This window comes from Siphateles boraxobius, unplaced genomic scaffold (genome assembly GCF_051911475.1).
Source record: "Siphateles boraxobius isolate OS27281-9 unplaced genomic scaffold, OSU_SipBor_1 130, whole genome shotgun sequence".
Classification (NCBI taxonomy): domain Eukaryota; kingdom Metazoa; phylum Chordata; class Actinopteri; order Cypriniformes; family Leuciscidae; genus Siphateles; species Siphateles boraxobius.
This window is the reverse complement of record NW_027508734.1, coordinates 22406747-22550925: the sequence shown is the minus strand read 5'-3', so window position 1 is coordinate 22550925 and position 144179 is coordinate 22406747.

The window sequence follows — 144179 nt, the reverse complement described above, 5'->3', positions numbered from 1 at the left end:
AGGGTCACATACGTAACCTGAGACGTTTAATGCATTTGAGACGTGGTGTAGTACATAACTTGTTCCCAGGTATATTCTCCATCTATAAATGTTAGAAAGTCATGCAAATATTTCCTTTTTGTTGTCATTTGGTTTCATTTTCATTGTGTTCAGTTTATGTTTTACCTGTCTTTGTTATATAGGTAGGTTTTTCTTTTTCCTCAGTTTTCAGCTTCTAGATTGTTTCTATGATTACTCATTCCTTCCCTCATTTGATTCACCTGTGATTTTCCAATTACCTTTGTTTTCTCCAAGTATTTTATATGCCTGTGTTTCAGTTCATAATTTTTTTTTATTCCTCTGCTTATTTCTGTATTCTGAGTATTTTGGTTTGTTAATAAAGACTGTGTGAATTTATATCAGTTGTTAACCATTCAAGAGAAACAGACCAAAAGTTTGCTTGCATTTCACATAGCTCTATGACCACAGAGAAGATTTCAGGCTCTGACACCTTAATTTGGTGTCATCATGACCCAAGCCTCAAGCTTTACAAAGACAACATTTCTATTTAATCTGACATAACCCTACTGCTCTAAACTTCTACTAATCTCTACTGTAGGCCACACAGCCAACAGCTCTAGACTTTGTAAAAAGCATGGGAGTTTGTATAGGCTAGTTGAAGCTAACAGAGAAAAATAAGTCTCTTATTGACCATTTGTGTCTGTGTTTACTAACTCTCACTTCCCTGCAGTCCAGTGCAAAACTAGATTCAGAAATGTCTTTACGCATGACCAAATACTGGTATGAATTCCTAAACACTGTCATAACTGTAGACTAAATTACAAGCAAATACTTTTTCTATGGCTGACACGAAAGAGAGAGCATTTTCTGCACCTAATATACAGTATTGTTCAAACTCTGGGGTAAAGAAATGTATGTTTATTCAGAAAGGATGCATTACATTGACTAAAATTAAAGTAAGGACAGGATTCAGTTAAAAAACTTATTTCTGTTAAATATTGTTCTTTTGAAGTTTCTATTCATCAAAGATTCCTGTGGGGAAAGATTTTCATAAAAAATAATAAGCAGCACAACTGTTTTTAGCACTGATAATAATAAGAAATGGTATTTGAGTATCCAATCAGCATATTAGAATGATTTCTGAAGGATCATGTGACACTGTAGACTGTGGAACGTTCAAGCTCAAACCAGTGCGCAACGTTTTGCTATGGTTTCTAGGTTGAACGACATGTTTTCCGGTGTGATGGTTTCGGGTTAAACCGCACAGTATAATAAAAAAAAAAATGCAAGCGTCAATTGGGAGAATGGTGCGTAGGATCATAAGTGGAAATAAACGAATAAAAGTGGATTCGTTAGTGACGTGTTGAGTTGCAATGAGAGTGCAGGCAACAACAAGAGGCCGTCGAGTCGCAGGCAGTTTGAATCAAATGCACGCCGGTTTAGTATTGCACCAAAAGGATTACTTGCCGCACTTTCGGATCTTTCTAGCATAGACTGCACCGTACTTGTTCTGACAGACTGCAGAGCGCTTGTTTTTGATGCTGACTGCGGAGCGTTGCCTGGCATGGACGACGGAGAATTGCCGGTTCACTTTTAAGATTGTCTGCTAAGCGTCTTTTCCTGCGTTTCCGCCTCCGCCTGCAGAGCGTTGCTGGATCCACATGTGGGTATTTTACCTCGAGGTATAGCCTACTCAAGTTCAACTGACAAACAGTGGCGGTCTTAACATAGAGGCATAGGTAGGCGGCTGCTTGGGGCCCCCTAACAGCGGTCGTAGTAGGGGGGCCCCCAACCAACCTAAAAAAAAATGATAAGGAGATTTTTCGACCTCCGAGGAATGTGGCCACATACTCAAGAGAGAGACTATGAAACAGAAACCCTCTTTAAAACAGACTTTGCTGCATTGATCATAGACTAACTGATCTATAAATGAACATGCATAAAACTTTGAAAGAAACAGTGTAAATGGTTTACTGTCTCGTGTACTATTAGGTATATATTATGGTATGTATCCTGGTATACAACCAACTAACGATCAATGTAACCTCACCTGTATCATGCCTGCTAACTAATTAATCCTCATTTAATGACTCACACTTCGATATACATCACCTTCTTCTAGAATGCGGAGTGGATGTGTTATAGCTATTTTAGCATTAAGGAAGGTATAATCATATTATGGGACAAAGATCCGTAAATCAACTAAGAGCCACTTTCCCTCTCAGACATGTCCCCTTTCTGATTGGTCGAGTTCAACCCTTAGGGGAGGATCTTCTCCAGGCCTTATTAGAGACAGTCCACATGTGACCTCCCTCTCTTAGTTCTTTCATCCAGCCGCAACACTGTTCTGGTGATACTGGGGAGCCCCCTCCCCCTCCACGGGGGCCCCAGGGCCCAGCAGGCCTCGATTCCAACCAGATATGGGCTCAGGCAGGAGAGAGATGACTCTCTCACAAAGAACCAAGGACAATCTCAAGAGTTTTGGAACAAAGACTCCAACCAACAACGACTCCAATCACCCATCCTTCCGACTTCCTCACTTCTCCTGGGTGCTCGGCGTGGCCTCAACAGAGTCCCAGGCCTTGCCCAAACCAGCCATGCGTTCCTGGAGAAAGAGAACGCTCAACCAACTTCCACTTGACACTGCCGGAACCATCAACGACTTCAATTTTCAACAACTTCAAGAATTGTTCCCATTACAAATGCAAGTATTCAATTCAATGAAATGTGAAAATGAAATTCTGATGGTTCTTCTCATAGACCCTCTTCCGGTTTCCAATTTCATCCTATCACTAACCTATTTATGTATTCATGTGTGTATGTTGTTTAGTTTATTTATATTCATATAAATATCTATATTTAGTTAATAAAACTTGTACATAATATGTATTTGGTTCTGTTTTGTTTGCAATACAAGTCACTTTACGATCACGGTTTTTGCTACTGGCTCAAAGTACTGTACAGGCGAAGAAATAATTATTCTTCGGTGGCCATGGAAGATACCCTTTTCTTAGAATAAATTAATAATCAAAAGAGTTCGTTGGAAGAACTGATTAATTGATTGTAATATTAATTCAGCCACATCAAGTTAATCCAATTAACTGACCCAAATATTTATAATTAATAATAACAAGATATTATTGATTATTAATATTTCCAAAAAGCTGAGTTCCTTACAATAGTAAATGTTATTAATATTCTTAAGAAATACGTTGAAATGTTGAAGTAGTAGTTAAAATGTCCAGTTCAAGGTTATCTGTCCCTACACATAACACCCCTTACTTTCTCAATGGAATGGACTAGTCTGTAACGGTGCGAGCTGAGGCGCGAAACGGCGAAAGATAAACACACAATAGCCGTTTCTCAATGTCAAGGATACTTCCTTGGCAGGATTGATCCTTCCAAGTCATTTACTTCAGAGTCTAGGCGAGGCTCCTCTTTAGCATTCGGAGAACACGTAAATGGAACAGGCTAGCAAGTGCACGTCATTGCGTCATTACGTCAGTGAAAAGGTCCGCTTTTGGCGCTGCAAAAATTCAAAAAGATCAAAAAGTTGTGATGTACACTACCGTTCAAAAGTTTGGGGCCAGTACGATTTTAAATGCTTTTAAAAGAATTATCTTCTGCTAATCATGTTAAATTACTTTGTACAACTTAACTAGTTATTTATAAAAGAAATGCCGGTGACGGCAACCAAGCTAAATGACAGGTCCGGTTCAGTTAGCCATCAATAACGTAGTTTGTATATATTTGTATAATTTGTAATATCAATACGGTAGTAATTTGTACTGGCATTTAAACGTTAAACTTTACTTATATGTACAACGGTTATAACAAATGTATGGTAACTTACATGTACAAGCATAGTGCCCCGTTATTGCTCCGACTCCGCTAACGTCTGACATTTTTTATTTTTTGAACAAGATAGCAAAGCTAGCGCATAGGATTGTGGGTGATTTGAGAGCGCGAAGGCTACACATATGCATCCTTTCCTGTGTATTGGATATTTTTCGAACGAAGGACTCAGTCCTTCGTTGATATTCGGAGGTTTCTCGACATTGGAACGGTCCTTCGACGGATGTCGATGACGTAGCATCCTCGAAATAATGGCTTCCGAGGATCCTTCCTTGACATTGAGAAACAACTAGTGACAGGAGGACTGGGAAGTACACAACGAAGCAAGACGAGTCTAAACGCGAAAATGAAACGAAGTTACCCAAGCGGCTCAAATAAAAGAAAAAAGACGCTGATATGTATTTGGCAACGCTGCCAAAAATGACAAACTAATTTACGCCTTCTGTTAGGGATACATGCCGCTACAGCAGCAGCTGTTATGTGAAGTGATGCAAGGTGAGGATAACGTGTAAGTTATAACGTTACATCCTACAGAAAGGGCAAAAGTAAATATGACATTTATTATGGGTTTATTTGATGATTGTTTGAAGTTCGCGGAAATAAAACGTTGTTCGATATTTTTTGAAGCCTAATAAATGTTCATTTTTCGGCTTTCAATTACATGTTTAAAATTAGGGGGAAGAAATCCTTTTTATCCAGACATCAATAGCTGTATTAGTATCAGTCATAGGTCTACTGACCTTCATTCATAAAAAGATGCCATTAAACAAGTATTTAAAATATACTGTCTTTATGTTGTCTCTACATTCATTTGTAGATTAGCTGTTATTACATTATAAAATATATAAACTAATATAAACCTATAAAAATGTTTGTTTGTAGAATGTTTGAAATGTCAATCTCAAGTGCAATGCCAATTGCAACCTCCCTCACTCATACAAAGTCAATTATTCATCTGGGCAATATTTGCTATGTGTTGCTGTTTGTGATGTTTTGCTAAGTAGGCTATATGACTGTTTGTGGGGGTTTACCATAACTACCTGTCTTGCTTGTTATATTGATATTAATTTGATCTTAAAAAGAGAATAAACGGTGCTGGTTTTCCTGGCATTTTGGCAAAGACAGGTGCTATCTGAAACCGTATTCTCTGTTGTGTTCCATTATGACTATTAGTTTGTGTAGTGCTACACTTTGTGTGTTCTCTCCTTTCCATCTTCATTTTGGAGTAAAGAAATATATGCAGGGTTTAAAGGGGAAGGTTCTCTTACTAGAGTACCTCTCGTACTGCGTAATATCTTACGCTACGGGGAAAACCTCTTTTCCACGAGATATTGAAGCCAAAAATTATCCTTAATTTTGAATTAATGTAAAACGATGTGCAGCAGCATGCAGACATAGGCAAGACGGCTTGCGCGCCTATTGGCTGCCCTGCGGCAACAGCAGCAGCCTATCGAGAGAGGCTCTGCGTGACACATATCCAATGGGAGCATTTCACGCCCATTTCGTCACGTCCCGCCAGAAAGGGCGTGGTCTCGCCCTATAAACATAGCTCGATTAGGCTGGTACAACTGATTTTCATCTCTTCAGCGAAGCATCACCGCATCGCTGGATCCGGAGTGAGAAGCCATGGCGTCTGAGAAAAAACACACAGCGGTACGAGCCTTTGAGTCTGAAGTCGCTGGAATCGCCGCCTTTAGCCGCCGTACCTGCTAAGCTTTCCGGCGTTATATCCTTTTCTGCAAGTGTGTGTGTGTGTTCGCCGCTGCGACACACATTTTTTCACTGTCTCTCTCCCTCTCCTAAAAGAGCTGCGTCTTTTTCAAGATGCATAGGTCCTGTGGCCCGTGCCGAGCCACACTCAGTGAAGAGGATCGCCATGTCATCTGCGTTTCCTGCCTGGGTGAGGCTCTCGCTCGCTGACGGACAACGGCCGCCGTGCGCCGCCGCTAATGACGACGAGATAGCTGCATCTGTAGAGAAGGCCAGCTGCTCTATCCTGGCGTCGGACAGTGAGGACTGGGTGAGCTCTGTGGACCTCCCCCCCTCTGTCCGCGAGTCGTCAGGGAAACGGGCCAGCATCAGAACCGCTGCGCGGCTAGCTTTCTTTACGTTACAAGAAAGCTTGGTCCCGCCGAGGCCGGACCAATCTCCATTTCTCAAACATTTCTCAGCTCCTCTTAGTTTGAGCGGCTGAAAATGTCAATATTGCAGCAATGAGTCTGTTGTATAACACGCACGCCTGCAAACAAACGCCAACACACACAAACTGTGATGACGCTCTCTTATCTGCTCGAGCTATTTTAAGCTTTTGTTGTTTCCCCCTGTGGCTCAGTGGCGAAACCCAAAGCCTTCGCACGGGAGACCCGTCTTCGATCCCAGGTCTCGCAGCAGATAAAATTTAGTCTCCCCGCGGCCAGACTTGCACCGAAACTTTTCGCTCGTTCAGTTCCAAGAAAATGCGACTGTTCCAGTGTATTTTGCAGTAAACAAGCCGGTACCATGGCCCGCTTGCCTCCACAAAAATGCCGTTTCCACAGCGACCCAGAAAAATCATATAAGCAGTGTATTTTATGGTATTCCGGCCACAGCCGATGGTGTTATGAGTGTAATAAAAATGCCCACAGCCCAGTGTTCATTTCTACACACAAACACAGCCCGCCACAGTGCAGGGCTCGCACAAATGAGATCGACTCATTTCATTGTGCATTAAATTTAGTGAATGTGCCCACAACCCAGTGCCCACAAACACTACACACTGCATGTGCCACGTTTTCTGTAAAACGAAACCAACACACATACAGTCAGCTAAGACCCACGGTGTTTAAGTCTCGTCGCGGCCAGACTCCACCGAAACTTCTCGCTCGTTCAGTTCCAAACAATGTGACTGTTCCAGTGTATTTCACAGTAAACAAACCGACACCACAGTCCGCTTGCCTGCACACAAATGCCATTTTTATGGCGACCCAGATAAATCCCAAAAGAGTGTATTTTCTGGTATTCCAGCCACGGCCGATGGTGTTCTGAGTGTTTTAAGAATACCCATGTCTCAGTGCCCATTCCCACACACAGACACAGCCCGTCACAGTTCAGGGCTAGAACAAATAAAATCGACTCATGTCGATTGTGCAAAAATGTAGTAAATGTGCCCACGACACAGTGCCCACAAACACTCGACGATGCTTGTCCCTCGTTTTTTGTAAAAACGAAACCGACACACATTCGGTCAGCACAAGCTGACGGTGTTCTCAGTGCAGTGAATGTGCCCGCCGTCCCGCGTCCACATTCCTTCACAGACACGCTAAACCCCACGGGGTTTGTCCCGCTCGCTCTCTCTCCACAACCTGTCAGAGAATTCGAGCGCGACCAGGCTGCCCGCCGCGCTTGGCGCGCCTCCCGCCTCGCACTCTATAAATACAGTGTTTATGTCTCAGCACACCGAAGCTCTGCAGCCGGCGCTATGCCGCGGCCAGAGCCCGGTTTTCATTCTACCCCTAGTTATTCACGCAGATGCGTGGGCAAAGCTTCCCGGGGTATCAGAATGGGTGTTGAACACTATAAAAAGAGGCTATTCGCTACAGTTCGCTCGACGTCCCTGTCGTTACACGGCGCGAGTCGAAACCACGGTAAACATGAAGTATCTCATCTACTTCGAGCCGAAATAGTGAAACTGCTGAGCAAAGGGGCCATAGAACCTTTATCTCAGGCTCAGAGCGAAGGGGGGCTATACAGCAGATATTTTCTGGTACCGAAAAAAGACGGGGGTCTCAGACCCATTCTAGATCTGCGACAGCTGAACAGAGTGCTTAAGAAGCGCCAGTTCAGAATGCTGACAACCAGGAAAATCCTCGCGCAAGTGCGCCAGGGAGACTGGTTTATGTCAATAGATCTAAAAAACGCCCATTTCCAAATACAAATAGCGTCACGTCACAGGCGATTCTTGAGATTCGCCTTCGAGGGCCAGGCATATCAATACACAGTCCTACCGTTCGGCCTATCCCTAGCACCCCCTACATTTACGAAGTGCATGGACGTGGCCCCTCGCACCCCTGAGACTTCAGGGCATGCGAGTTTTGAACTACTTGGATGATTGGCTGATTCTAGCTCGATCACATTCAGAGCTCATTTCTACACAGAACCACATTACTCGAGCATCTCGAGAATCTGGGTCTCACAGTCAATTGGGCGAAGAGTTCGCTGTTTCCCAGCCAGAAAATCTCTTTTCTGGGAACAGTGCGGGACTCGCTGTCTATGACAGCACGTCTGTCGCCAGAGTGAGAACTGGATATTCAGCGCGCCGAAAAATCCTTTCGCCGCGGCTCTATAGTCCCACTCAAAAGGTTCAGAAAATGCTGGGCCTCATGGCCTCGGCATCTTCAGTACTCCAGCTGGAGTACTCCAGCTGTCCCCAGATAAAAGGCCGCCACGTCTTAGTCCGGTTGGACAACATGTCAGTGATGGCATACATAAATCACCAGGGTGGCGTCAGGTCCCGAAGCCTTTACAGGCTGACGGAACGCCTCCTGGTCTGGGCTCAGCACAACCTGCTTTCACTGACAGCAGCGCATGTGCCTGGTCGCCTGAATCTGGGACCAGACCGTCTGTCCAGAAACAATGTCCCAGCAGGGGAATGGTCGCTGCACCTGCAGACGATCCAACTGCTGTGGGAGACATTCGGCAGAGCCAGGTGGACCTGTTCGCGTCCCAAGAAAGCGCTCACTGTCCAAACTTTTTCTACAAGAGCAGGGATGCGCTGGCCCACGTATGGCCCCGCTGCCCCCTCTATGCTTTCCCCCCCAGTCTCGCTTCAGCCTCAAGTGCTGGAACGAATCAGGAATTATGGTCCCTACATGCATGGGCCATCAACGGGTACCCGCTAACCTCCCAGAGGGAGTGTTAAATACAATCACGCAGGCTAGAGCCCCATCTGCTAGACGGCTCTATTCCTCAAAGTGGTCAGTGTTCTCTGCCTGGTGTCAAGCTCAGGGCTTTTCAGCCACAGAATGCGGGGTTACGGAAGTGCTCTCCTTCCTTCAGGAGCTGCTGGATAAGGGCAGAACCCCATCCACGCTCAAAGTATACGTGGCGGCCATAGCGGCGTTTGCAAAACCGACGTCTGGCTAGTCACTGGGGAAAAAACGACCTGGTCGTGCGATTCCTCAGGGGAGCTCGGAGGCTGAATCCTCCCAGACCCCCCTCAGTCCTTGTGTGGGACCTTTCTACGGTTTTGGAAGCCATGAAAGGTGCCCCATTCGAGCCAATCCATTTGTCAGACATGAAACATCTGTCTCTCAAAACGGTATTCCTTATGGCTCTCGACTTCAGTGAAGCGCGTAGGGGACTTGCAAGCGCTTTTCGGTAAGCGCGTCATGCATGGAGTTTGGGCCTAATGGCTCAAAAGTCATACTCAAACCAAGGCACGGGTACGTGCCCACATCCCTCAACACACCGTTCAGGGCCCAGGTTATTTCCCTGTGCGCCCTCCCGGTTCGTGATGAGGAGAAGGATGCGAGTCTCCTCTGCCCTATCAAGGCACTGAGAGCTTATGTGTCCCGCTCGTCGGTCTTCAGACAGACTGAGCAGCTCTTCGTTTTGTTTGGCGGACGCTCCAAGGGACTGGCCGCATCCAAACAGAGCCTATCCAGATGGATAGTCGACGCCATAGCACTGGCTTGCACTTCTAAGGGCCTGCAGTGTCCTTTGGGTGTCAGAGCGCACTCCACGAGAGGCGTGGCATAGTGGGGTTACCGATATCTGTACGGCCGCGGGCTGGGCCTCACCGTCTACATTTATAAGGTTTTACAACCTAGAGGTTCCCGCCTTACAAGCCAAGCTTCTGTCGGTATAGAATTCAGTGCTATCTGCCCAGCTGTGCCGGCCCAGATGCTGAGTTTCGCTTCTGCATCGCTCACTGAGCGATAAAACAGCTCCATGGTGTTGAATAACCCGTACTATTACCCAGTTCAGGCTGAACACGTTCACTCTGTCTGCGTGAAACACTGTTAACATAAGTAGCTCCTGTAGGATGCTATTTCATGGGGAATGATGCTTGCAGCCTCTCTTCTCCGACTCTCTGTGAGTCTATGGTGTTTATGCACTATATGAGCCTCGGGCTACTGCCCTTGGGACTTTGGTGTCGGATCCCAGTACGCACGGCGTTTTGCATTGTGTTCCCCATAGCGTAAGATATTACGCAGTAGGAGAGATACTCTTGTAAGAGAATGTACTCGATTACTAACGTAACCTCGGTTCCCTTTCAGTCGAGAACGTCAGACGTAGTCGACGTCGACTGAACGGGGATCTCGCTAGAGAGCCTGTCTTCTTCGAGTACTATTGAACGAGCCAATGTAATTGGCGTGCGTGATTCGCATCACACACTCCGCCCCCGCGGCGCGGGTATAAATACGGAAGTGGATGCACGCACTAGTTGCCTTTCGCTTCGGAGCCGATCGTTTGATGTCTCTGAGAGTGCTGTTGTCTACAACGAGCGAGTGTGTCGGTGTTCTTCAGGAAGACTCTCCCAGTGCTGGTGTTCTACAGCGCGAGTGCAGCGGTGATCGCGAGCTTTGAGCTCTCAACTGCTGTTTTAACAGCAACAAATTTCTAAATGTTTGTGTGTGTTGATGGCTGGTTAGAGGGTGGAAAAGTGAGTGCTTCACTGTTTCAGTTCTCTGTTCAGTGTTGCCGCGGTCATTCCCCTGTGTGCTCCGGCACTGGTGACGGTCCTATTCTCTGAAAGAGCAACACGGGTGCGTTTGCGTCTTTTTCAAGATGTCATTCCGCCCGTGCGTTTCTGGGTGCGGTCGTTCCCTGTCTCTCTCTGATGGTCACAACTGTTGTGTCACGTGTTTGGGCTTACAGCACGCTGAGACAGCTTTTGTGGACAGCTCATGTTTTCACTGTGGGAACATGACTGTCGCAGTGTTGAGGGCGAGACTCGCCTTCGTTCGCGGAGAGCGAGTCCGCATTACCATGCCCCACCCTCGGGTGCTGTGTGGGATGGGTGACCGGAGGATAGTGTTGGATGTCCCGCCCGGTAACCATTCCCTGTGGGCTCCTCACTCCTCCCTTCCACTGCAACCACTGGAGCCTCCTGTGTTGTCTGCTGGTCCATCTGTAATGGGTGGGCCAGCGTTTTCACTCGGGGCTCCCCTGGAGGACAGGACGCCGATTGCAGCATCGGAGGGTGAGCTGACTTCTAGAGATGATGACTCGGCTGCATTGTCTCCCTCCGGGAGTTCAATGTTGCCCGAGCCGGATCCAGAATTATCAGCTATGCTGAAACGGGCCGCCGAGGCTGCCGGGCTCGAGTGGAACCTCCACCGTGTCCCGTTCAGTCTCGGTTGGAATCTGGAGTTTGGTATCTTGGGGCGGGCCGCGCTGGTTCTCAGCTCGCCGCCCCAGTGCCTTTCTTTCCCGAAATGCATGGAGAGCTTATCAGGTGGTGAACAGCATCTTTCTCTGCCAGAAACTGCCTGAATAGCTTTTCCCCCTCAGTACCCTTGATGGAGGAACGGCGAAGGGTTGCGAGGTGTCCCTCCATTGGAGCGGTCTGTCAACACAGGTGCACCTGTGTCCGGCGGCCGCTGCCTTTTGGGGGGATCCTCGTCTCCCCCCTATGGCCTGTGAGGTTTTGTCCGTTCCGACGGGCAGGGCTTACAAAGCCTGTGGGCAAGCCGCTTCCTCTTGCCTGCCATGGCGTTGCTGCAGGCTAGGGCACCCATGGCATGCACGAGGGTAATCCAGACCGTGCGCTCATAGGTGAGCACCGCACTGCATCCGACCTCACCCTCCGGGGTGCGGGTGTCGTAGCGTGCGTGATCGGTCTGGCGATGTCCACCTTCGTGGTCCAGTAGCGCCTTCGTTGGCTCAGCCTGGTTGGTATGGCGGATGCGGACAAGGTTCGGTTCCTGGTCTCCCCAATTTCCCAGGTTAGGCTGGTCGGCGACGCGGTGGAGAACTGCATCCAACAGTTCTCTGCCGCTCAAGGGCAGACGGAGGTCATCCGGCACATCCTGCCCCGGTGGCCAGCTGCTGCCTCCACCCGCCGCCGGTGGCAGCTCCTCCGCCTGCTCGTCGCCGTGGGCGTTCCCCGGCTGCCGCTCCTGCTGGCCCGCCGCAGCAGCCTCGACCCAGGCCTTAGCATGGAGCCGGCCGCAGTAGAGACGCCCAGTCCGCTCCAGGCGCTGCCAAGCCAGGTGGCAAGCGACAGCGAAAGCATTCCGGAGCGGGCCGCCCAGGAATGGAGGAGATGCTCTTGGAGTGGCACGATCACTCCCTCCCCCAGGGTGAGGGCCGGGTGGAGCCTTTTGTTTGTGTGTGTGTCTGTTCCGCCGCTGGCTCCCTAAAAAAAAAAAAAAAAAAGCGGAGCAAGCGGTACCCACACTTCAAGGAGAGAGCAATTTCATCTGTTCCTGGGTCCCAAGAGGGCCAGTCTGGCGGGTGTGACCCTGTATAGCCTTACACCCCTCAGCTCCCCCTTGGTCGCCAGCAGGCAGCTTGGTGCGTTCGAGGACCCGGTCATCCGCCTTCTCACGCGCCCCCTGCCGCTTGTGGAGACAGGTAAGTGTTGCACAGCACACTAACACCACTCTCTCTACTTTGCTGCCCCACCTCAGGCTCGGCTACCCCGCTCAAGTCAGTGATAGTCATCACATTAGGTGTTGAGCAGACGTGCTCCTGAAAATTCAGTGATATTCATCACACTGAGTGTTGAGCAGTGCTCCTGACTTGTGCGTGCTTATCTTATCCTGCTGGCGAAGGATTTGATATAGCCGCTCCTCCAGCCGGTACGAAGGCCAGTTGTAAACTCGTTCTTCGTGCTACTAGGTGGTGGGTCGTGACCATCTTGGCCCAAGATTGGTCTGCAGCTTTGACCTGAAAGACATGTGCTTCAGATCTCTACCTCCCGCACCGCAGGCCATCCTGTGTGTTGCGTCTAATGGTGGAGTATCAGTACAGTGTCCTTCCCCTCGAGTGCTCCAGAGCCCGTTGGGTCTTCAGGTCAACTGGAAGAGAGTAATCTCGCCCACGGGCTGAGTATCTCTTTTTTAGTTTTGGAGAGGTACTCGGTCCAACATGTCTCTCCAATGAGAATGTGTTCAGCTGGTGTTGAAGTGAGAAAGGGTCCCACTGAAAGAAATTTCAGAGGCTCCTGGGGTATATGGTAGTCGCAGCCTTTGGCTTCCTCCATATGTGACCGCTTCAGCGCTAGCTTCACGATCGAGTCCCGAGGTGACCGTGGCAGAGCAGCTCACCCTGTGTGACTATAGTTCATCCCGGTCTGCTGCCAAACCCTCTTCAACAGAGGGGCCATGTACAAAGGGCGTGTTTTAACGGGGGCCTGGGCGACCCCCGACTACACGGGCATTCGTGCCTCGAGTTGTTAGACATTGCGACCGTTGCGCAAGCTTCCCCTGCATGTCACAAACTCACCCGTCACCTCCTCCTTGGAGTCAGACGCTTCTGAGGGCGCCTTGTTCCACTCCTCCCGCTTACTCAATCGTGCCGCCATCGAGCCTCACGACAGTTATAGCCAGGGCAAGTGGAGACTCCATCCCCTGGGTCCGGCTGGGTCATGACCATTCCGGGGCCGCTCAGTTGCCCCCCCGGTTTTATTTTTCCGCCAGTGTTTGGGTAAACCGAGCGGACTACCCTTGGACAAACACTGGGTCTCAGCTGCCCCAATGGCCCGCAGAAATGCGTTTAACCCCAGTGAGCCTTCTAAAAGTGACTGCGACTCAGGGTCGCCTTGCGCCTGCTCAAGTCAGTGAAATCATCACTCTTCATGTTGAGCAGAATTGCTCCTGAAACTCAGTGAAGTTCATCGCACTCAGGTGTTGAGCAGCAATGCTCCTGTAGCTCTGTGAGTTCATCACAGGTAGCTCAGTGAATTCGTCACACGCAGTGCTGAGCAGAAATGCTCCTGGTGCTCAGTGAAGTTCTTCGCACTCAAGTGTTGAGCAGAAATGCTCCTGCAGCTCAGTGAGTTTATCACACTCAGGTGTTGAGCAGTAATGCTCCTGAAGCTCAGTGAACTTGTCACACTCAAGTGCTGAGCAGAAATGCTCCTGTCGCTCAGTGAAGTTCTTCGCACTCAAGTGTTGAGCAGAAATGCTCCTGAAGCTCGGTGAGTTTATCACACTCAGGTGTTGAGCAGGAATGCTCCTGAAGCTCAGTGAACTTGTCACACCCAAGTGCTGAGCATAAAATGCTCCTGAAGCCCAGTTATCTTCACATGTTGTGTTGAGCAATGCTCCTGTCTTTTGCGCCCGTCGCTTGCACCTACGTGCCAAGTCAGGAGAGGAACAGGTCTTCATAGTTGCCCCTTATTGGCCCAACTAGACCTGGTTCCCTTCAACAGCCTTCCTGACTTCCCCTGAAAACTCTTTCGGGGACGGGGCACGATGGCACACGCGTTCTTCCCCCGGAGATTCCGGGCGGTCTTACATCTGAACGCGGAGGTTCAGGTGGCTATCACAAGAACATGTGATAGTTACCATCACTTCTGCGAGCACCCCCTAGAATTGGGTAGCGTGCTTACGCCTTTAGAAGTGGAACCTAGTCGTTGAGTGCGTCTTCTCTCCAGAGGAGATCCTGAAAGCTTTCGATCACTTCAGTGCTCTCTTTCCTGCAAAATGGGTTGCAGTAGGCTGTTTTCCTTCACCCGCAAAATGATGTTGCCTCGGTGTTTAAACGACGCTCATCGTGTTGCAGAAGTATGCAGAAGCACGTTCTGATCGTCAGGTTCCTGAGGAGCAAGGTCTTGTAAATCCTTGTGTCCCTCTTTATCCTCTTGGGCCTTGTCCCTGGTGCGACTGCACTGCAGAGACCGCCCCTGAGCCACTGCAGGCAGTGAGTTAAAAATTCTGTTATATCAGTTCTCCTGCTCGCGTGGTCTCTACTAGAGGGTAGGGACTTGCTCGCTTTCGGTCAACGTATTGTGCCTGGAGTCTGGGCCGGCTAACTCTCACAAGTTGAGACCCCGGCTCGGATTGTGCCCAAGGCTCCTACCTCTCCCGTAATAGGAGCAGGTGGTGAGCCTGCAAGCGCTGCGCTGGAGGAGGCAGATCCAGCCCTGGCTTCTCTGTCCGTTCGCTTGGACGTGTACAGAATGCAAGTCATAGACCTCAGACCAGCTCTTCAAATATCTGTTGGAATTCAGCAGAGAGGGAAGGCTGTTTCCATGCAAAGTTGCACTTAGTGCTTGCCTTTATTTCGGCAAAGATCCGAGATGCAACATGTCCACTTAGGTGTTGAGCTCCTCTATGATGAGTGTAAAGTGCTCCGCCTGGGCGTTGACGATATGCTTTGCTAAAACAGATTCTGGAGTTGGGGGCTGGACGACACCTAGTTGAACCGCTGCCTCACGTGGGCTCCCTTCTCATGAAGCCAGTTTCACCGTGAGCCCGGTTCAAGTGTCGGCTTGCTGCACCATTCCCCTCCTATGGACTGGATACGTGCGCCTTTCTACTCCAGTTGAGTTCCCTTAAAATTGAACCCTGTTGAGTTCCTCCACACCCCTCCGACGTCGGACGTGCGGAACGTCTGGTGTTAGGCCTACCACTCGTAAGCAGTGTGGAACCTGTGTTAGGCTGGGTCCATATGTTGCGGTCCCTTCGGTGACCCCATATGTGTATTCTTCCACGATACGGCTCCCGGCGGTGAGCCCGTGTCTTCCCTCGGCAGAGTCTCTCTGCCGTCACTGTCCGGTGTGTCTCCCCCCGTCTTAGGCTGGAGCCACCCCAGTGACATTCCATATGTTAGACTGCCCGGTTTCCGCCCAGTTCATATGTGTATTCTCCACATTACCTCCCTCTGGGTTGGATGTGGCTTCCGCAGCGTCCCTTCCTTCCAACGTACGGGGAACGCTTTCCCAGTGGTCCTGTAGGAACCGCAGTGACTTCCCTGGCCTAAGCCCTGTCCTTCCCCGCCTTAAATTTGCGGGGGCATCAGGAGGCTTTTGTTTAGGCACTGGAAGGTGGCAGCTTTAGTGGCGTTTTCAAAGGTTATCCCCATTCAGTCGACGTCGACTACGTCTGACGTTCTCGACTGAAAGGGAACATCCTGGTTGGTTGGCTGGTTCCCCTGAAGGAGGGAACGGAGGACGTAGTCCCCTTGCCACTACCGCTGGACCACCGCTGACCCCGGGTGACTCTCGGCTCCTCAGCGAAAAGCAACTAGTGCGTGCATCCACTTCCGTATTTATACCCGCGCCGCGGGGGCGGAGTGTGTGATGCGAATCACGCACGCCAATTACATTGGCTCGTTCAATAGTACTCGAAGAAGACAGGCTCTCTAGCGAGATCCCCATTCAGTCGACGTCGACTACGTCCTCCGTTCCCTCCTTCAGGGAACGGTGGGTTGCATACGCAACCAGGACGTTCTCTGTAGAGAGGGAATGAGTACTGCGTATCTTGCCGTGCATACACAGCTCTGGTTCGCTTCGGCGATGAAAACCAATTGTACCAGCCTAATCGATGTTTATAGGGCGAGACCACGCCCATTCTGGCGGGACGTGACGAAATGGGCGCAAAATGCCCCCATTGGATATGTGCAGAGCAGAGCCTCTCTCGATAGGCTGCTGCTGTTGCAGCAGGGCAGCCAATAGGCACGCAAGCCATCTTGCCTATGTCTGCATGCTGCTGCACAGCGTTTTACATTAATTCAAAATTAAGGATAGTTTTTGGCTTCAATGTCTCGTGGAAAAGAGGTTTTCCCCGTAGCGTAAGATATTACGCAGTACTCGTTGCCTCTCTATAGAGAACCGAGGTTACGTCAGTAACCGAGTACGTTTTTTTCTCCTCTCCAACCTTTACTTCCCTGTAGATTAGCTTTCAGTCTGTACTTTTTTTTTGTTCTCTTTTAAAGAAGGGATGGGGGGGGGGCCCATACCTACCTTCGCTTTGGGCCCCCAATTTGCAAAATCCGCCACTGCTGACAAAGAGGGATTATTCGCCTTCGGATCTCCCCTCTGATGTTGATTGCAGATGTTTCTTTAGCTGCCGAATCACCGAAGGTACTCACTAACGACAAGCACTCCTCTGTCTGCAAACTCAAGCTTCCCTGCGTAGCTTTCCGCAATTAGCGACACACACACACACACACACACACACACACACGCACACACACACGCACACACGCACACACACACACGCACACACACACACACTTTCCTCAAAAGCTTGCTTTTTTAGTCGGGGTGGGGTGGACCGGTGGTTTTGAACTGTTCATTTTTTTAAACTGTTCATTGTTTTTCTTTTGTTGAAAAACAAACTCACTCCATGAACTAATAATTTCTTTAAATATACAACGCACCACATCAAAAGACTTTGTTTGATTTGTGTATTTGCATTTGATTCTCTGTGTGAAATATTTTTTTTTCTTTCTGTTTTGATATTTGAATATTACAATTTGGTCTTGAATCTTTTGTGTGTGTTTTTTTTTTGTGTGTGAAGGAATTTCATTATGTAGCGCCTCTCTAGCGTGTTGGACTATAATGAGAGGTGGCTATCCTGAGTTTTTTTGAAAATCTATACAATCAAATAAGTGAGGTTTCACTAATCAACTAATCAGTGTTTAACTTGTGAATTATTATCCTAAACACTTTCACATTTAAACCAAAAAATACTATATCCTTAATTAACTTAAAATATAAAAAGAGTCCGTGACCACAACTGTTATATAGAAAAAAGTATAAAAGATTTACTCAGAAAAAGTAGAAAGAGTTAGAAAGAGTAATTAAATATCTCTTGTCAAAATCACCTCATATCACTAATGCATTCAAATTCACATTCAAAACATAAGGGCCCAAGAAAAGAAAATAGCCGGCAAAACCCTAGTTGAATTTGAAATACCCTTCAAATGTTCAACTGATGCAGGCCTGAATGTAGCTCGGGTACGTTGTAGCCTTAAATCAAATGGCTGGCTGCTTCACCACACAGGCCAAACAAAAAAAATTGTACCTTTACTCAGGGTGCTTCTCAATATCCCTCCTCGTCTCCTCGCTCCTCTGTCCTCCATCCTATGACCCGGAAACCAATCAAGCACAGCCATCTTGAAGGACATCTCAATTCTCTAATTGCACCGCGAGGAGTCGAGGAACGAGGAGTGAGGAGGCTTTCAGAGGACTCATGAGCGAGGATACACAGGTGTATCCTATGCAGAACTATTCCATTGACTAAACATGACGCACGTATACACTCTCCTCCCCCCCATCGGTCACAATCTTTTTAAATTATAGTTTAACTATGCAGTTTATATAAACCACACATCTCACATATTTCAACAGGGTATCTTGCTTAATTATTATTCATTATGAATTTCTTAAATAAACGAACTTCAACAACATAAGGGCAGATGCTTTGAGCGCTGCTAATGACGCTGTGAAGTGACGCTCGAATGATCAAGTATTCCAATGTATAAAAAAAGCTTTCATTCGATTCCTCCGTCCTCATTTTCTTTCCTTGCGTCCTTCCCTCACAACCTACAGGGGGAGGAGCTGAGGCGCTAGGAAAGGAAGCGAGGAAAGGAAACGAGGATGCACAAATAAGAAATGAGAAGCACCCTCAATGTGAATGTAACCTCACACGCACAGAATCAAAGCATCAGCAGCAGTAGAAAGACAGCACGAGAGGATTCGCGATGAAGAGTCACATGGTTGACGATCTGGGCAAAGTCCACACTCGGTAACGCTTTCCGGCTCCGTCAGGGTCTTTTATCATCGTCGATCTCAGCTCCACACAGGCTTAACTAATCGAGGTCGCTGGTCGCTAGCTTGTTAGAAAAGTCCATGCACAAACGCTAACCACTAGATCAGCGGCTAACTTAAACGTAGTTATGTCTTCGTGTGCAGAGTAGGTCACTCACACAGACAGAATTATCACCATTAAAGTTTCTTACAAGAGTCCTTGTTGAAAACTTTGACTAAACTGGTGCATTTCATTAACATTAACCGTGTTTCACTCTCCGCAAACCACACACGTTCCTTTCTCACTTCTTCGATGGACCCTCTTCCTTCTCCTTTGACCTCAAATGTGATTGGCTCATCCACAAAACTTTCAGAAATAAAATACATTCACAAAACATTTGTGTAACTCTTTCTTCCTATTGTTACAGGCATCTTTAAAGTATTTTCACATATATTATTACCCAACAAATATTTAACATTGTAAATGCTGTATTCAGTAACCCATGAACATTACCCAATATGCATTTCTCTCATTGAGCAAAATCATAACTTCATTGCTGGACAATGAATCTTAACTTTTAAACCTTCACTGGAAGTGTTGGCATAACCGAGCGAACAGAGGTGGGCACAAATACATCAAAAACTATTTTGTTACAAAATACAAATACTGGCTCATAAAATGTAACAAAATAAAATACAAAATACTGATGTGAAAAATGTATTTAAATAAAATACAAGTAATTAGTATTTTGAAAATACAAAAATACTCCCACAATAATCTTAAGTCTTTTTTTTATTACTGAAAGGTCAATAACACAAATAGTAGCAATAACACAAATATGAGAAATGTGTAAATTCAAAATGGCGAAGAAGCAAAATAAAAAAGTATGGGCATTTCACTAAATCTCTACAGGGCCTGAAATAGATCCCTCTGACGTAAAAGGCATGTATAGCTAAGTTCACATCAATGGTGTGGTAGGCTGCCCTTAATAGCAAAACTTGTTTGATGTAGGCTACGTAGCCATATTATCACCGTTACTCTACTCGTGCCTTAAAGGACAAGTTCGGTATTTTACACTTAAAGCCCTGTTTTAAGATCGTTTCTGATGAAATAGAACGATTAAGATTGAAATTTGGAAAAATGCTGCTGTCCCGAGAATTTTCGGTTTCTGTGTTAGCAACCAAGTATTTCTCATGTAATACGTTTAAAAACGTGTAAAAACTGCAGATGGTGAACGTTATATTGTGAACGCTTTACTTGCTTAGCATGGAGATTTCAGTGGAGTTACGACAGACGCGCTGTTTCATAATAGGTAGGGCCTATGATATCCTTTTATGAATGACAACACAGTGCATTGGTCTCATAAGGCACAGTTATTTTCTCTATAATGCCGTTCAGTGTGCAATATGTGTGTGTGTAGACTGTATATTTGTCACAAAACACTTTACCTTAATGCCATTTTTAAAAGTTCAAAACTCATTCACTTCTTGGAGGGAGCCCGGTCTACAGGGTGTCACGTGATTTTCGTGCATCTAACCTGGCCATTGCCATTGCCAACATCAGACCGAAAATATGGCAAAATCATTTACTATGGTGATTTTTCTTAAGTATTTAAGTATTTGAAATACTCCAAATACACTCCCTCAAAATATTTTGTTACAAAATACATTTTAATTTTTCCACACCTGCAAAATACAAATTACAAAATACACTAAAGTAATTAAATACGTATTTAAAATACATTTAATTGAAATACTGCCCATGTCTGCGAGCGAAGCAACTCGAGAGTCGTCCTAATGCTGCTAATAGCGCGTCAAATTCGCGCCTACCGCGTCTAGTTATACGCTTGAACACTCTGAATCCATTTGCGCGTCAAGAGCGAAATTGACGCACTTAAAAAAGGAATATTCGCGTCTATATAAACATAGCCATTATAACCTGAAAAGCGGGCCTGTCCCCATTCACGCCGCAGGAATTTTTTTCGCGCGTAACGCGTCTTTGCATTGAAATCACTCGCGCCAGACGCTCTATTCGCGTCTGGTGTGAACGCAGCATCAAACCAAGGCATGGATATGTTCCAAAAGTGCCCTCGACGCCGTTCGGAGCACAGGTTATTTCGCTGGTTGCTCTCTCCTCGCCAGATGACGAAGGTTTTACAAGTTGTTTCTTATTGTTTATTTGCTATTCTGCACTAGGTTAGCCCATCAGTGGGAGCACGGTAACATGTTTAAGTACCTGCAGCATCATACACTCATGTGTTTTCATGAGGTTTTCAAAAATAAAGCTCTCTTGAGGAAAGTGTACCCCTGTGAAAATATATTCATAATTTATAATATTTATATTCAAGTTCATAGATTTGATATTAATATTGTAGTTGAAAACAACCCTGTGAGAAATTCATGGTAAAGTTCATAAAAAGTAAAAAGTTCATAGAATTAAAATTGATGGAGAAGGTTAGACTGCGTATTTCCTTCAGAAAGATCGTTGGTTAGCTAGCTCATTTAAAATATCCTAAACTTTTTTGACCCTGCCTCTTAAAAGAATCGGAAGAAACCGGAATCGAAACAAGGAATCGAAATCGAAATCGGAATCGTTCAAATTCAAACGATACCCAACCCTACGTAGTCGACGTGTCGACTGATTGGGATCACGCTTAGGGAGCCTGTCATCTTCGAGTACTGTTAAAACAAACCAATGCACATTGATCTGCATCTCACACTCCGCCCTGCGGCACGGGTATACATACGGAAGTGGATGCACTCACCAGTTGTTTTTCGCTGAGGAGCCGAGTGGAGCCTGGAGTCAGCGGTGGTCCAGCAATAGTGGCGACGGGATAACGGCTCCGTTCCCTCCTTCAGGGAACGAGGGTTACATACGTAACCGAGACGTTCCCTTTCAGTCGCTCACGTTCAACGCAGTCGACGTGTCGACTGATTAGTATCCCAATTAAAATGCCACTAGTGCTGCCACCTTCCAGTGCCTAGACAAAAGGCTTTTGATCCCCCCGCATTATTTAAGGCGGAGATGGGACAGAGCTTGGGACAGGGCTTAGGCCAGGGAAGTCACTGCTGTTCCACAAGACTACTGGGAAAGCGTTCTCTTTCGTTGGAAAGGAAAACACTGTGGAAGCCACATCCACATGTGGAGGATATACATATGGACTAAGCGGATTACCTGGTAGTACAAAATATGGAATGTCTCTGGGGTGGCTCCAGCCTATAACAGGGGGGAGACTCAACCGGTCAGTGAAGGCCATGGGAAGACACGGGCTCGCCGCAGGGAGCCGTACCGTGGAAGAATACACATATGGGATTGCCGTAGGGATCACAACATATGGACCCAGCTTAACACAGGTTCCCCCAGTGCATACGAGTGAAAGGCCTGGCTTCGGACGCTCTGTCACGTCCATAGCCGAAGGGTATGGAGGAAATCGACAGGGTTCGGTTAAAGAGGAACTCTACTAGAGCAAGAATTGCGCACTTATCCAGTCCATAGGAGGGGAATGGCGCAGCAAGCAGACACTTCGAACCGGGCTTACAGTGAAACTGGCTTCATGAGAAGGTGAGCCTACGGGAAGCAGCGGTTCAACACGAAGGCTATTTTTCTAGCGAACTTGATAGGTGTCACCCAGCCCGCAGCTCTAAAGAATTTGTCAGCGAGGCACTCTGTGTCAACGCCTAGACATCCTTGCTGATACTCTTTCTAGAGTTTGAAATTAGGTATGTGGGTATGTTAGTGCTTTTGCTTAGGCTATGTGTTGTTCAGTGTTGTTGTTGTTTTGTATCAAACAATGAGTTTGGTCTTAGATGTGGGGGTGTTATGTCCTTAGGGACGTTTAGAGTGTTTTTGGATGAGTTTTGTGTTTCTCTTTTCGGTTCCTTTTGTCTCTCTTACTTTCACTTTAACAGGCCGTCGCTAATTGGCTGTTGTTACAACCCTATGGGCTGTATTTTGTTATTTCTCTGTTTGTTTTTCTAGGAACATCATGTGATTGGTTCCTACAGGATGATTGGTTTCTGCAGGATGATTGGAACACCATCTGATTGGTTTCTGCATGGTGATTGATCCTCTATCCTGATTGGTGCAGAGTGTTTTAAAATACACATAATTTCCTATAGAGGCAGATTCGGTTTTTGTGTTTGAACAGAGAGAGATCTTGTGATTTGAGTGTTAAGAGTATTTGAGTGTTAAGAGCTTTGAGACTGTGAGTACTGTTTGTATGAATTGTGAACTGTCTTTTATCTAAATATCCCCATTGGTATATTTGACCCTTTGCATGCTTACCGACACCGATTTGGACTGCCCTTTTCGGTTTTGTTTGCCTGATTGTAAATATATTGTACACATTGATTTTTGGGAAAGTAGGGAGCTTGACGCCTTTTTTTTTATTGTAAACTGTTTGAACGCTGTTTTTTGGTTAGGGAGTTAGCTTTACAGATTGTATATTCATTTTCTTTTCTTTTGGGTTAGGGTTTAGTAAAGAGGTTAAAGACAAGGTTGTTTTGTTTGTTATTTGGGCTTGGTCAGCTCCTGAACCACAAGTCCCATATTAAGAAAATAAATAACCTTGGCGACACTGCGTCGGGGCGACCCAACTATTACGTCATAAATATGCACTCTTCGTCTGCTCTGTTTGGCCGATGCAGCGTTTACCCACCGAACGTCCAACTACTTCCATACAACAAACAAACGAACGAAGACACGTGAACAAAACACAAGACATGGATAGTGTCTGTGTGAAATGATTGAGTATGTGACTGGACTGAAGGGAAATGTGGTGTGGATAAATGTCTGTGAGTCATCGGACCGGCGTGTGCACCCGCGTTGCCGATGGCGAAAACAACAGGTGAGGAAGGGGAATGAAGAGAGAATGGGGAATGTATGCAAGTGTGTTTGTGTGTGCGTGCCAGTGCTGTTCACTCAGCGGTGACGATCAGACAGATTTGTCACAGTCTGTCATGTTAATCTTGCCCTTTGTTTTGATTGTCCCAAAAACTTCTTATTTGTGAGCTTTGAAAGTTTTAAATAGCTCTTCAAAGCTGGGTTAAGAGGGGATAGGTAAGGTCGTCACGTGACATACATTTACACATTTAGTTTGATTTTTGTCTATACACACTAGGTTAGTAGCCTGACTACTTCCGACTTCGTACTTCCGCTCAATTTCAGTTCGCTTATGTACTCAGTCTGAGATAGCGACCTATCTCTCAGTTTTCCTCCGGCCTGAAAACAGCCGGCCAATCAACGAACAAAGGGCGGGCTGAGAGCCGTGACGTCAGGGCCGGCCCGAGGCATAAGCGAACTAAGCGGCTGCTTGGGGCCCCTTGGCCACCAGGGGGCCCCCCAATCGAGTCGAAAAATCGAATGAATTAATATGAATGAATGAATGAATAATTAAAGACAAGTAAATTCTGATTTCATGATCAATATACCTGCCTACAATGGCTGCTGGGTTTGCCAGCGTTTAAGTCTTGCATAATCTAGACACCTCGCGCGTGCATAGACAATTCGTGCGCAACTGTGCGTCACGGTAATGTTAAGCCATGTCACAAAAAGGACGTATCCCTCTGGTGCCGAAAATAGAAAGACAAAAATGACAGAGGAGGGGACAAAAAGAGCAAGATAAAAGTATGTTTGCATGATTATTTACGGTGTGTTTTGTGCAGCAATTGACCCATTCCTATCTACGGCAAGCCCCGAGGGGAAAAATACATTGCATACACACATATACAACGAGCGCCAGTACATCATTACCGGTATTATAGTAACAGGCTTTGTTGGATTCTGTCATGTACAATCCAACAAAGTCTGTTACAATAATAATAAAAAAATAAAAAATAAAAGATTTTGAGGACAGTTCTTGAGGGAAATAATAATATTTTTACAATTTTCAATAATAATTGTCATTGCTGAACCCTTGCTCTTATTATGTTTCTGATTTCTCAGTTTTGTCATTATTTTAGCAAATAATTTATATGATATGTTTTGAGACAGTTTGTTTTAAGAAGTTTCAGAGAGTTAGTAAAATAGTAAAGTAAAAGTTAAAACTTTTTTATTTAAGTAGGCTATCTATTTCCCTTTCAAGGGAACTTCGAGCTGCGTCAAACGCTGCGGGAACGCCCCTGCGTTGTGCGTCATGAAGCACGTATGGAATCAGCCCAATGGAGAGATGAAACGTCATAGGCGGGTGACGTCATCGACCAGGAAACTATAAAGCACCCCAAAAACACAAGCGCATTAGCTTCTGTGCTTTCAGTGGCGCTACATGTGAATCTGTCCCTGTGTGATATTGTCTGTCTTACATACCCTGCACCACACAAACAATTTATCCCTATATATATATATATTGAGAGATTATGGCGGACGAACAGCAGTTTAGAAAGTGTGTTCCTCCCTGCTCGCGTTATTTAACGAGCGGGGATACACATGATCTTTGTGTTGTTTGTTTGGGAGTTCAGCATGCCCAGTTTGCTCTCGAGGGAGCAGACTGTGAGCATTGCGAGCGTTTGCCGTTAAGGACGCTCCGCTCCCACCGATCGCTCTTTGAGGAGAGCGGTTCGGTGCGCGCTCCCCGCGGTTCGGGTCCCGCTTCTGCCGAGGCAGAGCGGCGGCGCTTATCGTGGGGATCGCAGATGGATCTCACAGCGGGGTTTGAGACGGGCTCTGCCTTATCTCTCCCTTCACCTGTGAGATCCAGTGCCTCAGTCCCGGGTTCGGAAGCACGCGCTGCGGTTTCTTCCGCTCGGGCTGAGGCACCAATGCTGCAGCTATCCAGTTCTGAGGAACTTGATGTTGTTAGTGTTGAGGGAGATGTGGAGGATTCGCCACCCCACACTCCTGAGAGTGATGAGCTTATGGAGGTGTTAACAAGAGCTGTTGAAAAACTTAATATTGAATGGCCAGTGACTAGACAGGAGTCTGTTTCTAAATCAAAGTTGGATGAGAGATTTTTGCCGTCACGTGTGCAGCCTCCACGCCGGTGCCTGCCGTTTTTCCATGATCTCCACACCGAGGTGTCGAAATCATGGAGAAAACCGGTGTCATATAGAGTGTTTAGTCCCCAGACTTCAACATACGCTAATATTATGGGAGCCAAGGCTCATGGTTATGGTGCTTTGCCTCGTGTGGAAGAGACGCTTGCGAGCCATCTCTCCCCCGAAGCAGCATCATCTTTTAAGGCACCGGCATTACCCACCAAGCCTTTAAGAAACACTTCGGCTTTGGTGGGTAAAGCATATTCGGCAGCAGGTCAGGCTGCGTCATGTCTGCATACTATGTCAATCTTGCAGGCATACCAGGCTGATCTGCTAAGGGACATGAGTGAGAGTGAGGAGGTCAGTACTGACGTAGTTCGCGAACTGCGTCAGGCTGCTGATTTATCCCTGCGTGCCACCAGAGAATCGGCCAAATTAATGGGTCGTTCTATGGCAGCTCTGGTGGCCGCAGAAAGACATTTGTGGTTAAATCAGACTAATATTAAAGAGAGAGAAAAAGCTTTTCTTTTAGATGCTCCTCTTTCTCCCATGGGGTTGTTTGGTGATGCTGTGAATTCAGTTATCAATAAATTCCAAGAAGAAAAGAAACAAACTGCAGCTTTTAAAAAGTTTCTTCCCCTTAAAGTTCATGTCCCTGGGGCTGCTGGGCGGGAGCAGCCCCGGCCGTCTTCGAGCTCATCACATAGAGTGCAGCAGAGGCAGAGTGTCGCGTCTCGTGCTCCCCCTGCTGGACAGTGGGCTCAGCCGCGACACTCTCAGCCGAAGCCTTCTCCCAGTAGAACTGATCTGAGGACAGTTATATTGGCTAAGAAGGCTTCGGCTAAGAAGAAGTCCTGACGCCAAGCCGTTCAGGATGCTGAGGGTGGTCCCCACCGAGGCGGAAAGGTGTTCACCTCTTTTTACGGTGCCCATTCCTCCTCGGTGCCCTCAGGGGCTCGTTCTGCCAACCCCGCCTTTATGCCGGGGCACAGACGATCCCAGCGAGCGCTTTCCCGAGGGACGCTCGCTCCCTCTGAGGAGGGTCTCAGAGCGGTCAGACCAGTTGTTCCCTGCCGGTGCGCCGTTACAGGGCGCTGCGTCTGCTGCTCAAGTTACACCAGAGGCCAGTCTCGAGAGGCTGGTACCCTTAGTAGAATTTCTGGCAGAGTGGAAAAGCCTTCCAAAAATATCTCATTGGGTCCTGCAGACAGTAGAAAAGGGTTATGCTATCCAGTTCAGGTGTCGTCCACCAAAATTCAGAGGGGTTCTGCACACAGTGGTGGGCCCCGAGCAGGCTCTGGTATTGGAACAAGAGGTGAAAACGCTCCTTCAAAAAGAGGCTATAGAACGGGTTCCTCCTCCCAGTTTGGAGTCAGGTTATTACAGCCGATATTTCATCGTTCCAAAGAAGGATGGGGGGTTGCGTCCAATTTTAGACCTGCGCATATTGAATCGCTCGGTAGGGAAGCTAAAATTCAAGATGCTCACTATCAAGCAGATCGTGTCTCAAATCAGGTCCGAGGACTGGTTTGTCACGATAGATCTGAAGAACGCATACTTCCATGTGTCCATCCTTCCACAACACAGGAAGTTCCTGAGGTTCGCCTTCGGGGGCGAGGCGTACCAGTACAGGGTTCTTCCGTTTGGCCTAGCTTTATCTCCCCGCACTTTCACGAAATGCATGGATGCAGCACTAGTGCCTCTGAGGCTTCAGGGCATTCGTATTCTCAATTACATCGACGATTGGTTGATTTTAGCTCAGACCGAGCAGATGGCGGTTCGGCATCGAGATGTCGTCCTCGCTCATATCAGAAAGTTGGGGTTGAGGCTGAACGCAAAGAAAAGTGTATTATCTCCTTCCCAGAAGACCACTTTTCTGGGTGTCGTTTGGGATTCGGTATCGATGCGGGCGCGACTCTCTCCGACCCGCATCGCTTCGATTCTCTCAGCTGTGAAACAAGTGAAGCTAGGCCAGCTACTCACTGTCAAGCAGTTTCAGAGACTGTTGGGTCTGATGGCAGCAGCGTCCAACGTTATACCTTGCGGCCTGTTGTACATGAGACCGCTACAGTGGTGGCTCAGGACCAAGGGATTCTCCCCGAGGGGAAATCCGCTCCGCACGTTCAAAGTCACGCGGCGCTGCCTTCGTGCTCTGGTCATGTGGAGAGAAACTTGGTTCCTATCCAAAGGTCCTGTGCTGGGGGCTCTTTGTCGTCGCATAACGCTAACGATGGATGCTTCCCTCACAGGGTGGGGGGCGGTGATGAGTGGTCGCCCAGCCCAAGGTCTGTGGCAGGATCATCATCTTTCGTGGCACATAAATTGTCTAGAGATGTTGGCTGTGTTTCAGGCTCTGAAACACTTCCTAACAGACCTGAGAGGCCATCATGTGTTAGTTCAATCAGACAACACGTCGGTGGTCTCTTATATAAATCATCAGGGGGGCCTGCGGTCTCGCCGGCTTTACAAGTTGGCCCGTCAGATCCTCCTGTGGTCCCAAGGGAAGCTACTATCTCTGAGAGCAATGTATCTCCCTGGGTATTTGAATGTGGTAGCAGACTCCCTGTCGAGGCAGGGGCCGAGGCCAGGGGAATGGAGACTCCACCCCGAGGTGGTGGAGCTCCTTTGGTTGAGTTTCGGTCGCGCCGAGGTGGACCTATTCGCTTCCAAGGTGACCACTCATTGTCATCGGTGGTTCTCCATCACTCTTCCAGCCCCCCTGGGGTTGGATGCTATGGTGCAGCCGTGGCCGAGGTCACGTCTGTACGCCTTTCCCCCGATTGCTCTGTTACCAGGAGTTCTGGAGAGGGTCCGCCGGGACGGGGTCAGTCTACTACTAGTAGCCCCGTTCTGGCCGGCCCGAGTATGGTTTGCGGACCTGATTTCTCTCCTGGACGGTTCTCCTTTGGAGCTCCCGGTCAGGAGGGATCTACTCTCCCAGGCGGGGGGCACGATACTTCACCCCCGCCCAGAATTGTGGAAACTGTGGGCTTGGCCTCTGAGGGGGCCCAGCTCATAGACTCCGGTCTCTCAACCGAGGTTGTTGAGACCATTCTTAACTCCAGAGCTCCATCCACGAGGAAGCTTTATGCCTTGAAGTGGAAACTTTTCACTTCTTGGTGTGGAGAACACATGCAGGACCCAGTTAACTGCCCAGTGGGTGCAGTGCTGGAATTCCTGCAGGAGCGCTTCTCCACAGGGTTATCCCCCTCCACACTAAAGGTGTATGTGGCGGCACTAGCTGCTTACCACGTCCCTTTCAGTGGAGTTTCTCTTGGGAGACACCCGCTTATAACTCGTTTCCTCCGTGGCACTTTGAGGCTGAGGCCAGCAGTTCGTACGAGGGTGCCGACTTGGGATCTGGCCATTGTATTAGAAGTTCTTTCCCTAGCTCCTTTTGAACCTATCGAAGAAGTTCCCGAGAAGTTTCTCACTTTTAAGACTATCTTTTTGCTTGCTATCTCTTCACTAAAAAGAATCGGAGATTTGCAGGCTCTGTCGGTTTCACCCTCGTGCCTGGAATTTGCACCTGGCATGGTTAAAGCTTTTCTGCATCCTAGACCAGATTACGTTCCTAAGGTTCCTACTAATATTGTTAGACCTACGGTTCTGCAGGCTTTCTGTCCTCCTCCATTTATGTCATCGGACCAGGAGAAACTTAATTCACTCTGCCCTGTTAGGGCATTAGACGCTTATGTCCACAGAGCTGCCCTGTGGAGGAAATCAGAACAACTTTTTGTATGATTCGGGCCACCCAGGAAAGGGTGTCCGGCGTCTAAACAGATAATGAGCAAGTGGGTGGTTGAGGCTATCTCACTTGCTTATGAGTCGGCTGGCCAGCCTTCACCTTTGGTTGTCCGAGCTCACTCTACCAGGAGTATGGCTGCTTCTAAAGCTCTTTTGTCGGGGGTTTCCCTGAGTGATGTTTGTGATGCGGCTGGATGGTCTTCACCGCATACTTTTATTAAGTTCTATGACCTAGACTTAAGCTCTACCCCTGGGGCACAGGTGCTCTCGTCCTCTGTGCGCTAGTCTCACATGACGGTCATTTGGTCCTATGGCGACGTGGGTATTCGCGTTCCCGCAGCGTTTGACGCAGCTCGAAGTTCCCTTGAAAGGGAACGTCTCGGTTACGTATGTAACCCTAGTTCCCTGATAGGGAACGAGACGCTGCGTCGCTCCGCCATACTCCCGGCACTCCCGTTAGCGCTTCCTTCAAGCCTATCAGAAGCTAATGCGCTTGTGTTTTTGGGGTGCTTTATAGTTTCCTGGTCGATGACGTCACCCGCCTATGACGTTTCATCTCTCCATTGGGCTGATTCCATACGTGTTTCATGACGCACAACGCAGGGGCGTTCCCGCAGCGTTTGACGCAGCGTCTCGTTCCCTATCAGGGAACTAGGGTTACATACGTAACCGAGACGTTTTCATTAAGTATTTATTTTGTATTAATAAGACATAACCTCACTGTATTAATTTATAATGTATCATTATTGCGTGGTATTTGTGTCAATAATCGTCAAGAACAGGTGACTCCGCGTAGTGGGAGGGGGCCCCAAAATCAAATTCTGCTTAGGGCCCCCAAAAGGCTTGGGCCGGCTCTGCGTGACGTAGATGCTAAGCCCCAAGTTTAAGATTGTATTTTAGGTTAGCGAAATAGAAAACGGCCGCGGATATGGAGATACGGGATGCAATTCGCTCTGTTATGGAGAATATTCCCGGCATTTGCAAACTGAAGCCTGAACAAGAAGAGTGTTTGTTAAACATTTTGAATGGAGGTGATGTTTAAGTTGGCGAGAGAGGTGATTGCGTTATGTGATTGGCTTACGGGTAACCAATGATTTCATACTTCAGACAAGCGCCCCCCGCGAGAAAGAAAACACTTTTCAATTATACCATTCCAGACTCTGTCTACGAAGCAAAGCGAAGTAGCAGAGTTTGGTATTACCAGGCTACTAGGTTAGGGATTTGTGCCACTCTCTGTATTTTTGTTTTCGTTAGTTAGAGTAGTTTAGTTGCGACGTCACGGACGTTAAAGACTTTCTTTGATCTTTCTTTTTTTTTGTTTAGTTTTTTTTTGTTTCTTTTAGTTTAGTTTTTTTAGGCTTAGATTAAAATGGTTTAGTTAGTTCCTATTTGATTGTTATTTTTGTTTGTTTGGCACAATCCAGTTTTCCCCTTTGTTCCATCCATTTTGCTTTGTTCATATGTAAAATAGTTATTACTTTACCTTTATTAAATTAAGTTAATTTGACTTTTTTTCGTGTCTCTCGTTTTTCTCATTTCATTCAGTGGTCATTGGTGACAGGTGTCCGAACTGGCTTAATGTTCCCCTTCTAAATTTCTAGATGGTTAAGAGCCAAAGAAGGGTCGTAACAGTAACAGACAAGAGCTGGTCTGAGGTCCTGAGGCTTTGCATTCTGTCCCTATAACTGAAAGGAGCGGAAAGGGCAGAGAAAAGCCAGGGCTGGGTCTGCCTCCTCCGGGGCAGTGCTTGCAGGCTCACCACCTGGTCCCCTTTTCAAGGGAGAGGTAGGAAAGTTGGGCACACATCCAGGCCGGAGTCTCAGGATACCGTGAGAGATAGCCGTCCCGAATTCCAGGCATGATTCATCGACTGAAAATGCGTGCAGGTCCCCTACCCTCTTGATAGAGGTCAAACAAGCAAGATAACTTTTCTTTTAAAAACAGGTTTTTAACTCAGCTGCCTGTAGTAGCTCAAGGGGAGGTCTCTGCAGTGCAGTAGGACCAGAGATAAGTCCCAAGAGGGTATAAAGGGGGCGCAAGACGATTCAGTTTCCTTGCTCACTTCAGGACCTCTGACGATCAGGTCATGCTTTCCTAATGACTTACCTTCAACTGCATCGTGATGTTCGGCAATAGCGGCAACATACATTTTGGGGGTGGAGGGAGACAGCCTTTGCTCCAACCCATCTTGCAGGAAAGAAAGCACGACTCTGATCGAACATCTCCAGGGGGCTTCCCGGTGGGAAGAACACCATTCAAGAACAGGTTCCACTTCAGAGCATAGAGGCGCCTCCCTTCCACGGACCAGACAAGGAGTTTCCAGAGGTCTAGTCGCGGGTGCCATAGAGTGCCCCGTTTCTGAGAAAGCAGGTCCTTCCTCAGAGGAATGGGCCAAGGAGGTGCTGTCGCGAGGAGCATGAGTTCTGGGAACCAGGTCCGGTTGGGCCAATATGACGCAACTAACAAGATCTGCTCCCCGTCCTCCCTGACTTTTCACAGTGTCTGTGCGAGAAGGCTCACTGGGGGAAATGCATACTTGCGTAGGCCCCGGGGCCAGCTGTGCGCCAGTGCATCAGTGCCGAAGGTCCCCTCGGTCAGGGAATAAAACAACTGGCAATGGGTCGAGTCCATAGAGGGAAACGGATCTATCTGAGCGCTTCCGAAGAAGTCCCATATCAGCTGGACCACCTGGGGATGGAGACGCCACTCTCCCACAGCCGTAGGCTGTCGTGAGAGCTCGTCGACTGCACGATTGAGCACGCCAGGGATGTGAATGGCACAAAGCGACCTCATATGCTTCTGACTCCATAGGAGGAGATGGCGGGTGAGTTGCAACTTGCGGCGGGAGCGTAGACCACCATGACGGTTGATGTACGCAACAGTCGCAGTGTTGTCCGTATGGACCAGTACGTGCTTACCATGTAGCGGCCCTCTGAGGCGGCCCAGCGCAAGGCGTACTGTGAGCAACTCGAGGCAATTGATGTGCCAATGCAGTTGAGGCACGCTGCAATGCAGTTGAGACTGGCTCGGTGGGTTACCTCTCACTGTGATCCTCAGGTCACCAAGGCTATTAACCGAAGTAGGCTGGGGAGAAGACGTGCTACATCGGGGAATAAGCGAAGCTTCACCTCTTTCGAGGTAACGGAGTCTCGACCGTAATGCCGCTATGGTCATGTTCCCGCAATGAGAACATGAGCCATCCATGAGCGCCATTTCAGCGTGCCTATACTGCCCTACAAAGGCTAAGCGCAGTAACTACACATTTGAGCTAAGACTTCTAATGGGCTTTATGACATGTGTTCTGTCTTGTGAAAAAATATCTGGGTTAAATTATGTTCCGTTTCGGAGATGCATTACCACTAATCTACCCATAACATGTTTGACTGGCTGGTATAAAAACTTTAAAGGCCCTTTTCTCCGTTTCTTTGTTTGCGTAGTTACTGCACTTAGCCTTTGTAGGGCAGTATAGCCCAAGCACGTGATACAGCGATCATGCCCATCAGCCGGAGTCAAACATTGGCCACATCCAGAAACACACGATCTGAATGACATCTTGAAAAATAATAATAATAATAATAAATTTTATTTGTTTGGCGCCTTTCTGGACACTCAAGGTCGCCTTACAAAATGGTACAAGACGCAGACAGATCGTGTTAGCTCTTTTAGAAGTGCTCTGAGGTGCTGAAACGCACAGGGAGATAGCCGCAGCTACACACCAGGAATGCAACCTAGTGTGAACACTCACTCTCAATCGTCACACCCATCGAACCGACAAAGCAGTGAAAACAGCTGTTTATGCTCTGAAGAGAAGATGCATAGAGATTGCGACCCTCGCTGTCAGTTCTGTCACACCAACACCACGAACCAGAGATTCTTCTTGGCAGAGACTCGTAGACCCTAAGTAGATCTTTGCAGGAGACAGGAACAGCATACACCCGGGCTATTCAATTGGCTGGGTCCGGCCCCTGAGGGATTTTGTTCCTGCCCTTTAGGCGTAATTTGCGGGAGGGAAATTTTTTGCTATGGTCGATATTGCGTCAACCAATTTTGAAACATCTTGCGGCACAAATCTACCAATACAAATAAATAAAAAATCTCCTGTTAACTAGCAGAACATTAATTTCATTCATTTGTTAAATAAAAGGGGCGATCTAGTGCTGAAATGTGGTGTTTTGGATCAAAGTGCTCGTTGCCGCTGCGATCAGTGGTGCGGATACTGTGTTCTCTTGTGGCTCGCGCACAGTCTTCACTCGGACGCGCGCTTCAATCCGTTGTGGAGACTCTATATTCCAGGGCTCTCAAGTGTCACGCATTGAGCGTGACAGTCACTCATTTCAGTCTTTTGTCACGCACTCCCGCCACACATTGTATTTCTCACTCGGAAAAACTATTTATAATATATTTAATATGCCGCAGCACCCAAAATTTCTCTGGCTGCGCCACTCTCACTATGGAACCGGCAGGAATCAAGCGCGTCTCCCCTGGAGTTCTTAGTCGAGTCTGCCACTTATCAGCAAAAAAAAGAAAAAGAAATTGGCTACAAAATAGCCAATCAGAAAAGGGCACTATTGTATCTAGGTAAGATTTAACGCAACAACCAATGAAAAAAAAAACATATCCTGGAATTGTTCACGTGATTTTGCTACACCATCTTCCGAAAGTTTAATTCACCCAGAGAGGAAACCACTGGAGTCCTCCGGACCCTTATTTTGCCTCAGTTTCATGAACTGGCCCCAAATTAATTGAATAGCCCTGGCATACATCATCTGGCTCCATAGCGAAAGACAAGGATGCAAACGCACTTTCTGCTTATTATATGCTCGCGCCGCGATGCACAGCAGCTGGTGCATTATCGCATGCCAGTATGCATTGCCTCGTTTTATTTCACTAGAAGTAGATACTGTAGGCTCTCGCAAGCGATCCCCATTCGTCAGAATCACTTCTGACTCACGTTGTAGTGATCTGAAGAAGGGGAACCTAGGATAATCTATACGAAGGGGAACCTATACAATATATATATATATATATATATATATATATATATATATATATATATATATATATATATATTGTCACGATTAGCCACGCACTCCCTGGGTTATCACGGACTACATTTCCCTGCATGCATCTCCCTGGACTGATTGCACCATACACCTGCACTGCACTGATTACATACACACATATAAGTCCGAAGTCTTGACTTTCCTGGCTGTCATTCTGAGTGTTTCTCCCTGTGGATTGTTTATTACCTTGACCTTGATCTTGAGCTTGGACTGTGTCCCCCTTTTCTGATCGTTCTATGCCTACCTTGACTTGGATTTGTTACTGGACCTGGCTTCTCGCCGCCTACCTTGACCATTAGTGATGGCAAAATGAGGCTTCCTGAACCACTGAGACCTCGCAGCCCATTGCTTCACCCAAAGGTTCATTACTCGAAGCTTCATTCAGCATTGCTCACTAGTGACACCTAGCTACTGTGCAAAGAAGTAGCAGACAATTTATTTAATTCTGGAGACTGAGCAGACATATGATGTCCATATAAAGTCACGCAACCCCCCCCCCCCCCCCCCCCCGTCCTGTTTCATTTATTTATTCATTCTCTTCTCACTATTAATGTCTGTAACCTTTCATTTGCAATAATTAAAAGACCTGAGCAGACATTTGTCCATTGCCTGAGTATAAAATAAAATATGTAGACTATCTTTCTCTGTCTGAATTTACTTTTGCAGAGACACACACACACAGTTAATTATTCATAAATTGTTTGGATAGTGACAGTATGAACAACAAAATTGACACTGTGTTGCGTGCAGTGCTTAGGGTGGAGGGAATGTAATAAAGTAAACTGCAACAGAATAGTCTGGGGTGGAAAAAAGTTAAGAATTGTTTCTGGGGGGTTTTGTGCAGTGAACTGTTACTAGTTTTAGTGCAGTGTTGTGCTTATGGGACTGGGGATTTAGAGGAGCAAACTGCAACACTGCAGTTTGGGGTGGGTGAAGGAAGGATTACAATAGATTTTTATTGAGAAACAGAATTCTTTCAAGTGTGTTGGGGTTTAGACGATTCCTCTTCTTCGACAAAACCTCTCCCGCCTTGGAAAATATCCTTTCACAAGGAACCGAGTATGCAGAGGAATATAAAAATGCCAGTGCCAGTTGGTATAAATGAGGATACTGATGCTTCTGTTGAGCCCAGGCAGGGGAGGATTTCCTCTTTCTAGCTGGCTCCATTACCAGGAAAAACGAAGAGTCGCAATAAGCAAACAAATCCAAAAGGGCGATCCAAAACAAAAAGCAGTCCAGATCCTAAAATCAAAATAATCATATCTCATTAATATAACAAGACTATGATATAGCGACTATAATTAATAATAACAATATACTATACGTATTCTAACCTGATAAAATGTAATAATATATAGCCCTATCCATATATGACTCAATAACGACAATGACAATGAGTTCTCTGACTCTCTGACACTACTACAACTGCTTCTACTACTCCTAACAAAACCCAGAAGGTGGCAGGAATTTCAAATCCCCTTTATCCGTTAGCGACACTCAGACCGAACCGATGACGTATCCACACAAACCGAGGCCTTCTTTGTCATTACAACACAAGCCTCGAATCGCGGCTTCATCTGGCACGCCCATATTTTCTTGACACAAGCTCCGTCGCCTCTGTTCAAATGTCACAACACTACCAACCATTGCTTGTTATCTGGTTTGTCTCTGCCTTTTCTCCATTGCAGGGGCGTAGCCAGGACATTAGCCGCGTTTCCACTGTCGGACCAGGGCCGGGCCAGGGCTAACAGCGAGCCGAGACGTGCCAGTGGCCTCAGGCCTTAAGCACCGGGCTTGCACTGCCGGGCCAGTAGCCCCGCAACGCTGCCCTAAACCCCGCCCCTAACACGCCTTTCTGGATCAAACGTCATATAACCCAACCCATTTCAGTGGGTATTATGAATTAATTGATTTTTTAAGTTAGGAAGATACCATGTATATTAAGTCACCGGCCGTGGCTGCCATAGTGTCCCGACTTGTCTCGCGAGTCGCCACTAACAGAGGGACGGTGAATCAGCACACCGTCCATCAAGTCGAACCATGGAAAGTTTCTTCTCTGAGCTCCGCTTTGTCCATTGTGCGTTTTAATCGCCTTGTACAATACTGCGCCCGCAACTTTTTTTTTTTTTTCCTGAACTTGAAGCGTTTGCTCGCTGAATGCTTAGCTTAGAAAATTCAGCAACGATGTATTTTATAACGTCCTCTTTTCTTCACACGCCGTCAAATTGACGTTGTACCCTTTCTTCTGGCCAAATGCTCAGAAGAGCTTTGGTATCTTCGACAGACCAGTACAGGCGATTCTCCATTTCAAGCAGCGATTATTTTGCGCGATATAAAAAAGTTAAATGTGCATCTTGCCGGCTTTGCCGCAGACCATAACTTTCCCTAACACCGATAAACTCCGCCTTTTACCTTGCCCACGCCTCTAGCCCGAGCTAGCCTGCTTTGGCCCAAGGTATTCGACGGGCCAGAAATCCTGGCCGTTGGCCTTGAGTAAGCCCCGATCAAGCCCCGGAAGTGACAGTGGAAACGCTACTGGCCCTGGCACGCACTAGCACGGCTCGGCCCTTGCCCGGCTGTGGAAACGCGGCTATTATTTCTGGGGGGGGGGGCCTACTCTAGGTAGGCGAGAAAAACTAGAAGAAAAAAAATCAATAATATGTACAACGTAAAGTTAACAGTATCACTACAAACAGTAGTCGACTACAACAGTATCACAAACAATGAACATTATCACTACTAGCTTACTGCATAGTGATATCGATTTTGTATACTGCATCAAACAGATTGATGCAGAATGATAACACAACACTGGTGGTTTATGGGTTTCAGTTCTGAAGACAGCTCTAACACACTGTCAAACCAGGTCTAGAAGGGGCACTCTTTGTGTGTGTGTGTGTGTGTGTGTGTGTGTGTGTGTGTGTGTGTGTGTGTGTGTGTGTGTGTGTGTGTGTGTGTGTGTGTGTGTGCGCGTGCGTGTGCGTGAGAGAGAGAGAGACGCGGGCACGATCGAACAGTGGAAACATGTTGTGTCTGCTGCAACAATAGGCTCTATGCCATAGACAGTAAAAGAAATGGACACAGCGACCCCATTGATTTCAACGGAGAAGACTGAAGCCTGATTATTACACTTCCTGTCTGATGGCTGAGCGACTGCGCAGGCTCAAACTGAGCGTGACGACAGTCTGACAGTTGTACATCTTCTAGTAGCTGTGGCAAAACAAATCTGAATCACCTAATTCCTCAAAAACGTTGTTGAAATATTTTGTCCCGTTGTTTTTATGGACTCTCTATCTATGGGCTTCTCCTTGACTTTATGCCTCTATGTCCCCCCCGATTGCCTTATAGACAGTAACAGATTGCCTGCGAGCTTCTCCTTCTGTCTATACGGTAATGTCTCTATTGTGTGACATAAAGTCGCGTGGTTATGACGCAATCGTTAGCCTGTTTTTAACAAAAACGGCTTCTACGGGGCCATAACGTAATATACAAAGTAATGGAGCCTTTTATACATTGTCATGTTTATTTAGAAATAAATAATGGACAAATGAAGTCTTTGGACGCCTCAGATGTAAAGTTATTCGCTGTCAAAGTGACGCCAAAATGAATGGGAGTCAATGGAATGCTAACAGCAGGTGATAGTCAGCTACAATGGCGGCTCCCGCGAGACTTCAACTTCCGGCTCATGGATTACCCCCTTGCTCTATGCACGATCGCTTCCGCGTTTTGTCTCAGCCTGCCCAGTTACATCCGGTGCTGCATCAGAAGCCGGTTTTGCATTAGGTGGAGATAATGGCAAATTACACTCGCTGTTTACAAAAACTTCCTGTGGTTAACGTGAATGATGTTAACAACACTGTGAGGCAGTTAGCTGTCACACATAAGAGTAAGAAAGAGAAGGGCTTTAAATTATATATTTCGACCTACATCGACAACTTTGAGGGTGAGTATTCTCTCATATCGTGCGAAATCCGACTAGCGAATCAGTTTCTAAAATCGTTGTCTCCGTTTCTGAGAAAATGAATTTTATTAAAGTTTTGCCGCTATACACTTCGCTATAGAACGCGCTATGCGGAAGTAAAGACACTGGCTGAGATCCTACCTGAAATACGTCAGCAGCGTTCGTGCATAGAGCGTATTAGCTTCCACTATAATCAATGGAAGTAGCTAGGCTACAGTAGACGTGATAGCGGCGCGTACGTTCGAAAGAAATAGACCATTCATCTAAAATGGATTTTACGCGTCGCGAACGAAACGCTTCAGTTACGTGCCTTGTGTAGCTTACCCCTAAGTGACACATTGGAATTGAGCGCTAGCTCACTAGCCAGAGATAATCATACAAGTTTGCAAAAATAACAGCAGCAGCTCAACTCAACTCACTCTGCCACCCTTCCTCTATGTCGACACATTCTTACACATTAAACTGAGAAGTAAACTATATGATCTTATCATTTCAATTATGCTTTCAAGTATCACCAACTTACTCTACTGTTAGTTACAGTGGTATCCAGTGGTTAGCTGCTAGTCTCCATTAAGCGCTGTCAGTGCAGGCATGTAATGTCTTGCACTGTTGATGGGGGCGTGACCCATCATGTCGCTAATATGGGGCTTGTAGCGTAAGTGACAAATGACTTGATAAAAAAAAATGCATACATTTCAGCTTCCTTTAGACCGTTTCTGTTCAGGAGGGGTTTTTTTTTATTATTAAAAGTATTTTCCCTCTCCTCAGACTGGGGATGGGGCCGTGAGGTTCGGGGCAGGGGGGCAGAGCCTTTACCAGTGGTGGCCGTGGCCCCCCCTGGCCACCACGTACCTCCGTCCCTGCTCCATTGCCCTGTTTGCTGGTGTAGATCCCTGCCTGTTTGACTACTCTAATAAAGCTGGAAATGGATTCCCTTGAGTATGCTGCTTCCTAACATATATATATATATATATATATATATATATATATATGTTAGTAGATATATTAGTGGTGGGCATAGATTTTTTTTTATCTAGATTAATCTCACTGAGATCTTGGAATTAATCTAGATTAATCTAGATTAAAATGGCTCATTTGAATTCTGCCGAAGGCATTCAGAATATGTGTGCTACCGAAATAATGACTAAAAGTAAGTCTTTGAGAACGGGTTTCTCAAGCCAGGTGGCGCATTAGACCAGGGGCTCATCTCCTGTTTCCAAAATGCCTCACAAACTGCTTGAGAAAGCTGTTCTACTATGATAATTGGTGATGAAACTAAATCATGTTCAATCAGATGTACTTGTGTTTACTAACTGATAGAGCTGTGCTGACGGGCTTGCCTCGGTTGCACTCAAACATAGTAACTGAGCTTGACAACGACTCTTCTAATGCGCTACATCAGTGCTTGGCCCGGCATCTACAGCATTGGCTAAGGGATGCTTTGTGTTTAGGTGGTACTTGAGACTGTCAGCTGAATGTGTGGAACGCTTTTCAAAGAAGATAAGGTAACTTACTTTAGCACAATTCAAACCCAGCGGTAATTCAGGAAAACAAAATCTCCGAATGCTCCACATGAAACTTTGGTCTTCCGACCTTTTAACATCGTGTCGATTTATTTTGGTTAATATGTGTGAGGGAGAGAGAGCAAGACAGCGCTTAGTGTGGAGATGAAGTTTTTGATGGAGAGAAGCGCGCGACCGGGTCTCTCTCTCTCTCCGCTTGTTCTTTCAGTTAAACATGTGCCCTGTCACAAGCGCAGCAGTTCATCTACATTACTCACCGATCAAATGAGACTTTGGCGGGACAAAAATTCACTTTGGCGAGCGCTAAAAAAAATTCAATGCAGGAAAACGTCTCTGTTACGTATGTAACCCTCATTCCCTGAGTAGGGAACGGAGACGTCTCGTCGGAGGAGTTTCCAACGAATTGGGATCACGCTAGGGAGACCAACTGCCTTTGAGTGAACTAAAACGAGCCAATTAATATTGGCATGCAAGATTTGCATTCCGCGTGCCGCCTACCAGTGCGGGTATAAAGCGGAAGCAAGCGCATACATATTTGCTTTTCGCTGAGGAGCCGGACGGTGTCCAGTCCTCCGCAAAGGTACAGCAGCATGGCGACGGGACGAGACGTCTCCGTTCCCTACTCAGGGAACGAGGGTTACATACGTAACCGAGACGTTCCCTTTCGTGGGAACTCCTACGTCTCGTCGGAGGAGTTTCCAACGCATTGGGATCCCTAACAAAACGCCATGGTCCTGGCCCCTTAAAGCGCCCAGCTTAGCTACCCGCCGAGGCAGTTTCTTATCGTCTTTGGCGGGAGCTAGCTAGGAAAATCACACTGCTGTTCTGCAAGACCCTCTCAGTGGATATGGTTAACACTGGGAAAGCGTGCCCTACCTGTGGGAGGGAATGCTGCGGAAGCCCAAGCCCGCCCGAAGGGAGGCACTGGAATACACATGTGTACTAACCCGTGGGGTAGTGAAACACATGGCAGTCCTTGAGATAGTCCCAGCCCGAGGGGTGGGAGCATACTCAGCAAGGACGACAGAATGGTCTGTCGAGGGGAAGACACGATGCTAGCCCGGAGGGTAGCTCGATCGTGGAGAAAATGGGTCGCTGAAGGGACCACTGTAGGCCACCCAGTCTACACACAACTCCACGAGAGGTAATAGACCTAGCGCCGGGCGATCCGCCTCGCCTGGTGCCGAAGGGGTGATGGAGGAACTCACGAGGTTAGCCGTATGTTGGGGATCCAACGGAGTAAGAAGACGCACAAATCCGGCCGAGAGGCGGGAATGGCATAGCAAGCCGACATAACCTAATTCCTCGCGTTACTGGCTGTAGCGAGTACAAGGGAGGAAACAGGTTCAACACGGAGGCTATATAATCTAGCGAACGTGTTAGGTGTCGCCCAGCCCGCAGCTATACAGATGTCTGTAAGCGAGGCGCCTTGCGCCAAAGCCCAGGAGGAGGCAACACTCCTAGTAGAGTGTGCCCACACCCTAGGTGGGCAAGGCACGTCCTGGGAAGCATAAGCGCGGACGATAGCATCCACTAGCCAGTGGGCTAACCTCTGCTTGGAGACAGCCTTCCTCTTCTGCTGGCCTCCGTAACAGACGAAGAGCTGATCTGAGGTCCTGAAGCTTTGCGTTCTGTCCACGTAACAATGCAGGGCGCGGACAGGACAGAGAAAAGCAAGGGCTGGGTCTGCCTCCTCCGGGGGCAGCGCTTGCAGGTTCACTACCTGATCTACAAATGGAGTGGTAGGAACCTTGGGCACATATCCGAGCCGGGGTCTCATAACAACATGAGAATGGCCCGGACCGAACTCAAGGCACAATTCGTCGATCGAAAAAGCCTGCAGATCCCCTACCCTCTTAAAGGAGGCCAAAGCCAACAGGAGAACTGTCTTTATAGACAGGATATTAAACTCAACAGTTTGCAATGGCTCAAAGCGGGGCCTCTGAAGTGCTCTGAGCACTAGAGTTAAGTCCCAAGAGGGTACGGGGTGCGGATAACGAGGCGGATTTGGCCTTCTGGCACCCCTAAGGAATCTGATGACCAGGTCATGCTTTCCTAATGACTTACCTTCTACTGAATCATGATAAGCGGCTATCGCGGCAACATACACTTTGAGGGTGGAGGGAGACAGCCTTCTCTCCAACCCATCTTGCAGGAAGGAAAGCACGACTCTGATCGGGCAAGTTCGTGGGTCTTCCCGGTGGGAAGAACATCAATCGACGAACAGGTTCCACTTCAACGCATAGAGGCGCCTCGTAGAGGGGGCTCTAGCTGAAGTGATGGTTTCTACCACGGCCTGTGGTAGGCCACCTAGAACCTCCGCGTCCCGTCCAGGGACCAGACATGAAGATTCCAGAGGTCTGGACGCGGGTGCCATAGGGTGCCCCGTCTCTGAGAAAGTAGATCCTTCCTCAGAGGAATGGGCCAAGGAGGGGCTGTCACGAGGAGCATGATTTCCACGAACCAAGTCCGGTTGGGCCAATACGGCGCTACAAGCAGGACCTGCTCCTCGTCTTCCCTGACCTTGCACAAAATCTGTGCGAGAAGGCTCACTGGGAGAAACGCATATTTGCGAAGGCCCCGGGGCCAGCTGTGTACCAGTGCATCCTTGCCAAGGGATCCTTCGGTCATGGAATAAAACAGCCGGCACTGGGTCGTGTCCGGAGAGGCAAACAGATCTATCTGAGCGGCTCCGAAGATTCCCCAAATCAGCTGGACCACCTGGGGATGGAGTCGCCATTCTCCCGGAAGAGGCGGCTGCCGTGAGAGCTCGTCGGCTACACGGTTGAGCGCACCAGGGATGTGAATGGCCCGAAGCAACCTCAGATGCTTCTGACTCCATAGGAGGAGATGGCGGGCGAGTCGCGACATACAAGGGGAGCGTAGACCACCTTGACGGTTGATGTACGCAACGGTCGCAGTGCTGTCCGTACGGACCAGTACATGCTTGTGCAGAAGCAGCCCCTTGAGGCGGCACAAGGCTAAGCGTACTGCTTGCAACTCTAGGCAGTTGATGTGCCAATACAGTTGAGGCCCCGTCCACAGACCTGAAACTGCATGCCCATTGTACGTGGCCCCCCATCCATTGGCAGAGGCATCTGTGAAAACCACAGCATGCCTGGACACCTGGACTAAGGGAACTCCGGCCCGTATAAACACAGTGTCCGACCAAGGACTGAAGGTTTGGCGAAAGTGCGGGGTAGTGTTGACCCTGAACGTGCCGCTCTGCCACGCCCATCTCGGGACTCGATCGTGAAGCCAGCGCTGAAGCGGTCTCATATGAAGCAGGCCGAGCGGCGTTAATGTCAAAGATGCGTTATTGCGTGAGCATTTTGAACGAGAGTTTGTGTAGGGCCCGATTCAAAACTCACAGGTCCAGGATCGGCCGTAACCCACCGCCTTTCTTGGGTACAATGAAGTAAGGGCTGTAGAATCTCTTGTGACCCAGAGATGGAAGAAATTGCTCTATTGAAAATTTGGGTACCACTGGATTCTGGGGAGCCAGCAGCAGAACAGAAAACAAACAAACTCTCCACCCGGCCCTCCTCCGGGGGAGGGAGAGGACAGTACACCATCTCCCGGAGAGAAACTTCCTCCAACTCCGTGTCGCCCGTCTCAGGGCTGCTGAGACAGGTGGCGCCGTCCTCCTGCGAAAGCAAGACGTCACAGTAGAGCTGGCCGTGACATCTTTCCCACAGGGGACTGACACCCTTGGCGACAAACAGACTGAGGAGAAACCAGAGTGACTCAGTAGGACATTGGGTAAAGCTCTTGGTCTCCTCAATCCGCTTCTGAACTGTGGAGAGCCGCTGGGCACAGTCTCCAACAGTGTCGCCGAAAACGGCAAACCCTGTGAGATAGGAGCACCGAGAAAGCGAACTTTGGCGATGTCTCGCACCTCTGCAAGGTTTAGCCGTGGGACGCTTCTGGACCACCAGCGTGGACATCGTCTGACCGAGGGCCAGTGCTTTGACTTAAACCATTTACTCGGTCAGTTAATGCACAGCTCAACCCCAACTCAGAACTACCCTTGTGTACTGCGTGTTTCTGCTTCACACAGACTTGTAGTGGGGAAGAGGTGGCCTGTCATTAGCAAAGCCACCCCACCACCAAGGGTAGTGAGAGAGGAAAAAACTTTTCCAAATTTTGGCACGTTTGGCTTTCCACAGCACCAACATGCTTCCATACTGCCAAAAGTTTTTCACACACATCCGGTCAGGCACCGGGGTGGGGCAAGGCGACTACGCGTTGCACAGCGCCCCCAGAGTAGCCCGGGAAGTGTGGCTGTCAAGTCTGAATCCGATTCAGCATGAGCACACACACCATTACAGTGGGAACTCAGCATCATCATTTCCAGAGTGTAACAGCCCTCTCTCCGATGCAGCGATCGACATCTGATCCTCCCCTGGAGCCCCGAATGAAATAGCTGGTCCCTCACGAGAAGGACCAGAAATTCCAACCGAAAGCTGCCAGGCATGCAAAACCGTGAACGTGGCCATAACCTTGATGGCACACGGCACGCTGAGCACTCGTGAGAAAGGCAAGACGAACAACGTGCCGACGTGGTCATGCTCTCATAAGAGAGCATAAACCACCCACGGACACAGTCTCAGCATGTTTGCGATGCGCTAGAGGAGTGAGGGGTCCGAGGAGGTGGTCTCGTCGGAGAACGCTCACTGTAATCCTCAGATCACCAATGCTATTAACCAAAGTAGCCCCTCTCCGGTGGCCACCAGAAGAGGAAACTAGATCAGGAAATAGGCAAAGGGACTCCACCTCGTTGAGGCACTTGAGTCTCGACCGCGCATCTAGAGCGCCGAATGACGCGCGCTGGGTTGCCGTGACAACCCGCGCTGTCAGCCGGCAGCTCGACGGCACACGGCACGCTGAGCGGCTCAAGCCTTTACGAGAAAGGGGAGACGAACAACGTGCCGACGTGGTCATGCTCTCATGAGAGAACATAAACCACCCACGAACGCAGTCTCATCATGCTTAAGGCACGTGAAACAGTGATCGTGGCCATCAAATGAGGGTAGGAAACGACCGCATCCAGAAACACACGGGTGAAACATCATCCTGAAAAGGAGGCGATCTTCACCCGTGTTGCTCTTTTCACAGAAAACGCTCTCTTATTGTGCTGAAGCACACAGGGATAAACGCGGCAACACAGCGGGGAAACTGCAAGCCCGCTGTGCGCACTCAACCAAAGCTGTGACAACAGCACTTTGAAAAAAGGCAGATGGCGTGAAGCAGCAGCTGGTACCCGGGAGATCGCGAAGATCGCTGAAGCGCCGTCACACCAACACAGAGAGGTCTCGGAGAAAACAGCAGACTCGTTGAGCGTGAAGATAGATTACTAATCTTGAAGCTCATCCACTCAGAGGACACAACCGGTCGGCTCCGAAGCAAAAAGCAAATGTGTATACGCTTGCTTCCCCCTTTTTATACCCGCACTGGTAGGCGGCGCGCGGAATACAAATCATGCATGCTAATGTTTATTGGCTCGTTTTAGTTCACTCGAAGGCAGTTGTTCTCCCTAGCGTGATCCCAATTCATTGGAAACTCCTCCGATGAGACGTAGGAATTCCCACGAAAGGGAACCCCTGTTATTGCAAACAGGAAACAGCATAATTTGTCTCATTTAGTAAAATAAAGCCAAGCTTTAGATCGTCTTTTCCACTCCATGTTTACCTCCTCTGCTCAAATCGCTTTGACATCATGAATGAAGCATAGATGCGTATAGGACGTTCGCGTTATGGTGCCCGATAAAGGACAAAAGGGAAAGTTGTGAGTTCACGGTCTGTATATTATGGCTGGGACTCGGAGCAGGAGCATCGATAAGAGTTTGCGTCGAGGGCATACAATATCGATGGTTCGTAAAACTTAGAACCGTTTCTCGAGTGGAATCGGTTTTCAATTCCCATCCCTACCTCCTACAGTGCAATTCGGCTAGGTATACATCCGCTCTAAAATATCAAGGTGAAAGTCATCATAGCTTGCGTAGTATAGACCCAGCTTTGAGAATAGATTAACGGCGATATTTTTTTTTTAGCGCCCGATAAGAGTCTCACGTTAACGCAGCACGTTAACGCCGATAACGGCCCACCACTAATATATATATATATATATATATATATATATATATATATATATATATATATATATATATATTCTTCAAGGCTTGCACCTTGGAACCTATTTCAAGGTTTGCGTTCTCGAGCCATCATGCACTGTTGTTGTGCGAATGAGTGGGCCAGAGCACATTAAGGGTTTTCTGTTAGAAAAGCTTGCGTAAGTTAATAACTAATGACCTTTGCAACGGAAGTGAATCGATCAAAACTAACTTTAGCTGGACAATAACTTTATTCTAGAGCTGCTGTAAAGTCAAAACAATCTGTTACTTTAATTTCCTATTCTCACTGTAAAGCTGCTTTGAAACAGTCCATATTGTTAAAAGCGCTATATAAATGAAGGTGACTTGACTTGACTTGACAAAGAGACAGTACATGCAAGACAAATATGAGAGAAAAATTACCTCTGCTTCCTCGTCCACATACAACACGCGCCTCAGTGCAAAACACTTAAAGGAGAAGAAATATGTTTTCCTTATAATTTTCCTTATTATTCCTATATAGTGTCCCAATAATTAAGGCCCCACCAACAACACTTGATAGGAAATAGAGCATTTAATACAAGTTTTGCTGAAGTTAACTAACTTATAGAACATTCAAATTGATAGGTCTCAGATGTCTCAACCGACTAAATCAGTAGGCTACTGTTCGTTTCCAAACAAGAAAAATGTAGCCCATTCTGCACTATATTTCTAAATGCTATTATCATGTCAATTGAGAAGTCAGGTTCTAATTTGTAAGTTGCTTTGAATAAAAGCATCTGCTAAATGAATAAATGTAAAATGTAAATGTGTGAAGAACAGTCTGTTCGTTATTCACTGAAAATCGTTCCCATCCGCTCAAAACACACAAAGTCTCATTTGCAGTTCACAGCCTAATTCACTCAAAACTTCAAGATGTGCAGCAGTAGGTTTAATGTCAGAGATGTCAAATGCCATCGGCTCTTACTTGTTTGTGACCGACTCCAACACACTAAATTTGAATGTTTGTTTTCAAATGAGATATGAGAGTGATGGAATACATTTAAAAACTGATGTCTGCATCACAAATGAATCGAAACGGTTATTCTCAATAAATTGGTTTGATTTAGTCTGAATCATTCGGACTGATCACGCATGCGCTGAATGAATCATATTAGAAGCTTTTTCAATAATGGGACACAAAGAAAAAAAATATGTGGATAGGCCTATTTAATAATTATAAAATAAAAACAAACAGAAACAATGAAACGTATATTATTAAAAAATATATAAAATTGATTCCTTCAGAATACATTACTACATTTGATTAGCAGTCAATCAAGATGCTTTTTGCAGCCAGACCATGTAGTTAAAGCTTCTACCAGTAGGGGGTCTAACTGGGTGTGGATTGGTAAAGGCCAGGGTATACTTCATTTTTTGCGTTCCGCTCCGTCTCGCACAGTGTTGGACTGTCGTGGAACATGGATGGCCAAAGTAGGGTTATACTCTGGGCTTTAATTGTTTAGGGTTGCGAGTTATATAGAAAAAATATTGATAATAATAGTATAATAATATAACTGAATATTATAAACAGTGTTGTGGAAAGTTGTTTTTAAAAGTAATGCTTTCAAATATTACGTTACTCTCTAAAAAACTTAACTAATTCTGTTAATTTGTTATTTATTTTATGGAAAGTAATGCATTAGGTTACATTTGCATTACTTTTTCTCACATGTGTTGAGCTTGCTTGTTTTTTAATAACAAAAAACAACAACCCAAAAGCTATATTTTTGGCAAATGTAAAAGTACTTTCACACCAAAAGTGAAATGAATATGCCTCAGGCTGAAGGAAATGCAAATTCATGCCTGTACAGTAGAGGGTGCAGCAGCTCAAAATTTTCAACTGTGCTGCCATTCTGGATTGCAGAAGAATTTGATGCAGGACAAGAGTTCAATACTCCTACTTCAGCAATAAAAAAAAACAAAAGAAACAAAAATTTGATGTTTAACCAAAGTTATTTTTGCTAATTGTTATGTTTGAATTGGATCATCGAAGGCTAAATACATAAAGTATATTTCTATTATTTAACTCTTGCAGGTTTGCATAATTTTGTTTTTGGATTTCTCAGTTTTAGTTCATTTTGTGGATTTTTTTTTCATGAAAGTGAGATGAGTAAATGCCTGCTCACTACAATAACCATCATATTTATGCAGCACACACAATTCCTCTGCACCTTTCAATAAATGGGAAAACAAAGTAGCTTGCGTTACTTATTTGAAAAAAGTATCTCGGATGTTTTGTAAATTTAAAAGTAAATGCCTTGCCTTACCTTTAATACGTTACCCCCAACGCTGATTAGAAATATAATGAAATATATTGTTTTAATTATTCAAAGTCAAGATTGCATAGTTTCCAGTGTCAAACGTTTTTGCCAATCGTTGGGATGATTCTGGTTCACGTGGCTACGCGGAAGCGATACACAATTCTGTATTATACATTTTTAAGGCCAGACAAGTAGTTTGTTGAGGGTTGGTTTGTAAAGGACTAAACGCCTGCGCACATATATATTAATACACGCATACCTATGAAATAAACACGTGATGCACATATGCACACCGTATGCATTTTCGCGGGTTTGCATTTTTGAGGTTTGCGCAGAGATAAAATACAATTTTTAATTTAAGGCTTGCACCCTAGAACCTATTTCAGGGTCTGCATCCTCGAGCCACCAGGCACTGTTTTGTGTGGATGAGCGGGCTGCAGCATGTTGAGTGTTTCTGTTAGAACGGTGTCGTGTATTAACGGCTCCTAAGTTAATAACTAACGATCTTTGCAAGAGAAGTGATTCAATCAATCAAAACTAACTTTAGCTGGACAATAACTTTATACGAGAGCTGCTGTAAAGCCAAAACAATCTCTGTTATTGTAATTTCCTGTTATCACGGTAAAGCTGCTTTGAAACAATCTACAGTATATTGTTAAAAGCGCTATAAAAAAGAAGGTGACTTGACTTGACCAAAGTGACCTTTTGGTGGTGCATAGAGAAAAAGAACTACAACAATGTTTCTCTTATGAGACTGCACTAGTTCATTTCACATCATGTCAATGCGTTCAGTTCTTCACCTTCAAACAATGTCAGTCTGCCCATTAGCCAAGTTACTTATTTGGCCAAACTCCTCAGAAACAAGCCAGACAGCTTGTGGAGATCCCCACCATTCCTTCCAAAAAGTGACAAAAAGCTCCTAGGCCTGTTCCTGCTGAGAGCATGTTTCTGTCTGCAAACTAACCATTACGTCAGGTTGATGATTTAACCCAAAGCAGCTCAACTTGCATTATCCACATTACCTTCTTTAACTAAAAATAGCCACACATTGGATAAGAGCCATTCTATTACTTAAAAAAAAACTGTGGAAAGTTAGAGCATGAATCAAAGTGTTTGCGTACCGCTGAGCTTCCAGATCATTGCCCAAACACAGTCATGGAAAAAGGTGTCATCGATAGTGACTTTTGAGGCGATGCATATCAAGCATTCCTTAGTTAGTGATAGTTAGGAAAAGGAACAGTCGAGGACAGCATGGACCAATGCAAGCCCACGCCTCCCACTTTCGCTCAGCTCAACATCTATACTTAACACTAATGTTTACAGTGGCGCGCGTGTCAGGGTTCGAACCACATACCTCATCTTGTTCTCACGATGCTCAACATAACAGAATGTAGCGAGAGCACACACATTCTTTCTCTTTCTCACACACACTGTATTTCTCTTCCTCACACAGACAAATGCGTAAATAAATTCTCCCTGAGAATTGTTTTTAATAGATAGATATAGTAAGTGTTAGTATTAATGGGTCAAGCTTTTTCTTGAAAATGGTTAAAGACTCAGCAGCTCGGGCTGAGCTAGGCAGGTTATTCCACCAGCATTCAAATGTCATATATCACCCTAGTTATACAATATATTTTTTTTCCTGGTGTGTGATACAGTATAGTATAATTTAATGTTTCAGCTATTAAAATTGGGGTATTGTGACAGTCTTTATGGTGTATTGCTCTTCTTTCACAATTTCCCACTTTTTTTATATAGTTTCTTTATTTAGTATTTTTCTCTGTCTTTTTCTTCTCTTGTTCTCCTCCTCATGGCACTCTGTCTGTTTCTGCAGTATTGCAATACTACAGAACTCTAGGAGACATTTTCATCCTGAACCTCCTCTCAGTCTATCTATCTGGCCATTGACATTTTTCTTTTTTAATATTTCTCCTCTGTTCCAACAATTTTCTCATCCCTCCACATCTTCCTCTACCTCCCAGCCTATTTCTCCCATTCTTTCTATCTCTCTCTCAATGTAATTCTCACCTCTAGCAGCAGAGTGGCTGACTCATTAAGCTCCTGCCAAATCTGATAGATTAAACTGGAAGGGATGATCAGAGGGAGAACAGAAGGGATGGAGGGATGAATAGACAGAGGGAGCCCCTCCAGTACCTTACACGTTTAGTGACCAACTGGAGGTCACACTGATAGCCATAAAACACTATGGTATTTTCAGTGAGCCAATCTCTTTTTTTTTTTTTTTTGTCTGGCTCAGGTAAACGTAAGCTCCTGCTGCAGAGAAATGGCTGTGTTTGCGATATCGTTCTCACTGTCATTCTGTGTTTTTGATAAGGTCATTTGATGAGGATAGACACACATTTTGATTAATATCATCGACTCTTTAGAAAACTTTATTACTGGTGGAAATGGCTTTATAACATGGCAAACAGCATAGCACACAGGAAAAAAAATATATATTATGTTGAGTGTTTCTGTTAGAACGGTGTTGTGTATTAATGCCTCCTAAGTTAATAACTAACGATCTTTGCAACAGAAGTGAATCAATCAATTAAAACTTTAGCTGGACAATAACTTTATACTAGAGCTGCTGTAAAGCCAAAACAAACTCTGTTACTGTAATTTCCTGTTATCACGGTAAAGATACTTTGAAACAATCTACAGTGTATTGTTAAAAGCGCTATAAAAATGAAGGTGACTTGACTTGACCAAAGTGACCTTTTGGAGGTGCATAAAGAAAAAGAACTATAACAATGTTTATCTTATGAGACTGCACTAGTTCATTGCACATCATTTCAATGCATTCAGTTCTTCTGTCACGTTACGCTAAATAGAACCCAAGCGCATACAGTATATTTCACAAAACACGGTTTATTTATAACCGGAAAATAAAGACCCACATTGGGGCAAACAAACAGTAACTAAGACAATAACTAGACTTTACAATAAAATAGAACTGAACCATTAACAGACAGATCACAATACTCACAGAATTGAATCTTAACAAGACGAAACAGCACTGAGGAACAAACACCGAAAGCTTACATAAAACACATAATCACACAGGTACAGGTGACACTGATGAACATCAATACTAACGAGGGAACAAGGAGTGCGGTAAGGACACATGATCACAATCACAGGTGACACTGATACAACATTAACAAGGAAACGAGGTAAAACAAGACAATGCAAACACATAGCCCAAAACAACCGGACATGTGTTTGCACACAAAATGCAAATACAGAGACAAATATATGACATCTTCACCTTCAAACAATGTCAGTCTGCCCATAAGCCAAGTTACTTATTTGGCCTATCTCCTCAGAAACGTGGAGATCCCCACCATTCCTTCCAAAAAGTGACAAAAAGCTCCTGTTCCTGCTGAGAGCATGTTTCTGTCTGCAAACTAATCATTACGTCAGGTTGATGATTTAACCCAAAGCAGCTCAACTTGCATTATCCACATTCCCTTCTTTCTTTTTTCTTTTTTCTTTATTCCATCCCACTGTCATTCTGTGTTTTTGATAAGGTCATTTGATGAGGATAGACACACATTTGGTTAATATCATCGACTGTTTAGAAAACTTTAGTACTGTAATACTGGCTTTATAACATGGCAAACAGCATAGGTAAGATAAACATCAAAGATGCTTTGCTACAAGCAGAAATTGCAAGAGCTACTTTATGGGGTCTTTGAGATGGTATTCCACAGTGAGAAGGTGGGCGGAGCATCCAAATTGCTGAAGACCCCTCTGCATCATCAGCAGGTGTCTCAGGTTCACTAGCGTTTTGCCCCTTAACCTTTACGCTTCACCTGAGCGGGGCAGCGAAGAAAATTTAGTCTTTGCCTGCAGAGGGGTTCCAGCTGTGGGCTCTCTTCAGCCACAACCATCTTGAGCTAGTTTCAGCTGCCAGGGCTATCTCCCTGGTGGCTTTTCTCAGATGTTTCTGATCCAGGCCAACCTTTTGTAGGAAATGGCGTAAAGATGTTGCTGGAAAACCGCGACAGCCGACTTCGATTGGAAACATGGTTGCATGCCATCCTTTGGTGAGAGCCTCGTCTATCACGTCCTGGTACTTAGCCTTTTTAATTTGATGCGAAATAGCGAGCCTATCTTCCCATGGCACTGTAAGTTCAGCTACCAAGATGGTCTTGATGCTCCTGGAAATCAGCACCAGATCCGGGCAAAGTGAGGTTGCTGCGATGTCCTGTGGAAATACAAGCCTTCTTACGAGGTCCACTTGCATCTCCCAATCAACAGCACGCTGTAGAATGGATGGCGGGTGCCTGGCAGTTGCCTTTACCGTGGGAGTATGGTTGCCTTCAGATTGGAAGTTGATGAATTTTGGAGACTGTGGTGCCTGGCTGTTATTAGCTTTTACCCTCTGCAGGTCCACCCATTTGGCGACTTCTGTCAGGACTTTATCATGTCTCCACCTGTAACGACCATCTCCCAATGCTTTGGGGCATGCCGTCAGGATGTAATTCAGTGTGCATAATGCTGCTTCACATTGCTTGCATGATGGATCTTCTTCCTTGCCCCAGATCTTTAAATAACTTGGGGTTGGTAAGAGGTCGTCCACAGCACGTAGCAAGAAACTCAACTTGCCCTGATCGGTTTCCCAGAGTTCCTTCCAGGACAGTGATCGCTCCAGTGCCTGGTCCCATTGTATCCACTGCCCCTGGGAGGCCAGTCCTACTACTTTAATTCGGCGCTGTTCTTCTTCTGCCTGTACCACAAGCTCTCTCTTGCCTCTGTTGTTGGTCTTACTCCACCTTCTGATGTTATAATGTCCAAGTCCCATACGGCCTTGGCAGACCACTCCGACAATCTCCTGACGTTTCCAGTATGTTTCAGCTTCCGACACTGCTTCTTGGGCCTTCCACTTCCTGCCACACTTGATGGACTTGCTAGCGTGGTGGACTTTCCCATCCTTGGATAGGAGCAACGTGCTGACTGCTCTTGCCTTGGAGGCCTTGTACTCTTCAGGTACTGATGAAACAGGCAAGCGGAGCTTGGAGGTTTTACTGTACAGGTTCACTGAGCTAAAGGAAGGGGGAACATTTCCGCACAAACTTACTGCACATCTTCTCCATTGCTTCCACTTGTGTCATAGGAAAGTCGTACAGCAGGAAGTGCCATTGCAGTCTGGGTATAATGCCGTATTGAAAGCACCATACCTTGAACCTCCCGAGCAACTGACTGGTGTCGATTGCCTTAAGCCAGATATTCAATTGGACTTTGGTATCTTTGAGACTGTCCGTGTCCTTGAGGGAGTGGTTGTAGCTTTTCCCAAGACACCGAATCCCTTGGTCTTGAATTATTGGGATCTCTGAGCCTTGGATGCTGAAAGTGTTTCTCATCAATTTACCCTTGTGGATACTGAGGCTTCTGGTTTTCTCCGGTTTAAACTGCATTCATGCCCATGTTGCCATCTTTTATAATGCACTTAAGACCCATTGTGTTCCTTGGATTGCTGGGGTCATCACAGTCACATCGTCCATGAAAGCCCGGCAGGTAGGATGTCTTGTTTCGTCTTCTGCTTTCGGACTTCTACATTGCATCTCTCCAGCTTTCAAAAGAAGATTCATGGCAGTCGCGAACAAGACCACTGAAATAGTACATTCTGCCATGATGCTCTTCTCCAGTCTTTGCCATTTGGTGGTGAAGTTTCCCACTGTGAACCTCATTTTCAGAGAATGCACGTGTGACATCACCATCTTGACCACCTCTGTTGGTACTTGGTAGTGTTCCAAAGCCCTTTGGATCAGCTGATGAGGTACACTCGGGTAAGCTTTCGCAAGATCTAACCAGACAATAGCGACTGTGTTCTTATTACTCTTTGCTTCCTTAATAATCTGGCTGATCACAGATGTATGTTCCAGGCATCCAGAATATCATGGAACTCCTCCTTTTTGGACACTGGGGTCAATGTACTCATTGCTGAGGAGATACGATGTAAGCCTTTTAGCAACAATGGTCCAGAATATTTGCCCCTCGACATCCAATAAGGAGATCTCTCTGTACTCTTCGAGACCTGTAGAGTTCTGTCCTTTAGGTACAAACCAGCCCTCAGCAAGTGTCCAGAGCTTCGGTTCCTGCCTTTTTTTCCACAGTGTCCGTAAGAGCTTGGCTAACCTCTTCAGTAGCAGTGGACAGTTTTTGTAGATCTTATATGTTGTGCCTGATGGTCCTGGAGCGGATCCTCCTCGAGCTTTCCTTACAACTGACCTCACTTCGTCCATGGTGAAGTCTGCCATGTTGAATGGAAAGTGTGGCATGGTCCTTGGCAGCTGGAATAGACATTCTCCTAATGGGATGTCTCTACAGGGGTCACCGTGCGCTTCTGCTGTACTCTTCTCCACCTCCTCCTTGGAACACCTAAGTTGCCCGCTCTTAGGCTTTCCTAGCAGGTCAGCTGTAAACTGAAAGGGGTTGTTGAAAAAGGCTTTCCTCTTCCCACGCTTTTCTCTCTGCTTCTTCCGGAGTGATTCTGCTTCGCGGAGAATAATTAATTTTTTCCGCACCTCTTCCCGTATCTGGTTTAGCGCTGGTTTCTCCTCGTCATTCGCCTTCTGCCATCGTTTCCTGAGTGTTCTCAGTTGTTCCCGTAATTCTTTAATCTGGCGCTGTCTCCTACTTGGCCCGGCTGGTGGTCTAATAGCATTAGGTTCCTTTACACCAAAGGTGTCCAGACATGCGTGAAAGACAGTTTTTACCATGGTTTTGTTCTTCTTGGTTGCATCTCCCCTGAGGGTATTGTCCAGGGTGATGCCAAGATCTCTATCCAGCTGGGCCCATCTGCGGTCTGTAGCTGATGGTAAATTTAACCGTGGTTTCCTCTCAAAGTCCTCTAGCATTCCAGATTCACCCTCTCTTCCTGTGCCCTGAGCAGGTTGAGCAGAGAGGTCCGGTGCACTGTGGTGTGTCTCCTGGCTCCGGTCCTCCTCCGACTGACAAGCAACTGTGATATACTCAGAGATAGATCTCTGGGTATTACCAGGTGCTTCGCGTTGCTGCACCCGCTTTTTGCACATAGCACACAGGTAAAAAAAAAAAAATATTAGCCATTAATAGCCATTAAAATGTTTTTATTCGCTATGGTGTTCATCACAGCACCAAAAAGACTTAAAGATTTAAGGATAGTTATTTTCAAACTTAAACATTTTTATATTTTAATCTGGATTTACCCTAGATATTGTTCGATATCTTTGTCGAGATTCTTTATTGTTCAGTCACACTTTACAATAAGGCTCCATTATTTAACTAGTTAATTAATTTGCTAACATAAACTGACAATGAAAAATACTTCTAAAGCATTTATTAATCTTAGTTAATTTAATTGAAACATTTAATAACACTTTATTAGAATCAAACACAGTAAGTCAATGTGATGTCAGGAAGACGTTGGTGTCAGGGTTACATCTTCCAGATCACCATCTCCGCCCACTCGTTCCCTTTCACCCAACCAGACTTTTCCCCGTTCATTATCCCCTGAGTACTAATCACCGTCACCTGTGTCCCATCAACCATATGGACTATAAAGCACTCACCTTCACTGCAGTCACTTGTCTGGTCTCGTCATTCCATGGCTCACAGACTTCCCGATCACTTACCTTCTACTTACCGTCGCTTCACTCATCTTGGATCAACCCATCCGTACCAGCCATCGCCACGCCACCTGCAAGAGAGGGAAAGAAAGAGAGAGACTTAAAACCACAGCTAAGCTTCATTGAACTTTCTATGTTACTTCTTCTCACCTGTTATCTCCGACCGCAATCCTTCTGCAAAATAAACACTGATAACTTACCATCTTGTCTGATTCCTCTGTGATCCGTGACAGTTGGACTCCAACTAGTCCAACGTCAGTTTGACGTCATTTTTTGTTTTTTTTCGTCAATCTCCAACTTCAGACAGACGTTGAATTTTGGTTGGAATAAGCACTGCACTTCAAAAAAAAGTGTGAAATGCATGGCAGCACATTAAATCTCTCAAGATCTCAGCAGAGAAGGATTAAACAACAAAAACAGCATTACCCACTTCACTTATTACTAACCCAATTGACTTTATTTCTGTCAGACATCTACAGAAGTTCTTATTGAAAATAATAGTTTGGTTTGAGTTTCCTTTGATTTGGTAGTTTGAGTTGACTTTTTAACAATAGTTTTTCTCTGGCTGCTGTAAGTGTTTGTTATGGCAAGAAAAGCAAGAGAAAATGTGATCAGATGGCGTTGTCTACTTGATGATGAAGATATAGCTAATCAACATATAGTGGTCTCTTTCCCTGATGACATCAAGAATCTAATCTTTTGATATGCTATCATTTTGTATTATTTATTATAGCAAGCCTACTTCTACATTATCCAGTAAACATTTTGAACTCCAGCATCTATTAGACTCACTCAGACATTAATAATCAGCATATGAATCTCAACAATGGTGACATGTTGAATACCACAATGCATTCTGTGAGCCATAGATGAGTTTTGAATGATGCACCCATAATGCATTGCGGCATGTCCCTATTATTGAGATTCATACGCTGATTATTTAATGTCTGTGTGTATCTTTGAAAACATTTTGGTGCACAATCCCTCAAATTGGAACACTGTGGGACAATCACAGTACTTCTACAAACAATAATGTGATATTAATATCATGATATCTAAAAAAAGAATATGCTAATTATCATCAGTTAATCAAACACTACATGATGATCATGTCTTTATTATCATCAAGTAGCCAACCTCATCTGAACACAATTTTTCTTTCAGTTCTTGCCAAAAAATAAAACAATTACAGCAGCAAGAGTAAAACTACATTGTAAAAAATAAAAACCTTTAAAAAACAGTCAATGACTGTCAGCTACGGCTGACAAACAAATATCGTAAAAATAAAGTAAAATATCCTGATTCAAATAAGTTCTAAAAACTTTTACAGAAAGTTTCCTTAAATAGTTTTACAGAAAACAATGTTATTTTACAGCTATTTCCTGAATTATTACGACCAAACATCTTCACTGTAAAAAAACATTAAAAATGGTCAAATGACTCTCAGATATGGCTGCCATAAACAGGCGGGGAGAGGACGCTGGCGCTGATTGTTCGCCGCTTCTCCTGGTTTCTCCTGGTTTCGCTTTTCTCGAGCTTTTTCTCGAGCTTCTTGGTTCCTGCAATATCTCCGCCTTTAAACGGATATCTGCAAAGAAATAATTTTTTCTCTTGACGCCGTGGATTATGCTGTGGACTATCCTAGTTGTGTGGGTGACTATCATACCTTATTGCCTTCCTGGATTTTGGCTAACCGCGAGTAGCGGTGCCCAACCTGGCACTGTGTTGACGACCGACATCCTAATGGAACAACATAGGATTTCCAGCAATACTGAAATCAGTTCGCAACAGGATCTTATACCACGCCGAGCCCGATATATCCACAGAGGGTCGGGTCGCCGATTTGTTGTGTCCAAACACGGTGACCACAGCAACATCACATCTCTCTGGACAACCTCACGCCACGCCGCACCTGGATTACGTCATCAGAGCGCCGACACTGGAGGATCATTAAACTCCGATTGGCACAACAGAAAACCCGGAGTGGATCACAGCGTCCTACGGCCTTGTAATAAACTGGACCTCAAAACTTCCATAGCTATTGAACAATTTAATGTGCAGTCATTGTCAAATAAATCTGGACTTATACACGATCACATTTTGGACAAAGGGATAGATATTCTCTGCCTAAGTGAGACCTGGCAGCAGCCTGATGTCTATTCCTCTCTTAATGAGGCCTGCCCACCTGGGTACTGCTACCTTTCTAAGCCTCGTATAACTGGTCGGGGTGGGTCCCTCCCCTGCTCGCTCAGGGGAGGGACCATGCACACGGGAGGCACCTAGCCGACACACAGGCAATAGACACTGGCGCCAACGTCAGGAGTGCTGGAGGAACTCAGGGCTTTTCGGGGAAGCTCACCTGAGGAGAATATCGCACGTATCCAGTCCGTGGAGTGGAATGGCGAGCAAGCGAAGACACCTGAGAGGGTCCAGTACTAGCTGGTTGAAGCGAGTACATGAGAGGACACTGGCTCCACTCGGAGATTGTAGAATCTGGCGAATGTGTTAGGTGTCGCCCAGCCTGCAGCTCTGCAGATGTCTGTTAGCGAGGCGCCATGCGCTAGAGCCCAAGAGGATGCCACACTCCGGGTGGAGTGGGCAGTCACACCAAGGGGGCACGGTCGACCTTGCTGCTGGTATGCCAAGGCAATGGCGTCCACTATCCAGTGAGACAACCTTTGCCTTTCCCTTCAGCTTCCCACCATAACAGACAAAGAGCTGGTCTGAGGTCCTGAAACACTGCGTCCTGTCTACATAGGCGCGGAGGGCGCGTACTGGACAGAGCAGTGCCAAGGCTGGGTCTGCCTCCTCCGAGGGCAGCGCTTGCAGGTTCACCACCTGGTCCCGGAAGGGAGTGGTAGGAACCTTGGGCACATATCCAGGCCGGGGTCTCAGGATCACGTGAGAGTAAGCCGGCCCAAATTCCAGGCACGCTTCGTCAACGGAGAATGCATGCAAGTCCCCCACCCGCTCCTCAACCAGGAGCGCTGTCTTCATAGACAGGAACTTAAGCTCCACTGATTGCAAAGGCTCAAAGGGAGCACTCCGCAGGGCAGTTAGAACCACTGAGAGGTCCCAAGAGGGAACGAGAGGAGGGCGAGGAGGATTCAGTCTCCTCGCTCCTCTCAGGAACCTGATGATCAGGTCGTACCTTCCAACAGACTTACCTTCGACTGGGTCATGGTGTGCGGCAATAGCGGCAACATAGACTTTCAGGGTGGAGGGAGACAGCCTTCGCTCCAGCCTATCTTGAAGGAAGGAAAGCACGACACTAATCGAACATCTCCGGGGGTCTTCTCGGTGAGAAGAGCACCAGTTGACGAAGAGGTTCCACTTCAACGCGTAGACGTGTCTCGTGGACGACGCTCTAGCGGAAGTGATGGTAGCCGCCACCGTAGGTGGAAGGGTACTCAAACCTGCTTCGTCCCGTCCAGGAGCCACACGCGGAGGTTCCAAAGATCGGGACGAGGGTGCCATAGGGTGCCCCGTCCCTGAGAAAGGAGGTCCTTCGTCAGGGGAATCGGCCAAGGAGGTACTGTCGCGAGGAGTACTAGTTCGGAGAACCAGGTCCGGGCGGGCCAGTACGGTGCGATCAGAATGACCTGCTCCTCGTCCTCCCTGACCTAGCGCAAGGTCTGCGCAAGAAGGCTCACTGGGGGAAACGCATACTTGCGGCCCTGCGGCCAGCTGTGCGCCAGAGCATCCGTGCCGAGCGTGCCCTCGGTCAGGGAATAAGACTGGGCGCAATGGGTCGAGTCGTGGGAGGCAAACAGATCTATCTGTGCGTCCCCGAACTGGTCCCAAATCAGCTGGACCGACTGGGGATGGAGTCGCCATTCTCCAGGGAGTGGCTGAAGCCGTGAGAGCTCGTAGGCTGCACAGTTCAGAGCTCCGGTGGAATAAATGGCATGAAGCGACCTCAGATGCTTCTGACTCCATATGGGGAGGTGGCGAGCGAGTTGCGACAAACGGCGGGAGCGTAGACCACCTTGATGGTTGTTGTACGCTACAGTGGCGGTATTGTCTGAGCGGACTAGTACGTGTTGGTTCTTGAGCACGGCCCGGAAGCGGCGCAGAGCAAGACGTACGGCCAGCAACTCGAGGCAATTGACATGCCAGAGGCGACGGGGTCCTGTCCAGGAGCCCGCGGCAGCACGTCCATTGCACATGGCATCCCAGCCCGTGGAGGAGGCATCTGTCGTTACAACAACATGCCGCGAAGCTCGTTCCAGGGGCACTCCGGCCCGTAGAAAACTGAGGTTCGACCACGGGGTGAGGGTCTGACGGCAGGTCGGAGTAACTGTTACTCGGAGGGTGCCGTGTTGCCATGCCCACCTCGGGACTCGGTCGCGAAGCCAAAGCTGAAGCGGTCTCATATGAAGCAATCCGAGCGGCGTTGCCGCGGCTGAGGAAGCCATATGCCCAGGAGCCTCTGAAAAAGTTTCAGTGGAACCGCACTCTTGCCCTCGAACTGTCTCAGGCAAGTCAGCAGTGACTGCGCGCGCGCTAGCTCGTAAGCTGCGCGGACATGGCGACCGAGTCGATATCCATACCGAGAAAAGAGATCCTCTGCACGGGGCAAAGTTTGCTCTTCTCCCAGTTGACCCGAAGGCCCAGACGAGCTAGGTGCCGAAGCACTAGGTCCCTGTGTTCGCAACCTGAACTCGAGAGTGAGCTATGATCAGCCAGTCGTCGATATAACTCAGGATGCGAACCCCGTGTTCCCGAAGGGGAACAAGGGCAGCCTCGACGACCTTCGTGAAGATGCGAGGAGACAGGGCTAGCCCGAAAGGGAAAATCGCGTACTGGATGCCTGCCCCTGAAAGAAAACCGAAGGAACGGTCTGTGTCAAGGAGAATAGAGACATGAAGTAGGCGTCCTTCAGGTCGATCGCTGCAAACCAATCCTGGGCTGTATGCATTCGAAAACGCGTTTGAGCATCTTGAACGGCATCCTGTGAAGGGAGCGGTTCAGCACGCGCAAGTCCAGGATTGGCCGTAACCCACCGGTTTTATTGGGGACAATGAAGTAGGGGCTGAGAAGCCGGCTGGACCTCATCTCGGCTGGAGGGACAGTCTCGATTGCGCCCTTCGCCAGCAGGGTGGCAATCTCTGCTCTCCTGATGGGGGCATAGCCACCGACAAAGTGGAGCGGACTCCCCAAGTGGGGAGGAGACCGTGCGAACTGAATCGCATAGCCGAGCCTGATGGTCCGCGCGACCCAGCGGGACAGACGGGGAAGCTCTAACCAGGCTCCCAGGAACTGAACCAGCGGGATCATGCGACCACAGGCGTCCCCCCGGAGGGGCAGCGAAGCGGAGTAACTGGCCCAGACGTGGACGGCATAGCGGCCCGATGTGGGGGCACAGTTAGCAACCGCGCCCTGGCAGAGGGGCCAGGGGAGGACCAGGCTGGTCGTCCCGCGGGGGCCTGCTCTGCCAGGGGTCTGGCGACAGAGGGGGACAGGGGCGAAGCGGTCCGTGGACGGCACGCCATGTCAACCACCTCTGGGACAGAGGGGGACGAGGAGAGCACGGCTTGTGGGCGGCGCTCTGTGACGTCCGAGAACTCTGTGCTCAGAGACGGGAGAATCAGCTCTTTGGAGAATAAGGATTCTTCCCCGGCCCTCCCCGGGGAAAGGAGTGGTCCTGCTACCAACTCCTGGAAAGAACTGAGTCCCATCTCTGAGGAGCCCAACTCAAGAGCGCCGCTTAACCCGGCGTGTAGCGGGGTGCGGGGCTGGAGAGGACTGTGGCGTCCGACCGCGGCCTCCAGAGCCAACCCGGGTGAACGGGCGGGGTGGGAGCCGCGGGAGGGCGCCTTCGGCGGTGGGCAGACGAGGGATCTGAGCGGACGGCGGGGCCGTCGGGACAGAATCAACCTCAGTCTGCTCCATCGCCGAGGTGCCCGTCTCACGAGCGCCGCTTAACCCGGCGTGTAGCGGGGGGCGGGGCTGGAGAGGGCTGTGGCGTCCGCCCGCGGCCCCCAGAGCCGGCCCGTGAACGGGCGGGGTGGGAGCCGCGGGAGGGCGCCTTCGGCGGTGGGCAGACGAGGGATCTGAGCGGACGGCGGGGCCGTCGGGACAGAATCAACCTCACTCTGCTCATGGGCGGCTGAGAGCTGTTGGGCAAGCCCTCAACCGCACCGCCGAAGAGGCCGACCTGGGATATGGGAATGTCGGACAGACGGGTCCGCGCGACATCCAGCACATCAGACAGGTTCAGCCACAGACTGGTGAGCATCACCTGACCCAGGGAGCGTACGGCCACTTTCGTCGCTCAGAGAGCAAGGTCAGTGGCGGCGCGCAGCTCAGTGAAGAGCCCTGGGTCAGTCCCGCCCTCGTGCAGGTCCATGAGCATCTGGGTCAGGTGGACCAGCAGAATGACCATGGCATGCAGTGAGGCGGCTGCCAGTCCCGTGGCGCTATAGGATCTCGCCACAAGCGTAGACCAAAAACTACAGGCCACGGGCGGGTGCTTAGGATTGCGCCGAGAAAAAGCACTCTGAGGACACATAGCATCGCAACAGAGCGTTAAGCCGGGGGAACCCCAGTGTACCCAAGGGCAGCGGCCCCATCGAGGGGAGGAAAGGCGGATGAGATCAGCGAGCGGTCCTGAGAAGACAAGGGGGTCTTCTAGGACTTCGAGATCTCATCATGCACGTCCGGGAAGAGAAGTATTGGGGTTTGCCACGGACGAGGGTCGGCGGCCTTACCCAAAACCAATCGTCCCAGGAAAGCATGGCCGTCATCTCCGGATCAGACTCAGGCACAGCCGTATGCACACCGGAAGGTGGCAGCTGTGACGAGCCCTCACTTCCAGAAGACTCAAGCCCACCTAGTGATGCTGCAACAGACATGGCATCTTCCTCTGTAGCTTCAACTGAAACACGCGGGCCACCAGAGGGTAGACTCGCGGGAATCAGCAGTTCACTAGCGGGCACCGTCATTGAAGAGGGGGGCTGGGGTCACGGACACATAGTCGGCGCCTTGTTCCAGACCGTAACCCTCAGGTCACCCTGGCCACCCGCCGAAGATCGGGGGGTGGATGAGGGGACTCTCACTCTTGCGAGTTCACCGAGTCTCGACCTATTTATGACGCGATGATCACGTTCCCTTGCAAGAACATGAGTCACCCACGAGCGCTGTTCAAGCATGATCAAACACACTAGACAGCGCTCGTGCCCATCAGAGTCCGATACCAGTCCGCTGCAACCAGAAATGCACGGGCGAGCCGTCTTTAAAAAGACGTGCCGCGTGCGAGCTCTTTTATGAGAGGAGAGAAAAAACTCCGCGATGTTGAAGCGCACAGGGAGACACACACACACTGGCAGATTACTGCAGAGATCAGCAGGCACTGTGAGCTCGCTGCAGATCGCCGTCACACCAACACCGGAGAGAGAAGCTCGTCTCGTAGAGCGAAGTCAGAGATGACTGTGGAGTGAAGAAATGCTCTTGGCTCCGAAGCGAAAAACATATCTGCCTGTTGCCGGCGTCCTCCTTTTATACCCACGAGGTGGGGCGGAGTTACGCCATGCATCACGCCAAGATCACGCGTGCGTGAGACCGGAGTTCTCGCGCGACACTGAATTTGTTATTAAAAATGATAGCCTACAAGAAGATTGCGATCCAAATTGTCTGTGCGCTGATTTGCAGCCAAAATGAGAAAAATAAACAGTTTATGCAGGAGGAAATTGTTGGGAAGACGAGGGGAGCAAGGACTGTGTTTTGCAAAGAGAGTTGGGGGTAAATAAATAATTTTGCAAATGTCCTGCTGTTGCTGCTGGTCATGCAAATGTATGTGCTTTGTTTCTGTTTGATATAATTGTAAATATAGGCGTATGTATTAAAATACTGATATTCTGGTCTAACTCCTCCCTGAACACCCTGCTGTCCTGTATCTTGCTCTCTCATTGGCTGTCGGTCATCTCCGATGTAGTTTTGAGTCAGAACACTTTTCACATAGCAGGATTGTGAATCGCCGACAGATCCAGATATTTAGCATGCCAAATATCTCACGGGCGTCGGCGACTCATCGGCGATTCTCTCAGATCGCGTTTTTGCTCATTCACACTGCGTGATTGTCACTCGCGTGAACGAGCACCGATTTGCCTGTGATTTCGGGCATTTGTCTGGGATTTCTCAAAACCTGTCGGCGAGCCAAAATCGGGGCTAAAATCGTGCAGTCTGAACTCGGCATAAGGCGAGACACTACTGGTGAATAGAGTATTTTTTTAACTAGCAGATATCACCATGAAACTTTTCCAGTTGATTACCTACATTAAGATGAGAAAAAAATGTAATACAAGTTTTCTGTAATTTAATGTTTAAATATGCAAATGAGGCATTGTCTAATTAAATATGCGCTATTTTGCATATATTTTAAAAAAACGAAATCTGAGTATTGGGCAAAGCCAGGTTCAAAATTATTTTTTCATTGTGTTCACATATTAGATGGGGGGAAAATTACAGAGGGATTTATGGATATCTACTTTTTTTATCCTGTAAATCAGAATATACTGTCAATAGCCTTAAAAAAAGATTTTCGCCATGTTTTTTGGAATAAAATGTTATATAAATCAGGCTACGAATAATATATTTACAAATCCCTCTGTAAATGTATTCATAATATAACTAGGTACAAGACTGGAAAGTTTGGTGTATATAGGTGCTAATGAACTGGAGATTTCATACTTGGAGTATGAGAGAAAAGTCATTTTGAGAAAACGGCCTTTACAGATATAGCATCAGCCAATGAGATTGCGCATTTAGAGTAAAATCCCCCCTTTTACTTTCACGATTGGTTGGTGATAAAAAGGAAATGACCATATTTGGATCCGACAGCATTGTTCAGGAGAGAGAGAGAGCTTTCTAACGTGTGTGATGACCAGTGTTGTGCAAGTTACTTCCAAACGGTAATACATTATATATTACTTGTTACTGTTATTTAAAAGTAATTCATTACCTTACAATATTACTGTCTCAGAATTGTAATGCGTTACATTACTCCTGTATTACTTTTGAGTTACTTTCACCAAAATAACTATACAGAAGTAGAACTTAACGTTCTAAAATGACTAGGGCTGTAACGATATGCGATATGAAACCGAAATCGCGACACTCAGATCCACGAACCTGCAGAATGGCGACACACCCCTTCCAACTCCCAGCGTTATCCATACCGTCCAGATCCAATGCTACCACATCTTTAAATTACTATTAGTATTATTTGAAGTTAACTTAACATTATAAAATATGTAGACCTACACCACAAAACTAGTTGAGGATAAATTATTTAAAATTTGGGAATTCCAGCGTTATGGACATGACATTTGCAGACTTGCAGTCAAAACTTATATAATTATATAAATTCTCAGAAAATGCATTAATACCAAAATATTGAAACGTCTGTTTATCCATAGGCTCCTCCCAGAAAGGAGTCCAGACATTAGAAAAATATCAGTCTACACATGCGTTTTTTTAATATAGGGAAATCGACAGTCATGTGTGACAAAAAAAAATCTTTAACTTTTAGGAGGCAACGTTTTTTTGTTGTTGTAATTCTGTGAATTACACTGCGCAAATCTAATGAAGAAGGGTTGGCTCTCCACAGAACATAAAGTTTTCATTTTATTTTATTTTTCGTGTTCGCATTTATGAGGAAAAAACAATGTTACACACGTCACAGTTCTCCGTTAAAGACTGCTTTAAAACTTTCACAGACACCTTACACAGAAGACACGAAGCCTTTCTTTAAAGTGAATTTTGTTTTGTATTAATTGTACGGACCTGAAAAATATATCTATATTGAAATGTCTAATTGTAAACAGAACAAAGAAAACAGACTGCTCTCTGCTTATGAAATGAATTGTGCATTTCTCTCTGGTGCATTCACTAGCCTACTGCGAAGATCGCGAGTCAGCATCGTCAATTTCATCTTGACTTTATTAATAAACAATCAACATGTCTCCTTGCCATATTTGACATATTCATAATCATTGCTTTTGCCGGTTCTTTGTGACAGCTTTTAGGTGCTTTATCGGCAGCGCCGCCGCCCTTACATGAACGCGTCACCACGGCATCAAAAACAAGATTGCGTGATGAAAACATGAAAAATACCACATAAACATAGCCTAACTGTTTAGAAAGAAAACACAGAACGAATAGCTTAATGCGCATACGTCCATCTCGCGAATGTAGTCTTCTTCATGCCATCTTCACCATTAGCCGCTTTTCCTCTGGCCAGCGTGAGCACAGAGGCCGAAATCATACCTCACGGCACTCCTGTAAAAAATAAATCGCTATACAAATATATCAGACGCTGCCATTTAGTCTTTAATTACAGACTTGTACACCACACGCAGCTATTGACTGACCACGAACAGGTAATTTAGCCTACTTGCATCTTTCATTCGTTAATGTCTGGCGGTCTTGCTGTTTTTTTTTGTTTGTTTGTTTTACAATTAAAACTAAAAGTCTGTTGTAACGAAAGCCTTATCGAACATGTACCGAGTAAAATATTACTGAAAATTGATTAGTAATGCCTTACACTACTGCGTTACAGCAAAACGTAATATTTTACTGTAATGCATTACTTTTGTAACGCGTTACTCCCAACACTGGTCTGGACTCCTTTCTGGGAGGAGCCTATGGATAAACAGACGTTTCAATATTTTGGTATTAATGCATTTTCTGAGAATTTATATAATTATATAAGTTTTGACTGCAAGTCTGCAAATGTCATGTCCATAACGCTGGAATTCCCAAATTTTAAATAATTTATCCTCAACTAGTTTTGTGGCGTAGGTCTACATATTTTATAATGTTAAGTAAACTTCAAATAATACTAATAGTAATTTAAATATGTGGTAGCATTTGATCTGGACGGTATGGATAAGGCTGGGAGTTGGAAGGGGTGTGTCGCCATTCTGCAGGTTCGTGGATCTGAGTGTCGCGATTTCGGTTTCATATCGCATATCGTTACAGCCTTAGTCATTTTAGAACGTTAAGTTCTACTTCTGTATAGTTATTTTGGTGAAAGTAACTCAAAAGTAATACAGGAGTAATGTAACGCATTACAATTCTGAGACAGTAATATTGTAAGGTAATGAATTACTTTTAAATAACAGTAACAAGTAATATATAATGTATTACCGTTTGGAAGTAACTTGCACAACACTGTACAGGAGTAATGTAACGCATTACAATTCTGAGACAGTAATATTGTAAGGTAATGAATTACTTTTAAATAACAGTAACAAGTAATATATAATGTATTACCGCTTGGAAGTAACTTTCACAACACTGATAAGAACATAATATGATATAAATATAAGACATAAACTAATTTGGGGACATAGCCTAGCTATGAACCGCACACAGCAGTGAAAGGACGATAGACAAATGCGATGTCAGCTCACAGTGCCTCGTATACAGTTAAAACATTGTGTCATGAGTGATCAAAGGGAAGCAATTGCAGTTAACTCTTTTTATTTAAATGATGAAATAGTAAGGCAGTCCAAAGTCCAGGCAAACAAGTTAGTAGCGCAGGGTCTCCGATGGTCAGATGACAGTGCAGGGTTCAGTGGTAGTGCTGGTTAAAATCCAACGACGAACAGTAATCCAACATCCAACGAACAAGAACCGGAACAAGAGAAGCACACGACTGAACGAGACTGGGAACACACACACCGGGAACCACAAACAACGATCTGACAAAGGAGATGAGAAGTTGATGAGAATATATACACATGAATGATAGACTGCAGCTGGTGATGGGTGATTGCTGACGAGCGCTGATGAGCGGCACGCCCCTCTAATCAGCACACACACATACAATAACAGAACCACGAGACAAGGAGCAGACATAGGATTTACCAACCGTGACAGTACCCCCTTCCCTAGGACGCCTCCTGGCGTTCCCAGACTCCCTTACCTGCCGATTGTAATCATCGATAAGGGAGTGATCCAGGATGTCTCTAGCCGGTACCCAACTTCTCTCCTTGGCGAAGTTCCACCAGTACCCTGGCAGCCTCTCTTCCTGACGCGGCCCGGTCAAAGACTCGCCGCATCTCTTCGGAGAGCCTCTGGAACGAGGAACAGCATTTGTCTTGGTTCTCCCACACCGCTGTTCCCCATAGCGCCGCTTTCCCAGTCAGAAACGTCAGCACGAATGCCACCTTGGTCTGTTCCTCGTGAAACGTCCTGGGTTGCAGGGAGAAATGCATTGCACATCTGGTTAAAAATACTCGACAGAATTTTGCTTCACCTGAGAAACGCTCGGGGACCGGAAGACGAGGCTCTGACTGGGATGGGTCCGCTGGTGGTGATGGGGGAATCAGCGGCGGGGGTGGCGCGGTGGGAACACGAAGATGTTGAAGCTGTTGGGTGAGCCCGGACACCTGCGCCACTAACGCCTGGACAACGCGAGCAGTATCATGGAGATTATTTTCTTGAGTGTCCATTCGTTGAATACTGCTACTCACGAAATCATCCAGTGAGCTCGAGGAGTTTCCCGCTGCTTCCATGCTTTGGTCCGATCGTTCTGTCAAAAGTGATCAAACGGAAGCAATTGCAGTTAACTCTTTTTATTTAAATGATGAAATAGTAAGGCAGTCCAAAGTCCAGGCAAACAAGTTAGTAGCGCAGGGACTCCGATGGTCAGATGACAGTGCAGGGTGCAGTGGTAGTGCTGGTGAAAATCCAACGACGAACCGTAATCCAACATCCAACGAACAAGAGAAGCGACTGAACGAGACTGGGAACACACACACCGGGAACCACAAACAACGATCTGACAAAGGAGATGAGAAGTTGATGAGAATATATACACATGAATGACCCTAGATGACATGAATGACCGATATACACCATATACACCATATATCAGCATACACCGATAGACTGAATGACCCAGTCTATCGACTGCAGCTGGTGATGGGTGATTGCTGACGAGCGCTGATGAGCGGCACGCCCCTCTAATCAGCACACACACATACAATAACAGAACCACGAGACAAGGAGCAGACATAGGATTTACCAACCGTGACACATTGATTACAATATCATAATAGAAAATACACATCGCACACCCCATACGCACATAAAGAATGAACTTGCAACTGACCTGACATTTACCAGCTTTCTCCTTCTCTCCTCTCTCACGTGCAGGAGACAGACGTTATTCTGCCGCGATTCCCACGAATGTGATTCGAATTATCACGTGAACAAGCAAATCCACAAAGATAGAATAATAAAATAAATGTTGCGCATACAACGATAACAACGATAGCAAAAAAACAGTTTTGTAAAAATTATTTCACACTCCACATTTAGGGGGGCCACAAGGGGGGGCCAAGCTTGTTATCACAGGGGCACGGGCCCCCCTTGACATAAAAACTGCATGTATAGAAAAAGCAGTAAAATATGATAAAAATCGCTGAAAAAGTTTGATGACTTTGCCCTAAAATAAGGTTTAAAACGCCTTTCCCCCCACAGGTTATACTTTTAGCTCGCATGCGCAAGGGTTCTCTCCCTCTCTACCGTACACGCGCTACACGGTTTGAAGCACAGTATGTGCGAGCTCTTGCTCGCTCGCTCTAGATTCTGGGAGATTTGAACTAATTTGCGGGCATCAGGGAGTCGCTATCAATATGCGGGAGACTCCCGGAGCTTCCGGGAGACTTGGGATGTCTGATATTTACACAACGCACACATACACTGCATATCAAATCTGCCGACTTTTCAAACAGTAACGTATTTTACGCTGTCGCAAACGACCTCAACTATGTGTCTGTGGAACCAGACAATATAGGCTAAAATGTTTCCCAACTTGACTGTTAAAAGCAGACGATTGGCTTTCCAGCAGGAGGGGCAGGCAATTTGTGCATACAACTGCCATCTTTGGCATTAAGGGTTTTCCCTATATAGTTGTATTGAGGATCGAGGAAGTGGCATGTCTCTATATAAATAGTCTCTGTTGTTAAGCACGATTTGTTTGGGATATATTAATGAAGACAGAGGATCACAGAACAAGTTGAAAGCACTTTTAAGCCATTAGAAGAACCGAGTAATGATTCTCCCTTTATAATGCTTCAAACACAGGCAATGTGCATGCGCATTTATCTTTTGAAACATTTCAGATTCAAAATGGAAAATAATATATTTACCTTCTTATATTAAATTAATTTCTGGATTTGAAGAAATTTAAAATCAGTTTGTTCCCTTGTGTCCAGTAGTTTACCTCTGATAATTCTAATTATAATTTTTCTTGTTCACACTTTTCCCCCTCTTTTTGAAGGCATGTGCAGTAAAATAATTAGCACGGCATAGTCCAGAGCTGAGCACGTGCTCATAGTCTCTCCGGGTCCTTAATAAGGCTGGCCGATGAGTCATCAGCAGGGCCTGAAGGAGGGAGAGATGGGGAGAGGGATGCTGTTGCATATATGGCATACAAGGATCAGGTACAGATTTACTGCAGATGCGTGGTTTGATCACACACTTCAGCACAGCTTAATTATGACAACAGACACAATATAGTGCAGACAGTTGCTCATAAGCAGTGTTGGGAAGGATACTTTCAAAACGTATTTCGTTACAGAATACAGAATACATGCCCAAAATTTTAATTTGTAACGTATTCCGTTACGTTACTCAATCTGAGTAACGTATTCTGAATACTTGGATTACTTCCACATTGAATTGCATTTTATAAGTGTAGGAATGCGGCCATCAAATCCTGCTTGCTAAACAGACCTATTCTGGTGTGTTTTTCTGTTCCAACTGGCTGAATGTGTTAGGCCCATGCCTCCCTGAAAGTGCAATATATTATAATTTGCTATAGAAGAACAAAGACTATGTATGTTGCGGTCACCGGTGCGGTGATGAGGTGGTGACGCGTTCATGTAACATGTAAAGGTGGCGCTGCCAATAAAGCACCTAAAAGCTGTCACAAGGAACCGGGTAAAATAGCCTAATGACTGAATATGTTAGTGTCGGCTGCAAAGATGAAGTTGACTATGCTGACTCGCGTTCTTCGCAGCACCCTAGTGAACGCGCCGGAGAGAAATGCACATTTCATGCGGATTACATAAACAGAGAGCAGTCTGTTTTCTTTTGTTTTGAATTGTTCTGTTTAAAAGTAGACATGTCTGTGAGGCAAGTAGGCTATAGCCTACCTTATACGCTAAGTTTCGGTTCATCGATGAGACTAGCCCCAGTTCACGCACCGGCCCCTCCGTGCAGTGATATCTATTGTCTGCTATATTTACAACTTATTTATTTATTCCAGGCAATTTGTTGATGAAACATTGATTAAAATTAACATACAATTAATACAAATCGAAATTCACTTTAAAGAAAGGCTTTGTGCATCTGTTTGATGTCTCTGTGAAAGTTTTAAAGCAGTCTCTTAGTGCCGCTTTCAGAGTGGTCACGTCCGTAACATTGTTTTTTCCTCATAAATGCTAACAAGAAAAATAAAATAAAATGAATATTTTATGTTCTGTTGAGAGCCAACCCTTCTTCATCCGGTGGGTATTACTTTTGCTTTGCGCAGTAGCCTAATTCACAGAAGTAGCCTACTAAAACATATTTGGCCTAAAAGTTAAATATTTTTTGTGTCACGCATGCTTATTTCCCTCATATTAAATATAAAACGCATGTGTAGACAGGTTTTTTCTAATGTCTGGACTCCTTTATTAAGGGAGTATGGATATACAAACAGACGTTTCGATATATTCGTATTAATGCATTTTCTGAGAATTTATATTTCAAGTTTTGACTGCAAATGTCACGTCCAACGCAATTGCTAAATTTTAAATAAATATTCCGCAACTAGTTTTGTGGTGTAGGTCTACTTATTTTATAGCCTAATGTTAAATTCAAATAATACTAATAGTAATTTAAAGATGTGTTAGCATTGGATCTGGACGGGAAGGATAACTCTGGGAGTTGGAAGGAGTGGGTCGCGATTCTGCCTTCTCACACACGACACAGGTTCATGGATCTGAGTGTCGCGATTTCGGTTTCATATCGCATATCGTTCCAGCCCTGTAGCTAGTAGCCTACCTGATACAACTATAAAATAGCACGGTGACCAGTAAAACTACAGCAGACGACTACCCCTGGCTAATAAAAAAAAAACTTATATTTAATAACTATTAAAAACTAATAACTTATAAACAGTTACATTTGTTCTCCCTTCTCTTTCTTTAATGTGAAATGCTGTTTGAATTTCCAAGATAGAAATGCATTCTTGCCCTGGCTCTGTTGTCCCGGCTCCCTCTCTACCTCTAGCTCCCGCTGCTCCTCTTCCGACTCCATTGTGACTGATCACGCAAACCGCTCATTTTTTCGTTTTCATATTGGGGCTTCTGGGAAATGCATGGAGTTTAGAGAGTGAATAAACTCATGAAACAGAAAAGTACCGTCATGTAATCCATTGATCTCAACAATGTAACTGTATTCTAAATACCAACTATTTAAATTGTAACTGTAACGGAATACAGTTACTCATAATTTGTATTCTGAATACGTAACGCCGGTACATGTATTCCGTTACTCCCCAACACTGCTCATAAGTGAATGTTGCAAATGAAAATTCTTGTCCAATGGCTGGAAGCTTTGCAGCCACATTTGCAGACTGTCAAATCATTTTAATTTTGGTGTCAGAACATGCCAGGGAATCTCAATATTATGCACAAATGCTGTCTTTATTTAACAGTGATGTATCATAACTCTAAGGGTTACTGTTGACAGTATGGGCTGCAGGTACCTCCAAAGAAATGTTTACAACCAATCAATAATGAGTTGCTTATCCATAGTACTATACTTACAGAAGCAATTGCACAAATATACCTTTACCAAATGGCAACTATATTCACTTTGACACCATGTGGGAAGATGAACCTGATACTGCCCCTCCTAAAACAAAAAGGTAATAGAATTTAGTAGTTCATTCATTTTTTATTATTTTTTTAAATTTTATTATTGTTTGTCACAACACAATTTCTCAATAACAGAATGCTTGCAGTTAGTAGATATGTCATATTTTTGTGTTTTTTGGGAGAAAGATAATCATAGAGGCTTAGAATGAGTTGATGTTGAGTAAATGATCGCAATTTTCAGTTTTTTTGGTTATCCATTTGCTTTAAAGTCACAATAAAATGGAATAGCAACAGTTTTATTCTTTATTATGATGAACATTTAAGAGAAATGGATTATCGAAAAAAAAGAAGGGCAGTGGTTCTACCCATCAGTTGTTGATTGAATGGAAGCAGATATGAATGAGCTTGCAGCCGATTATAAGAAATGGGCCGTGGACGAAATGATTGGAGCCTTACAAAGTTTAACTTTTCAATTCCAATGTTTTTTAGCAGTCCAGCCCAAAGCTCAAGCTATTGGGTAAGCCGGAGGGTCAAATGTCAGCAGTGTTTATACTCTTTGGGCAAGTCAACCTACTGATGGATTACTTATAGTTGTCTCTGTATATTAAACAGGAGTATTTTTTTTTTAAAGAGAAAAAAAACTTTACCCTTAAAAATGTTGGATATTTTCAAATTAGTCTTGTTGTAAAGTGACACAAATTAAGTTTTGCATATTGAAGGTTTTAATGGCTTTAACCTTAAATGTTAAAAAAATAAGCTCAAACAGACATAATTTCACATCGTAGTTGAAAGATCTATTGAAATTGCAAAACAGAACCATCTCCTAAACATCATCTGCAAATTAAAGTCTTTGTATTTTAGCTGTAACACAGCACACAACAAATTAACAATGAAGTGGCTGGGAATCAGAACACTGCTAATACCTCTTTTTTTTCAAAAACCCTGCATGATTTTATTTGGCATGAAGCATAAACAGCTTTTCCCATATCTTGTATGGTCAAACAATTACTAAAAACTCTGCACTAACTCTGACATATGAAATGCAAAATTATTTTCCCTCACAAGAAAATTGCGCCACAACCTTACTTCCATTAAGAGCAGTAATATCGTCTCGCTTCCTGCAAAATCTTGTGTGAATCAGGCCTTTCTGCTCACTGATCTTAGTCTTAGTCCACTGATCTAAGGTCAAAGATCACAAGCAGTGCAGCTCATTTGCTCACTCCCTTCCCCGCTACCCTCGCCTCATTCCATGTTGTTGGTGTTTGTCTAATGAATGAATGAGTGGAGTGTAAAGTGAAGTGTTAAAACATCCAAGGCAAGTGTCAGATCAAAGTGCCAATTAGGCCTGCCACATATCCTGAGAGCATAAATTAGCACTTCTCCATAAAGATCAGACTCAGCGCCACCAACAGCTCCATGTGTATGCTGCACTGCCTGTGTGCCAAACAATGCAGAACACATGCTGATTCAAACCTATTACTGAATGACAGAATCCAAAGGTTAATTATAAATGCGCTGCTTATTTTGAACAGATGTGGCTTGAGTATCTCTGACATTCAGCAACAAATTTAGAGTCATTACTCATCTCAAGCCTTCCAGAGTGACTAGAGAGAGAAGCTTTTTTTTCTGTCCAGTCAGCAGGTATCAGTCAAACCAGAGTGTTAAAAAGAAGAAGGGAAGAGATGAGGGGCAGCCTCTCGTCTCTGAAGCCTGTCATCTCATCCAAGAAAAAGCTCAGACGGGTATCAACCTGAGATGATGACGCACGGAAGTTGTACTTGTAATCCTGCTCATGCAGAAAAATCGGGTGGAAAAAAACAACAACAAAGGAAGAGTCATGCTGCTCCTTTCTGCAAACACAACTTTCTGCCACTCTCTTTCTCTCTGCTGCCTTTTACAACAGACACTGGATAAAGTGTTCAGTCTGAAGAGTGGCTTGAAAGAGCAGACCATTAGACAGCATTTTTACTCTGGTGGAGCTCTTGATATTATCAGTCCCTCTGACGGAACAGGGTCCCTAGACATCAGGTCACTGACACGTCAAATAAGAAGGATAGTCTTGAAATGCTTCAGTTCTTTTAGCTGTTGTAGTCTTTGTTGCAATTTACAATTATATATAACTTAGAATGTGCGTAGAAAACAAATGCTACAAGGCAAAATTTCTCTCTAGAGGCAGACATCTGAAAGTGTTTTTAACAATTTCAAATTTGTAACAATAAAAAAAAAATCTTCATAAATATTCAATAATTTGATCAATACTTGGGTGTTGAGGGCGTCAACCAACCAAAAAGTTCCCCTTCAGTCGATAACGTCTGACGTAGTCGACTCGACTGAATGGGGGATCGCGTCAGAGAGCCTATCATCTTCGAGTACTATTGAACGAGCCAATGGAATTGGCGTGCGTGATGCGCATCACACACTCCGCCCCCGCAGCGCGGGTATAAATACGGAAGTAGATGCACGCACTAGTTGCCTTTCGCTTTGGAGCCGATTGTCTTTGATGTCTCTGAAGAGTGCCGTTGTTTCAACGAGCGAGTGTGTCGGTGTTCTTGCAGGAAGACCTCCCAGTGTTGGTGTTTTAAATTGTGGTGCAGCGGTGATCGCGAGCTTCTCAGCTCTCAACTGCTGTTTTAACAGCATCAAATTTCTACTGTTTTGTTGTGTGTTGACGGGGGAGCGGCGAAGGGTTATGAGGCTATCCCTCCAGTGGAGCAATCTGTCGTGGATGCAACTGTATCCAGCTGCCGCCGCTTCCTGGAGAGGTGATCCTCGTCACCCCTCTAAAGCCTGTAAGTTCTTGCCCGCTCTTGCGGGCAAGGCTTACAAAGCTTGTGGGCAAGCCGCTTCCTCTCTGCATGCCATGGCGTTGCTCCAGGTCCACCAGGCCCAGGCACTCATGAACATGCACGAGGGTAGCCCGGACCGTGAGCTCATGGGTGAGCTCCGCACTGCAACTGATCTCGCCCTCCGGGCCACGAAGGTTGCAGCTCGCGCAGTCGGTTCGGCGATGTCCACACTGGTGGTCCAAGAGCGCCATCTCTGGCTCAACCTGGCTGACATGAGAGAAGCGGACAAGGTTCGGTTTCTGGACTCTCCCATTCCCCAGGTTGGGTTATTCGGCGACGCGGTAAAAAACTTTGCCCAACAATTCTCTACAGCCTAGAAGAAGACGGAGGCTATCTGACACATCCTGCCCCGACGGCACGCTGCTGCCTTCACCCGCCTGCCGAGGTCAGATCCAGGGATGGAGATATTGCTCTTGGAGTGGTCACCGATCCCTCTCCCTCTGGCTGGTTGGAGGGCCGGCTAGAGTTTTGTGTTATGTGTGTGTTTGTTCCGCCGCTGACTCCTATAAAAACGGGGTCAGCGGTACCCACATTTTCAGAAAAAATAGCAAATCTCTCTATTCCTGGGTCCCAAGAGGTCCAGTCTGGCGGGTGTGACCCTGTATAGCCTTACATCCCTCAGCTCTCCCTTGGTTGCCAGCAGGCAGCCTGGTGGGTTCGAGGACATTAACACCACACTCTCCACTCTTGCTGCCCCACCTCAGGCTCAGCTTTTTCCACTCAGGCCAGTGATAATTATCACATTAGGTGCTGAGCAGATGTGCTCCTGAAAAATTCAGTGATATTCATCACACCTAGTGCTGAGCATGGCTCCTGACTTATTCTTATATCTGGAGAATAATTTTTTGGTTATTCTCCAGATATTTTGTGAATATCTTTTCCTGCTGGCGAGAGATTTGATAGCCGCTCCTCCAGCCATTATGAAGCCCAGTTATAAACTCGTTCTTCATGCTACCAGAGGTGGGTAAGGACCACCTTAGCCCAAGATTGGTAAGCAGCTTTGACCTGATTGACGTGTGCTTCAGATCTCTTCCTTTCGCGCCGGACTCGGTTCGACACATCTTCCAAAAAGACTGTGTTCAGCTGGTGCTTTTAGATGCGAGAAAGGATCACACTGAAAGAACTTTCAGAGACTCCTGGGGCATATGGTAGATGCAGCCACTTAAAAAAAAAAAAAAAAAAGGGGGCTTCCTTCATATAAGACCGCTTCTGTGCTAGCTTCATGATCTAGTCCCGAGGTAACCGTGGCAAAGCAGCTCTCCCTGTGTGACTCAGTTCACTCCGGTCTGTTGTCAAACCCTCTCCGACTGAGGGGCCATGTTCAAAGGGCGTGCTTTAACGGGGCCTGGGCGACCTCCGACTGCACGGCCATTCGTGCCTCGAGTTGTTGGATATGCGACTGTTGCGTAAGCTTCCCTCGCATGTCACGACTCACCTGTCACCTCCTCCTTGGAGTCTGAAGCTTCTCAGGACGCTTCGTTCCACTCTTCCTGCTTTACTCAGCCGTGCGGCCAACGAGCCTCATTACAGTTATAGCAGGGTGAGTGAGACTCCATCCCCTGGGGTCCAGCTGGGTCATGATCACTCCGGGGCCGCTCAGTTGCCTCTCCGGTTTCATCACTGGCCCTCAGCTACCCCAGGGGCCCAAATAGTCCCCAGTTGGCCTTCCAAAATTGACTGTGACTCATGGTTGTCTAGGGCGTGCTAAAGTCAGTGAATTCATCACACTCATGTTGAGCAGAAATGCTCCTGAGGGGGGCGCATGCGCGCAGTTCATGGAGTAGTCGCCTTTTACAGAGCTCTTCCCCGCTGACACTATATTTTGAATGTTTTTGTTATTTAAGTACCATCAATTCACTTTACAGGCGATTATGTTCTTTTGAGAGTTACCAGTAGTCAGTTGTTTTAGGTATCTCGTGAAATTTAAGTGCGGTGAGCGCGATTTTCGTTATTCACTGACTCATTCTATGTCCGCAAAATAGCGTCGAAGAAATCTTCCAAAACCGTTGCAGCTGTTAAGGAGGACACTAATCCAAATGATTCTATCGCACAGGGAAATGTGAACGAGATACTTGCTGCAATCGGTGCCCAAGGAGATGATTTAAAAAAACTGATAGAGGACAAGATGACAGCTCTAAGTGTTCGCTTGGATGGTTAACGCTGGTTAACTTTCCGGCGTTAAACAGAAAATGGTAGAGATAGAAGGTGCCCTGAACGATACGGATTTACTCCTCGGTGCGGTCGAAAAGGTGTGTGAAGATTTGCGTGCGGAAAATAAATCTCTCTGGACTAAATTGAATGACTTGGAAGGACGCTCTCGCAGGCTGAACCTCAAATTTGTGGGAATAAGCGAGGGAGAGGAGCGGGGGCGCCCTTCGGTGTTCATTTCGGACTTGATTACTGAGCTCTTCAGCCGAGATAACTTTCATAAGCCTGTAAAAATTTACCGAGCTCATCGGGCCCTGCTACCCAAGCCGTCTGAAAGCCAGAGACCTCGCACCATTATAGCACGGATCCACAATGATCGGGACAAAGATTTAATCCTTCGTCTGAGCCGTGAAAAGTTTCCTCTGGAATATAAAGGAAAGCGGATTCACATCTTCCCTGACTATACTCCGGAGGTGACCGCTCGGCGACGTGCCTTCAGTTCAGTCACGAAAGCTCTACGGGAGGCTGGATTGAAATGGTCCCTGCGTTTTCCAGGGAAACTGACACTGCAGCATAACGGTCGGGAGCACTCTTTTGAATCTCCGGAGGAGGCTAAGAAGTTTGTGGATAACTTGTCGAAGGACTCGGCATAACCTCTATGCGTGACTTTCCTCATCTTGACCTGTGTATGGTACTCGACTAACAGAAGTGGACTATTTTTTTTTTGGAATATTTTGTTATTTTCATCGTGGTACGTAACGTTAATTCAGAGATGAATGGTTGTTTCACGGTGGAAAGCAGGGTTGTGTGTGTGTTACTCCTTGTGTTTTTTCATTATTTCTGATCTTTTTGGGCTAAGGTAAGCTATTTCTGACTTACTTTGCACTCTTGTTGTCTCCGAGAGGATGGGGAATACTTGCTGCTTCGGTTCTTGGAGCAGCTGTGGGGAGTTCGTGAGTTCCTTTTTTTTTTTTTTTTTTTTGCACCAGACAATGTTCTTGCTACGATTATTACTATTTTTGTGTTTATTTCTTTTAATTATGTTGTATGAGTGGCACTATTACTAATAGCAACAGCGATGCTGAAATGAATATCACATTTGTCAGTTGGATTGTAAGAGGAATGGGACACCCAATTAAAAGGGGAAAGGTGTTTGCACATTTAAAGTCATTGTCGGCTGACATTATTTTTCTTCAGGAAACCCATATTATACCCAGCGAACAGATGCGGCTTAGGGCAAGTTGGATCTCACAAGTTTATCAAGCCACTTTTTCCTCTAAAGCCAGAGGGGTGGCTACACTTTTTAGGAAATCTATTCCTTTCCGAATGCACTCTGTGGTGTCTGACCCTGCGGGAAGATATATTATTGTATCCGGATCCATTAATAATTTCCCGATTACATGTGTTAATGTTTATGGACCAAATATAGATGACCCTGCTTTTTTCAGGAAATTATTTGGGCTTATTCCAGATACTAACTCGACTAATTTGATAATTGCTGGAGACTTTAACTGTTATTTGGATCCTCATCTTGATCGTCATTCTTCACAAATTCCTCATCCTATTCAATCTGTTGGTGTTTTAAAAAATTTGATAAAATCCATGAATCTTGTGGATATATGGAGATTACTTAACCCGACTGCTCGTGATTATTCTTTTTTTTCCCATGTTCATAAATCCTATACACGAATTGATTACTTTATTATTGACTCTAAACTCATTCAGGGGGTGACTCAGTCCAATTATCATAATATTTTGATTTCTGATCATAGCCCTATTTCTATGGGTCTGAAAATTTCACTACCAAAGGCGCAGTATTGTTGGCGTTTCAATACTCAATTATTAGTGGATAAAAAGTTTCAGTCTTTCATGTCTGAGTGTTTACACCAATTTTTGGAGACTAACGACAAGGGGGATGTTTCAGACTCTTGTTTGTGGGAAACATGTAAAGTAGTGTTAAGAGGTCATTTTATTGCATATGAATCCTCGTTGAGGAGGGAGAAGCGTAAGCGCCTGGCTGAGATAGAATCCACACTTCCATCGTTAGAACAAACATTTCGTTAATCTAAAGCTCAGAGTGACCTTAACGCTATTCTTAAGTTGAAATATGAATATAACTCTATTTTGAGCGATCATGCCTCTAATTTGTTAATTAAACTTAAACAGAAACAGTTTGAATTGGGAGATAAAGCAGATAAGCTTCTTGCCAGTTAACTAAGAGGTGTGCAGGCTAGTAGGGCCATTCATCAAATAAAATCGCAGAATGGTACTTTAGTTACACATCCTAAAGAAATTAATAATCGTTTTGTTGAATTTTAAGCAACTTTACTCTTCCAGCTGTTCTGAGCTGAACACTACAGGGCGCCAATTTCTTGATGCGGTGGATTTTCCAAAACTTTAGAATGTGCCAGAGAGGAATTAGAGGAACCGTTTACTCTTCGGGAAATTTTGGAAGTAATTAATTATTTTTCCAATGGGAAAGCCGCGGGCCCTGATGGGTTTGGTGTGGAATTCTATAAGGCCAGTGCAAATGCAATTGCTCCTTTGTTACTTAGAATGATAAATCATTCGATTGAGAAGGAAATATTTCCCGACTCTTTTTATGAGGCGCATATATGCCTTTTGAAGAAAAAAGACAGAGATGTTACGGAGCCTTCTAGTTACAGGCCAATAAGTCTTCTCAATTGCGATCAAAAAATAATTGCTAAGATTCTGGCCACTCGTCTGAATAAGCATGTGGCCTCGTTAATTCACCCAGATCAAACTGGCTTTATCCCAGGAAGATTTTCATTTTTTAATTCGCGTCACCTGCTAAATATTTTGTACAGTAATCAGGGTAATAGATCTAAGGCAGCTGTTCTTTCTATAGATGCTGAAAAGGCCTTCGATCGAATAGAATGGAGCTATATGTTTTCTGTGCTGGATCGGTTTGGCTTTGGTGAGAATTACAAACGAATCATAAAAATCCTTTATCTTTCCCCTAAATCTGCAATACTTACTAATTCGGATAGGTCTGCTTTTTTTCCTCTTCAACGTGGTACACGTCAGGGCTGTTGTCTAAGCCCATTGTTATTTGATCTAGCTTTAGAACCCCTGGCCATCCATCTTCGTAATCATTCTGAGATCAGGGGTATATCATGTGGTCATTCTGAGGTTAAACTGTCCTTATATGCAGACAACTTGCTTCTATATTTGAGTGATCCCTCTTCTGCCTTGCCATTTTTAATGGAATCACTTGAGGTGTTTGGCTCCTTTTCTGGTTATTCTGTTAATTGGGAGAAGAGTGTATTCATGCCCTTGGGTGAAGGGTTGGATGCTCAGTTTCAGAGGTCATTACCTTTTAGAATAACAGAGGATAATTTCACTTACTTAGGGTTAACTATTCCTAAAATATGTAAACAAATTTTCACTCTAAAGTTTATAGAAGCCGTGAATAAGTTAAAAATATATATTGATAAATGGAGGGTGCTCCCGTTATCTTTAATTGGTCGGGTCAATGCTATTAAAATGGTCTCTCTGCCTCGTTTTATTTATCTTTTTCAGAACCTGCATATATATTTGCCACATTCTTTTTTTAAACAATTAGATTCTATCATTTTTCCATTTATTTGGGGTTATAAGGCTCATAGAATTTCTAAGGCTCATTTGCAGAAGCCGAAAGAGTTGGGTGGTCTAGCGCTACCTGTTTTCCGTCATTATTATTGGGCTGCTAATGCCAGGGCTATGATGTTCTGGCGGAGTAGTGATCAAGCTGGCGAGAACTTGATGGACACCCAACCCAAGTGGCTGTACATGGAGGCTCGGTGTACAGGGGTAGCTCTCTTGCCGCTATTCTTTTTTCGAATCCTATATCTTTAAAGAAGTTACAATGTAAAAATTCTGTTGTGCTCAATTCCATTAGAATTTTAAATCAATTGAAGACTGTTTTGAATATTATACGTCCTTCAGTGCTCCAGTCTATTTGTGATAATCATAATTTTTTGCCTGGCCAGTCAGATAGGGTATTTTCACTGTGGAGAAGCAAAGGACTGACTATGATTAAGGACTTCTATATAGATGGAAAATTTTCGAGCACTTGTATAAAACATTTGATCTTTCCCAATCACAATTTTTCCGATATCTACAGGTGCGCCATTTCATTAAACATTCTTTTAATGAGTTTCAGGAGTTGCCTCAGGATTATAATATGTATTGTCTTTTGGGTCAACCCCCTAATGCCAAACAGTTGGTGACACGGTTTGTTTCCTTGTTTGTATCTCATTCTCCAGTCTCTTCAGATCACATCAAAGTAGCATGGGAAAATGACGTGGGAATTAATATCTCAAATGAGATTTGGGAAAAAGGACTGAAGCGAATTCATAACTGCTCTATTAATGCAAGATTTTAACTTATTCAGTTTAAAGTGTTGCATAGATAACTGTCATGAAGATGGAAGGAGAACCCAGGCGCAGACAGCAGATGACACTCAAATGATTTATTTTGGACCAAAACAGAAAACAAAACCCACGAGGGGGTAAAACAGGACTGGAGCAGAGTATAACAAGACTAAGACACGATGACAAACAAAGACTCTGACTTGACAGGAAACAAACTCACAATACTGATTAAACAGGTCTTCAGACAATATACTCACAGGGATTAACACGCAAAGTTAGACAATGTACCGACACAGGACAGCAAACACAAGGGGATTAAATAGGGAGACACTAATGACAAAGACAGGTGAAGCTGACTAGACAAGGACAGGTGAAACTGACTAGACAATAATGACGAGACGAGGATAACAAGGGGGCGGGGTGACGTGACGAGACAACACAAGCACATGGCTCAAAACACAAGACCATGTGCTTGCACACAAAACATGATTCTGTCATGATCCTGCCTCAAGACTAGAGAAAATCAAGGACACGAGGGCAGAATCATGACAGAACCCCCACCTTAAGGAGCGGCTACCAGACGCTCCTCAAGGGGACATCAAACACGGGACATGACAGACTGAGACATCGACACAAACCAACAAAACATGACAAATAACAGTAATGGCAAACACGAAAACACAACAACCGGGTTAGGATGAAACATCAAAAACAACATACAAGGCAAAGGAGGTGGAGGAAACAGAGTTCATGGGGGGAGGTCCAGGGTGGATGGGAGGACTGGGGGTCTTGGGTCCACGGGATGAGGGCTGAGGACGAGGACTCTGGGCAGGTTTAGACGGAGACACACAAGGAGAGGTCTTAGGGGAAACAGTCCGGGGCTTAGTGGAGACAGGGAAAACAGTCCGGGAACTAGTGGTGACAGGGACAAACGGGGAAACAGTCCGGGGACTAGTGGTAACAGGGACAAACGGGGAAACAGTCCGGGGGCTGGTGGAGACAGGGACGAACGGAGAAACAGTCCGGGGGCTGGTGGAGACAGGGACGAACGGAGAAACAGTCCGGGGGCTGGTGGAGACAGGGACGAACGGAGAAACAGTCCGGGGGCTGGTGGAGACAGGGACGAACGGAGAAACAGTCCAGGGGCTGGTGGAGACAGGGACGAACGGAGAAACAGTCCGGGAATTAGTGGAGACAGACTGGGATACTGCTTCAGTGGTAGCAGCAACAGATTCAGAGACAGAGGGTGAGGAAACGGGACTCCTGACGGCGGACATAGCAGGCGAAGGGGCAGGACTGGGTGCAGCGATCACAGCGGCAGGCTCGGGGGCTGGAGACAAGACAGGACAAACAGGGACTTCGAGGATTTTAGCTAGACACAACAAATAATCAGAGAGGGTCTTGGCAGCAAGGAAGATGGGAAGATTGGGTGGTCTAGCGCTACCTGTTTTCCGTCATTATTATTGGGCTGCTAATGCCAGGGCTATGATGTTCTGGCGGAGTAGTGATCAAGCTGGCGAGAACTTGGACACCCAACCCAAGTGGCTGTACATGGAGGCTCGGTGTACAGGGGTAGCTCTCTTGCCGCTATTCTTTTTTCGAATCCTATATCTTTAAAGAAGTTACAATGTAAAAATTCTGTTGTGCTCAATTCCATTAGAATTTTAAATCAATTGAAGACTGTTTTGAATATTATACGTCCTTCAGTGCTCCAGTCTATTTGTGATAATCATAATTTTTTGCCTGGCCAGTCAGATAGGGTATTTTCACTGTGGAGAAGCAAAGGACTGACTATGATTAAGGACTTCTATATAGATGGAAAATTTTCGAGCACTTGTATAAAACATTTGATCTTTCCCAATCACAATTTTTCCGATATCTACAGGTGCGCCATTTCATTAAACATTCTTTTAATGAGTTTCAGGAGTTGCCTCAGGATTATAATATGTATTGTCTTTTGGGTCAACCCCCTAATGCCAAACAGTTGGTGACACGGTTTGTTTCCTTGTTTGTATCTCATTCTCCAGTCTCTTCAGATCACATCAAAGTAGCATGGGAAAATGACGTGGGAATTAATATCTCAAATGAGATTTGGGAAAAAGGACTGAAGCGAATTCATAACTGCTCTATTAATGCAAGATTTTAACTTATTCAGTTTAAAGTGTTGCATAGATAACTGTCATGAAGATGGAAGGAGAACCCAGGCGCAGACAGCAGATGACACTCAAATGATTTATTTTGGACCAAAACAGAAAACAAAACCCACGAGGGGGTAAAACAGGACTGGAGCAGAGTATAACAAGACTAAGACACGATGACAAACAAAGACTCTGACTTGACAGGAAACAAACTCACAATACTGATTAAACAGGTCTTCAGACAATATACTCACAGGGATTAACACGCAAAGTTAGACAATGTACCGACACAGGACAGCAAACACAAGGGGATTAAATAGGGAGACACTAATGACAAAGACAGGTGAAGCTGACTAGACAAGGACAGGTGAAACTGACTAGACAATAATGACGAGACGAGGATAACAAGGGGGCGGGGTGACGTGACGAGACAACACAAGCACATGGCTCAAAACACAAGACCATGTGCTTGCACACAAAACATGATTCTGTCATGATCCTGCCTCAAGACTAGAGAAAATCAAGGACAAGAGGGCAGAATCATGACAGATAACACTATACCAAATCTAAACTTAATAAAATTTACCCTTCAGTTTCCCCATTATGTGACAGATGCCAGAGCTCTGATGGGACACATGCTCATACTTTTTGGTTTTGCCCCGAGATTTCTGAGTTTTGGAATAATATTTTTTTGTGGTACTCAAACGTTTTTGGAGAAGAAATCAGTCCAGATTTTGAGTTGGCTTTGTTTGGGTGATCTGCCCCTATATTAGCATTGACACATTCTCAACAACTGTCTCTTATGTTTGGTATGGTGGTGGCCAAATGGGTGATCTTGATGGACTGTAAGTCCATTGTACCACCCAGCTTTCATAAATGGCTGGCTGAAATGGTGGCTGCCCTCAAGCTCGAAAGGATTCGGTTTTCTAAAGCTGATGCTTCTAAAAAATTTGATAAAGTTTGGGGCCCCTTCCTTAAGTATCTTTCTAAGAGTTGAAATATGTTTGGGCATATATGTAATATGGATGACGTATCTCTTTTATTTCTTCACTCCATTGTCAAAGTATTATTATTTATTTTTATTTTTTTTAAGTTTGATTAAGTGATTTAAAGTGTAATTTCCTTCTCTCTGTCTGGTGCGGGTGGGGGCGGGGGATGGGGGTGTTTTTTTAATTTTATTTTATGTATAACATTTTTTTGGTAAACATTTTGTGAGACTTGGATATGTTTTGTGTTTGTATAAAAAACTGCTATAAATAAAATGTAAAGAAAAAAAAATTCTCCTGAATTTCAGTGAAGTTCATCGCACTCACGTGTTGACCAGTAGTGCTCCTGTAGCTCAGTGAATTCATCGCACTCATGTGTTGAGCAGCAGTGCTCCTGAAGCTCACTGATCCTTTCACACTCAGTGCTGAGCAGAAGTGCTCCTGTAGTTCAGTGAAGTTCTTCGCTCAGGGAAGTTCTTCGCATTCGAGAGATGACCAGGAACGCTCCTGTAGCTCAGTGAATTTATCACACTCAAGTGTTGAGCAGAAATGCTCCTGTAGCTAAATGAAATTCTTCACACTCAAGTGTTGAGCAGAAATGCTCCTGCAGCTCAGTGAAGTTCTTCACACCCAAGTGTTGAGCAGAAATTATCCTGAAAACTCAATGAACTTATCTCTCTCTAGTGCTGAGCAGAAATGCTCCTGAACCTCAGTGATCTTCACATATTGTGTTGAGCAATGCTCCTGTCTTTTTGCGCCTAAAAAGAAGAAGTCGCTTGCACTTACGGTGCTAATGCAGGAGGGAACAGGTCTTCATAGTTGCCCCTTATTGGCCCAACTCGACCCGGTTCCCACCGACAGCCTTCCTGACTTCCCCTGAGAACACATTTTCAGGTACGGGCACGATGGTACCCGCGTTCTACCTAGAGACTGGAAAAAACGGTCCTACTCTGAACACGGAGGTTGCAGAAGCATGAGAAGCACGTTCTGATCGCCAGGTTCCTGAGGAGCAAGGTAATGTAATTCCTTGCGTCCCTCTTTATCCTCTTGGGCCTTATCTCTGGTGTAACTGCACTGCAGAGACCGCCCCTGAGCCACTGCAGGCAGTGAGTTAAAAAAATCAGAAAATTATATCAGTTCTCCTGCTTGCATGGTCTCTACTAGAGGGTAGGGACTTGCTCGCTTTCGGTCAACGTATTGTGGCTGGAGTTCGGGCCGGCTAACTTTCACAAGCTGAGAGCCCGGCCTGGATTGTGCCCAAGGTTCCTACCTCTCCCGTAATAGGAGCAGGTGGTGAGCCTGCAAGCCCTGCCCCGGAGGAGGCAGATCCAGCCCTTGATTTTCTGTCCGTTCGCTTATAGCGGTTAGATGTGTTCAGAACGCAAGCCATAGACATCAGACCAACTTTTATCTGTTAGGAAATTCAGCAGAGAGGGAAGGCTGTTTCCAAGCAAAGTTGGCCACTTAGTGCCACTTTCATTTCTGTGAAAAATTCTGAGATGCAATAAATTCTTCTTAGGTGTTGAGCCCCTCTATGATGAGTGTAAGTGCTCCGCCTGGGCCTTGACATTATGCTTTGCTAACAGATTCTAGAGTTGGGGGCTGGACTACACCTAGTTGAACCGCTGCTTCCCGTGGGCTCCCTTCTCATGAAGCCAGTTTCACCGTGAGCCAGGTTCAAGTGTTGGCTTGCTGCGCCATTCCCCTCCTTGGACTGGATACGTGCGCTATTCTACTCCAGTTGAGTTCCCTTAAATCTGAACCCTGTTGAGTTCCTCCTCACCCCTCCGACATCGGACGTGCGGAACGTCTGGTGTTAGGCCTACCATTCGTAAGCAGTGTGGAACCTGTGTTAGGCTGGGTCCATATGTTGCGGTCTCTACGGCGACACCATATGTGTGTTCTTCCACGATACGGCTCCCTACGGTCGAGCCCGTGTCTTCCCTCTGCAGAGTCTCTGCCATCACTGTCCGGTGAGTCTCCCCCTGTATTAGGCTGGAGCCACCCCAGTGACATTCCATATGCCATACTGCCCGGTCATCCGCCCAGTTCATGTGTGTTTCTCCACGTTCCTCCCTCTGCTAGGATGTGGCTTCCGCAGCGTTCCTTTCCTTCCAAGTTAGGAATGCTTCCCAGTGGCCCTGTAGGAACAGCAGTGACTTCCCTGGCTTAAGCCCTGTCCTTCCCCGCTTAAAGCTACGGGGACATCAGGAGACTTTTGTCTAGGCACTGGAAGGTGGCAGCTTTAGTGGTGCTTTTAAAGGGTCCCCCATTCAATCGAGTCGACTTCGTCCGACGTTATCGACTGAAGGGGAACATCCTGGTTGCATATGCAACCCACCGTTCCCTGAAGGAGGGAAGCCCCGTAGTCCCTGTGCCACTACCGCTGGACCACCGCTGACCCTGGGTTACTCTCGGCTCCTCAGCGGAAAAGCAACTAGTGCGTGCATCCACTTCCGTATTCATACCCGTGCTGCGGGGGCGGAGATGCGCACCACGCACGTCAATTCCATTGGCTCGTTCAATAGTACTCGAAGATGATAGGCTCTCTGACGCGATCCCCCATTCAGTGGAGTCGACTATGTCCTCCGTTCCCTCCTTCAGGGAACGGTGGGTTGCATACGCAAACCAGGATGTTCTTGGTTCTTAAAGTGTTGTACATCATAGCATATACTGAAGTAAAATTTAAAGTTTATTTAAATGGTGGAGCTCAATGTAAGATGAGGAAGATGTTGTTGATGTGGATTCATTCAGGGGCTACAGTGAGGACTGGTGTCTGCTGGGACACCTCATCTCACGTGTTATTTACTGCCTTTGAAATATTTAATTCAAAGTAGATGTTTTATTTTTAAATGCTGTTTTCTGTTAAAATAGTTGATTTCTGACTTTTTTATGTTTTAGATACTATTTACTATTTTCCTTAATAAAGACAAACAATCAATTATTGGTTAAACTATATTTTTTTCTGTCTTCCCACCTGGCCTGCAACCAATCAAAACATTCCCCTTAAGGGTTTTGGGAGGGGTATATTTTAAATGTAACCATTGAAGTCACTTTGCTGTGAGGGTTTTGGGTGGGATGAATTTCAAGTTGACCAATGAAATGACTTTTGAGGAAAGTCAGTGCCCCAACAGCTGTCTGGTTTAGGTGTGAAAATGTCCCCTGAAAAATCCTTGATGCCTCAGCAACATACGTCCGAATAGGTATCATTACGGATGTATCTGCACCGGTGTAATTTGATATATACGGTCAGAAGTACTTGTGCATACTTCAGAAATCAGTGGTGTTTACAGGAATTTACTAGTCTGGATACACCTCTTTTCATGCAGTGTATGGTGCATCGAGCTTGGTGTATCCAGCTACACTGGGGCTGGATGCCATGGTGCAGATGTGGCCGAGGCTCTGTCTGTACGTTTTATCCACCAATTGCTATGCTCCCGGGAGTTCTGGAGAGTGTTCTCAGTGACGGGGCCTGTCTTTTGCTAATAGCCCGATTCTGGCCAACCTGAGTCTGGATCTCTGATCTGATATCCCTCCTCGACGGCTCTCCTTGGGATATTCTGGTCAGAAGGGACCTTCTGTCTCAGGTGGGGGGCTCAATCTTTATTTTATAGAAGCTGTGGGTGTGGCCTTTGAGGGGGCCCAACTCATAGAGGCTCATCTCTCAATTGAGGTTGTTGAGACCATTCTTCACTCCAGAGCTCCCTCTATGAGGAAACTTTATGCCTTGAAGTGGAGAGTATTCAGTTCATGGTGCGGGAATCATCAATTTGAACCAGTTAACTGCCCAGTTGGTACAGTGCTGGAGTTCCTGCAAGAGTGGTTCTCTTCAGGGTTACCCCCCTCCACGCTAAAGGTTTATGTGGTTGCGATAGTTGGTGGTGGATCTTTGGGGAGTGACCCATTGGCATCTCATTTCCTGTGGTGCTTTGAGGCTGATACCTGCAAATCACACAAGGGTACTTGGGACTTGGCCGTGGTCTTGGAGGGACTTTCGGCTGCTCCCTTTGAGTCTATTGAGGAGCTTTCCAGAAAGTTTATTTTGGCCATTACATCTTTTAAACTAATAGATGATTTGCAAGTCCTGTCGGTTTCCCCTTCATGTTTGGAATTTGCACCTGGCATGATGAATGTTCCCAAGGTCCCCACAAGCGTGGCAAGATCTATCGTATTGCAGACCTTCTGCCTTCCTCCCTTTCACATATCAGACCAGGAGAAATTGAATCTGCTTTGCTCTGTCAGGGCACCAGATAGTTATGCCCTGTGGCGTATGTCTGGTCAACTGTTTGTGTGTTTCGGATCACCCAGGAAGGGGTATTTACATTCCCATGGTGACACAAACTTATGACACAGCGCAAGTTCCCTTGAAAGGAACGTCTCAGTTACGACTGTAAACTCGCTTCCCTGAAGAGTGAATGAGACACTGTGTTGCCCTGCCAAAATTCCGGCGTACCTTGGACTGATTTAACACATGCTTCAAGACGTAATCACGCAGAGGCATTCCCATTGTGTCGTAAACAGACAACATAGCATCTCGTTCCCTCTTCGGGGAACTGAGGTTACAGTCATAACTGAGACGATTTCTGTTCATCTGTTCAACAGACAAATACAGTCAAATAGTTGCGGTTGGATCTCACTAACTATGGAATATCGCTGCAATGTGAGGAGCCTCAAGCACTGACTTCTTAAATATACAAAATAAATGGACTATCCTCTTGTTTGACAAAGAAACTTTGATAAGTGACAATGACTACACATGGCAGACCAAGCTTGTGAAGCATTTAAACACTTTACCTTTATTCATTTCTGGTTTAGCATCTCACTTTTTGGAGTGAAAACCATTACAAACGCAAATGATCAATTTGCTCTTTCTCCTGCTTTCAATAGCAAGCCCTTCCTCAGCTCCATGGTCATCTACTTATCCAATGTCCATCTGAGAAGAGTCCCCCAGCCTCCTTGGAGGTCTTGGCATTCTCCTGCATTTGATTTGCTGAGCAGCAGGGCTTTGAGGCCTAACATAAAAAAGCTAAACAAAATCTGCCACTGATGCTTTATTTACTTCCTTCACAGTTTTTCTCGGGTTGTTTGTTGTGATGTGAAAAAATGACTCAGGATGAGTCCATACTGTGCATTTTCTAATTCTTTGCCATCTGCACATTCATCTACAAGTGAGCCATGAGTGGCACAAGGACTGAGATTTGAAGCAAGAAGAAATAATGATGGAAGCTCAATTCTTTAGTTTTTCTCATTTTCACATCTATGGACAATTTAGCATCTCCAATTCACCTATACTGTATGTTTTAGGATTGTGTGGGAAACATGGAGGCAACCCAGGCCGACACAGGGAGAGCATGCAAACTCCACACAGAAAGGCCTCCTGGCTGTATGACTATTTTAGCAGCATCGAGATCAGAAAACATCTACAGCACATCAACTATAAACATCCAACAGTTCTGTTCATCATCTAAACTGATCTACAACATTAGGATTCTCATCAGGGCAAACAAGATGCCGCAGTAGGAGAAGCTTGAAGGTGTGTTGTGTAGGAGAAAAGAGAGAGAGCAGACATAAGAAACTGAATAAGGAATAGTAAAGATGAGCAAGAAATTGTTTGTGATGGACTAATGACTGTGAAAGGGTTCAAGTAAGAGAAAAAAGTAAAAGAGTGACTGAAAAAGTATGAGAAATTGAGGAAGTTACACTATTGTGTACACTATTAGGTTTCCTTATTTTGTTGGATTAGTTGTGACAGAGGTATATCACACATCTACATTATTAAGGAGGTGTATATGATTCATTCTTCCATGACTGTGCAGTTGTTACTCTGTTAGTGATGTTTGGAAATGGAACCAGAAATAGCAAGTATTATTACATATACAGTAAGCTTTTAATTGTAACATTGAAAGTATTTTTATGGATTACACTGCTCCTCGTTTTACTTTCCTCTGGAAATTATTCCAGCACATTTAGAAACTGACTTTTGACTTATAGTTTTGCTGTCAGCACCCAGGCCACAGTTAATTAATAATTCACACAGTAATTAAGATTCAGATTAGAATTAATGTCTAAAATAAGGGAACAGTATTAGGGCACAGAAACTCATAGAGAGAATTCAGTTGAGCGCTGGAGCTTTGTAATGGATGTCAGTAAAGTCTATTTAAATATAGACTCACATAGGTGAAGCTATCTAGTTATGAAAACATATTTAACATCAAGAGACAATTTAATAATCACACAAAAAAAATAGTTCAGGAAACATTTTTTTGCCAGGAATACAACTGTAAGTGATAGTTTATCATCATATACCTCATGCCACTCTAAACCTGTATGACTTTCTTCTGAAGATACCTTGACGAAAACATTACTAACTTTCAATGTATGGACAGAAAAAAAATCTAAATAATATTTTACATAACACTCACTATCACTTTTTTATTTTCAATAGCTCTGCAGTGCAATGAAAGCTCCAGTAACTGTTAGAAGTTGATTATCAATCACAGTGGATGTGTGAGTGAATGAATGGATAATGTACATGCCTCATCAAATTTAGTCATGTGACTCTAAACATCTTTTAACAAATCTAAACAGCTCAATCCACTCACCCATCACCTCATCACAGCCTTTGCTAACAGCATGTCTGGTAACACTTACAGTAAAAGCATTAATTAATTTAGTCACGCTCACAGTCCTTGATGGCATTTTTCACAACAGTTTGTATGAGATGCCTAGCTTAAACAGTGGTGCTTCCATACTGAGATGATTCAGTAGTTTATAGTGTGTTTTAGAAAATTACCCAGCAGTGTATGTCTGGTCAGGGGATAAGTGGGGCATATCAGATGAGGGTTATCACAGCGGGCTCACACAGTGTCATCCACGCACTGTAATCAGTCTGCTGATGGGTCATAAAGGGCACTGGGCCCACCGTTCTACCTCTGTCCTCTTGCAGCATGTGGAAATAGCTATTGGATTACTTCTTACACATGTGCCTGTGTTCGCAAAGAGGATTGTCAGATTAATGATAAAATATATTGAGGTTTCCTCATGTGGTTCCATTCATTCCCCTTGATGCTGTACAGCTGTCATTTCTGTATGGAAACCTTTCATTTTGCTCATAACCACAGATTACATTGTTACAGTTTTTTATTATTATTATAATTCATGTTATTATTTCATAATTCCATAAATGTGATGTATATTTAATTCTGTTGACCTTAAGTAAGTTTGCAACTACATGTCAACTAACTTTCATTACAGTATTAGTAGCCTGTCTTCTTAATATCTGCCAATATCTCAACTCTTTATTGTGATGGTCCCCCAAAAGACATACTACTGACTATAAGTAAGTTTGCAACTTATTCAAACCCTAACCCTAATACTCTACTTATACTCTAATGAGAGTTAGTAGATATGTAGGTGCAACACTACTTATAGTCAACAGAATTTGTTTCAGGGACCATCAAAATAAAGTGAAACCCATTATTCATTATAACGTATAGGCCACTTGAGTGGAATCAATTAATCTGAATTTATGTGAATGACTGCTATTATGTCATCCCTCAGTTTAAAAAAATAGGCCTTAATTATTATAAGGGGAACAATTTGACCGGGATTCTGTAATTTAATTTGTAAATTTTTCAACAGCTAAAAAAAAAAAAAAAAGAAGAAGACAAAAGTCAAATGACAAAAGTCAAGTAAAACCTTATTTATAAAGCACAAATTTACGCAACCATAGTGTACAAAATCCCACCGATTGCAAAGTCCTTACTAGAAAGGAAGTGTTTTACTTTTGCCACAGTTCCCTTTCGAAGGGAACTCAACAATACGTCAACGACGTTATGGGGGAACGCCTCAGGCGTGACAGGTGTCTGAAATCACTATCAAATCACGTCAATCATAATGACCGGCGACAGCCCGTGAATCATTAGCGTGAATGATTAACGTGCGACCTGGAAGTATAAAAGGGCGCCTTGCAAACATGACAAATCATCTCATCGTCTTCAGGGACTGTCTGTTTGAAAACGCTACTCAATGAAACGGTAAGAAAATGAAATGTACAGCACACGAGTGTGTTTTTTTCCTGCCTGGGAGAAGAGCGCGCACGAGAGGTTCTCGAGGGAATCCTCTGTGTGAACTGTGAGCGTTTTTCTCTTAAAACGCTCCGCTCTCGTCTGGCCCTCTTCTCGAGTGAAGGGGGTTCAACGTCTGGTCCGCGTGGTCCCGCTCGTGCCGAGGCAGAGCGGCGACTTGCATCATGGGCTTCCAGATAGAGCTCATCGATCATCTTGAGAGTCCTGTAAACCTCTCAAATGATTCGACGGCTGACGAGGGCGAACTGCAGGCACCAATGGTTTCCTGCAGTTGCTGCTCTTCAGGACGAGCAGGAGATGGCTGAGGAGGTTTATAATCAGGTAGATCCTGAACCCTCTCAGCCACCCTGCCCCGTGTATGCAGACCTGGTGGATGTTGTGGAGCGCGCCGCCGACAGGCTGTAGCTGAAATGGCGACGCGCTAGAGGAGAGATCGCTCGCGGTAGGCTTGGCGATCGGTTCTCCCCTGCCATACACCACCAGCTCAGGTGAGCCTTCCATTCCTTCCTGATCTTCACACGGAGATCGAGAGGGCATGGAAGAGCCCATACTCTGCCCGTATTCACCGACATCAGCAGGTTAATTTCGCTGATGTTGAGGGTATCGCAGAGCATGGGTATGTGTCGATGCCGCCCATTTGACGAGTCGTTTGCAAACTATCTCGTGTCTGGGCAGGCGTCGACACTGAGAGCTCCAACCCTGCCATCCAAACCGCTAAAGTCAACAGCACGTTTGAATGGCAGAGCATACACGACAGCGGTTCAGGCTGGTGCTTCCCTGCACACTATGGCGGTGCTGCAGGCATACCAGGCCGACCTGCTGCAGGATCCTGCATACCGCTGAGATCCGGTTCCACACCCAGGCAGGCGGGAGGGCCTGGCCCTTCACGGTCCGAGGACCGTAGACAGGGCCAGAGAGCCAGTGTCGCCTCTCGTGCGCCCCCTCCGTGGAGGAACAGGGCGCAGAAGAGGCGTGACTCCCGCAAGAAGAGGGATCTGAGGGAGGTTATCCAGCACAAGCGCACACAGTGTCGCTGATGGATAATCTCCCCGGAGGGCTTCATTAAAAAGAAATCCAGCCCTCTCCTCTCTTCTGACTCCCCAGACGTTCATTACATCAGGCCTGGGGCTGGGCCTATGATAAGAACGATGTTCCAATGGCCCGCCTAGGCTTGGCTAGTAGAAACGCCTCTTTCAGGCATGTAAAGTGGTGGACCCCAGGGTCATAAAGAACTATCTGGCGAGTCTTCACTCCGCACGCCGCAGGTGAGCTGACTGGTCTTTTAAGAGTAATTTTTTGTGAATTAAAATTCCGAGATGTATCTCTCTACAGACCTCGTTCCCTGTATAGAGCTATGGGGTCATGTCAAGGTAATAAGGTAAGAGAAGTTTCCTGGATCATTAGGGCCCTGAAGTTCCCCGTTAAGTGGCCAGAACGATAACTATGTTAGCCTTCGGGCTGTTAGCCACCTCAGGGTAGAGTAGTTGGTCTCTCTCTTAGAATTTTTTACTTAGAGTGTTGACTGATGCTAGAGCTTCAGATAGATCTTATGTCCGGCCCAAGGGTCCGTTGACTTCTTCCTGAGTATTTCGCCCCTTGAGCTCTGTTTGGGTTTCATTAGGCTGAGCGATTCTGCAGCCCTTTGTATGGAATAATACAGACTATATTCTTTAGTAAGGCTGTGGCTCCTCCGAGCCCTCAGATTGATCTATGCTTGCAGGCTGGCCCTCACCAGGGCCACCTCTGTAGCTGGCCTAGGCTGTGCCAGGGATAATAGAGGCGCTCTGCTAAAAAATTTAGCATTTCTTCCTCTGACCCTTCACTTTGTGAATGTTGGTTTCTAGCATCCCTGTATAAACAGCCTCCTCCCGTGGGAGTCGTTAGGCCAAGGCCCGCCCCCTTCTCTGCATTCTGGGGTGACTAGAGTAATGCAGCCTGGTGCAGAGGATGGTTTGTAAGGACATGGTAGGCCTCAAACAGGCCTCCGTGGTATATATGTCTTTATTGAGCAGGATTAGGCCGTCTTTCGCTTCACGAGGAAGACTGGGTTTCCTGCCCGACCCTGCCATGCAGAACTGGCCTACGGATTTAGGCCGCCAGTTTAGGCTTCACTCACCTCGCTGAGCTACTGCTCGAGCGCTAGGTTGTAGGTGGTTGGCTTTCATTCAAGCCCCACTCCCCTAGGTTGGGCACAGATACATTTCTGTCACCCCTAGAGCCGCTGGCAGGCCCGCACCCTGGTAACCTCAGGGTGAGGTGTGAGTATTCCCCTGTGATACAGGGTAGGTCTGAGCACTTCACTCCCAGTTCTGTTTTATCCTACCTCGCACCACTATGGCTCGGGTCGAGTATGAAGTAAGCTTCACTTCTTCTTTGGTCGAAGTACGCTCCCCTGAAGCCAGAGCATTGCCCTGAGCTGACGCCCATGCATAGATGGTAGGCCCCTGACTAACTGGGGCCTCCGTTGAGGCAGAGTGGCGTATGTTGTACTCCCCTTGTTTTAAGGGTGCTAGCTTTCTTGCGGAGTACACTGCCATGGGCAATGTGATTAGGCACCAGGATGCTGTAGGCGCTGTGTAAACAGTTTTTCTGCCAACGAAGGCTGCGCCATTAGGTAGTAGGCCTCAGCAGGCCTCCTTGATTGGACAGCCCCCTAGAGGGCACTGTAGGCCAGCTCACTTTACGTGGTTGGCCTTGGTGGTTCGGGCAGTTGACTCACTGATGGGTAGTAGGCCTTAAACAGGCCTCCTCGGAGGTGAGTCCCAACATTGTGGGACATACCTTATAGCGCTACTGGAAGCCCATTAGTAAATTATGCTGTGTAGTATGGTTTCCAACAGTGTACTTTATGGCAGAATATGACTTGCTATTAGCTAGTAGGCCCGACCAGGCCTCCCTGATAGGCGAGTCCCCAGCTGACTGGCCTTAGCAGGCCAACTTATACTATCACCCTGACTCAGGGCTCAAAGCTACCAGTGGTTATCAGGTAGTAGGCCACTCAGGCCTCCCTGAAGGTGAATTCCCACTTAAGATGGTTATCAGTTAGTAGGCCTTACCCGGCCACCCTGAAGGCGAATTCCCACTTACGTTGGCTATCAGGTAGTAGGCCTCTCTGGGCCTCCCTGAATGTGAGCTCCCAAATATTGTGGCTGTCAGGTAGTAGGCCTCACCAGGCCTCCCTGAAGGTGAGTTCCCACATGCTGTGATTATCAGGTAGTAGGCTCCTCCAGGCATCCTTGAATGAGAACGGTCAGGTAGTAGGCCTCACCAGGCCTCCCTGAAGGCGAGTTCCCACAGAAAGTGGTTACCAGGTAGTAGGCCTCACCAGGCCTCCCTGAAGGTGAGCTCCCCACATACTGTGGTTGTAAGGTAGCAGGCCTCACCGGGCCTCCCTTAAGGTGAGTTCCCACGTACTGTGGTTATCAGGTAGTAGGCCTCTCTTGGCCTCTCTGAAGGTGAGCATCTCACATACTGTGGTTATCAGGTAGTAGGCCTCTCTGGGCCTCCCTGAATGTGAGCTCCCAAATATTGTGGCTGTCAGGTAGTAGGCCTCACCAGGCCTCCCTGAAGGTGAGTTCCCACATGCTGTGATTATCAGGTAGTAGGCTCCTCCAGGCCTCCTTGAATGAGAACGGTCAGGTAGTAGGCCTCACCAGGCCTCCCTGAAGGTGAGTTCCCACAGATAGTGGTTACCAGGTAGTAGGCCTCACCAGGCCTCCCTGAAGGTGAGCTCCCCACATACTGTGGTTGTAAGGTAGCAGGCCTCACCGGGCCTCCCTGAAGGTGAGTTCCCACGTACTGTGGTTATCAGGTAGTAGGCCTCTCTTGGCCTCTCTGAAGGTGAGCATCTCACATACTGTGGTTATCAGGTAGTAGGCCTCTCTGGGCCTCCCTGAAGGTGAGCACCCCACATACTGTGGTTATCAGGTAGTAGGCCTCACGGGCCTCCCTGAAGGTGAATTCCCACTTACGTTGGCTATCAGGTAGTAGGCCTCTCCGGGCCTCCCTGTAACGTTCCCTAGTGGTGCTGGGTTTATGAAGCTAGTGGTCACTTGCTATCAGTTTCAGCTAGCCTTAATAGGCAGCTGCTGAAGGCGAGCTTGCGCCCTGGCTCGCTAAAGTGTTCATTCTCTGCTATTGGTTCCCTCCCGGAACCTTTTCTGCCTACAGCCTGGTTTGCCTACCAGGCAGACCTTGTGCTCCCCTCACCGAGGGTCTCTATGAGCATGCGGCTTCCTGAGTCTGGTCAGACGGTCGTAGGCCTCTCCCAGTTAGATCAGCCCTTAGGCCTTCACAGGCCTCCTCAGTGTTTTGAAACACAGACACTGGGTTGATCCATGGATCGAGTAGAGAACTCCCCTCGCTAGCAAGGGTTGAAAAGCACTATGCTGAGTCATACTCTCCGGGATATCCCGTCTCTGAGATCCGGGCCGAGTGGTTCTCTGCCAGCTTCGCAGTCCCTCAGGTTGGATGCTTTACTTAAGGCATTTGTCCAGAGGCTCTGTCTTCAGACAGACAGGATTTGGCCAGACTAAGTGTCTATGTACTGGCGCCAGGTCAGGCCGTCCTGGTGGCATTTCGGGGTGAGTACGTTCCCCTGAATAGTGACTGGCTGGGGTTCCCTTGGGTTCCCTAGCCACATTCCCTAGAAGGGACCCCTTCTAATTGGAAGCTGAGGTTCCAGGCCCGGAGCCGGCCCAGGTAGACCTTTCATTTAACCATGTTTATGAAGGTTTTTCTGTGAGGCTGTAGCTTGGGCTATGACCGTAGGGAATGCTGTCACTGACAGCCCAGTGTGACCTGAGGGTGAGTGGTTCTAGCGTTTCATTTGAAGTTGCTGGTTCTGACAGTTGTCACTGCCACTTGGCATGCACTCCCCTTAGCATGGCGGCGTTGGTATATCGTTCCCCATAACGTCGTTGACGTATTGTTGAGTTCCCTTCGAAAGGGAACGTCTCAGGTTACGACTGTAACCTATGTTCCCTGAGAACAGGGAACGAGACAATACGTCTCCCTGCCATGCCTCGGGGCTTGCCTACCGTACAGTCCCTTCAGACGATAAGGTGATTTGTCATGTTTGCAAGGCGCCCTTTTATACTTCCAGGTCGCACGTTAATCATTCACGCTAATGATTCACGGGCTGTCGCCGGTCAATATGATTGACGTGATTTGATAGTGATTTCAGACACCTGTCACGCCTGAGGCGTTCCCCCATAACGTCGTTGACGTATTGTCTCGTTCCCTGTTCTCAGGGAACATAGGTTACAGTCGTAACCTGAGACGATCTAAATTAGAAAGATCGTCTCTTAACGACTGCATTTACATGTCAGTCAAATTGGAATAGAGAATCAAAATAGAAAAGATTTATTGCATGACTGTGTAGGTTGTTACGGAGCCTAACTGTTTGTAGGTTGTTAGTAGCAACAGGTCCTAGCAGAAGCATTTTAGTTTTATTTTCATTCAGTAGGAAACTACATAGAACATGTGATTTAGTATTTTATCAAAAATAAATGGGATCAGTAATATGTTTTTTCTTAAATTAATACTTTCATTCAGCAAGGACACACTAAATTGATCAAAGGTGACAGTAAAGACATTTAATGTTACAACAATTTCTATTTTAAATAAGCTGTTCTTTTGAACTTTCTATTCATCAGACTCCTGAAATAAATGTATCATGGTTTCCACCAAAATATTAAGGAAATGTTTTAAACATTGCTAATAATAAAAAAAAAATAAAAAAAATCTTGAGCAGCAAATTAGTATATTAAAATGATTTCTGAAGAATTTTTTTTTATTAAAAATTTTAATAAAAAAAGAAATACAAAAAATACATTTAGGGCCCTATTGTCACATTCATAACGAGGCAGACAATAGATGAAGGTGAGGAACAGACTTTATTAGTAGTGCAGAGAGAGCAGTGATGAAGATCGATGACAGGAAGGTGAAGGTTGCTGAACACTTAGCTGAACTTGGTTAATGTCTTTAGATGACTGAGGAAGACAATGATGATGACCATGAGACTCAGGACAAAGACGAATACCACGACGATGAACAGGAACTGAGGAACAACAGGACTTCAAGATACCGGTCAGACTGGTAGGTAGTCGGGTCTGGTAGAGACGAGATCAGACACCGAAGTGAATGGAGCTGTGGTTGATAAAGGGCGTGTAATCATGATGTGCAGGTGCAGATGATTAGAATTCAGGTGACTGTGATCGGGTGGGCGGATTGTAGTGATCAGGTGCAGTGGGTGGAAGTGATGGTTCTGTTGACTCCGTGACAGTACCCCCTCCTCCACGATCGGCTCCTGACGACCGGAGACTGCGACGACGGGGACGACCACGACCTCTGGGTGCAAGACGATGCGGATGATCTTGGTGGAATTGGGTCAAAAGGGAGGGGTCGAGTATGTCATCTCGGGCTACCCAGGAACGTTCCTCTGGACCGTACCCCTCGCAATCTACCAGATACTCAAGTCGATTGCCCTGTCGCCGCGAGTTGATGATGGTTTGTACTCTGTAGATGAGTTCTTCCTCGGCGACTTCGGGAGGAGGAGGTACGTCAGCTTCACCGGGTTCTGTGAGGAGAGGAGACAAGGGTTCAGAATAAGGCTTTAGGAGTGAAACTTGAAAGGATGGTGAGATACGGTACTGTGCGGGGAGGTTGAGCCGGTAGGTGACATTGTTGAGCTGCCTCTGGATGGTAAAAGGACCTATGTAGCGGGGACTCAGCTTACGGCAGGGCAGAAGAAGACGGATGTCACGGGTAGAGAACCATACTTTCTGACCAGGTTGATACTGTGGCATTTCGGATCTTCAGACGTTGGCCTGAGCGGTGTGTCTTCGCACTGCCTGCTGTAGATGGATATGAGCTGAGTCCCATACCCTCTCGCTCTGCTCGAACCAGTGGTTAACAGCTGGAACCTCCGATGGTTCGCCGGATCAAGGAAACAGGGGTGGTTGGTATCCTAAGATGCACTGGAATGGAGTAAGTCCAGTGGTAGACTGTCCAGCTGTTCTGGTTCTGGTGGCAGTATGACCGCAAGTACCTAACGATCTCTTGGATCTTACGTTCAGTCTGGCCGTTGGTCTGAGGATGGTAACCGGAGGATAAACTGATGGAGACTCCAAGGAGCTTGAAGAAAGCTTGCCAAACGCGGGAGATAAACTGAGGGCCTCGGTCGGACACGATGTCTTTTGGAATGCCAAAATGTCGGAACACATTATGAAATAGAGTTTCGGCTGCTTCAAAGGCTGTGGGTAGACCCTTAAGAGGGATTAACTTGCAGGCTTTGGAAAATCGATCGACTATGACGAAGATGCAGGTATTGGAATCAGAGGGTGGAATATCGGTCATGAAATCAACTACTAAGTGGGACCAGGGACGTTGAGGGATGGGTAGAGGAACCAGTTTGCCTGCTGGCAGTCTACAGGGAGTGTTGGTGATGGCACAGACTGAGCAGCCCTTGAGGTATCGGGAGACGTCTTGGGTCATAGTAGGCCACCAGTAACGTTGACTGAGGAGCGAGAGGGTTCGCTGGCTACCTGGGTGTCCAGAGCCCGGAGATGTGTGAACTGAGTCCAGAAGGGGTAGGCGACAGGCGGATGGAACGTAGACACGCCCCTCTGGACCTCCCGGCGGAGCAGGTTCGGTAAGGGTTGCTTGGCGGATTTCTTCGTGTAGCGACCAGAGAATGGGGCTGACGATCATGGCTGGAGGGAGGATGGTCTCAGGAGTTGAGGATTCCAGGTCATATTGGTGAAGACGGGAGAGAGCATCGGCTTTGAAATTCTTATGTCCAGGTCGGTAGGTAACAGTGAAGTCGAATCTGGTTAAGAAGAGGGACCATCTTGCTTGACGGGGATTGAGATGACAAGTTTCTCGGAGATACTGGAGGTTTCTATGGTCAGTGATCACTTCAAACTTGTGGTTAGCTCCCTCCAGCCAATGTCTCCATTCTTCTAACGCTAGCTTGTTGGCGAGGAGTTCCCTGTTGCCGATGTCATAGTTCTGCTCCGCCGGGGACAGCTTTTTGGAGTAGAAGGCACATGGATGGAGTCGAGGAGGGTTCCCCTGCCGCTGAGACAAAATCGCTCCCACCCCGGTGGACGAGGCATCCACTTCCACAGTGAATGGAAGGTCAGGATTGGGATGGATGAGAATGGGAGCGGTAGCGAAGGCTTTCTTGATGGCGAGAAATGCGGTGGTGGCTGCTGGGTTCCAGGACAGAGACTTTGGCCGGGTTTTGAGTAGCGAAGTCAAGGGGGAGCTGAGCAGACTGTAGTTATTTATGAATCTACGGTAGAAGTTTGCGAATTCAAGGAATCTCTGTAGTTCTTTGATGGTGATGGGTTGAGGCCAGCCCCGGATGGCTTCCACCTTCCTCTGGTCCATCTGGATGCCTCGTTGGTTTATGATGTAACCCAGGAATTGGACTGTGGACGTATGGAACTCACATTTCTCTAACTTCAGGTAGAGATGTTGTTCCCGGAGGCGCTGTAGGGCTTGTTCCACGTGTCGATGGTGGTCATCTAGATTCTGGGAGAATATCAGGATATCGTCGATATAGACAATGACAAAGCGATGAAGGAAGTCCCGGAATATCTCGTTCATGTAATTCTGGAAGAGTGAAGGAGCATTGGACAAACCATATGGCATAACCTGATATTCGTAGTGCCCAGAAGGTGTTACAAAGGCCGTCTTCCACTCATCGCCCCTTGCGGATACGAATGAGGTTATAGGCACTTCGAAGATCTAGTTTGGAGAAGGCACAGGCACCACAAAGCTGTTCCAAGGCAGAAGGGACCAGAGGAAGGGGATAACTGTACTTGATGGTCTGTAAATTGAGGGTCCGGTAATCAATACAAGGCCGCAAGCCGTCCTTCTTTGCCACAAAAAAGAAACTGGAAGCAGCAGGAGACGTTGACGGACGGATGAACTCCTGACGGAGGGCCTCCTTGATTTACTCCTCCATGGCCTTCTGTTCCGGGATGGACAGTGGATATACTCGACCCTTAGGGAGAGTAGCCCCAGGTAGCAGGTCGATGGCGCAGTCCCATGGCCGATGTGGTGGTAATTGCGTTGCCAACCGCTTGCTGAACACATCCTGGAACGCCCCATACTCAGGAGGAATCTCCATCTTCTTTTTGGGCTCTGGACTCTCAATGGTGGTGGAATACAAGGCGATGAATGACGACTCAGGATTGGATGGAGAGAGGGGATGATGTCCGCGGTGGATCCTTCCAACACCAGAAAAGTGATCTTCTCCGAATGCAGACAGCCTATGCGGAGTGTCATGGTGGGGGAGAAGTGACAGATTCGACCACAACCCAGCGGCTTACCTAGGATGGTGTGAATTTCTAGGTTCTGGGGGCAGCGTTTCCTCTTGGCATTGAGTCTTTGTAGTAGTTTGTGGGAGATGAAGTTGCTCGCTGAGCCGGAATCAATGAGGGCTTGGGCTGGAACAGTAGAACGAGAAGTTACCAGATATACATTGGTACGGGTCAGAGATGCAATATTGGGGAAAAGTTGGATGGTACTCACCGCTGGGTGTGGTGGTCGAACTGGACAGTTGGAAATGATATGTCCTTCTCCCCCACAGTACAAACAGAGGTGATGAGTCCATCTTCTTTGATGCTCCGCCGGTGTCAGATGAAAAGAGTCTACCTGCATTGGTTTTGGTGTTGGAAGAGTGGCAGATGGATGCACAGCGGGTCTTAATAGAGAGCAAGCGGAAAATCGTTGAGAGACACGGATAGATTTCTGTATGAAGTTCTCTAACCCCATGTTGTCGTCATGAATGATCATAAGTTGACGAATCTCTGGATCTAGACCTTGACGATAGGCTGTGAGTAGAATTGATTCATTCCATCCACTTGCTACTGCAAGTGTACAAAAATGTAGGGAGTATGCACTCACTGATCGATTACCTTGTTTTAGGTGAAACAGTTGATCATGGACAGACAGCGTTGAAGTGGTTTGACCAAAAACTTCCTTGAAGTGAATGAGAAATGCTGACAGCGATCTTGTAACAGGAACATGCCGGCAACAGGCAGGCTTGCCATAGTGAATCAGCCCACTGAAGAGCGCGTCCAGAAAGGAGAGATATCACAAACGCGATGCGTGCTCGATCGGTTGGATAGAGTTGTGGTTGCATCTCAAAATGAAGCTTACACTGCAGAATAAACCCGCTGCAATCCTCCGCCTCGCCGCTGTACGTCGCTGGTTGGTCCATGGGACTGGCCGAGGCAGCCGGTGAAGGAGCGGTGAGTGAATGAGTGAGTGCGTGCCGAACCGCGTTCACCAATTCAGTGAAGAAATCCGGGTTGCTCGTGCTCTGCATGGTGCTGGTCTGATCTTTTGTCACATTCATAACGAGGCAGACAATGGATGAAGGTGAGGAACAGACTTTATTAGTAGTGCAGAGAGAGCAGTGATGAAGATCGATGACAGGAAGGTGAAGGTCGGTGAACACTTAGCTGAACTTGGTTAATGTCTTTAGATGACTGAGGAAGACGATGATGAAGACCAAAGTGAAGGGAGCTGTGGTTGATAAAGGGCATGTAATCATGATGTGCAGGTGCAGATGATTAGAATTCAGGTGACTGTGATCGGATGGGCAGATTGTAGTGATCAGGTGCAGTGGGTGGAAGTGATGGTTCTGTTGACTCCGTGACACCTATCATACACCCAGCGCAATGCAGCGCCAGATTCGAAACGAGTGTTTTTTGCTAGTTTCAGCCCAACGCAGTTATACGAACGCATCGCTTCACTTCAGAAAGCCTTTATTAACCCCGCCAGAGCCATGTGGAGCACTTTTATCATGGATGGATGCACTTTGATGGACTTTACAACGGATAGCCATCCACTGCCATTATAAAGCCCGGAAGAGCCCGGACATGTTTTAATATAACTCTGATTGTATTCGTCTGAAAGAAGAATGTCGCATATACCTAGGATGACTTGAGGGTGAGTAAATCATGGACTAATTTTCATTTTTGGGTGAACTATCCCTTTAAATTAAACAAGCAATCTTTGCGGATCTATGAATCTGTTAATTTTTTCTGAAAAGTGTTATTGTACACATATATTGTACATATATCTGATTTAGCCCAAAAAATTGGCCATTGAGAGGATGCCAAATCTTATAGTCACCACAATTCTAATTGAATGGATTTGTTTGACTTGACAGCTGACTTTAAACAGTGAGATAACAATTATTTCACTAGTTCACACTTACAAATAAGTTAGATAGAATAAAGGGTATGCATACTTGGCGTGCTGTCCGGGGAGAGGGCTCCGAGCTCGGATATTGGACCCAAACCCAGAGTCCCCCCCCCCCCCCCCCCCCCGTATTGCTGGTTAAGAAGTAAAAAGGTGAGCGGTCATTGGCTGTGCTGCGGAAACTGCACAAACCTATGGCGAGGCGGCTCAAGCGCGCAAACCATTCAGGGCCACTTCGCTCCCTGTCGTGTCATAGCCCGCCAGAATGGGCATGGCTTATAGCTATATTAGCCCCTATTTCTGCCATACAATCAGATTTAATCTCCTTCAGCAAGTCTCCACTTCGCTGACCTCCGGATTTGAAGCCTTCTTCGCCACCGTCGAAAAGCCTTTCAGCGGAACAAGCACCTGCAATGCAGTCTGAGGACGCCAGCTCCTGTTTCAACTCGACGCCGCCATCAGCACGCTGTTCTGCTTTGCCATCCGGCGCGCATATATCCTTTCTAAGCCTCAGTGTGTTCGCCGCTACGACTCAATGTATTCAAGAAGTATGTTTCACAGCGAGTGTGCTTCGTGCCTGGGACCTGCCGTGCAGAAGCTGCACTCTCCATGGGCTCTCGGGTTAGAACATGCCGGTCTCTTATCTGCTCGCGCTAACTGTCTTCCATCATTCCCCCCCTGTGGTTCAGTGGTGGAATCTAAGATTTACGCGCCAGATAATCGTGTTCGAATCCCGGCTCTGACACCAGGTGCAATTTATTATAACAAACCCAAATGTGTTCTGCACATTTTAACATTCGTTTTGAACGTCATGTAAGAACTGTCTACATGACTCAGACAGACACAATGAATGCGTTTTCATGTCTGGGATACAGCCATGCTGAAACTGCATTCACTCGACAGTGAGTGACACACGTCCTTCGCACCGAAGTGTTGAAACTGTTAGAAAAAGGGAAAAAGTCCTTCCATTCCAAAACGAGTTGGGCTTTTACAGTCGTTACTTCCTCTTTCCAAAAAAGGATGGCGGCCTCAGGCCCATCCTAGACCTCAGACACCTGAACAAAGCAACCAAACAAATCCTTGCGCAAATTCACCCAGGGGATTGTTATTTCTCAGTGGATCTGAAGGCTGCTTATTTTCACATCCAGATAACGCCCCATCACAGGCCATTCCTGAAATTCGCCTTTGAGGGGCAGGCTTACCAGTACACAGTAAACTACTAGGGAACTACTAATCCGTTTCCCGCAACCTGCCGGATCCAGACCATTTCCAGATCTGACGAAGGACCTTCGCTAGGAACCTACTTTCGCTAGGACCTACTAGGAACTACTAATCCTTTTCCCGGATCCAGGCCGTTTCCAGATCTGATGAAGGACCTTTGCCTGGACCCGATGACAATGCAGTGCTGAAGTGCCAACTAGCCTCTCCCTATGGAGGATCCCTATACCACTCTACAGATAAAGTATTGTGTAAATTTTCGGTTTGCGTACCTAAACAAAGTGATAAAATAAAATAAAATTCTGCATCAAAATTTATAGACAAGACAAGTAGTTTGTTTAGGCATGGTTTGTAAGGAATTACAAACCTGTGCATATACAGTTAGGTCCATATATATTTGGACACAAGCACAATTTTCATACTTTTGGTTCTGTATGCCACCAGAATAAAATTAAAATGAAACAATCAAGATGAATTTGAAGTGCAGACTTTCAGCTTTAATTCAAGGGGTTGAACAAAAATATCAAGTAAACATTTTAGGAACTGCAACCATTTTTATACACAGTACCCCCATTTTCAGGGGCTCAAATGTAATTGGACAAATTAATATAATCATAAATAAAATGTTCATTTTTAATATTTTGTTGAGAATCCTTTGCAGGCAATGACTGCTTGAAGTCTGGAACTCATAGACATCACCAAAGACTGGGTTTCCTGCTTTGTGATGCTTTGCCAGGCCTTAACTGCAGCTGTCTTCAGCTGTTGTTTGTTTGTAGGTCTTTCTGCCTTTAGTTTTACCTTCAGCAAGTGAAATGCATGCTCAATCGGGTTGAGATCAGGTGATTGACTCGGCCATTGCAGAATATTCCACTTCTTTTCCTTAAAAAACTCCTGGGTTGCTTTTGCAGTGTGTTTTGGATCATTGTCCATCTGTACCGTGAAGCGCCGTCCAACCAACTTTGCTGCATTTGGCTTAATCTGGGCGGACAGTATATTCCTATACACTTCAGAATTCATCCGGCTGCTTCTGTCTTCTGTCACATCATCAATAAACACCAGTGATCCAGTGCCACTGGAAGCCATGCATGCCCATGCCATCACACTGCCTCCACCATGTTTTACAGAAGATGTTGTATTCTTTGGATCATGAGCTGTTCCAAGCTTTCTCTATACTTTTTTCTTCCCGTCATTTTGGTACAGGTTGATCTTAGTTTCATCCGTCCAAAGAATGCTTTTCCAGAACTGATCAGGCTTTTTTAGATGCTTTTTGGCAAAGTCTAATCTGGCCTTTCTATTCTTGATGCTTATGAATGGTTTGCACCTTGTGGTGAACCCTCTGTATTTGCTCTCGTGAAGTCTTCTCTTGATTGTAGACTTTGACAATGACACGCCTACCTCCTGGAGAGTGTCCTTCACTTGGCTAGATGTTGTGAATGGGTTTTTCTTTACCATGGAGAGGATCCTGCGATCATCAACCACTGTTGTTTTCCGTGGACGTCCAGGCCTTTTTATGTTCCTGAGCTCACCAGTGGATTCTTTTTTTCTCAGAATGTACCAAACTGTTGATTTGGCCACTCCTAATATTCCTGCTATCTCTCGGATGGATTTATTTTGTTTTTGAAGCCTAATGATGGCCTGTTTTAGTTGCATGGAGAGTTCCTTTGAACGCATGATGTATGTTCACAGCAATATACTCCAAATGCAAATACCACACTTAGAATCAACTCCAGACCTTTTACCTGTTTAATTGATAAAGAAATAACGAAGGAATAGCCCACACCTGTCCATGAAATCGCTTTTGATTCAATTGTCCAATTACTTTTGGTCCCTTAAAAAGGGGGGGGGGGGGTGGCTCTCTCAAGAGCTGTAATTCCTAAACCCTTCCTCCAATTTGTATGTAAATACCCTCAATTTAAACCTGAGAGTGTGCACTTTCAGCCCATATCCATTAAATAACTATAGCTTGAATATGTGTTGGTAAATACCTGAAAAAAAGAAAAATTGTGCCTGTGTCCAAATATATATGGACCTAACTGTATATTCAAATTCACATAACTATAGAATCAATTATTAATGCGCATGTGAACGCCATCAGCGTCTATCACAGGTTCGCGTTTAAAGTTTGTTAGAGAGAACAGTGAAGTCTTAGCGGCCCCTAATTTAATAACAAATGATCATTTAGATGGAAGTGAATCAATCAAAACTAACTTTAGCTGGAAAAAACATTATTCAAGAACCACTATAAAACCAAACCAATCTCTGTTACCTTAAATGATTTGTTTATCTCTGTAAAGCTGCTTTGAAACAATCTACATTGTTAAAAGCGCTATATAAATGAGGATGACTTGACTAGGGGTGTAACAATACATTGATATGGATCGATGCATCGACCAAACGTCTAACGATACGATGCATCGATTGCTACACGTAAAATATCGATATAAGGTACCTTTATTTTGACACTCTCCACATCCTCACGTAACGTCCGTCTACACATTTCTGCCAAAGTGTGCATTTTTGTTTACTCACCATACTGTTTGCCGGTGTGTCTTTGTAACGTTAATCTCATCATCTAAAATAAACGCCTGACAGGATTGACTGAACCCAAAACACGTTTTTCAAAAAAGCCGGAATTGTTCACGGTCAAGGCATCGCAGGTTTTACAGCAGAAACCGACAAGCCCCCTTGGTGCTTGTGAACACATCTTGATAAGTCCGTTTTAGTGAACCAGAGCTCAATATTCAGATCAGGTGACAAGGCTGTTAGTCACTTCGAAAAGACGCGCTAGCTGAGATGAGTTTTGTCAAAGCTGACTAAAAGTGTTCGAGGATGGATAATTTCAACGGACTTGATGAACCCGTGATATCTAAAAGGTGAAACTTTTTCAAGCAACCTTGCTAAAGCAGCACGTTAGTGGTGAGGGAAAAGCTCCCTGTACTGCGTGTACGTTAATCACAACAACATAGTTTTTCAGGCATCTATGTCAGCTGAGGAGATTAAAGTTACAAAGATTAACCAAGTGTTTTATTATATATCATAGCAATTACTTGGTTTTGTTTAACTATGAAACATGAAATGTGGAGTTCCCTTTCGTTGTCACTCCGAGTTACGTCGGCTGATGACGAATGGGGGTTTCGCTTAGAACACCTATCGACTTCGAATATTACAAAACGATCCAATGGCAAAGAAATGCCATGGGTCTGCGGAATTTGCATAGCGTATCTCCGCCTTACCTCGTGGGTATAAAAGGAGGCCGCCGGCAACATGCAGATAGGTTTTTCGCTTAGGAGCCAAGAGTATTTCTTCACTCCACAGCCTTCTCTGACTTCGCTCTACGAGATGAGCTTCTCTCTCCGGTGTTGGTGTGACGGCGATCGGCAGCGAGCTCACAGTGCCTGCTGATCTGGGCAGTGATCTGCCAGTGTGTGTGTGTCTCCCTGTGCGCTTCAACATCGCAGAGTTTTTTTCTCCTCTCATAAAAGAGCTCGCACGCGGCACGTCTTTTCAAAGCCGGCTCGCCCGTGCATTTCTGGTTGCAGCGGACTGGTATCGGACTCTGTGTGTTTTCATTTGAAGCTACAGAGGATGATGCTGTGTCTGTAGCAGCATCACTAGGTGGGCTTGATTCTTTTGGAAATGATGACTCGTCACAGCTGCCACCTTCTGGTTTGCATACGGCTGTGCCTGAGTCTGATCCGGAGATGACGGCCATGCTTTCCCGACCCGTGTCCATGGCAAACCCCAATATCTTTCCTACCGGACGTGCATGATGAGATCACGGGTCCTCTCATTGGTCTCATGGGTACACTGGGGTCGCCCCGGTTGAACGCTCTGTTGTTCCCGGCGCGATCCTAAGCACCCGTCCAAAGCCTGTAGTTCTTTTCGTCTACACTAATCTGTGGCGAAATCCTATAGTGCCATAGGACAGGCAGTCGCCTCACTTCATCCTATGACCGTTCTGCTGGTCTACCTGACCCAGATGCTCATGGACAAGCAGGAGGGCGGGACTGACCCAAGGCTCTTCATTGAGCTGCGCGCCGCCACTGACCTTGCTCTGCGAGCGACGAAAGTGGCCGTACGCTCTCTGAGTCAGGTGATGGTCACCAGTCTGGGGCTGACCGGTCTGATGTTCACGATGTCGGGCGGACCCGTCTGCTCAACACCCCCATCTCCAAGGTCGGCCTCTTCGGCGGTGCGGTTGAGTGCTTCTGCCCAACAGTTCTCAACCGCCCGTGAGCAAATTGAGATTATTCTGCCCGACGACCCCGCCGTCCGCTCAGATCCCTCAGTCTGCCCACCGCTGAAGGCGCCCTCCCACGGTTCCAACCCCGCCCGTTCACCCGGGCCTGGCTCTGGAAGACCGTAGGGGGATGCCACAGCCCTCTCCAGCCCTGCCCCCTGCTAAACGCCGGGTTAAGCGGCACTTTTGAGATGGGCTGCTCTGAGATGAGACTCAGTTCTTTCCAGGAGTTGATAGCAGGGCCACTCCTTTCCCCGGTAGAGGGCTGGGGAAGAATCCTTATTCAGAAAGAGCTGACTCTCTCGTCTCTGTGCATACAGAGTTCTCGGACGACACAGAGCGCCGCCCACAAGCCGTGCTCTCCTCGTCCCCCTCTGTCCCAGAGGCGGTTGACACGGCGTGCCATCCACGGACCGCTTCGCCCCTGTCCCCCTCTGTCGCCAGACCCCTGACAGAGCAGGCCCCCGTGGAACGCTGGTCCTTCCCTGGCCTCCTCTGTCAGGGTGCGGTTATGACCTTGCCCCGGTCATGACCTGGGCCGGTCATTCCGCTTCGCTGCACCACCGGGGGGACGTCTGTGGTTCTTGACGCCGCTGGCACAGTTGGGAGCCTGCCTCGAGCTTCCCTATCTGCTCCGCGCGAACCATCGGCTCGGCTATGCGATTCAGTTCGCACGGTCTCCTCCCCGCTTCAGGGGAGTCCGCTCCACTTTGGTCGATGGCTATACCCTATCATGAGAGCGGAGGTTGCTACCCTACTTGCGAAGGGTGCGATTGAGACTGTCGCTCCAGGCGAAATGAGGTCCAGGTTTACAGCTCCAACCTCATTGTCCCGGAGAAGTGGGTTACGGCCAATCCTGGACCTACGCATCTGAACCGCTCCCTTCACAGGCTGCCGTTCAAGATGCTCCTGGCCAAACGCATTTCTGGATGTGTGCGGCCACAGGATTGGTTTGCAGCGATCGACCTGAAGGACGCCTACTTTTATGTCTCTGTTCTCCTTCAACTCAGACCATACCTACGGTTTGCTGTCAGGGCGCGCGCATATCAGTACGCTGTTCTCCCATTCAGGTTAGCCCTGTCTCCTCGCGCCTTCACAAGGTTGTTGAGGCAGCCCTTGTTCCTCCATGGGAACACGGGGTTCGCATCCTGAACTATCTCGCTGACTGGCTGTCTGAAGCTCACTCCTGAGACCAGGTTTGCGAATACAGGGACCCAGTGCTCCGGCACCTAGCTCGTCTGGGCCTTCGGGTCAACTGGGAAAGGAGTAAACTTTGCCCCGTGCAGAGGAGCTCTTTTCTCGGTATGGACTTGGTCGCCTTCTCCACTCAGCCATTGCTGACTTGCCTGAGACTATCAAGCGCAAGAGTGCGGTTCCACTGAAGTTTTTTCAGAGGCTCCCGGGGCATATGGCATCTGCAGCCGCGGTACGCCGCTCAGATTGCTTCATATGAGACCGCTTCAGCTTTGGCTTTGCGACCGAGTCCCGAGGTGGGCACCCTCCGAGTACCAGTTACTCCGACCTGCTGTCAGTACTCACCCCGTGGTCGAACCTCAGTTTTCTACGGGTCCGAGTGCCCCTGGAACGAGCTTCCCGGAATGTTGTTGTCTCAACAGATGCCTCCACGGGTTGGGGCGCCATGCGCAATGGACATGCTGTCTCACTCTCATGTTGAGGAGAAATGCTCCTGAAAAATTCAGTGAGATTTATCACACCCAAGTGTTGAGCAGAAATGCTCCTGAAGTTCAGTGAATTTCTTCACACTTAGGTGTTGAGCAAGGTTGCTCCTGAAGCTCAGTGATTCTCGCATGTAGTGTTGAGCCGTATGGCATGTCTATTGCCTCGAGTTGCAGTACGCCTTGCCCTGCACCGCTTCCGGGCGTTGCTCAGGGGTCAACACGTACTAGTCCGATCAGACAATACAGCCACAGTAGCGTACATCAACTGCAAGGTGGTCTACGCTCGCGCCGTATGTCGCAACTCGCCTGCCTCCTCCTCTTATGGAGTCAGAAGCATCTGAGGTCGCTTCGAGCCATTTTCATTCCCGGAGTCCTGAACTGTGCAGCCGATGAGCTCTCACGGCTTCAGCCCCTCCCTGGAGAATGGCGACTCCATCCCCAGTCGGTTCAGCTGATTTGGGACCAGTTCTGGGACGCACAGATAGATCTGTTTGCCTCTCACGACTCGACCCATTGCGACCTGTATTATTCCCTGACCGAGGGCACGCTCGGCACGGATGCACTGGCGCACAGCTGGCCGCGGGGCCAGTCAAAGAGGTCGAGGAGCAGGTCCTTCTGGTTGCACCCTACTGGCCCACCCGGACCTGGTTCTCCGAACTCATACTCCTCGCGACAGCACCTCCTTGGCCCATTCCTATGAGGAAGGACCTTCTTTCTCAGAGACGGGGCACCCTGTGGCACCCTCGTCCCGATCTTTGGAGCCTCCACGTTTGGCTCCTGGGCGGGACGAGGCAGGTTTGAGTACCCTACCACCTGTGGTGGTGGCTACCATCACTTCCGCTAGAGCGTTCTTCGAGACACGTCTACGCGTTGAAGTGGAACCTCTTCATCAGCTGGTGCTCTTCTCGCCGAGAAGACCCCCGGAGATGCTCGGTCGGTGTCGTGCTTTCCTTCCTTCAAGAAGGGTTGGAGCGAAGGCTGTCTCCCTCCACCCTCAAAGTCTATGTTGCCGCTATTGCCGCTCTCCATGACTTGGTAGAAGGTAAGTCCTTGGGGAAGCACAACCTGATCATCAGGTTCCTGAGAGGAGCGAGGAGACTGAATCCTCCTCGCCCTCCTCTCATTCCCTCTTGGGACCTCGCGTTGGTTCTAACTGCCCTGCAGAGTGCTCCCTTTGAGCCTTTGCAATCAGTGGAGCTTAAGCTCCTGTCGATGAAGACAGCGCTCCTGGTTGCACTGGCCTCTATCAAGAGGGTAGGGGACCTGCACACATTCTCCGTTGACGAAGCGTGCCTGGAGTTCGGGCCGGCTTACTCACGTGATCCTGAGACCCCGGCCTGGATATGTGCCCAAGGTTCCTACCACTCCCTTCCGGGACCAGGTGTTGAACCTGCAAACGTTGCCCTCGGAGGAGGCAGACCCAGCCTTGGCACTGCTCTGTCCAGTATGTGCTCTCCGCACCTATGTAGACAGAACACAGTGTTTTAGGACCTCAGACCAGCTCTTGTCTGTTATGGTGGGAAGCTGAAGGGAAAGGCTCTCTCCAAGCAGAGGTTGTCCCACTGGATAGTGGACACCATTGCTTGGCATACGAGCAGCAAGGTCGACCGTGCCCCCTTGGTGTGACTGCCCACTCCACCCGGAGTGTGGCGTCCTCTTGGGCTCTAGCGCATGGCGCCTCGCTAACAGACATCTGCAGAGCTGCAGAATGGGCGACACCTAACACATTCGCCAGATTCTACAATCTCCGAGTGGAGCCAGTGTTCTCTCATGTACTCGCTTCAACCAGCTAGTACTGGACCCGCTCAGGTGTCTTCGCTTGCTCGCCATTCCACTCCACGGACTGGATACGTGCGATATTCTCCTCAGGTGAGCTTCTCCGAAAGCCCTGAGTTCCTCCAGCACTCCTGACGTCGGCGCCAGTGTCTATTGCCTGGGCGTCGGCTAGGTGCCTCCCGTGTGCATGGTCCCTCCTCTGAGCGACCCCCACATGTGTATTTCCACTGTAAGCCTCTCTGAGCATGTGTCTTTCCCTTGGCAAGCCACCTTGCCACCCCTGGGGTTGAAATATTCCACCTGTGGCTGGACACCCCAGTGTTCTCCATATGCATCCTTCGGGTCATATGTGTATTCTCTAAGTCCCCCCCGTTTGGGCTGGCAATATTTGCATATTTCCTCTAAACTATGGGATATGCTCCCCAGTGTACCTTGGTATTCCTGTGTTAAATAGGGGTCCTTGCTAGTCTTACGACAGGGATCTCAGATTTACGCAGGGCACTGGAAGACAGCTGTGAAGGTGGCGTGATTAGACTGGTAACCCCATTCGTCGTCATCCGACGTAACTCGGAGTGACAACGAAAGGGAACGTCTCTGTTACGTATGTAACCCTCGTTATCCGAGTAGGGAACGGAGACGTTACGTCTTCCTGCCACTTTCCGCTGTTCCGCGGGGATCGCCTGAGTTCAGTCTCGGCTCCTCAGCGAAGAAACATATCTGCATGTTGCCGGCGTCCTCCTTTTATACCCACGAGGTAAGGCGGAGATACGCTATGCAAATTCCGCAGACCCATGGCATTTCTTTGCCATTGGCTCGTTTTGTAATATTCGAAGTCGATAGGTGTTCTAAGCGAAACCCCCATTCGTCGTCACCCGACGTAACGTCTCCGTTCCCTACTCAGGGAACGAGGGTTACATACGTAACAGAGACGTTATCTGCTTTTGCCAAAAAATTACTTTTGGAGTTATCTGCTTTTGCTAAAAAAGAAACTGTTAAAGCTGCTGTAGGTAACTTTTGTAAAAAAATATTTTTTACATATTTGTTAAAACTGTCATTATGTCCTGACAGTACAATATGAGACAGATAATCTGTGCAAAAAATCAAGCTCCTCTGGCTCCTCCTAGTTGTCCTATTGCCATTTACAGATATTCACCGCTCCCGGTCAGAAACAACTAATCAGAGCCAGGAGGAATGTCTTACCAGTGTCAATCACGCTCGTTCACGCGCTTATCACACCCTTCTCTTACACAGCGCGAGCGTGTACCGTCGTTCAAACTCAAGATTGCCGGTGTGCTGAAGCTCTGCTAATGGCGGAGAAACAACCTAAACTGCCAATTTCTCGAGTGGCACCTGCTCATAAAACAAAGAGGTAAAAGGAAAAAGACCGATGACGATAAACAAGCGAAAAAGAAAGAATTCGACAGAGCCCATTGTCTCGGTGTCAGAATTCTAGCAGCATAACATGTACATAAAAATTCACGCACTGTGCTAAGCAATAATTGAAACCTGGTTATTCACTGGCTTGTCATGTTGCTGAAATAATGTACTAGCAAACCTTATCTAGCATTACAATTCAATTTTATTAATATAGCACGTTAAAAAACAATCATAATTGACCAAAGTGCTTCACAAGGTTCAAAGTCACAGAGATAATATACACAAACAATAGGTCAAGATATCAAAGCTCAACTTGAATTGAAAGCCAACACATAATAATGGGTCTTAAGCAAGGACTTGAATGTTTAAATGGTCTGATCTTTTCTTACATGAATAGGTAGACTATTCCAAAGGTTTGGAGCAGCAACTGAAAAGGCTCGGTCACCTTTATTTTTTAACCTGGATCTGGGCACATCGAGGAGCATCTGATCGGAGGACCTAAATGCCCTGACAGGTGTGTGGACATGCAACAGCTTTCTAGAAAACGGCGGCGACAACCCATTTAGAATTTTAAAAACAATTAATACAATTTTAAATTTAATCCTGAAGCAAACAGGAAGCCAGTGAAGCATGGTAAAAACTGGTGTAATGTGGTCATGCTTTTTGGTCCCGGTTAAAAGTCGAGCTGCTGCATTCTGGACTAACTGTAACCGATGAAGGGATGACTGATCCAATCCAACATACAAAGAGTTACAATAGTCTAAACGGGACGTAATAAAAGCATGTATGACTCTTTCAAAGTCGTTGCGTAGCAGGTATTGCTTAACCTTAGCCAAAGGTCTCAGCTGGAAGAAACTGGTTTTAACAACTGAACTAATCTGTTTGTCAAATTTAAAAGCATTGTCAAAGATCACACCCAAATTCTTAGTAAAAGGTTGAATATTGGAACCTAAAGTACCAAGAGCATCTACACAGGCATTAAAATGTACCTCATGACCAAACACAAAAACTTCAGTCTTATTATCATTAAGACAGAGAAAATTCTGATCCAACCAAATTTTTAGATCACTTAAGCAGTTCAACAAAGGCTGGACAGTGTCCTTCTCATTGATTTTTACAGGCAAATAGATTTGTACATCGTCTGCAAAACAGTGAAAAGAAATATTATGTTCCCTTTCAAGGGAACTCGCATTGCGTCGAGATTGACGCCATGGGGAACGCGTTGCGTTATGATGTCTTGAAGCACATGTAAAATCAGTCCAATGGTGTGGCGGAACGTCAGATGCGAGTGTCGTCACGTACCAGGCATCTATAAAGCCTGCTTGAAAACAGAGAGCGACAGCTTCTGTGTCTTCAGTAGCGCTCTGTGAATCTGTCCCGTTTATTTGGTGTTGTTTGTCTATATATATATATATGTATATCAGTATGGCGAGCAAGCAGCAGTTTAGACAGTGTGTGCATCCCTGCCCACGTTATTTAACGGGTGGGGATACTCACGAGCTGTGTGTTGCTTGTTTGGGAGAGGAGCACGTTCAGTCAGCACTCGAGGGTGCTGGCTGTGTGCATTGTGAAGCGCTGCCTTTGCGCTTGCTCCGATCCCGCCTGTCGTTCTTTCGCGAGAACGTTCAGGTTAGCGTTCCCCGGGGCTCTGGTCCCGCCGCTGCCGAGGCACGGCGTCGATTGCAGTCCTGGGGTTCGCAAATGGATTGTTCAGCGGGGTTTCAGACGGGCTCTGCCCTATCTCAACCTTCACCTGATCGATCCAGTGCCTCTTCTCGGGGTTTGGAAGCACGCGCTGCGGTTCCTTCCGCCTCGGTTGAGGCAACAATACTACAACTATCCAGTTCTGAGGAATTGGATGTTATTAGTCTTGATGCTGAGTCTGAGATTTCGCCACCTCAGTCTCATGCGTTTGAAGAGCTTTTAGAGGTTGTGACTAGAGCAGTTGAAAGACTGAATATTGAGTGGCCATCTGATAAGCAGGAAGTTCATTTTAAAAGTAAGCTTGATGAACGTTTTCTGCCGTCTAGACCACAACCTCAGCGTCGGAGCCTACCGTTTTTCCCCGATCTTCACACTGAGGTGTCGAGATCGTGGGAGAAACCGGTCTCATATAGAGTTTATAATGCACAAACATCTCATTATTCCTCTGTACACAATTATTAAGACCATGGTTATGGAGAAATGACGAAGGTAGAAGAGACACTTGCGAGTTATCTCTCTCCAGCAACGACATGTTCTCTTAAGGTTCTGATGTTACCCACTAAGCCCGTCAGAGTCACCTCCTCTCTGGTGGGCAAAGCATATTCCGCTGCTGGTCAAGCTGCAGCATGTTTACATACAATGTCATTACTGCAGGCATATGAGGCGTAATTATTGGGTGATTTAGATGAGGGTGGGGGTGTTGGACCTGAGGTTGTATGTGAGTTACGTAGAGCCACAGATTTGTCTCTCAGGGCCACCAAGGAGACGGCTAAATCCATCGGCCGCTCTATGGCAGCCTTGGTGGCCACTGAGAGGCATCTGTGGCTCAACCTCAGTAATATTACAGAAAAGGAGAAGAATTTTCTTATGGATGCGCCTGTTTCTACTTCAGGGCTATTTGGTAATGCCGTAAATACTGTTGTCGAAAAATTCCAAGAATCCTCTAAACAGGCAGCTGCCTTCCAAAAACTCCTCCCCCGCCGTTCTTATCAGCAGGCTGCTGAGCGGGAGCAGTCTCACTCATCTAAAGCAGGCTCTTCACATCGTGCCACTCAAAAACAGAGCGTTTCCTCCCGTGCTCCCCCGCAAAAACCACGGGGACACGGAGGGCGCTCTCAACCCCAGCAGCCTTCGAGGGGTAGAACGGATCTGCGGACCGTTATTATCGGCAAGAAGGCTGCGGCGAAAAAGCCCTGATGCTCGAGGGTAGTCCCCCCCCCCGAAGTAGTGCGGTCATCACCTCTTTTTACGGTGCCCTCAGGGGACCGTTCTGCCAACCCTGCCACCTCTGGTGTTTCAGGGCCTAGCGGTCTCCGGCGAGCACATATCTCAAGGACCACCCAGAAACGTAGTGGCCTCGGGATGCCCGCCCCCTCTCAGGAGGGAGTCAGAGCAGTCTGTTCAGTCGTTCCCTGCCGGTCCTCCGTTACAGGGCGACGGACTGATTACTCGACAACAACAAAAACCAGAAGCCAGTCTCGAGAGGCTGGTACCTCTAGTAGAATCTTTGACAGCGTGGAAGCTACTTCCAAATGTTTCTCGTTGGGTCCTGCAGACCATAGAAAAAGGGTATCTAATACAGTTTGGGTCTCGCCCACCCAGGTTTATGGGGGTCCTACCTAGAGTGGTGGGCCCCGAGCAGGTTCTGGTTATGGAACAGGAAGTAAACACTCTGTTAGAGAAAGGGGCCATAGAACGTGTTCCTCCCTCCAACAGGGAACCCGGGTATTACAGTCGGTATTTCATAGTTCCAAAAAGGGACGTAGGATTGCGTCCTATTCTGGATCTTCGAGTGCTGAACGACTCAGTCATGCAGCTCAAGTTCAAGATGTTAACATTGAGACAGATAGTGCCTCAGATCAGATCCGAGGACTGGTTTGTTATGACAGATCTCAAGGACGCATATTTTCATATCTCCATCCATCCTTATCACAGGAAGTTTCTGAGTTTCGCTTTCGGGGGCGGAGCTTACCAATATCGAGTACTTCCATTCGGCCTAGCCTTATCACCCCGCACTTTCACCAAATGCGTGGATGCAGCTCTGGCGCCCCTGCGTCTTCAGGGCATCCGTATCATGAACTACATCGACGATTGGTTGATTTTAGCTCAAACGCAGCAGATGGCGGTTCGGCATCGAGATGTCGTTCTCACCCATATGAGAGAATTGGGGTTAGGGTTGAATGCCAAAAAGACTGTGCTTTCTCCACTTTAGAGGACCACTTTTCTTGGCGTGGTTTGGGATTCTGTATCGATGCGGGCACGCCTGTCACCTCCTCGTATAGAGTCTATCCTTGTAACCGTGAAGAGTTTAAAGCTAGGCCAGTCACTTAGTGTAAAACAGTGTCAGAGACTGTTGGGTCTTATGGCAGCAGCTTCCAACGTGATAGCTTTTGGACTGCTGCACATGAGGCCCCTACAGTGGTGGCTCAGGACCAGGGGGTTTTCCCTGAGGGGTGATCCTTTTCGCAAAATCAGGGTCACGCGGCGTTGCTTACGTGCCCTGGTTATGTGGAAGAAACCTTGGTTCCTGTCCCAGGGCCCTGTGTTGGGAGTTCCTTGTCGTCGCAACTTGCAAATGACGGATGCGTCCCTAACAGGCTGGGGAGCGATCCTAGAGGGTCGCTCGGCTCAAGGTCTGTGGGAGGACCATCATCTCTCATGGCATATCAATCGTCTGGAGATGTTGGCTGTGTTTCTGGCTCTCAGGCATTTTATCAAAGATCTCAGGGGGCACCATGTGCTAATACATACAGACAACACATTGGTATTCGCCTATATAAATCACCAAGGGGTCTGCGTTCACGCCAATTATGCAAACTGGCGCGCCATATCCTTTTGTGGTCTCAGGAGAAGTCGTTGTCACTCAGAGCAGCCTACATTCCTGGGGATCAGAACATAGGAGCAGACTTTCTGTCGAGAAAGGGGCTGAGGCCCGGGGAATGGAGGCTTCACGCCGAGGTGGTGGAGCAGATATGGAGGATGTTTGGCCGAGCACAAGTGGATCTTTTTGCGTCTCGAGAGACGTCTCACTGTCCACTCTGGTTCTCCCTCACGCATCCAGCTCCTCTTGGACTGGACGCTATGGTACAGACGTGGCCGAGGTTGCGTCTGTATGCTTTTCCCCCAATCGCTCTGCTCCCGGGAGTTCTGGAGAGAGTTCGCAGGGACCAGGTTCACCTACTTCTTGTAGCCCCGCGCTGGCCGGGTAGAGTATGGTTCCCCGATCTGGTATCTCTCCTCGACGGGCCTCCTTTGGAGCTACCCATCAGGAGGGACCTTCTATCCCAAGCAGAGGGCTTAATATTCCACCCTCGACCAGAACTGTGGAACCTGTGGGCTTGGCCTCTGAGGGGGCCCAGCTCATAGAGTCAGGTCTCTCAACTGAGGTTGTTGAGACCATTCTACAATCCAGAGCTCCCTCCATGAGGAAACTTTATGCCCTGAAGTGGAAAGTTTTCACTTCCTGGTGTAGTGACCGTCAGCTGGACCCAGTTAACTGCCCAATTGGTACAGTGCTGGAGTTCCTGCAAGAGCGGTTCACTGCAGGTCTAACCCCATCCACTTTAAAAGTTTATGTGGCGGCCATAGGTGCCTACCACATTCCTTTGGGTGGAATGTCTATAGGGAAAGACCCTTTGGTATCTTGTTTCCTCTGTGGTACGTTGAGGCTGAGGCCTGCAGCTCGTTCTAGGGTACCCACTTGGGATTTGGCCTTTGCTCTGCAAGGTCTCTCCATGGCTCCCTTTGAACCTATAGAGGAGGCTCCTGAGAAGTTTTTAACATTGAAAGCTCTGTTCCTCCTCGCCATTTCTTCGCTTAAGAGGATAGGGGATTTACAGTCTTTGTCGGTGTCTCCTTCATGCTTAGAGTTTGAACCTGGTATGGTCAAGGCATTTCTTTATCCAAGACCAGGTTATATCCCTAAGGTCCCCACTAATGTGGTCAGGCCTATCATTCTGCAGGCCTTCTGTCCTCCTCCTTTTCAGAATGCGGACCAGGAAAGATATAATTTGCTTTGCCCAGTTCGGGCATTAGATGCCTATGTCCACAGAGGTGCCCTGTGGCGTAAAACTGATCAATTGTTTGTGTGTTTTGGGGCCCCCAGGAAAGGGTCCCCTGCATCTAAGCAAAGAATGAGCAAGTGGGTGGTTGAGGCCATTTCACTTGCTTACGAGGCGGCCGGACAGCCCTCTCCTTAGGCTATCCGGTCTCACTCTACTAGGAGTATTGCAGCCTCCAAGGCCCTAATATCAGGAGTTTCCATTCAGGACGTTTGTGATGCGGCAGGCTGGTCCTCACCGCACACCTTCGTCAGATTTTACTCTCTGGACCTGGACTCAGGTCTCTACACCGGGGGTCTCAGGTTTTGTCTTCTTAGTGCTGCTCACTCGATTTCACACAAGTTAGACATTTCGTATCTATGGTGGCGTTGGTATAGACGTTCCCCATGGCGTCAATCTCGACACAACGCGAGTTCCCTTGAAAGGGAACGCCTCGGTTATGACTGTAACCTCGGTTCCCTGAAGAGGGAACGAGCATTGCGTCGCCTTGCCATATCTCCTTCATGCCTGTCAGCGACTACTTCAGACTTTACGAAGCTGTCGCTCTCTGTTTTCAAGCAGGCTTTATAGTTTCCTGGTACGTGACGTCACCTGCATCTGACGTTCCGCCACACCATTGGACTGATTTTACATGTGCTTCAAGACATCATAACACAACGCGTTCCACATGGCGTCAATCTCGACGCAACGCTCATTCCCTCTTCAGGGAACCGAGGTTACAGTCGTAACCGAGGCGTTTTTTAAAAAAATGGACCCTAAGGGCAGCATGTACAGAGAAAAGAGCATGGGTCCCAAATTGGAACCCTGGGGGACCCCACAAGAAAGAGGGGCAACAGATGAAGAACAATTCCCAAGGTGGAAAGCAAAACTCCTATCTGCAAAATAAGATTCAAACCATTTAAGGGCTATGCCCGTAATGCCAACACTTTGTTTAAGTCGGGATAAGAGAATATAATGGTTTACAGTATCAAAGGCAGAAGTCAAATCTAAGAGCATCGTTAAGACCTCAACCGTTAAGATAAGGTCATTATAAACTCTTAGAAGGGCAGTTTCAGTACTGTGGCGTGGTTTAAAACCAGACTGGAATTTTTCATAAATACTAAAGTCATCTAGAAATGATTGAAGTTGATTAAAACTTCTCCAAGACTTTAGATAAAAATGGAAGTTTAGAAATGGGTCTAAAATTAGACAGAACTGAAGGATCCAGATTTCTCCTTTTTAACAGTGGTTGCACAACAGCATGTTTAAAATCAGCTGGACCAAACCATGAGCTGAGAGATGCATTAACAACAGATGCAATACTGGACCCAGCAGTGGTAAAAATGTCTTTGAGTAAATGGGCAGGAATACTGTCCAACAGACAGTTTGCAGGACGAAGCTGCTTAACTACGTCAGAGAGAATATGTAAATTAACTGGTTCAAACTGCTGGAAGACAGCTGGGCATAAAGAAGGAAGAGAGGGGTCACTGGTAAAAGCAAGGGATGTAAAGCTCAGGCCAGCAATTTTATCTTTGAAGTGTTTCGGGAAGTTTTCACACAACAATGTGGATGGCACAGCACAGTCAGTTTCACAAGGGTTAACAAGAGAGTTAAACACTTTAAAAAGAACCTGAGGCCTCTGGGTGTTATTAGCAACCAGGTGAGATAAAAAATTTGTTTTAGCAGACTTAACTGCTCCCTGGTATATATGTAGTGTGTCCTTTAAAATCTGAAATGACACTTGAAGTTTGTCCTTTTTCCACTTTCTCTCAGCTGTTCTGCAGGCACGTCTGAGAGAGCGTGTATGGTCATTTAGCCAAGGTTCTGTTAGCGCTTTAGCGCGTTTCTCCCTTAGTGGAGTAAACATAATCTAGAATCTCAGTACAAGTAGAGTCAAAGAGGTTGGTGAGTTCCTCCACATTAAGATTACAATCTTCAAGATTGTACAGCACTGAGTCTTTAAAGGCAGCAGAAAACTGTGAAGCGGTTAAAGGGTTAATTGCACGCACGCTACGTACGGGAGCAACAGTCAAAGTGTTCGAGCAGGGGACAATTATAGTAAAAATAACAGGCAGATGATCCGACATACAAGTGTCACATATTTCACTAATAGCAACATTTAAGCCGAATGACAGTACGAGATCCAAAGTATGTCCTTTTTCATGTGTTGGGCCAGTAACAGACTGCATAAGATTAAAAGAGTCAAGATTAAGAAAATCCTTAGACATAGGTCTGGATTCACAGCACACATGTATATTAAAATCACCAACAATTAAAAAGCGATCGTATTTTAACGCAATCCCAGCCACAAAGTCAGCAAAATCCTGAATAAAATCCTTGTTAAACTTTTGAGGTCAATACACCACCGTACATAATACAATCACAGGAAGATTTCCCTCAAACAGCTGCAGCTCAAAACTAGAGCAGCTCTCAATCTGAATCTCCCGACACTGAAAGGAACGTTTAAACACAGCGGCTAGCCCTCCACCTCTACCTGTGACCCGAGGGCAGACATGGGCAGTATTTCAATTAAATGTATTTTAAATACGTATTTAATTACTTTAGTGTATTTTGTAATTTGTATTTTGCAGGTGTGGAAAAAATAAAATGTAGTTTGTAACAAAATATTTTGAGGGAGTGTATTTAGAGTATTTCAAATACTTAAATACTTAAGAAAAATCACCATAGTAAATGATTTTGCCATATTTTCGGTCTGATGTTGGCAATGGCATTGTCCAGGTTAGATGCACAAAAATCACGTGACACCCTGTAGACAGGGCTCAATCCAAGAAGTGAATGAGTTTTGAACTCTTAAAAACGGCATCAAGGTAAAGTGTTTTGTGAAAAATATAGTCTACACACACACATTTTGCACACTGAACGGAATTATAGAGAAAATAATGTGCCTTATGAGATCAATGCACTGTGTTGTCATTCATAAAAGGACATCATAGGCCCTACCTATTATGAAACAGCGCGTCTGTCGTAACTCCACTGAAATCTCCATGCTAAGCAAGCGTTCAGAATAAAACATCCATCTGCAATTTTTACACATTTTTAAACGTATTACATATGAGAAATATTGATATTGATTTTGTATAAAATAATCATCAATCCTATTGTTTTTCAGTAATTGCGCACGCAGCACGATTTTACTATGGAAAAGGCATACGCGGTCAGGACAGTTAGAGTCTCGTGTGTAAAACAAACCCACACATATTATGATTAATATGATTAAACATATATATTATGATTAAAGTGGAATTTTGATTTTGTGACAAATTCTCTGTCTGTTTTTTTTACACAAAAATCGCTGCAAAAGATGCTTTCCAACAGGTTTTATCGTAGTTTTTGTCCAACTCCATTGACTTGTATTGGATGTTCTGTGAAGTACGTTATTACTCCGCCGCCGGAAACGGAAATTGGGTTGTTTGTATTCTTTCTGTAGTCTTATGCAGTCGCGGTATCGTAGGCTACACTATCCAAACATTGGCAAAGGTGCATTATCGGCACCAACTGGGCTGGAGTGTCTATTATTCAAGCTCTCAACGGAAGAATGTCCGGTTGTAAGGCGTTTGGAAAAATAGGTCCATAGTTTTACAACGAATGGTAAAACACCTGTTTGAAAGCTTCTTTTGCAGTGATTTTTGTGTGAGCATATCAGTGTACACCCCAGACCACTCGGTGAGTTTCACGTCTTTGTAAACTAAAGTTTAATGCGTTTTATGAATGATTGTTCCAGTGCCCCTATGAAACCATTGTCGAGGTGGGGGGGGGGGTGCTAACACAGAAACCGAAAATTCTCGGGACAGCAGCATTTGTCCAAATTTCAATCTTAACCGTTCTATTTCATCAGAAACGATCTTAAAACAGGACTTTAAGTGTAAAATACCGAACTTGTCCTTTAAGTAGTGATGGGCAGATCGAGGCTTCGTGAAGCAATGAAACAGTCGAAGCAAATGTGCCATTTTGTTTCGAGGCTTCGAATCAATCCGAAACCTGTCTCCACGGTGACACCTAGTGGTCACTTGCAGGTGTTGATCTGAAACAACCTTTACAAAGAGCTAATAAAACAATGTGTTGGTTTTTTTTTTATTATTGTATTTTTGTAATATATGAAGCTTGAAACCTGTAGTCTCTTCACATTGCATAATGTGATTTTGGTCATGAAAAATGAATATTAATAAAAATAAATCAAGCCACAATGTCTCCCTTTCTTATAGATTTTTATTCAAAAATATTAATTTCTCTGCTGTTGAAGGACTCAGCCTACTTCTTTTTTTACAGATAATTTCTCCAGCCTTTGAAAAAATTCTCTCACAAGGGACACTTGTTGCTGGCATACAAAGATATTTTTTAGCTAGGACATACAAATGAGGAAAGATTACTGCTCTCTCTTTCCAGTAAGTTAGAGGATCATGAGTTCTGGGCAAAAACGCATCGATGAGGTATTTTTTCACTTCCACTGTGGCATCAGCTGTAGGATTGTGTATCATCTGGGTCTCACGGATACGATTGTCAAAATGTTCCCATAAACTGTCTTGTGTTTCAACTGGTGTTGATGATGATGGGCCTGATGTTGACATTTGTGGTTCTGAATTAAAAGAAAACGGCAATTAGTAACAAATCATAAACTGACAACACATATGAAGTATAAATTTCATGAATCACATTACATAAGATAACATAGACTGAAACTCACCAGGAGTTGTGTTTGAACGCATCAGTGAAGCACACTCCAGTGTGATGTGCTTTTCAGCATCCTGGGCTTTGGCAGGATTTCCAAAAGCCACATTTTTAAACCTTGGGTCCAGCAGTGTAGCCAGTGCCAAGGCTCTAAAAGTCTCGTACCCTCCACATCTGGAGTGCAGACCTTCTTGTAGATGTGAGCCTATGAGCCAACACAAGAGAAAACCATATTAATTAAAATAATGACAACAATATGAGAGTTATGGCTAATTACACGTATGGTCATAGTGTCCTACCTAATTGTACAGTTGATTCCTGCGTTGCATTTCCTTTTTTCTGTGCAAGCTTGTGCTGCAACATCCTGTACAATGGTATGAGTTTTGAAGCAGACACTCTCTGTTCCTCTGACATCTCTGTTGTTGCTAGTTTGAATGGTTGAAGAAGTGTCAATGACTGTTGAATAATGTCATACTCAAGACTTGTCAGGGGAGCAGTATCACTGTTTAAATTGGCAAGTGCAGCACCCACTGGCTCACGTTGCTCATACAAGCGTTGTAGCATGTCGAATGTGCTGTTCCATCTCGTTTCAACCTCCTGTATCATTTTCAGACTTGGTCTGCCCATCAAGCTCTGCATCTCGACAAGCTTGTCCTTTGCTTTTCAGCTGGATCTGAACAACCCCACTATCTTTCTGGCTTTCTGGCGAATTTCATTGATGACTGGGGTTTGATCCAGGGCCTTTTTCACTATCAAATTCAAATTATGAGCAAAACATGGGACATGGCGAAGGTTGAGTAGCTGGGCACTTAGGATCATGTTGGATGCATTGTCAGTCACCATGCAGTGAACTTTGGAGGTTATTCCCCACTCAGCCATTAGCAAGGCTTTAGCCTCCATGAGATGCTGGGCTGTGTGGGTTTGGTAAAACCTCCTTACACCCAGTAAAACAGTTGCCATTATTGCCTCTGGTGTTATGTAATGGCATGTTACACCAAGATATCCATCCATATTAATGGAAGACCACATGTCAGCCGTAAGGCTAACAAATTCCGCCTTTTGTAGGTCCTCCATTGTCTTCTCCTTGGTTGTGTTGTACCTTTCGCTGACCATTGTTTTAAGCACCTTCCGGGATGGGAGGACATAGCTTGGATCAAGCTTGTTCACAAAGGCCCTGAAACCCTCATCCTCCACGATGGTGAAGGGCTGCAGATCCTTCACCACCATGTTCAGAAGAGCCTCATCCAATTCCCTCTGTCTGCCTTTTAAAAGAGAAGATAAAACATACTTTCAGACCAATATATTGGAAAAATAGTAGCCTACCGTGAAAGTAGTCTACTGGTTCATTTGGAAACCTTCCTAAACAAAGTTATGTTATGAATATTTATGCTCAGTGTGCAGAGAAAGATAAAGTGCATTATAGAAATACAACAATTACAAAAAAACAAAATGATGTCTTGGCTGTAGATTGGGTACTCATATGTAGACATATAAAATGTATATTCACAAAGTATAATATTATATTGACAACATTTGTTTTTAAAGTGATTGGCAGTTGTGATTGGGATGTTAGGCATGTCTTAGTCCATGGCCTTTCTAAACAATGGCCCAACACTTAGTTATTATATTTCACTTATAATTAGCCTATATTTCAAACAATGCATACCTTGCTTAGATGGCCCAGCAGTGTCAGTAGCAGGCCTTGGTACAGGGGGAACACTACCATCCTCTGCACCCTGCAGAATGGCAGGATGAATGCTCCTCAAATGGCGCATCATGGATGATGTATTGTTGCAGTAGGCTAGCTGCCGATCACAATACACACATCTCACTTTATTTGGGGTTTCCAAATGGAAATGCTCCCACACCACAGATGTACGGCATCTCTTCTGTGGAGCCTCCATTTCTATCTATCTATCTATCTATCTATCTATCTATCTATCTATCTATCTATCTATCTATCTATCTATCTATCTATCTATCTATCTATCTATCTATCTATCTATCTATCTATCTTATATGTAGCCTATCTATCTAATAATCTATATGTATCTGTAATATATGTATCTATCTATTAATCTATATATATATATATATATATATATATATATATATATATTTCTATCAATGCATCTATTAATGTGTCACTATATGTACTCTGTGTGTCTCTAAGTCAATGTGTAAATGTAAATTAAATCCTAAATATAACTAAACAAATCGCACTATAAATGTCACTATATCACCAAAAATCCGCTATCTCAAAACCAAACTCCTCTCACAAAAACCCACGATATGAAAATGCGTTGACAAAACTTTTATACTGTGTGATTGTGTGATTTGTTCCCGAACCGACCAATCAATGAAACCCTGATTCGGAGGAGCACTCCACCTGATGAAACACTTAGACGCTTCATTTAGCCGTTGTTACGTGACGTGGGTGTTTTGAATCACGCTTCGGATCAGTGTTTCGAATCATCTTTGCTTCGGGATCTTGCAAAGCTTCGGAACGTCTGTTTCGTGCCAGCCATCCTTACCTTTAAGGCACAAGTAGAGTAACGGTGATAATATGGCTACGTAGCCTACATCAAACACGTTTTGCTATTAAGGGCAGCCTACCACACCATTGATGTGAACTTAGCTATACATGCCATTTACGTCAGAGGGAGCTATTTCAGGCCCTGTAGAGATTTAGTGAAATGCCCATGCTTTTTTATTTTTCTACTTCGCCATTTTGAATTTACACATTTCTCATATTTGTGTTATTGCTACTATTTGTGTTATTGACCTCTCAGCAGGGTGGGAATTATGTAATTTTAGGGGCAAGGCCATTTGGCCTCCACCTTTTCTTTTTTTTTAGGGGCACCAAGGCCATATGACAGGGCGCAAAGGCCATTGAGTACAATTCGATGGTTTTCCCATTCAGATTGATACCATAACATCCTAATTTGGAATAAGACATGGATTATGACTTTTTTTTAATAAAAAATACATTTTTTACATTCTGTGATCTGATTTGGCTTCAGATAAATAAAAAAAATCAGACAGAAAATATAATATTTTATGTATAATCAGGCATGAAAACGGTTCAGGGGTGAAAAAGGTGAGAAGGATATAACCCCTCTTGGGGGGTCCGGGGGGCATGCTCCCACGTAAGAAAATTTTATATATACCATATTTTAAAGCATCAATCTGATGCATTTTTAGATGCATTTTTTTGCATACCAGCGCAGTTAAAAAAAATCAAATAGAATTTCTATAACTGTGTTGAACTGATAATCACTCTTTTGTGTGTTAAACACAATCTACTTAATACAGACAACTTCATTATAAAGAAAAACAACAAATAAAAAAAATATGATCATAACCAATCATGACAAAAATTCTATTATAAACTAGATTAGTGGATAACTCAGCGGTAAAATTTAGTCTAGAAAAATCACAAATGTACAATAATTTTGTCAAATCTGAACATTTAGTGAAAAAAACATTATTTACTGGGGAACAAATAAGAGACAATAAGTGTAGCACTAAATCTGGTAAAACGTTACACATTGCTCTTTGTATTGTTGTAAAATACATGAATGAAAAACAAGGTAAAAATCAGAAAGATCTATTATTTTATATATAGTCTAGGCTACTATAAAATTAAGACATTTTTTTAAATGTATATCACAGCTGTTTAAATAGGCAGCAACATATGATAGATAGGACAGAACAAAAAAGGCTATTAAGAATCTTTCATTGCGCAAAAGTATTATATGATTATGAAAGGATCCAATACAGTGCGGCACAGAGCGCTTATGCGCATCCCGAGCGCAGAATGATGCGCTTGAAGCAACACAGAGTCACAGCGCGCAGCGCGTCGAGTCCGCATTGAAAAGTTCAAAGCACAAAGGAAAGACATATCGATGCGTAGTGTATTATACAGTATCTATCTATGCAATAGTTTATTGAGCCTTTTCTTTTAACAGTTTTAAATTTCAGTTACTGTGCGCGTGAAGAACAATTATAGTGCTCCAGTGTTGTGATCTAACAGACACACGATAGAAAGTAACATGATTAAGGTACAGCAATACAGTCCAGCAAGATAGTCATTTTATGCGAAACCATAGAGCTTTATCTACAGATCAAGTATAATAATATTAACATTGAATCATCTTGGAGAGGGTTTCATCTGTAACTGAACGCGACGCGCTGTTTGAATGCTGAATGGAGAATGACTGACAGTCGCAGCGGAGGGAAAAGTTTTCGTGAACTTGAATTTAATGACTTAAATTTCTATCTCACATCATAGGCTACTATAGTATGGCTTCATATAGTATACCATTCTATTCAATTCAATACAATATTATTCCTGTTAATAGAAATCTGATGTAAACTGAGAATATATAAATATTTCTCCAAATCTGCACACTTCTGAGCTAAAAGCCGTGAGTGACGTTGTTTTGTGAATCGCTGTCATGACGACAGCACATGAGTTTTTTATGAATGGGAACGCGATGGGGAAAAAAAAAAAACGCTTCAGTACGCCGACGCACTGGTTATGACACTGCACCTGCGCGAATCCACAAACTAATTGAAGTTCAGAGACTACTTGGGTGGCCCACTATGCCACACTGGCGCTTTATACATGGAACTTGGACAGGGCCAGGGCACACAGGCCACTGCATGTGGCCGTACGATGATTTTTTTTTCACGGGGCATGAAGGCCAAAGTGTAGGGCAACGGCGGCCATGGCCGCGTGGCCGCGGTATAATTCCCACCCTGCCTCTCAGTAATAAAAAAAAAGGCTTAAGATTATTGTGTGAGTATTTTTGTATTTTCAAAATACTAATCACTTGTATTTTATTTAAATACATTTTTCACATCAGTATTTTGTATTTTATTTTGTTACATTTCATGAGCCAGTATTTGTATTTTGTAACAAAATAGTTTTTGATGTATTTGTGCCCACCTCTGCCCGAGGGGAGCTGAGGAAGCCACATCGGGGAGGAAAAAGTTCTGAGAAAGATGCAAGCTCGCCATCACGAAGCCAGGTTTCTGTTAAAAACATAAAATCCAACTCACGAAAAGTCTGGTTGGCTAGCGATCTAGCATTAGACAAAGCCAGGCGAATAATTTTATCCTCACTGGTTAGAGGTTCCGCGCGATCCAGCAGGCGCAGATTCGAAACTGCGCACACCTCGGTGGATCCGAGCTCGCACAAGAGAAGATGTCGCCGTTAGGAGGTGGGCCCCGGAAACAATCCACAAGCCAGGGAAGACAGGACGGAGCCAGCGGTCTCTCATCCCCAGCAAACGCCTGGCAGCAGGAAAGCAGCGCCCAACAGGACACGTCACACATGTGTACGCCAGGTAAGCCTTGAATCTGGCCAGCACGCCTCCGCGTTTTCCCAGTTGCCTGTAGCGTTTCTTACGGGGAAGAACAACAGATGAACGGCGCAAGTACTCGGGTATATGCGACAGCAAATGAGGATGCTTCGAGGTCCAGCGGTCCCCCAAATCATGTCTTTAAGACAATATATCAGCAGATCTTCGAATGTTGAAAAGTGTGTGGCGATCATAAACGAGCAAAGCAGAAACATCTTGACAGTATGTACAAATAAATAAGGCGATAGCAAATAACAAACTAAGCAGACGAGACAGACGAGACAGACGGCTTGCCATACACACCGGCCCCATCACGTCACATCACGGATTGACACACAAGTCGTGCTTGTTCAAATTTTCAGGCAAAGTCAACGTTTTTTCAAAACTCCCTACTGCACCTTTAATACATAAAAAATCATAAAGATTTTTTAAAAGTTATTATTACCTATTTAAAAGAAACCAGCTGCTGTTTGATTGAAATTACTTGCACAACAAATGCACAAAAAAACATTATTCACGAAATTGAACAAGAACAGAGTTATCTGTTTTTGCAAATGGACTCTTCTGTTGTAAATGTCCTAATTGGGAGAGGCTGTGCAATTTTCAAATAGTTTGATAAAAAGTTAATGTTTTATATTTTGGTTGCATTTAATAAAAATGTAACTGGTTGTGTAAACTTGGCACATAAAATCTAAATATCGATAAATCAATCGATATTGCTTTGAATCGAATCGAATCGTATCGCAGAATTTTTTGAGGTATCGCAAATATCGTATCGTTGGCTGAGAGAATCGATATCGTATCGCATCGTGATAGATCTGTCTGATTTACACCCCAATAAACTACCTCGACGATTGGCTGGTTATAGCCCAATCGGAGGCGCAATTAATTACTCACAGATCCTGGCTCCTCAGCCATCTAGAATGCCTAGGTCTCAGGATCAATGCTTCCAAATGCACACTGTCTACCAGCCAGAGTATTTCTTTCCTGGGAAAAGTGATAGACACTATACAAATGAGAGCGCGCCTTATGTCTCTGCTAGCGGCTAAAATCCTGTGTACCGATTCACACGTGGCAATCTGGCCACTTACAAATCAGAGCAAGCCACGGCTGTACAAAAGCCCTGGCCCCCTGGAAAGCAGCCGACTGGTATCAGTCTGGCGTGAGTATGGGAGTGTTTCAAAGAGAAAAGTGATCTCGACAGACGCCTCCAGCCTAGGTCGGGGGGCCCTATACGAGGGCTACCCATCTCCGGCCTATGTTCAAGTCCGGAGAGGCGCCTACATATAAACTGTCTAGAGATGAGAGCGGTCGCTCTATCACTGAAAGCTTTTCTCCCATATTTAAAAGCCTACCATGTCCTGGTCTGGACGGACAACATGGCAGTGGTGTCCTACAAAAATTGCCAGGGTGGTCTCAGGTCGAACAACCTGCACACCATGGCCAAGAGTCTCATTCTATGGGCTCGGCACAACCTGGGCTCACTGAGGGCGGCGCACGTGCCAGGCATTCTGAACCAGGATGCTAATATGCTATCCAGAGACAAAGTTCCCCCAGGGGAATGGTCTCTTCACCCACAGACGAGACGGTTCAGCTGATATGGAGCATCTTCGGCGAGGCATAGGTCGGCCTCTTCACCTCAGAAGACAACGCTCATTGCTGAACGTTTTCACAAAAAGCGCTAGCCCACGACTGGCCGAGCCGCCCGCTGTATGCATTTCCTCCGGTCACGATGCTACCACAGGTCATCGAACGGATCAGGGGAGAGCAAGTGTGCAGTGCTATTAATAGCCCCTCTCTGGAAGACCCAGTTATGGTTCTCCGAGCTGGCGCAGCTGCTGGAAACAGCCCTATGGCCAATACCGCTGAGGAGAGATCTCCTTAAGCAGGCAAACGGGAAAATCTGTCATCCCCGTCCTGACTTGTGGGCCCTTCACATATGGCCCCTCAACGGGTATCCAGGTGTCTCCCGGAAAGGGTGTAAAAAACCATCTCTGAAGTGAGAGCGCCTTCAACTAGGAGTCTCTACGCTCAAAAGTAGGTAGTATTCTCCGGCTGGTGTGCAGCACAGAGCCTGGACCCCTACTCGTGCGGACAGCAAAGTGTACTCGCCTTCTTGCAAGAGCTCTTGGACGTGGGTCGTACCCCCTCCATGCTCAAAGTGTATGTGGCACCCATAACATCATCTCACGCTCTTGTGGCCGGGCAATCACTAGGAAGAAACAACCTCGTTGTGCACTTCCTTAAAGGGGCAAGAAGGTTTAACCCTCCTCGACCCCACTCGGTGTCTATCTGGGACCTCCCCACGGTCCTGGAAGCCATGAAGGGTGCCCCATCCGAGCAGTTTCAGTCTGAGGACCTGAAGCCTCTTTCGCTCAAAACCGTTCTTTTACTGGCATTAGCTTAAGTAAAGCGAGTGGGCGATTAGCAGTAAGCAGTAAGCGCTTCCTGCCTTGAGTTTGGGCCTAGCGACTCCAGAGTCGTCCTTAAGCCAAGGCATGGTTATGTTCCTAAAGTGCTCTCTACTCCATGTATGTGTATGTATGTGTATATATGTATGTATGTGTGTGTGTATATGTATGTGTTTGTATGTGTATATATATATATATATATATATATATATATATTTATTTATTTTTTTATTTATTTATTTATTTTTATTTTTTTGAGTTTGATTTGGCTTGATATTATGCAATATACTATTTCATTTGTTGAATTCTGCTCCCTGCTGGTTACCTTGCGTAGTGTGTGACCAGGTGTTTACTATTTAGATTAATGAACTGCTATTTAAAATGCACTTGTGACTTTGTTTGTTACACACACCCTGACGAAGGCAATAGCCGCAACGCGTAGGTGTATCTGTCACCATTTTTAATGATAGAAGCCATGATTCAATAAAGGCTTTTTACTTTTTTGTATACACAATTCGAGTGCCTTGGATTATTACTTTGATTTTGTGCTCTCTACTCCATTCAGAGCACAGGTTACTTCGCTATCAGCTCTTTCCTCGCCAGAGGATGAAAGAGATGCATATCTACTCTGCCCTGTCAGGGCTCTCAGAGTTTATCTGGAGTGTTCTGAGATTATTGCGCTGGATAGTGGACACTATCGCGCTGGCCTTCATTGCCCATTGGGCGTTAGAGCTCATTCCACAAGAGGCATGGCCTCGTCATGAGTTTGGTCAAATGGAATACCAATTGAAGATATCTGTGCAGCAGCCAGCTTGGCCTCGCCGTCCACATTTATGAGATATTATAACCTTGAAGTTCCCGGTTTGCAAGCAAAGGTTATTTCAATATAATAAATGTTAAGAACATAACTATAAGGCCAATGCATATATCTGGTCCTAGTTCATACATATTATATAAGGATTGGCCCTCTCTAGGTCCATTCCAAGGCTCAACACGGGTTTGGCCTCTATTAACTTTACTCTTATATGGGCCTCGGGACTTCTACCCTGGGCTATAGTGAGGAGTTTTAAGCACGCACAGCATTTTGAAAGAGGTTCCCATAGCGTAAGCTACTTACGCAATACGAGAGACCTCTCTAAAGGGAACGTCTCGGTTACTAACGTAACCTCGGTTCCACGAGAGAAGGGAGTATTGCGTAACCCGCCATGCTACTGTGCTTAGATCGGGGGATCGCTTCAGTCGATTTAAACCTGATTGTATGGCAGAAATGGGGGCTAATATAGCTATAAGCCACACCCATTCTGGCGGGCTATAACGCGCCAGGGCGTGAAGCAGCCTGATTGGTTCACGCGCATGTGCCGCCTCGCCATAGATTTGTGCAGTTGCCGCAGCACAGCCAATGACCGCTCTAGATGCTCAGCTTAGTGTCTGCTGTGCAGCTGCACTGCGTTTTAAAAAAATTGGCTTCAATTCGAGAAAAGGAGTTTTTCCCATAGCGTAAGCTACTTATGCAATACTCTTTCCCTTCTCTCAGGGAACCAAGGTTACGTTAGTAACCGAGACATTTTCTGTGCCAGCTGTGGATTCTTTTCTTTTTGTTGTATGTGATTATTGATTGTTGTCAAAATTTTGTGTGTCGTGGCTGGGTGATACAAGGATTGTTAAAGTTGAGGGCGTAATACGCAGGTGTTTTCAAACACAATGGCGGCCCATACAGGAGGTAATTTAAATTCCCTCATGCGTCGGCATGGAGTTAAAATAGTGTCTGCTGCGGGCAGTGTAGAGGAATGTAGCTTAGCTGTTGGTAATGTCATTGGACATAAATGTGTTTTAGCTGCCTCAAAAAAGAATAATGCAATTGTACTATTTTTTGGCACAGTAGAGAAGGCACACGAGTCGGTAGAAAAAGGCATTGAATTGTGGGGTTCATTTGTCATTTGCTTCACCTTTCTAAAAAGGTTACATTGTCAAATGTTCCACCTTTTATCAAAGATGAAGTGTTTGCAAGAGAGCTTTCACGCTTTGGTAAACTTGTTTCACCCGTTAAAAAGATCGCAATCGGCAGTAAATCTGAGTTATTGAAACATGTTGTTTCCTTTAGGAGGTTCATGTAGATGATTTTAAATAACGGGAACGAACTTGATTTGAATTTGAAATTCAAAATAGATTTTGATTATACAGTGTTTGTGTCGACTGACTCTATGAGATGTTTTGGATGTGCTTGTCCGGTCAGCAGTGCGAAGGTCAGTAAACCCGGACCTTTGGGTGTTCAGCACGAAGCTGTTCATTCTTATGATGCTGATGAATCAAATCCAACTGATGCAAGTGTAAATGAAGAGTCTGTACTTGGAACAAGAAATGAAGAAACTTTTGTTGAAGAACATGAAATTGAGCAGTTAGAATCTGCTAAACATGAGTCTAATGTGAATGAGAATAGCGAGTTCGAGCCAGTCTCTGTGAGCTTTATGTTGACTCTCCTGCTGAAAATAGAAATAAGGAGGATGGCATTGCAACTAAACAAGCAAGAAAAAAAGAGAACAGGCCAATGAAAATGATCCAGGTACTTAAAGTGAAAGTGATTCTTCTGATTCAAGTGGTTCTTCTGATTCAAGTACTTCACTTTGTTCTCCGAGTGAGTGGCCATGTCATAATAGTAGCACTTGAAAAAATCTCAGAGGTCTACAAGTTGTCGATTATTTTCCAAATCTTAAAAGATTTGTTGAAGTTACTAAGAGTTCAATGAGTGAAGGATGCTTCTCAGACAAAGAGGTGTCTTAAAAAAGAGATCGTCTTAAAAAAAATTTCACTAAAGTTCAAAACTAACTGAGTAATAGCGATAATGGAGCCTAATTCAATGTCTTGTGCTACCTGTCTCTTACTCATATTTCTATGGTTAATCTTATATCTTACCATGGGTGATATTTGCATCACTTATTTAAATGTGAATGGAGCCAGAGATGTGAGAAAAGGATTAGAAATATTGATTGACGCTAAGGGAACGCTTTGCGTGTTGATGTATTGAAGCACATGTAAAATCAGTCCAATGGTGTGACGGGACGTCAGAAGCGGGTGACATCATGAACCAGAAAGTATATAAGCCGGTTCAAACCCAGCCGCGACAGCTTCTGTGTCTTCACAAGCGCTCTATGTGAAATCGTCCTTATTATTTGGTGTTGTCTGTTATATACAGTATATATATATAAGACTATGGCGAGCAAGCAGCAGTTTAGAGTGTGTGTGCACCCCTGCCCGCGTTATTTAACGGGTGGACACACACACACTTTATGTGTTCTTTGTTTGGGAGAGGAGCATGCAAGGTCAGTGCTCGAGGGCGCTGACTGTGAGCACTGTATTGTGCTTCCATTGAGGACACTCCGATCCCGCCTGGCGTTTTTTAACGAGGACGCCCAGGCTCGCATTCCCCAATGCTCAGGTCCCGCTGCTGCCGAGGCACAACAAAGACTTCAGACTTGGGGTTCGCGAATGGATCTGTCAGCGGGGTTAGAGACGGGCTCTGCCTTATCTCTGACTTAACCTGACAGATCTAATGCCTCGTATCAGAGTTCGGAAGCACGCGCTACACGCGCCCCTATACAGGCACAAACACTACAGCTATCCAGTTCCGAGGGACTGGATGTTGTTAGTGTTTATGCTCGTGATACTGAGGATTCGCCACCTCAGTCTTATGCTTTTGAGGAGCTCGTTGAGGTTGTAACGAGAGCGGTCGAAAGATTACATATCGATTGGCCGGCAGATAAGCAGGACGTTCGTTTAAAAAGCAAACTAGACGAACGCTTCCTGTCCTCTCGTTCACAATCTCAATGCCTGAGCCTTCCGTTTTTTCCCAATCTCCACACTGAGGTGTCGAGATTGTGGAAGAAACCTGTGTCATATAGATTGTAAAGTGCACAATCATTACACTACTCTTCTATTTCACAATGTAAAGAGCACGGATATGGGGAAATTCCGAAGGTGGAAGAAACGCTCGCGAGCTATCTCTCCCCTGAATCTGCATCTTCCCTTAAAGCCACATTATTACCCACCAAGCCAGTTAGAGTAACTTCAGCTTTGGTGGGTATGGCTTATTCAGCGGCTGGTCAGGCTGACCATGTCTTCATACAATGTCGCTGCTGCAGGCTTACCAGGCTGAAATGTTAGGAGATAATAATGAGTGCAGGGCTATTCGCCCGAACGCAGTTTGCGAACTGCATCGAGCCACAGATTTGTCTCTCAGGGTCGCCAAGGTGACGCTATTTCTATCGCCGGTCTATGGCAGCCCTGATGGCCACTGAGAGACATTTCTGGCTCAATTTGAGCAATATTAAAGAAAATGAGAATTTTTTTTAATGGATTTTCCTATCTCTATCTGGCCTCTTCAGCGACGCAGTGAACACGGTCGTCGAGAGGGTTCAGGAGTCAGCCATACAAGAAACGTCTGCCTTCCAAAAACACCTCCCTCGCCAGACTCATGTCTCCGGGGTTGCTGAGCGGGAGCAGCCCCAAACTTTTAAAAGCCGTGCCACAGAAAAACAGAGCATGGCTTCCCGTGTTCCCCTACAAAAAGACTAGGGACACGGAAAGCGCGCTCAGCAGCAGCCTTCAAGGGATAAGACGGATCTGAGTACCGTCGTTAATTCCAAGAAAGCTGCAAAGAAAAGGCCTGACGTCCGAGGGCGCAGGCCATCGAGGGCAGTTCCCCACCGAAGCAGAGCGGTTAACATCTCATTTTACGGTGCCCGTCTCCCTTCGGTGCCCTCGGGGGACCGTTATGCTAACCCTGCCACCTCGTGTGTTACAGGGCACAGCGGTCTCCAGCGAGCACATATCTCAGGTGCCACCCGGAAACGTAGTGGCCCTGGGATGCCCGCCCCCTCCAAGGAGGGTCCTAGAGCAGTCAGTTCAGTCCCACTGTTTAGTGCAATATCCCACAACTCAGGTGATACTTATATGTAGATTTATTTATTTATAATATTCAAAACACTGTAAATAGGTTCATAATCTGTATATCTGAAAATGTCTATTCTGACTAAACCCAACTGTGATAGTTTTACTCTCATATATTTATATTTTTATTTTTTATTCTTATAATTTGTAGTATTATGTTTCATGTTGTATTTGTATATGTCCACTGGAAGCCTCAGTACCAAAACAAATTCCTTGTGTGTGCAAGCACACTTGGCAATAAAGCTCTTTCTGATTCTGATTCTGATTCTGATTCTGTTCCCTGCCGGTTCGCCGTTACAGGGCGATGGGCTGATTGCTCAACAAAAACTGAATCCAGAAACCAGTCTCGAGAGGCTGGTACCTCTAGTAGAATTCTTGGCAGCGCGGAAGCTACTGCCAAATATTTCTCGTTAGGTCCTGCAGACCAAAAGGGGCTTTCATCCCACCGTGGTGAGCCCCGAGTAGGTTCTGGTAATGGAACAAGAAGTGAAAATCCTGTTGAACATAGGGGCCATAGAATATGTACCTCCCTCCAGCAGGGACACCGGGTTTTTCAGCCGGTATTTCATCGTTCCAGATGGGGATGGGGGGTTGTGTCCCATTCTGATTTTAATATTTGTCATGTAACTAAAGTTCAAAATGTTGAGACAAATCGTGCCACAGATCAGCTCCGAGGACTGGTCTGTCATGAAAGATCTCAAGGACGCATACTTCCACTTTTCCATCTTTCATATCACGGGAAGTTCCTGAGGTTTGCTTTGGGGGCCAAAGCATACCAATATCGAGTTCTTCCGTTTGACCTAGCACTATCACCCCGCACATTCACGAAATGCGTAGATGCAGCTCTGGCCCCACCCCGCTCAGGATATTCGCATCATGAACTACATCGGCAATTTGTCGATTCTAGCTCAGTCGCATCTGTTGGCGGTTCGGCATTGAGATGTAGTTCTCACCCACATGAAAGAGCTGGGGTTAAGGCTAAACGCCAAGAAGAGTGTGCGTTCTCCATTACAAAGGACCACTTTTCTAGGGGTAGTGTGGAATTCTATGTTGATGCGGGCGCGCCTGTCTCCGGCAAGCATAGAGTCCATCCTGTCAGCTGTGGAATGAATAATGCTAGGCCAGTTACTCACTGTCAAACAGTTTCAGAGACTGTTGGGTTTGATGGCAGCAGTGTCCAGCGTGATACCGTTTGGCCTGCTGTACATGAGACCCTCGCAGTGGTGGCTCAGGACCAAAGGGTTTTCCCCGAGGGGCATCCCCTTTCGCATGATCAGGGCTACGCGGCGATGCCTACGTGCCCTGGTTATATGGAAGAAACCTTGGTTCCTGTCCCAGGTCCCCGTGTTGAGAGCTTCTTGTCGTCGCAGGATGCTAACGACAGATGCCTCCTTCACGGGCTGGGGGAGAGATCCTGGAAGGACACTCAGTTCAGGGTAAGGGTTTTCCCCGAGTGGCAACCCCTTTCGCATGATCATGGTTACGCGGTGATGCTTACGTGCCCAGTTTATGTGGAAGAAAACTTGGTTCCCTTTCCCAGTTCCCCATGTTGAGAGCTTCTTGTTGTCGCAGGATGCTAATGACAGATGCCTCCCTCATGGGCTGGGTAGCGATCCTGGATGGACGCTCGACTTAGGGCCTACCAGACCTCAGGGGCCACCATGTGTGGGTCCACACAGACAGCACATCGCTGGTCACCTATATAAGTCATCTAGGAGCAGACATCCTGTCGAGACAAGGGCTGAGGCCTGGGGATAAGATGTTCCACCCCGAGGTGGTGGAACAGATATGGAGGGAGTTCGACCAGGCTCAAGTGGATCTGTTTGCGTCTCGAGAGACGTCTCACTGTCTACTCTGGTTCTCCCTCACGCATCCTGCTCCTCTTGGACTGAATGCGATGGTACAGACAAGAATGCTGTCCGATGGCTCAAATAATGGAATGGTTTATCTCTTTCAAGCCATAATACTTCCCTTAGTGGAGGGAAATGATAGATTTCCTTAATTGATAAAATGCTTGTTCCCATTTCAGTAAAAATGGAAGAGAGTATAAAAGGAAGAATTTTAAAAGTGATTGCAAACTTTGAAAAGTATGTAATTGTTTTTATGTGTATTTATGCCCCAACTCAACCAATACAACACATTTGTTTTTTAGAGACTCTTTGTGAAACTTTAGAAGATACTTATTATGAGGTATTTAGATACTTGTTTTTGGAAGGTGATTTTAATTGTGCAGTAAGTGGTCTGGACAAAATCTTATTGAGCCACATATGCCATCACGCAGAAGGCTTATTGAATTGTTTGAAACAGATGATTTGCTTGATGTGTGTGGAGAACTTTTAACAAAGATATTAGGCAATATACATGGGAACATGCTCGTGATAATTTTTTATCATTAGCAAGGTTGGACAAGCTTTATGTCTTTAAACCGATCATAAAACCGTTTTTTCCGATCATAGTTTAATAGGATATGTAGGATATAATTTATATTAATTCTGTTAAACCAAATAGTGCCTATTGGCAATTTAACACAAACCTCTTAAAGGTGCTATATGTAGATTTTCTTCTAAAATGAATCCTGTTTTTATTGCCTGTGTGTGAAGGGGTTGTAATCACACATTACAATGATCCACTTGTCGGGTTTTGCTATTAACTCTGAAGGCCAGTATTCCTCTTTATATTTGAAGGCTCCGGGTCGGATTTACCGTGAAATCCATCGGATGTGACGTGCATGCGCGCTCCCGAGCCTCTCTCCTTTTTATATACAGTCTATGCGACGGCACTGCAGCTAACTATCACCGGTGCGGGCCCGGATGACCAGCCGCCCCTGACCTGCACACCACCGTGAGGAGCCGACACCACGGGCACGCAACAGATAGATGACGAGACCAGAGGTAATTTCAAAGGAATAACAATCTTTATTGAACACAATATATCAATGAGCATTGACGTAATAGACCTCCGTGTCTTCCAGGTCTTCTTCAGCTACGGGTAGATACTGATTACTTGTCACAGTTTCGCCCTGACGGCGACTTCACCCATAATACGGCTCCCTTCAGGAATCAGACGGTAAGTAGAAAGGTAAGGATTCTTCGCAGTACAGAATACTTTCGTCGGTGTACAATAGTGAACAGTGGTTTAAAAGCTTACTTCACCAGCGATGCTGCACACTTCCAGACTCAGATTCACCAGCGATACCGCATACTTCCAGACTCAGACGGTAAGTAGAAAGGTAAGGATTCTTCTCAGTACAGAATACTTTCGTCGGTGAACAATAGTGAACAGTGGTTTAAAAGCTTACTTCACCAGCGATGCTGCACACTTCCAGACTCAGATTCACCAGCGATACTGCATACTTCGACTCAGACGGTAAGTAGAAAGGTAAGGATTCTTCTCAGTACAGAATACTTTCGTCTGTGAACAATAGCGAAAACAGTGGTTTAAAAGCTTACTTCACCAGCGATGCTGCATATTTCCAGACTCAGACGGTAAGTAGAAAGGTAAGGATTCTTCTCAGTACAGAATACTTTCGTCGGTGCACACTAGTGGAACAGTGGTTTAAAAGCTTACTTCACCAGCGATGCTGCATACTTCCAGGCTCAGACGGTAAGTAGAAAGGTAAGGATTCTTCTCAGTACAGAATACTTTCGTCGGTGCACAATAGTGGAACTGTGGTTTAAAAGCTTACTTCACCAGCGATGCTGCATACTTCCAGGCTCAGACAATAAGTAGAAAAGTAAGGATTCTTCTCAGTACAGAATACTTTCGTCGGTACACAATAGTGAAACAGTGGTTTAAAAGCTTACTTCACCAGCGATGCTGCATACTTCCAGACGGTAAGTAGAAAGGTAAGGATTCTTCTCAGTACAGAATACTTTCGTCCGCTCAGCTGTATCACTCTAGACTTCTGATAGAGAGCAGATATAATGACTGGCCACGCTCGTGTAAGCAGGGGTTGGGCCACTTCTCAGCAAAAACACATCACACTCGTGTTCACTTCAAACCCACAGCAATGAATCAATGTATATAAATAAGGCAAAAGCACTGCAATTTACTCACACGATAGGGCTGATCAGAGGCTTCAATCCATTCGTTACACTCTCAAGGGAGATATTTACTCTTCAGTTCCTCCTCAGCACACTCTGAAACACATAGCTTCCCCAACAGTCGGATTTACATTCACTGCATCTTCCTTGAGCTTTTCGAATATTCGTAAGATGAAAACAATTCACTTATCTTTCTCAGAATCAGAATCAGAAAGAGCTTTATTGCCAAGTGTGCTTGCACACACAAGGAATTTGTTTTGGTACTGAGGCTTCCAGTGGACATATACAAATACAAATACAACAAGAAACATAATACTACAAATTATAAGAATAAAAAATAAAAATATAAATATATGAGAATAAAAGTATCACAGTTGGGTTTAGTCAGAATAGACATTTTCAGATTTACAGATTATGAACATATTTATAGTGTTTTGAATATTATAAATAAATAAATCTACACATAAGTGTCACCTGAGTTGTAGGGTATTGCACTAAACAGTGGGAGTATTGCACTTAAAGGCATATGCCTTGGGAGGAGTGTTAACATTCAAGATGGCGCCAGTGTTTGTGGCCGGCCGTCTGGTGCAGAGCAAATTATTCGTGATTTTATTGCTTGTGTCACTGTTTATGCAATGTATTGACTCTCTGCTGGTTTATGATCGTCAAACGCTGATCGATTTCCGCCTCGCTTTGGAGAAGTCGCCTAAGTGTGACTGGGATGGTCAGAAAACTTTTCTCCCTCCCCCCTTGCTAAACATACCTGCTCATCTTGTACGCAATCCGGCTTCCCTTGTCCGGAGTGGACGCTCGAGACGCCGTGGGAAGCGCAGCGGCCAGCTGGTGAAGTTGAAAGCTTACCTAGCGGACTATTCTGCCCGTGGAGCCCGGCGTCACTTTGGTTTGCCTTTGGCTTACTATGTATCCTGGCGTGCTATTGATCCTACCGGGACCTGGTTGATACCAATTGCCGGCTCAGACATGGAGTATTCTCGCCAACACTCACCTCGTCCCAGGAAAGGCGGTGTTAACCATGGAAACCTTCGGTCTTTGAGTTATGTAACTCGTATGGCCAGATCCCCTGCTCCTGTCAGAGCTGCCCTGGTCAACGCTAGATCACTGGTGAATAAGACCTTTATTTTAAAGGAGTTTTTTTCCCAGCAAAACTTGGATTTTCTATTCGTGACTGAAACTTGGTTAAATGTTGGTGAGTCGAGCCCTTTTTCTGAACTTCTACCGCTGGACTGCACATATTTTAACTCCCCGAGGACTACTGGTCGAGGAGGAGGTCTTGCCGTTATTTTTAAGGAAAAATACAACTGCAGGCAGTTGTCAATGATAGCATTTTCGAGCTTTGAGTTAACAATGTTTGAATTGGGCAAATTTCAGCCCGTTCTGTGTGCTCTTATCTATCGACCTCCTAAATATAACAAGCATTTTATCAGGGACTTTAATGAATTATTGTCTGAAATTATGCCAAAATATGACCGGATCTTAATTATAGGAGATATCAATATTCATGTATGCTGTCCCACGAATCTATTGGCTAAAGATTTTTTAAAACTAATAGATTCTTTTAACCTTACACAGTTTGTAAGTGGTCCGACACAGATTCATGGCCACACATTAGATCTTGTCTTGTCATGCAGTTTGCCTATTTTAAATATTGAGATACAAAAGGCTGTTTTTTCTGACCATGCACCAATTTTATTTGATGTTTCCCTTCCAAACAATACTGTTAAGCAATCTGCTCCACCTCGTATCCGCAGGATGATTAAACCTGCTACTGCTGCACAATTTTCCGAAGCATTTAGTAATGTTACAGAGACTATAGAGTCATCTGCTTTCCTATGTACAGATGAGCTCATTTCCTGTTTTTCATCCACCTGTATAAATATTCTTGATAAAATTGCACCACTAAAGCCCAGGCGCTCCAAACCTAATTCTGAACCATGGATTAATGACTTAACTCGAGCGGCTAGGCAAAAGTGTAGGAAAGCTGAACGCCAATGGAAAAAACATAAATTGCAAGTTTTTTATGATATCCTAAAGGATTGTTGGCGTAATTATCAGAGAATTGTTAAAACTGAAAAGGCTAAATACCTCTCTGATGTTATCGATAAAAATGGCCATAAACCTCATGTTCTTTTTAGAACAATTAATT